The following is a 144179-nucleotide window of genomic DNA, read 5'->3' on the forward strand; positions in this document are numbered from 1 at the left end:
AAAACACCCCTCAACCATCACCCTCTGCTTCCTGCCACTCAGCCAATTCTGGATCCAATTTGCCAAATTGCCTTGGATCCCATGGGCTCTTACCTTCATTATCAGTCTCCCATGAGGGACCTTATCAAAAGCCTTGCTGAAGTCCAAGTAGACTACGTCAAATGCATTGCCCTCATCTATACACCTGGTCACCTCTTCGAAAAATTCAATCAAATTGGTCAGACATGACCTCTCCTTAACAAAACCATGCCGAATGTCCTTGATTAACCCCTGCCTCTCCAAGTGTAGATTAATTCTGTCTCTCAGAATTGCTTCCAATAGTTTCCCCAACACTGAGGTTTGACTGACTGGCCTGTAGTTCCCTGGTTTATCCCTTCCTCCCATCTTGAATAACGATACCACATTGGCTGTCCTCCAGTCCTCTGGCACCTCTCCTGTGACCAGAGAGCTATTGAAATTTATTGCCAGTGCCCCTGCTATCTCCTCCCTTGCCTCACTCAACAGCCTGGGATACATTTCATCCGGGCCTGGAGATTTATCTACTTTTAAGCCTGCCAGACCACTTAGAACCTCCTCCCTTTCTATGCTAATTTCTTTAATTATATCACAGTCCTTCTGCCTGATTTCCATACCCACATCGCCCCTCTCACTTGTGAACACCGACACAAAGTATTCATTTAGAACCCTACCTACGTCTTCCAGCTCCACACACAAATTACCACTATGGTCCTTAATGGGCCCTACTCTTTCCCTAGTTATCCTCTTACTCTTAATGTACTTGTAAAATAGCTTTGGATTTTCCATTATTTTACCTGCCAATATTTTTTCATGCCCCCTTTTTGCTCTCCTAATTTCCTTTTTAAGTTCCTCCCTCTATACTCCTCTAGGGCTTCTGCTGTTTTGAGCCCTCGGTATCTGCCATAAGCCTCCCTTTTTTTCTTTATCCAATCCTGTATATCCCTCGACATCCAGGGTTCCCTGGATTTGTTGATCCCACTCTTTATCTTTACTGGAATATGTTGGCCCTGTACTCTCCCTATTTCTTTCTTGAATGAGTCCCACTGCTCTGACGCAGATTTATCTAAAAGTAGATGCTCCCAGTCCACTCTGGCCAAATCATATCAGGGTCGCTGGAGCTATCTTGCTGCAGAGCACACAGTTCTGCTCCTGGCTGTTTAACACTTCAGACCTTGTGAAGATATTTCCTCGAAGACATTGTCAGGTTGCAAAGATGTATTAAGAGGCAAGCAAATTAGACTAATACATTTGAACCAAAGGAATAAGAATGCACAGTACATCCAGAATTAAACATTTTATGTGTTTGTGTTAGCTAAAGGATTTGAGGTATTTAATGCATAGAGATTGGACCATCATAGATTTTGTCACAACCCACTGCAGCTGTTCCTCCAGGAGAACGCATGATCACACATTTCCGTTCCACTTAATGAATTTACTTCAATAAGAGCACATGTCATTAGCCTGATAAATGCTATAGTTTTCAAAACAGACCACACTCGCATTTTCTAATATGTGCTTGTGTTGAGAGATATTGCCTGCAAATCTCTAATCATCACATTGCTGTTTCTGGGCCTTGCTGTGTGAAAATTAACTGTTGTGCTTCCTATGTTACAGAGTCAAACACAGGCTGACAGTAACTCAGTTACTCAGGTTCAAGTTAGTGTGTAGCAAAACCTCAGCAAAGTCCTAGTTAAAAACAATATTTTCTCATTGGCTTATAAACCAACATTGACAGCAGTGACTGATGTTGGGTATGTTCATGTGCACCTCCCAGGCTTCCGTTTGGCAGATCAGGGAGTGGAACAGTCATTAAGTGTAAATGTCCAAGGTACGGAAGTATTTTACTTCCAAAAGATTTCCCCTAAAGTCACCATCTTAGTTTATATTACTTTATTGACAAAGCATAAATGGCAATGACTGTGTTTCCAGTCACAGATACTAGAGCCCTTGGATGGAATGTGGCTTGGTCCAGGACAAGGGACATTTAAACATAGAAACACAGAAACTAGGAGCAGGAGTAGACGATTCAGCCCTTCAAGCCTGCTCTGCCATTCAATGTGATCATGACTGATGGAAAGTCAAATCAGTCTAGGTGGCCAATCTAATATAATATGTTACACCCCAGCCAAAGTTAAAAAGCTCTGGCCATTTTTGTCTCTACTGTTATCAACACTGGTGACCATTCACTCACTCTTCCTTAACTCTGATGAGTCCAGGCTCTCACTCAGTGGGGTATAGATAATGGATGTGATGAACTGATACACAGTGAGATACGAGTGTAAGGAAGTCAGAAAATGCAAGTGTGACATGTGGTAAAAATCCCACTCCAAAAACCTGAGCACAAAAACCAGGCTGACACTCCAGCACACTGCTGAGGAAATGCTGCACTGTCAGAGGTGCTGAGATGAGATTGGGATAATTGAGGCCCTTTCTGCCCTAACAGGGAGACTTAAAAGATCCATGGCAGTAGTCAAAGAAGAGAAGGGAAATTTTCTTGTGCCCCGGTCAATATTTATCCATTTAACCATTGGTCATTATCTCATTGCTGTTTGTGGCACCTTGCTGTGCTCAAGTTGTCTGCTGAATTTCCTACATAAGAACAGTATTTCGGTGTCCAGAAAGCACCTTGAGATGCTCTGAGGCCATGAAATGTGCTACAGAAACACAAGTTCTCTCTTTTTTCCGTTGATGGAGTTGAACAGAGGCATAAATCATGCCAACACCTGAATGTAGAGGACATGGATGATGATCTCAGGAATTCAAACATGAAGAGAACAATCTTTGCAAAGCAGAAAGATTTGTCCTTTCCCAAGATGTACAGCAGATGGTTAAAATAGTGATTGAGTGTACTGCCCTACTGTGCACCCCCATCCAAAAGTGTTTCAATTCATTGCAGGACAACCTGAAGAAAATGGCAACTTTAGGAGCATCTGGAAATGTCCCCCTTTCATGAATCAGAGAGCCCAATGTGGAGATATTGAAGTCTTGCAAGGCTGTGGAAGTCAGTGTCAACCTGATTGGAAGGTATGCAAGACAGCTTCCAAAAGATATTTGGTTGACATTTTCTCAGGGAAATAAGGATCTTCCTGAATCAATGAGGTCTGTGCTCTCACAGATCATTGGGAACCTGATCCTGTTCCCAGGACTGCTGAAAGTGTTGATAATTTGCCTCAGAGGCTGCCTCTCCTTATGGCAGCAGTAACGGAGGGGAGCACGTCAGCTCCCCTTGTAACAACCTTCATCTTTGTACAATCAGGCTGCCAAAGGGACATGTGATAAAGGGTCAGCCTGTTCTGGGTCCTTCCAGGACTTGAGGGCTCTGAGAAAAAGGTCACCTTCATCCTAATGGACCCAAAATGTTTCCTGGCACCATCTACATCTCAGACCTTGTGCCCTCATGTTATGATAGGACAGTAAAAAGCTTGTGTGGTGCGCGCGGTGACAGAACCAAATTGTGTTTTTGTAAAGAGTTGTAATAAGTAACTGGGACATTTAACATAAGGACTGTTTGGTGAGGTTTCTTTCTCTATCTGTGAGGAACAGGGTAATGCAGTGCTATTGAGTTTCAGGTTTAGGGCTTGATAGCTAGCTGTGAGATACAAGGTTCTTATCTAGAAATAGAGAAAATAAATGTTTCATGAGTTGAAACATCCAAATAGTTGCCTTCACCTGTTGCTGCTGCAGCTGCTTCCTGGTCTTTGGGGGCCAGGTTTGAGGTTAGCAGTACCATCAACAGGCTCTTCAGAGTCCTCCTAGGGGAGGGGGTGGCGTAGTGATATTGTCACTGGACTAGTAATCCAGAGACCCAGGGTAATGCTCTGTGGGACTAGGATTCGAATCCCACCATGGCAGATATTGAAATTTGAATCCAATAAAAATCTGGCATTAAAAGTCTGATGATGACCATGAAGCCATTGTTGATTGTCAGATGGGAAAAACCTGTTTTTCCAGTTCACTAATGTCCTTTGGGGAAGGAAATATGTTGTCCTTATCTGGTCTGGCCTACATGTGACTCCAGACCCACAGCTCTTTAAAAAAAAATGCCTTCTGAACAAGGCCAATTTGGGATGGGTAATAAATACTGGCCTAGCCAGTGCCGCCCACATCCCATGAATGAATATTAAATCTCCCAGAAGCCCTTTCCTGACTTTAAATTTATGACACACACACATCCTCATGGTAGAATAACGACTTGCATAGATATTAACACGACATCTTTCACTGGAGCAAAAATCAAACAAAAATTGAGAAGATAGCTAACCAAAGTCTTGGCCAAGGGTTAGAGTTTACAGAGTGTCTTAAAGTAGGAACAAGAGGTAAAGAGGGTTAGGAAGGGAGTTCCTGACCCTAGGGCCTACACAACTAAACACATGGAGCGATGTACATTGGGGATGTACAACAGGGCAGAATTGGAGAAATACAGAGCTCTCAAGGGCTGGGGCAGGTTACAGAGATAGGGGGAACAAGTGCCTGGAAGGATTTGAAACTGTCCAGACACCAAAACCTTTGTTTAAGTGTTTCAATGTTATGTTCAATTCCTGTTCTTGTCCATACTTGGGCTTCACTTCTCTCCTGCTCTGATGGCCCTACAAAGAAATGTTGTGACCACAAGGGTCGCAGGTATCTGTTGCCAGCCCTTGTCTGTTGAAATAGAGCAGAGACATTAGACCGACAGTGTATGAAAGCATCATGACAGCTTCTGACATGTTGTGAATCCATGTGCAAGAAACTTTGCCTAAACACCACAAACAAGCTGCATGTTTAGAGATTGGGGGCTTTTACAGTTCATATAAATGCACCCTATTACAGTTGGAGCAAGTGCAAGGTTACAACCTAGAACACAACAGCACAAGAAATCCTGATGGTCCTCTCAACTATTTGCATGGGAGCATTGTCAAATTATATCAGTTGTGCTGTCCTGGCAACGAAGGCACTGGTGCCTTGCATTATTGAGAAGCACATTTCACATTAGCTGATGTGGAAAAAGTTTTCATGTAATAAAAATGAAGAGCTGGGGTACAATCTTTGTCACCTGGAGAGTTGTGCAGACTATGAACCTTAGTTAGTCGTCTGTCTGTAGCAATGAACGGAGCTCTTCCAAAGCTTTCTGATTGACATTCAGCTTCCTGAGACAGCGCTTCAGGGAATGGTCTTGTAATCTACACCTTGATATATAAATCCTAGTTAAATAAATCCTCGACATATAAATCCTAGATAAATAAATCCTCGATATATAAATCCTCGATATATAAATCCTCGATATATAAATCCTCGATACATAAATCCTAGATTTATAAATCCTCGATATAAATCCTCGATATATAAATCCTCGATATATAAATCCTTCTGGGATGGTCAGCTCTACTCTGGTCCAGTTCATGTAGATTGCCTTAACTTCCTGTAATCTGGCCTTCTGTCCCTCTCACTCCATATGGATCATGTAATGTTGAGTCCTATTGGAAAGCAAATTGCGTCACCCTCAGATCCTAGCTGAGTAATTGCCTTGAGAATGCTTTCCAAGGGTCATCAGAATGTACAGCAAGGCTTCCTGAGTACAAAAATGGAAAATAATTGCACTACCTTCAGTAACTCCCATTAGCAAAAGTCTCTACATGTAGGGCCGAACTTTCCACCCCAGAGATGAAGTGCGATGGCAGATGTGAAAAGTGGTTTCCACGCCAAATTGTCCATTATATATGCAAGGACGAGAAGCACATCGTATCTCATGACCGGGTGGGCTAAGATTCAGCCACCCCACTATCACCTCATTGGGTCATCTTTCTGGTCGCCATATTTAAATGGCACCCACGCACATCATTCACTCTCTGCAGCCTGGGACTGGTCATGGAAAGTGATAACCCCGAAAGGTAAGGAGCCCACTACCCCCACGTTCAGCAACAATGTGCTGGGGGCACTTTTGGATGCTGTGGAGGCATGCTGGGACATCCTTTAAACCCGTGATGGCAAAAGGAGGTCCACCAAGCTCACCACGCCAGCTTGGGGGCTGATCACCAGGGTGGTTAGTGCCAATGCTCCTCAGAGGCGGACCGCCATCCAGTGCAGGAAGAGGATGAATGACCTGATCCGCTCTGCCAGGGTAAGTCAAACTTCTCCTCACTCTCAACCCACACTCTTCACAAGGCCATCAGGCATTTGCAGGATTATAGCCCACAGGGATTTCACACACTACCCGCACAAGGGGCATCACCGCTGACTCTCATCACACTTTGACATCTTCACCTCTTCTCACATCCTGTGCAGCTCATGTCCTCAGCCCTTTACACAGGCCCACTCAGCACATGCAAAAGTCAGGCATCCTTATCACCTGCCTTGCCATCCGTCCTGCTCACAGCCTGTCCATCTGTCTTTATGCAGGACAACATCATCCACAACAACAGGGAAAGATCCCAGACCGGAGGGGGAATGCCTGAGCTCTGGGCCCTGACCAGGTATGAAGAGCGGGTGGCAGCGAGGACCAGGGCCGTGCCTGTGCCAAGGGTGAGACCAGCGTCTCTCAAGCCAGTGAGGACCCATCAACAGTTCATTGTTCACCCGACAAGGCTGTGAGCGCTTCGTAATGTTAGTGACTATGCAGCAAATCACTCATTGGGCGGGATTTTCCGCATACGCCCGCTGCTGGGATCTTCCGGTCCCGCTGCAAGTCAATGGACTGGGGGACCACCCCGCCCTTGGTGGGTCCCGCTCGCGATGGGGCCAGAAAAGCTGGCTATGACCTCTTCTTTCTTTGACAGGCACCAGCAGGAAATGGAAGAGGCCCAGCGGCAGCCAGCTCATCAGCCCCAGCTCCCACACCACCTTGGGTGAGAATCCTGAGGACCCACTAGATGTAGAGCTGTCACTGTGTTCACCCGCACCCTCCCCCACACTCAGAGACACACACCTCACTGGGACCAAGTTCTAGGGCAGGTTTGGGACCACAATCTGAGGTGACCACAGCACAGCAGACGGAGGCGGGGACGTTGAAGGTCACTGGCGCTGGGAGGGCTGCTGGAGGCCAGGGTCCTGCAGAGTGAGAGTCAGATGCCGAGCCTCCGGACTTGGCCCTCACACGGATGTTGGAGCTGCAAAGACAAACATGGAAACGTCGGGCAGGGTTGTCAGATGCCATTCACCTGACTGAACAGACGATGGAAGAATCTGTCCGTGTTCAGTGTGATGTCAATTTGCCGACAGGCCAGTGCACCGAGGTCAACACTGGTAGGATGGCAACAGCCATGGAGACCTTTGTCCAGGACATTGCACCTGATTTTTGCCAGGACCTGCACTCCATCATAAAGTCATAGAGTCTTAGAGGTCTACAGCACAGAAAAAGGCCCTTCGGCCCATTGAGTCTGCGCTGGTCAAACAAGTACCTAACTATCCTAATCCCATTTTCCAGCACTAGGCCCATAGCCTTGTATGCCATGGCATTGCAAGTACACATCCAAATACTTCTGAACTGTTATGAGGGTTTCTGCCTCTACCACCCTTTCAGGCAGTGAGTTCCAGATTCCCACCACCCTCTGGGTGAAAAAATTCTTCCTCAGATCCCCTCTAAACCTCCTGCCCCTTACCTTAAATCTATGCCCCCTGGTTATTGATCCCTCCACCAAGGGGAAAAGTTCCTTTCTGTCTACCCTATCTATGCCCCTCATAATTTTATACACCTCAATCATGTCCCCCCTCAATCTCCGCTGCTCCAGGGAAAATAACCCCATTCTATCCAATCTCTCCTCATAACTAAAACTCTCCAGCCCAGGCAACATCCTGGTAAATCTCCTCTGCACTCTCTCTAGTGCAATCACATCCTTCCTATAATGCAGATTCCAGAACTGCACGCGATACTCTAGCTGTGGCCTAACCAGCGTTTTATACAGTTCCAGCATAACCTTCCTGCTCTTATATTCTATTCTTGGCTAATAAAGGCAAGTATCCCATATGCCTTCTTAACCACCTTATCTACCTGCTTTGCTACCTTAAGGGACCGATGGACATACACCCTCTGATCCTCAGTATTTCTCAGGGTCTGACCATTCATCGTGTATTCTCGTGCCTTGTTTGTCCTGCCCAAGTGCATCACCTCACACTTATCCGGATTAAATTCCATTTGCCACTGATCAGCCCATCTATATCCTCCTGTAATCTAAGGCTATCCTCCTCACTATTTACCACTCCACCAATTTTCATGTCATCCACGAAATTACTGATCAACCCTCCTACATTCAGGTCTAAATCGTTTATATATACGACAAACAGCGAGGGACCCAACACCGATCCCTGTGGAACCCCACTGGACACAGGCATCCAGTCACAAAAACACCCCTCGACCATCACCCTCTGCTTCCTGCCACTCAGCCAATTCTGGATCCAATTTGCCAAATTGCCTTGGATCCCATGGGCTCTTAACTTTGTTATCAGTCTCCCATGCGGGACCTTATCAAAAGCCTTGCTGAAGTCCAAGCAGACTACGTCAAATGCATTGCCCTCATCTACACACCTGGTCACCTCTTCGAAAAATTCAATCAAATTGGTCAGACATAGCCTCCCCTTAACAAAACCATGCTGACTGTCCTTGATTAATCCCTGCCTCTCCAAGTGTAGATTAATTCTGTCCCTCAGAATTACTTCCAATAGTTTCCCCAACATCGCTCTAGCCATAGGTGGGATCCAGCAGTGGTTAAGCAAGAGGCGGATTGGGCAACTCAATCTCATTCCAGGAGTCAGGCAGGGGCCCTTAGGCACCCACAGGGAGGTGGACCGTCAGCTGGACACCCCAGGGCCATCCACCCAGGTGACTTCAAAAGTGTCCAGCTGATCCCAATCCCTTCTGCCTGTGACCCCATCGCCTCCACTCCACAGGCTGAGGAGGATGCACCTGCCCCACAGCAGGAGACTCAAAGCAGGTCAGGGCCCTCCAGATCTTGGCCCAGCTGAGGACGCCCGCCAAGGTCATCACAGACAGCATGGCAGTCAGCAGGCTGCCTCCACCTCTGCTATGGATGTCGGGGAAGTATCCAGATATAGCTGTAGGGTTAGAAAAATTAAGAAATACTACGAAGTGTGAGGTTCATTTTGGCAGGAAAGCTATGGTGAGACAGTTTAAAATAAAGGGAGAGCCTCTAAAGGAGGTGCAGGAACAGAGGGACCTCAGTGTATACGTTCATAGGTCATTGAGGATGGCAGGGCACGTTGAGAGAGCAGTTCTTAAAGCATTTAGTATCTTAGGCTTTATTAATTGGGGCATTGAGTACAAGAACTTGTTGAACTTGTATAAGACACTAGTTAGGCCTCATCTGGTGTACTGCGGCCAGTTCTGGGCTCCATACTTGAGGAAGGACATGAAGGCATTGGAGAGAGTGTAGAGGAGATTCACAAGAATGATTCCCGGGATGAAGAACTGTGGCTATGAGGATAGATTGGAGAGGCTGGGACTGTTTTCCCTGGAGAAAAGAAGGCTGAGAGGAGACTTGATGGAGATATTCAAGATCCTGAGGGGTATGAACAGGGTAAATAGTGAGAAACTGTTCCCACTCAAGAGAACATCAAGAACTAGAGGTCACAGATTCAAAATAATTAGCAAAAGGAGAATATGTGATGTAAGGAAAAATTATTTCCCAGAGGGTGGTTGGAGTCTGGAACAAACTACCTGAGAGGGTGGTGGAGGCAGGTTCGATTGAGGTATTCAAAAGGGAATTGGATTGCTCCCTGAAAAAAGGGAATGTACAAGATTACGGGGATAAGGCAGAGGAGTGGGACTAGGTGGAATGTTCTTTCAGAGAGTCCGTGCAGACTCGATGGGCCGAATGGCCTCCTTCTGCACTGTAAAGACTGTGATACTGTAAAGACACAAAGGTAGCATGGGTGTCCACAATCTGTATGGAATATGCACAAATGTAAATAGATTCTGACTCATTCCGCTTCTCATGTTGCATATGCCTCTTCCATCTGATGACACACTCCGTGGTCAGTCAAGTGTCACAGATGCCCCCCTCCTCCAGATGATCCATCGTCTGCCTCAGCTCTCTGCTGTCTAGAAACATCTCATTACAGTATTACAGTGCCTGGCCATTCCCTGCACAGTATCGACATGAGTGAAGCGTCTGCCTCTCAGAAAGTTGTTGCTGGCCAAGACATCTCTGAGACCCGCTTCAGAGCTTCACATAATGTTGCCTGATGAGTTTAAAAGCTGGAATCTGCTTTAGTCTCTTGACGTTTCTGCATTGTAGAGTGCTCAATGTGGATCTCACAGGATTGAATGCTGACGCGCATGTGTCGGTGCATCTTTCATTGGCTTCCATGTACTTTCCATAAGCCTTGAGTCAGCTTCACATATGGATCCACACTCGGGGCTGTTATGTGCTCCTGGCTGTCTCCAGCCTTATCTCATTTCCGCATGTACACCTGAACATCACCCCAACATTAGCCCCCAGATCTTCCAACCTCCATGATTTGGAGCTGTGAACGTCGCCAGTACAAGTCCAGCCTTCCGATTCCTGCCAGATGGTTAAAACTGTGTGATTTAGGAGTTGTGTGCTGAGGCCCCGGACGCCTGACTTGGACACGGGAGGATGCAGCGCTGGGCCAGAAGGTCTGGCCAGCGTCTTGTCACATGAACACCCCTGCCAGCCCTGAGATGGTCCATTGACATGGCCAGGATATTCCGCTCGTCAGGCGGGCGTGGGCCTGACCCTAACGAGGGTAAAATGACGCGGTGATGTTTGGCCAGCGCCCTGATGGCATCGCACACTCGCGCAATATTTCAGTCACCGGGTATTCATGGTAGTTGGCAACGTGCCTGCCGACGATTAACAGGCCTATTAGGGCCATTAAAGTAATAACTAAGTTCAATTTTTCACCTTACACTTGGACGGGTGAAAAAGCCAAGCGGCCTTTGGATATTTTGCGAAACCTCATCCACGGGTGGGATGAGGTTTCAATCTGTCATTTAAAAAAAAAAATTTTCAAACTAACTTCTAACATATCCCTGCTCATGTGACAGAGTTAGATGAGGGGACATGGGTTTTTCAACATTTTAAAATTCTTTATTTTTAATTTTCAAAAATCTTCATCTCCCTGAGGCAGCTCTGTGCCTCAGGCAGCTTTTCCTATGCGCACCCACGAAGCTGTGACCACTCACCCACCTCCTTTCCCCGCCCCCACCACACATGTAGCACTGAGCGCTGCAGCATATGGCTCACCCAGGGTGGGCCTTCATTGGCCCGCCCAGCACGAATTCGCAGTCGCGGCCCAATCGCACGCGGCGTCCGGCTTCCTGCTCGTGCCCGCTCAGCCCGCCCCATGACGGTAAAATCCTGGCCGTGGTAACGTGCAACTGACCATCAAGCATGGGTGTGCCTGGGTTCCACACGCATTTGTCAGGCTGTTGAAATGAAAATCTGGAGGCCTCAAATGGGATCAGGGTGAGGCTCTGAGATATCGGATAGAGCCCTTAAGGCCCAGATGGAGTGTCAGCATCTTCTCTCAGGACCACAAGGGTGTCGACTAGGCAGCACAGGACACTGGGAGACTCCGAATGGAGGCATGGTCAGGATTGTTTGACAGATATCAGACTGCTCCTGAGGTTTCACGGTCCACTGAGAGGTGAGCTGAACTGAGCCTCGTATCCATCACTGAGAGTTACGGATGACTGCGTCCTGAAGATATATCTAATGCTGGGGACTCAGTATGATGATGAACACTTGTCTTGCCTGAACGATCGCTCGTGCAGACAAAACACAATGTGGATTCAGAATCTACCTCTCACGTGAAGGTGAGGACCACTGAGTGATGACTGTCCTCTTTGTGGTGCCTTCCCAGACTACAGGCATACTGCCAGGAGAGCACTGAGGATTGCACTGCTGCTCCTGCCTCTTGAAGGTTGCCGTAGGCAGTGGAATATTGGCGAGATGCTTGAAGGGGCTGCCCCATCTCAGCTCTGCTCACAAAACACCCTTGGATGAGGTTTCGCAAAATATCCAAAGGCCGCTTGGCTTTTTCGCCCGTCCAAGTGTAAGGTGAAAAATTGAACTTAGTTATTACTTTAATGGCCCTAATAGGCCTGTTAATTGTCGGCGGGCACGTTGCCAACTACCATGCATACCCGGTGACTGAAATATTGCGCGAGTGTGCATTGCCATCAGGGCGCTGGCCAGACGTCACCGCGTGACATTTTACCCTCGTTAGGGTCAGGCGCACGCCCGCCTGACGAGCAGAATATCCTGGCCACGTCAATTGACCATCTCAGGGCTGGCAGGGGGGTTCATGTGACAAGACGCTAGCCAGACCTTCTGGCCCAGCGCTGCATCCTCCCATGTCCAATTTCGTTCATCCCAGACACAGCATCCCCACTGAGTCCCTTGCACTGCTAGTACAGCCTTCTGGATCACCAGTAGGGGACCCAACCCTCCCCAGCCACACCCCACAACCCACATGCCCCCCAAACAACACAGGCATGACAGGGCTATGACACAGGGGGTTAGATGTGCCTGAGTTTTGCCAGGTGACAGAAGCCTGTCAGACTTGCAGTTATTATCCCATAACAGAGGCCACATACTCCTGAGGCTGCCGTACCTTCCAAGGATGAGGACATCGTGATGCAAGATTGTAACTCCTCATTCAGTGATGGATGTGCTGCATTGTGAGCTAGTCATCATCATCCTCCTGGAACCTGTTGGCTATAAACATGTCACGTGCATGCCTGCCTCATCTGGCACGTGCTATGGCCTCTTCCTCTGGAGCCTCAGCTTCCTCGCCCTCATCGAGCTCAGTCCTCCCAGAGTCCTCATCATCAGAGGAGATGAGCAGCCCCTCCATCTCTCGTTCTGGGAAGGCATCCCCATTTTGGAGTGCCAGGTTGTCTAGGGTACAGCAAGCCACAATGATGCATGAGACCCCCTTTCGTGGGTAGCCTTTTTCACAGAGTAGCCCAACCCTGGGTGTGCTGAGGACCCTTGGGGATCTGTGGAACCTCCGAGTGACTCAAAATGTATGAGTCATGGGAGTTTCCAGGTTATCTCGTACATACCTGCATTATCTGCTTCTGGTGTTTGCAGACCAGCTGCACATTGGGAGAGTTGATGAATTGTGGTGGCTGTTTCCAGGGAGCTCTTAAAGCCACATGAGTGCAGCCAATAGTACCCTGCACCTGTGGGAATCCAGAGATTGCTGCAAATCCCACTGCTCTGGCCGGGAGATTTGCCCCTAACAGTGCACCTTGCTAAATAGGGTGTCCTTAACATCTCAAATGCACTTGTGAGCAGATGCCTGTGAAATCCAGCAGAGGTTCTATCCTGGGTCTGCATCTGAAGCACTGTAACCTGCAAGGCTACGGACCAAGTGCTGGAAAGTCGGATTAAAAGTGACCAGGAAATTTCTTTTTTTGCTTTTTATGGCCGGCACAGACACAATGGGCCGAATGACCTCTTTCTTTGCCGTAACTTTTCTATGGCTCTACGGTTCTAGGTCCCCAGTGGATCCCTGGAACAAACCACATGCGAAGATGTTCAGAGCGGCAGTCACTTTTAGAGCTGCTGGTAATGGATACCCCCCCACTGTGACGTCAACTCCTCCCAGAGAATGTGGCAGATGTGAGCCACCACATCCCTAGACATGCAAAGGCATCAACTGCACTGTCCCTCTCTCATCTGGAGGTATGAGAGGCATCTTCTGTACACCCTTGGTCTTACCAGTTGCCTCCTCTCAATGGCTCTGTCAGCCTCATCCTCAGCCTCAGCCTCTGGGTGTTGTGGGGGCCCCGCTGGCCCTTGTTCATCAGGGTGAAGCTCTTCCCTTAGCCCAGCCAGGCAGCGACAGACCCTTCCCCTCCTCCACAGTTGCCTGATTGTTAGGATGAGGGCAAAGTTGCCTAATCCATCCATGAGGCACCCATGCTCCACGTCTGTGGAAATATTGAAGAGAAACATGAATGAACATAAACCTGCAATGGTCACCTTCCAGTCACTATCGAGGCAGTCAGTGTGGGGCCCATGGATCATTTTCAACCCAGACACAGCATCCCCACTGAGTCCGTTGCAGTGCTAGTACAGCCTTCTGTATCACCGGTAGGGGACCCAACCCCCCCTAGCCATACCCCCCAACCCACATGTCCCCCAAACAACACAGGCATGACAGGGCTATGACACAGGGGGTTAGATGTGCCTGAGTTTTGCCAGAATCCTGTCAGACTCTATCCTGTGGATTACACAGCAGCCCCAACGCCCTCATGTTAAGAGAGTTTTGTTGGGGAGGGTGACCTTCCAAATCTTAAACTGCCAGCAGCAAGGTTTAGAGGTCTTAGGGCCGTTAGGCATTTGCATTTTGGCCTGTGACCCCTTTTCAGTTGGTTCCTCCTGATACTCGGGATTTCCCTCGAGAGGGACAAAGGGTCTTACGAAGCCAATCCTAGAATGGCCCCAATTGGGTTAATCTCGCAAAAATGTGCAACATGAATTAAGGCGCCACATTCCCTAAGTTGACATTTGACTTCCTTTTTTTGAATTCATTCACGGGATGTGGGCTTCGCTGGCTGGCCAACATTTATTGCCCAACCCTAATTGCCATTGAGAAGATGATGGTGAGCTACCTTCTTGAACCACTGCAGTCCACTGCAGTGCATTGCATGTGGTGTAGGTACACCCACAGTGCTGTTAGAAAGGGAGTTCCAGGATTTTGACCCAGCGACAGTGAAGGAACGGCGATATATTTCCAAGTCAGGATGGCGAATGGCTTGGAGAGGAACTTCCAGATGGTGGTGTTCCCATCTATCTGCTGCCCTTGTCCTTCTAGGTGGTAGTGGTCGCGGGTTTGGAAGGTGCTGTATAAGGAGCCTTGGTGAATTCCTGCAGTGCATCTTGTAGATGGTACACACTGCTGTTACTGTGCTTTGGTGGTGGAGGGAGTGAATGTTTGTGGATGTGGTGCCAATCAAGTGGGCTGCTTTGTCCTGGACAGTGTCCAGCTTCTTCAGTGTTGTGGAAGCTGCACTCATCCAGGCAAGTGGGGAGTATTCCATCACACTCCTGACTTGTGCCTTGTAGATGGTGGACAGGCTTTGGGAAGTCAGGAAGTGAGTTACTCGTTACACGATTCCTAACCTCTGACCTTCCCTTATAGCCACAGTATTTATATGGCTTGACCAATTCAGTTTCTGGTCAATGGTAACACCCAGGATGTTGATAATGGGGGATTCAGTGATGGTAATGCCGTTGAACATCAAGGGGTGATGGTTGGACTCTCTCTTGCTGGAGATGATCATTGGCCGACACTTGTGTGGCATGAATGTTACTTACCACTCGTCAACTCAAGCTTGGATATTGTCCACATCTGGCTGCATTTGGACATAGACTGCTTCAGTATCTGTGGAGTCGTGAATGGTGCTGAACATTGTGCAATCATCAGTGAACATCCCCACTTCTGACCTTATGACGGAAGGAAGGTCATTGATGAAACAGCTGAAGATGGTTGGGCCGAGGACACTACCTTGAGGAACACCCACAATGATGTCCTGGAGCTGAGATGACTGACCTCCAACAACCACAAGCATCTTCCTTTGTGCTAGGTATGACTCCAACCAGGCGAGAGTTTTTCCCCTGATTTCCACTGACTTCAGTTTTGCTAGGGCTCCATGATGCCACACTCGGTCAAATGTGGCCTTGATGTCAAGGGCAGTCAGTCCCACCTCACCTTGGGAGTTCAGCTCTTTTGTTCATGTTTGAACCAAGGCTGTAATGAAGTCAGGAGCTGAGTGGCCCTGGTGGAACCAAACTGGGCATCATTGAGCAGGTTATTGCTAAGCAAGTGCTGCTTGATAGCACTGTTGATGACCCCTTCCATTACTTTACTAATGATCAAGAGTAGAGTGATGGGGCAGCAATTGGCCGGGTTGGATTTGTCCTGCTTTTTGTGTGCAGGACATACCTGGGCAATTTTCCACATAGCTGGTTAGATGCCTGTATTGTAGCTGTACTGGAACAGCTTGGCTAGGGGCGAGGCAAGTTCTGGAGCACAAGTCTTCAGTGCTATCGCTGGAATATTGTCGGGGTTCATATCCTTTGCAGTATCCAATGCCTTCAGCCGTTTCTTGATATCATGTGGAGTGAATTGAATTGGCTGAAGACTGGCATCTGTGATGCTGGGGACCTCTGGAGGAGGCCGAAATGGATCATCCACTCGACACTTCTGCCTGAAGATTGTTGCGAATGCTTCAGCCTTATCTTTTGCACTGATGTGCTGGGCTCCTCCATCATTGAGGATGGGGGTATATGTGATGCCTTCTCCTCCAGTGAGTTGTTTAATTGTCCACCACCATTCACGACTGGATGTGGCAGGACTGCAGAGCTTAGATCTGATCCGTTAGTTGTGGGATTGCTTAGCTCTGTCTATCACTCACTGCTTATGCAGTTTGGCACTCGAGTAGTCCTGTGTTATAGCTTCACCAGGTTGACACCTCATTTTTAGGTATGTCTGGTGCTGCTCCTGGCATGCCCTCCTGCACTCATCCTTGAACCAGGGTTGATCCCCTGGCTTGATGGTAATGGTAGAGTGGGGGATATGCCGGGCCATGAGGTTACAGATTATGTTCGAGTACAATTCTGCTGCTGCTGATGGCCCACAGCGCCTCATGGATACCCAATCTCGAGTTGCTAGATCTGTTCAAATTCTATCCCATTTAGCACGGTGGTAGTGCCACACAACACGATGGAGGGTATCCTCAATGTGAAGGTGGGACTTCGTCTCCACAATGACTGTGCGGTGGTCACTCCTACCGATACTGTCATGGACAGATACATCTGTGGCAGGCAAGTTGGTGAGGATGAAATCAAATATGTTTTTCCCCCTTGTTGCTTCCCTCACCACCTGCCGCAGACCCAGTCTAGCAGCTATGTCCTTTAGGACTCGGCCAGCTCGGTCATTGCTACCGAGCCACTCTTGATGATGGACATTGTAGTCCCCTACCCAGAGTACATTCTGCACCTTTGCCACCCTCAGTGCTTCCTCCAAGTGGTGTTCAACATGGAGGAAGCACTGATTCATCAGCTGAGGGAGGGCGGTACATGGTAATCAGCAGGAGGTTTCCTTGCCCATGTTTGACCTGATGCCATGAGACTTCATGGGGTCCAGAGTCGATGTTGAGTACTCCCAAGGCAACTCCCTCCCGATTGTACACCACTGTGCCGCTAACTCTGCTGGGTCTGTCCTGCCGGTGGGACAGGTCATACCCAGGGACGGTGATGGTGGTGTCTGGGACATTATCTGTAAGATATGATCCTGTGAGGGTGACTATGTCAGGCTGTTGCTTGACTAGTCTTGGAGACAGCTCTCCCAATTTTGGCACTAGCCCCCAGATGTTAGTAAGGAAGACTTTGCAGGGTTGACAGGGCTGAGATTGTCATTGTTGGTGCCTAGGTTGATGCCGGGTGGTCTGTCTGGTTTCATTCCTTTTTTGTGACTTTGTAGTGGTTTGATACAACTGAGTGGCTTGCTCGGTCATTTCAGAGGGCATTTAAGAGTCAACCACATTACTGTAGGTCTGGAGCCACATGTAGGCCAGGCCACGTAAGGATGGCAGATTTCCTTCCCTAAAGGACATTAGTGAACCAGGTGGGTTTTTACAACAATCAATAAGTGTTTCATGGTCATCATTAGACTTTTAATTCCAGATTTTTATTGAATTCAAATTCCACCATCTGCCGTGGTAGGATTTGAACCTGGGTCTCCAGAACATTACCCTGGGTCTCTGGACTACTAGTCCAGTGACCAATTAGGCAGCACAATACGTAGATCATGGAATTGTGACAGTTTTATTGCTTCTTGCCCTATCAATAAATTGAAACATGACAAAGGAGGAAGCTTTTTATTTTATGTTGACTACACAGAAATTCAGATCTTTACAAGTCATTTTAATAATTTACTATGAGCAACTTAATTTCTGCACAATACTACCTACAAGCTACATCTCATTGAGCAATTATTAATCATTGAATAAGCTGAAAGTAAAGTTATATAAAAATATTAAGTGTACAAATCCAATTCCTTTGTCTATCATAGAAAATAAATAACATTAACATTACAGTAATAAGATCCCACAAGTATCTGGTATACATATTCAGTTGTCACAGCTTTTATAACACTGCCTGCATCCATGGAAGTATTATTTTTAACTGCACTGACTAACAATATTTAGTATCTTTGAGATTCACTCCCTTCACCACCACCAGCCATGTATACATCAACAAGATGCACTGTAGCAACTTGCTAAGGTTCCTTTAATAGCACCTCCCAACCCCATGAACTCTATCATCTAGAAGGACAAGGGCAGCAGGTACACGTGAACACCACCACCTGCAAGTTCCCCTCTAAGTCACTCACCATCCTGACTTCGAACTATATCGCTATTCCTTCATCATCACCGAGGCCGGAATTTTCCAGCCCCTTGTGCCGGCAGGATATCCTGGTCCCGCCTATGTGGATGGACACGACACAGGGGAACATGCCATTGGCGGGGGAGTGGGGGGGCTAGAAAATTCTGGCCTGGGTCAGAAGGGAACTCCCTCCCTAACAGCATTGTAGGAATAGATTCACCACACAAACTGCAGCGGTTCAAAATGGTGACTCACCACCACCTTCTCAATCCCAACTAGGGATGGTCAATAAATGTTGACCTTGCTGTGAATGAAATAAAGAACCTCTGACATGGAGATATGCTAGGACATGTGCAGTCTATTTAGGTTGGAAGTTTAGTTCTTAGGTCATAAAAAAGAAATGAGTGTATCTGAAATTAATTTGCTGCTGAGGGAGATTTCCCTTTTTTTTGCTATGTTCACATTCTATTCAGGGCTGATAAGAACTTTTCACTGTGGAAAAATACTCCACAAAATCAAGCAACAAGGGATTGTGATTTCTCTGGAACATAAGGTTCTGCTCGAAATAGTTGGATTTCTTTTGGGCCTGTTGTTTCTAACGGCAATGCAATTATGTTGGGTCAAATGGAAGAGGGCCCAAAATCAGCTACAGTGAATAGTTTGTTCTTCCTTTGCTGTCTGACAAAGAGCCAAGTACGAAAGCCTTTTTCAATTTTGTTTGCCTACATTTCGTCACAATCGATTTTAATTGTGCTCCAGAAATAATGATAACCTCTCAAAATAATTGGTGTGTTTTGTGAGGGTCCTCTTTATCTGCAGAGTAAAATTATTATAAATGAATAAAACTGACTGATACAGAAAACAGCAGAAAATAGTCAACTGAACACTGCCTTTGCCAACGGCTCTCCATGTACCAAATGGCAGGGCATTTGTGCAGTGAAATGAAACACACAATGGAACAAGATTCCAGCTTTTCACTTCTACAAAACTGCCAATAATTAAATGGTCTACTTTTCCATTGAACACCATCAAGTTGAAAGCAACAAATTGTACATTAGAAAAGATGATTTTGAAAGCTCCAAGGGATGCTAAGCACACATATGTTTAACTATTGGTATTCGGCCACAGTCCTAATCTTTGTAAATTTATTTATTGGTGCCTCTTTGTCCTTGTTGGTTTCTGTTGGTTATGCTTTACAGTCACTTGCCAAAGACTGGAAACAAATATTACATACAGAAATTTCCTTTGTAATGATGTCACCAAATAATTCCTCAGTGATTTCATGAATGGGAGTGAAAGTTGTCATTCAGAACATTTTTCCATTTATATGTATCACTGGAAGGCAACAGATTGATATTTGTTTATATTGGAAACAAGCCAGTTCAGAAATATGTCTGGAAATGATTTGGCTGATGATTTATCATTGTATTCAGCCACACTATCAATATCTTCATATTTTATGATATTTAACAAAACCTTTTTGGGTATTTGATTATATATTTTGGGTATAATTTGGTGGTATAATTTGACACTTTTCAACATCTGGACAACATCAGCAACAGGCATTTTGGTTATTGTTAAATTTTAATGAGAACCACATAGCATCCCTTCCCAAAAAAATGTTTCAGCCCCTATTACAAAAGGTAGGTAGAAAAGTGAAACTGCCTCACTCTTGCACCTGAACTATTTTTTTTTTTCAAACTTTACTAGCATATCTGAAATATCATACAGATTTTATGACATCATAATGTCAGTGTGATACCACAATACAGGTTTCTGAATTGACATCAAGATGACCACAACAACAAAATGTTTAACGTGGTAAAATGGCCCAAGGTGCTTCATAGGAGCTATTTCCAACAACATTTGACACCGAGCCACGTAAAGAGATATTAGGGCAGATGAGGTAGATTTTAAGCTGCGCTTCAAAGCAGGAAAATGAGGTAGAGTCAGAGAAGCTCAGGGAAGGAATTCCAGAGCTTATAGTCATGGCAGCCCATGGTACAGCCACCAATTGCTGGGCCACCAATTGAAAACCGGGATGCTGAAGAAGCTGGAGTTGGGGGAAAGCACAGGAATCTCGGAGGGTTTTGGGGCTGGAAGAGATTACAAAGATAGGGAGGGGTAAGGTCATTGAGAGATTTGAAACCAATAAGGATGAGAATTTTAAAATCGAGGCACTGCTGAACTTAATGTAGGATAGTGAGCACAGGGTGATTGGTGGAAACCTGATTGGAGGAACTCAAACATGCTGTTGCTGGAAAGGTGGGCACAGATTTTGAGGCAACAGCACATTCAAGGACTTTGGAGAGGAAAGGGAGGCTAGAGATGGTGCGGTAGTTGGTCAGGTAGTTTTTGAGGAGAGGGGAGGTGGTAGCAGATTTGAAGGAGAGGGGGTAGTACCTGAGGAGATTTAACCATTAACAATAACGACTAACATGGGGGTGAGGAAGGGAAGTAGTCAGCAGTTCAGTGGGAATAGCAGGCAGGAGGTGGATCCCATGGACAAGCTGAGCTCGCAGACGGCTTGAGGGGAATCGGGAGAGAAACTTAGGGAAAGCTGTGAGTTTGGGTCTAGGGCAATGCGGAGCATTAGCAGAAATGTGGCTCAGTGGGCTGGTGGAAAAGTGGGAAATGGCAAAGATCATAAGATTGAAACTACAATTATATTGCAATTTGGAAAAAAAATTAACATTCCAGTAATTTGCTAAAATGTGATTAGCAATGTGAAGTTAAATGCGTATATTTCTGAACCCTTGTCAAATTTTAACAAATACATATTTTGGTGAGCTTATGACTAAATGATCTAACATAAGACAAATATACATGACAAACATCTAACTAATACATTCTTGGAAACTTGACCTATCAATCAAAAATCTGGACTATGTGTTTGGGCAGAAAGTTGATCTGAGAATATTAAAGGTTGGTGTTATGCTATACACAATGCAATCACACAACATAGCAAAAGGACTATGAGTAATTGAAGACTGCAGATAAAAAGGCCAGAACATAAACTAAACTCTGTTATTCAATACTGAGGAGTCAATATTGACATTATAATGATGTGGCGCTTTGATCAGAACTTCCAAAATAGGTTTTCCCAGTTGACTAGAATGCAGTGTCTGTGCTGCTAGATCCAGAGAAATGACCTTCAAAATGAATTTGAAAGAGCCCAAGGTGATTTTGGTGGTTAATTGTTCTCCAGGGAAGGAATTTTACAAACAAAAGGAAATTCACGGCTGCACCGATTGTCATTCCAGGATCTAAGAGCTGGGAATAGAAAAGGAGAAATGAAAGTTGAGCTTTTGATCTTAAATGGGTCAATTTTAAATGACAATGGGCTTTGATGTTTTAATTCAAGAAAAGCGGAGGGTTTTTGTACTCTTTCTTGGAATATGAACATCACTGGCAAAGCCAGCATTTGTTGCCCGTCATTAATTGCTCCCGAGAAGGTGCTCCCAATACTGGCCTTGGAGGAACCAACTTATAAACCTTTCTCCAGTCTTTTCTTTTCTCAGATACAGTTCCAAGTAAACGAACACAAAGAGGAAAGAAATTCAGCTGGGCCAATTTTTGAAATTGCCACCCCCCTCCCTCTCCCCCTGCCGAGCTCCACCAACGATATCCCTACCCTGACCTCCGATCTCTCTGGGCCTCCCCCATTGATGTACCCCCACCAGATCTCTGATCTCTCCAGGCCCCTGCATTATCAATGTCCCCCTGACCCACTCCCTCTCCCTTCCTCCAATGTCCATCTGTGGCCTGCTGTTGAAGGCCTGTCTATCTGACAGGCAGCCAGCGTCTCCACCAAGCCAACTACAGATGGAAAATGGAGAACAACGGTGGTAATCAGATTAAATTTGGCAAGAGCTTAGGGAAAAACGTTCTTTTGGCAGCTGCTAAACTGCCCAGCCCTCCACCCTCACTCCCTGCCATCCCCTAAATATTGGAGCAATTTTTTCAATGAATGTCCCATGAGAATTTTGAATGCTTCCACAAGATATTTTATCAACCTAATGAAAAGTGTCTCAGTTTTTCTAATCTTTTCTCCAAAGCAAGTCCACTCATCCCTGGTATCATCTTAGTGAATCCCCTCTCCATGACCTTCCTATCCTTCCCAAAGTAGGGCACCAAAATGGGAAACTGGGGGCAATTTTAACCTAGCCTGCCTGTCGACAAGCTGAGCTGGAATCATGCACATTGATTGACATTTTTCCCAATATGAGGTGAGGTGTAAAGCCAATGTTCCAGCCAATAACCTGAGTTTATTGTTCGGCGAGTAAGGTTAAATTACCCATTCTAACTGCAGCCTAACCAATGATTTGTATAAAAATGCAAAATACTGCAGATGTTGCAAATATGAAACAAAGGCAGAAAATGCTGTCGATATTCCACAGGTCAGGCACTATCTCTTCTGATGAAAGGTCAATGAAACATTAACTCGGTTTCTTACTTCACAGATTCTACCCATGCTGCTGGGTATTTCCAATGTTTGCGTATTGGGTTAGCATTACCTCAGGATGCTAACACCTCTCTTAGTCAATTCCAGTGATACACCAGGCTGGATTTTGTTTAGCTGAGTAAAGATGCATCTCTGTGAAGTAGCAGCCTTGGGGCTGGGTGAACTTAGCCGTTGATGAGGCAGGGTCAATAATACAACTTTGGGAACTCCCCCAGCCTCTGCTTGGCCACAGTGTTGCTGGTGACCTCTGAACTGTTAGTAAAACATAATGTTTTTTTTTAACATTCAAATTTACCAACCTGGCCTCACAATCAATTGGGCTCCAATCAATTGCTCAGGCTTTGAGATTTTCAAAATTCAAATGCTACCACGGCCATCAGTGTCGAGTGTTGGACATCAGATTTGACTGGTGTTGGTAACATAACGTAATGGAAAAAACATTGTATGGGATATTTCCATCTTCTGCACATCCTGTAGCAGCCATTTTGTCCATTGTCAGTCCCCGCTGTACACAAGGCAAGAGGGCATTCCCACCTGGAGAATTTCCAACAGGGATAGGAGCTCACCAAAATTAATGGAAGAATAATAAAAATAATGAGAAAATAATGGTACTAAAGTATGTGAAATCCCCCAGCACCAGATGGTTTCCATCCCAGGGTTTTGAAGGAAGTAGATGAGAACATTGCAGATGCCCTAGATATAACCATCCACAGTTCCCCTGATTTGGGAACTGTTCCTTTCGATTGCAAAAATTGCACATCACATCGCTATTTAAGAAAGATAACCAGGATATCCGAGGAATTATAGAGCGGTTAGCCTAGCATCCATTATTCAGAAATTACTAGAGTCTATCGTTAAGGATAGAACATCATGAAATGCTTCAGCTGATCAGAAAGAGCCAGCATGGATTTGGAAAGGGTAGGTCATTCCTGATGTATCTGCTTGAATTTTCTGAAGAGGTGATTAAAGTTGTGGACCGGGGAATGTTATTTATATGGATTTCCAGAAGGTATTTGATAAAGTCGCAATTGTTCGCAAAAGTTGAAGCTCATATAATGGAAGTGGAATTATTAATCTGGTAAGGACATTGGTCGAGCAGGGTCAGGATAATGGGTAGGTACCCTAATTGACAGGATGTGATTACTGGTGTCCAACAGGGACCTGTGTTAGGTCCTCAACTATCGACCGTATTTATTAAGTAGTAATTTCTAAATGATTAAAAACTAGAAACAATGAAGGTCCAGGAGACTTCAAGGTTGAAGTACATAGATCATTAGAATGCCATGAATGATTCCTGGACTTCAAGGGTTAAATCACAAGGAAAAATTGCACAAACTCAGGTTTTACTCCATGGGATTTAGGAAGTTAAAGGGTGATTTGATCAAAGTTTTCAAGATGTTAACAATATCACATAGGATAGATGGAGAGAAGCTGTTGGTGCTGGATGGAGAGGCTTGGATGAAGGGGCACAGTTTAAAAATTAGAGCCAAAATTTTCAGGAGTAAAATTGGAAAACACTCCTACAATAAATATTAATGACTTAGATGAGGGAAGTGAATGTACTATCGCCAAGTTTGTGGATGACACAAAAATAGGTGGGAAGGCAAGTGGTGAGGATGACACAAAGAGTCTACAGAGGGATATAGACAGGTTAACTGAGTGGGCAAAAACTTGGCAGATGGAATATGGTAGAAATTTGGAAATGGCAATTGATCCTGGGTCAATAATTAATTTTAAATCTGCAATTGTTCGCCAAAGGTATTAAGGGAAATGGAACAAAGTGAGAATATGGAGTTAGGTCACAGGTCAGCCATAATCTCACTGAATGGCAAGACATGTACAGGGGAGAAATGGTCTACTATAAGACCATAAGATCATAAGACGTAGGAGCAGAAGTAGGCCATTCGGCCCATCCAGTCTGCTCTGTCCCTCAATGAGATCATGGCTGATCTGATAATCCTCAACTCCACTTTCCTGCCTTTTCCCCATAACCCTTGATTCCCCTACTGATTAAAAATCTGTCTATCTCAGCCTTGAATATACTTAGCGACCCAGCCTCTACAGCCCTCTATGGTAAAGAATTCCACAGATTGACTACCCTCTGAGAGAAGAAATTCCTCCTAATCTCTGTTTTAAATGGGCGACCCCTTACTCTGAGATTATGCCCTCTGGTCCTAGACTCTGCCATAAGGGCAAAAAACCTCTCAGCATCTACCCTGTCAAACCACCTAAGAATCTTATATGTTTCAATAAGGTCGCCTCTCATTCTTCTAAACTGCAATGGGTACAGGCCCAACCTACTCAATCTCTCCACATAAGAAAATCCCTCCAACCCTGGGATCAACCTAACTGTTCATAGTATTCTAGGTGTGGTTTAACTAGTGCCTTGTGTAGTTTTAGCAAGACTTCCCTATTTTTATACTCCATCCCCTTTGAAATAAAGGCCAACATTCCATTTCCCTTCCCTATTACCTGCTGAACTTGTATGTTAACTTTTTGGGATTCATGCACAAGGACTCCCAAATCCCTCTGTGCTGCAGCCTTCTGCAGTCTTTCTCCATTTAAATAAAGTTCAGCTCCTCTATTCTTCCTGCCAAAGTGCATTACCTCACATTTTCCCACTTTATATTCCATCTGCCAAGTTTTTGCCCACTCAGTTAACCTGTCTATATCCCTCTGTAGACTCTTTGTGTCATCCTCACCACTTGCCTTCCCACCTATTTTTGTGTCATCCACAAACTTGGCGATAGTACATTCACTTCCCTCATCTAAGTCATTAATATTTATTGTAAATAATTGTGGCCCCAGCACTGTCCCTGTGGCGCTCCACTGGTTACAGGTTGCCATCCCGAAAATGCACCCCCCCCCCTTACCCCAACTCTCTGCCTTCTATTAGTTAGCCAATCCTCTATCCTTGCTAATATACTACCCCCAACACCATGGGCTCTTATTGGGCAGAGATCTTCACTCCGTGGGTGGGCACGGGCCCAACCTGCTCAAGCATAAAATGTGTGTTGACGTCGGCCGAATGCGCTGATGTCAAAGCTCAGACGTGCCATAGTTCGGTTGGCGGACGCGCGCCAGAGCCGGCAGTGTGCCTGCCGACAGTTAAAAGGCCTGTTAAGGCCATTAAGTTATCAATTAACGTAAAGTTTTTTGCTGTCCGTCCCAACTAACAGTTGGGGGGCGGACGAACAGGTCCTTGCATTTTCTTGGAAGCCTCATCCAGAGGTGGGATGAGGTTTCCAAAAGCAAGTAAAAATAAAATAATTTTAATTTTTCATTAATGACATGTTCCTGCTTATGTGACAGAGTCACATGAGGGGAGATGTTTTATTACATTTTTATTTTTTTAATTTTTTTTACTTACCTCTTCACCTCCCTGAGGCAGCTTCCCGACTACCCCAGCCCGCCCCCACCAAGCACCCCCACCACCAGCAAAATTCTGCCCATTAAGTAGCCTTATGTGTGGTACCTTATCAAATGCCTTTTGGAATTCCAAATATATTACATCTACTGCTTCCCCTTTATCTATCCTGCTTGTTACCTCCTCAAAGAATTCTAATAAATTTGTTAGGTATGATTTCCCCTTCATGAAGCCATGCTGACTCTGATTAGATTATGTATTTCTAAATACTCTGCTATTACATCCTTTATAATAGACTCCAACATTTTTCCAATGACGGATGTTAAGCTAACTGGCCTATAGTTTTTTGTCTTCCTTTTTGAATAAGGGTGTTACATTGGCCATTCCCCAATCTTCTGGGACTTTTCCAGAATCTAAGGATTCTTGAAAGATTACTCCCAGTGCATCCACTATCTATGTAGCTACTTCCTTTAATATCCTAGGATGCAACCCATCAGGTCCAGGGGGCTTATCGGCCTTTAGCCCCATTAGTTTCCCTAGTACTTTTTCTCTAGTGATAATTATTGTATTTATTTCCTCCCTCCCTTTTGCCCCTTGATTATTTAGTATTTTGGAATGCTATTAGTATCTTCTGCCATGAAAACTGAGGCAAAGTATCTATTCAACTCCTCTGCTATTTCCTGATTCCACATTAATATTTCCCCAGCCTCATTCTCTAAGGGGCCTATGTTCACTTTGGCCTCTCTCTTCCCTTTTATATATTTAAAGAAGCTCTTACTGTCCGTTTTTATATTACTTGCTTGTTTACCCTCAAAGTTTCTTTTCTCCCTTTTTATTTCTTTTGGTCGTCTTTTGTTGATTTTTAAAACTTTCTCAATCCCCTGGTTACCACTAATCTTTGCCACATTGTGTGCTTTCTCTTTCACTTTGATATTCTCCTTAAGTTCCTTAGTTAACCATGGTTGGTTTATCCCCTTCCGTGAATCCTTCTTTCTCACTGGGATGTATCTTTGTTGTGAGTCATGAACCATTTTCTTAAACGTCTGCCATTGTTCATCAACCGAATTTTCTGCTAAATTCCTTTCCCAGTCCACTCCAGCCAACCCTGCCCTCGTTCTCCTGTTCCCATGTTCCAATAACGCTTTTGGAATGTTTTTAAGCAGGGCGCTCCAGACTCTGCAGCATCTGGAGGTAGGTTAAATGAGAAAAGGTGTGTACAATATGCTGGATCTACATTACAAATAAAAACTCACATGTTTCAGTATTTCATCAGGGGAAGTGCCAGTCAGTGGCTGGGCTGCCATTTTCTCTTACTAAAAATATCATACCAGTCAGAGCAACAGGAAACAGCAGCTTACAGATGTTTCAGAACAGTTTAGCTCATTAATTCCAATTATAACAGCTCTATGGTGACACATCCCATGCCATAGAATGCATCAAAATCTGAATGCCATGTGATTCATGAGCTTTTAGAAAAATAAAAATGGCTGGGGTTTTCTGGTCCTGCGCGCAGCAGTGATCATCCCGGGCAGGACAGGAAATTTGACCAACCAGCCAAAGGTCTGTTGAATTTGGGCAGGAATTTTGCGGGACTGGGAAACCCCGGCCAATGTATTCAAACCACTAAACAAATACCATAGATCCGTGGGACCCAGCAAACATATTTACGGTTATCTAGACCTTTCCCTACATGTTCAATCCCTACCTCCTGTATCCATGGCTCCTCCAATGCCCTCCATCACTTTACCAACTTTAGATTCTCTGGTCATCACCATCTTTACGCCATGGTTTGCTAGTCTCTCTACTTCTCCCTACCGATGTTCTCTCTAAGCTGTGTGCCATGCAGCCACACAGTAACCTGAAAGCTCCTGCATAGGCCGCATACAAGTCATTCCCTTTAAGTTACAGGGTGTGCATGGTCAAGTAAGAAAATATAAATGGCCTGCATACTTAAACAAATCAACTGTGCGCTACAAGAAAAAAAGAGGTATTTTGCTCAACCTTGAAAAATTCCCTGATGGTCCAGGCTGCATTTCAGGCTCAGCCTCCTAGAAAGGCCGATGTCCACCATTGGACAGGGACATATACTTGGTCGCACTCTTTCACCAGGTCAGGCAGGGCGCCCTTGATCCCAGCTACACCTCTCCCTGCACCGCTGGGACAGGCAAATGCTCTGTTCTGTACTAGGACACAAGGAGTCTCCCAGGGGAAGGCTGGGACATGTGTGAGAGAGTGCCCCAGCCTAACCTGATGTTCTGCAGCCACACTCCTGCTAGAGTTATACCCACACTGTGCAAGATAGACCCTCTATTTATGACCCCAAGCTTTTGCATTTTTGTTTTTTTGGCACTGTGGCTGATCCCTGATGTATTTACCTTATTTAGTGCTCAGTTTTAACTAATAGGATTGCCGCTTCCTGCAGTAGTATTGAGTTTCACTCTACAGGTTCCTATTATCAGCAAGTATTGCGAAGAGATCGCAAAGGTCAAATGGACTTTGTATTAAACTGCGAGAAATGTTTCTGCCTTGAGTCACTTCAGCTCAGTCATTGCAATTCTTGCAATGTTTAATTTTTTTCTTTGTTTTAGTTGGAATGGAATCTCCCCATGTGTAAAAGGCTGAGAAGAAATGATGAAAGCAGCGAAAAGAAAACACTTGTCAAAGGCTTGTTAACAGCTTGGCAACGTGTGACATGTTGAAACCTGTTGAAGAGAAACAGTTGGAGATTTCCCGTGGACGAATTAATTTGAAATGGGGGAACAATGGGGGGTAACTGTGGCCGGGATCCTCCCGCCGCACTCTCCCCCCCTCCCCCACCCCACCTTGGTGGGACCTGTCACGAGGGATGCGATGGGCCAGCCAAAGGTCCATTGACTTTCGACGGGACTGGAAAATCCTGGTGGTGTGGGGGGGGGGGCTGGAAAATCCTGGCAGTGTGGGGGTGGGGTTGGAAAATCCTGGCCTTTGACTTTTTGGTGATTGGAAACCAGGTAATAGCCGAGTAACTGTCTGTTCTACAGTTATGGAACAGTTCCTACAGATTGGAGGGTAGCTAATGTAACCCCACTGTTTAAAAGAGGAGGTAGAGAGAAAACAGGGAATTATGGACCAGTCAGCCTGACGTCGGTAGTGGGGAAAATTCTGGAGTCCATCATAAAAGATTTAATAGCTGAGCACGTGGAAAACAGTGGCAGAATCGGACAGAGTCAGCATGGATTTATGAAAGGGAAATCATGCTTGACAAATATTCTGGAATTTTTCGAGGATGTAACTAGTAGAGTTGATGAGGGGGAGCCAGTGGATGTGGTTTATTTGGACTTTCAGAAGGCTTTCGACAAAGTCCCACATAAGAGATTAGTGTGTAAAATTAAAGCACATGGGATTGGGGATAGTGTATTGAGATGGATAGAAAACTGATTAGCAGACAGAAAACAAAGAGTAGGAATAAACGGGCCTTTTTCCGAATGGCAGGCAGTGACTAGTGGGGTACCACAGGGATCGGTGCTGGGACCCCAGTTATTCACAATATATATTAATGATTTAGATGAGGGAATTAAATGTAATATCTCCAAATTTGCAGATGACACAAAGCTGGGTGGGAGGGTGAGCTGTGAGGAGGATGCAGAGATACTTTAGTGTGATTTGGACAAGCTGAGTGAGTGGGCAAATGCATGGCAGATGCAGTATAATGTGGATAAATGTGAGGTTATCCATTCTGGTAGCAAAAACAGGAAGGCAGATTATTATCTGAATGGCTATAAATTGAGAGAGAGGAATGTGCAACGAGACCTGGGTGTCCTCGTGCTCCAGTCACTGAAGGTAAGCATGCAGGTGCAGCAGGTGGTAAAGAAGGCAAATGGTATGTTGGCCTTCATAGCCAGAGGATTCAAATACAGGAACAGGGATGTCTTGCTGCAATTGTACAGGACCTTGGTGAGACCACACCTGGAATATTGTGTGCAGTTTTGGTCTCCTTATCTGAGGAAGGATGTACTTGCTATAGAGGGAGTGCAGCGAAGGTTTACCAGACTGATTCCTGGGATGGCGGGACTGACGTATGAGGAGATATTGAGTCGATTAGGATTATATTCGCTGGAGTTCAGAAGAATGAGGGGGGATCTCATAGAAATCTATAAAATTCTAACAGGACTAGACAGGGTAGATGCAGGAAGGATGTTCCTGATGGTGGGGGAGTCCAGAACCAGGGGTCACAGTCTGAGGATACGGGGTAGACCGCGATGGGGAGAAATTTCTTCACCCAGAGAGTAGTGAGCCCGTGGAATTTGTTACCACAGAAAGTAGTTGAGACCAAAACATTGTATGTTTTCAAGAAGGAGTTAGATATAGCTCTTGGAGTGAAAAGGATCAAAGGGTATGGGGAGAAAGCGGGAACAGGCTATTGAGTTGGATGATCAGCCATGATCATAATGAATGGCGGAGCAGGCTCGAAGGGCCGAATGGCCTAATCCTGCTCCTAGTTTCTATGTTTCCTGGTTTTCCAATGAAGTCAATGGGAGGGATGTATAATGGATAGCTGTTCAGGTATCGTTAGTTTTACCTTAGCTCCAAAATTGAAAATCATCCCCAATCGCATCTATTCAGGGTTAAGTTTCAAACAGAAGCCAAAGCGTCTAAGCCTCAATTGCTCAAGCAGTTGGCTCTTTTGGCTCCAATCCCAGTTGTGGTAAAATGGAGTGCGATGTACCTTTAAGAGAATGTAGTTATTTGACCATGTGACCGTATTGACCAATCGCTACACAGCAGGGGCTTCTGGGTAACTGTAAGTCTAGAGCTGGAGGTGATTGAAGAAGCACACATGGTGTTCGTGCTCTGTTCTTAGTTCCAGGAAACCCCTACCAGTGTTTTATCCAGTTAATCGGTCTCTGCCTGTATTGTTTCAAGCACCAGCTAATGTGTTAATATCAAGGGCGCAGCTCACGTTCACCGGACACAGCGAACCTGATAACCAAAAACATAAAACCAGTGATCATTTCAGTGTTAGCCGGGATTTTCTGCTCCCATTTGCGTGTTTTCCGGCATGAGCAGAAAATATCGTGAGAAGGCCCTAGTCATGTTTCCTGGCGATGTAAATCCAGGATGCGATTGTCCCCTCCCCCTGTCAGTGGCGGGCTGCATTTCCTGCTGACCAAATGATGGGAACTTAATTTTAATGCATTTGCATCTCATTATTGTTTCCTCCCATCGGAATCATCCCCCACGTCAAATGTACCGGCCATGTTGGCGTGACTTCAGAACGGCATGCACCTGGTGACCTGAACTCCGAGGGGAACTCGGAGGTGAGTGCACACAACCTTGCAATAGGACGTCAAGGGGGCACAGGCAAGTTGCTTTTTCCTGGCTGGCTTTCAGTGCGTTACCAGGGCAAAGGCTGCAGTGTGGGAGATGCCGGGGGGGGCGCAAGGCAGCACAGACTGAAGGAAGTCCACAAGCACATGCTAGGGGGTTGGTGGTGGGCGGGGGGTTGAGGGAAGTGGCCACACACTTGGAAAAGTTTGTCAAAAGTGAGCATCCTTCCAGTGCTGAGACCGTTCAGCTGCAGCTCCATTGACTGGCTGGGATTCGAGCCTCTGAAGCTTTTCTGCCCATTCAAGCAACACAAAAACATGAAACTGCCACCAAATGCTCCAGAACTTTTCACCCCCTCGGGCACAGACTGCAAATTAATGTGAGTTTTAGGGGGCAGCAGAACAATTGACCGACTGGGCAAGTTGTACAATCCCCTTGTGAAAGGTGGTGATGGCGCAGTCACTGGTGGAGACGCTCACAGCTCCTTGTAATGTCTTTATTCAGGGTTGGACCAGTTTCCCTCATGGTTCAAGCTAACAGTGCAGCCTTGCAGTGTGGGTTAGGAGAATGCCTGTACCTGAGCTGAGAGCACAACGTGCAGTCCAGTGGGCAAAGCTGCCGCCAATCGGTCAAGTGGAGTGGGGCGGAGGTAGGCGGGGTTTCAGGCAGCCAATCAGTGCACCACACACTGGCCATCCAAGTGGTGGCCAGCATTCTCCTGCATGTGTGAAGTGGCCTTCAGACTTAACCAAGAGAGCATCTTAGTACACCCATGCTAACCCACATGTCTCTCTCCTTGATCCTGCAGGAGGAGAACATCAGGATCATGGAGCCTGGTGATTTAGCGGAATGCCTCATGGCTGACAGGGAGCAGAGAAGAAGAAGGAGAGAGCGGTGGAAGTGCCTGGCTCAGCAAAGGGTGGAGTATCTCCCTCAAGATGAAGGGGAGGCCAGGCCTGCTGTGCACACAGCTGAAGATCCACAGTGAGCCGTCGCTCATAGGTACATCGCTAGACCCAGGGTCTATAGACGCCGCCTGTCATTCCTGCAGGTGACTGAGAACCAGTGTCGCTGAAGACTGCGCATGTCTAGGGAACTGGTTGGTCACATCTGCAGGATTTGGCGCCACGGGGACACGGAGGGCATCCACTGCCAGTGGCCGTGACAGTGACTGCGGCGCTCAGTTTTTATGCCAGTGGCTCCTTCCAGGGCTCCACTTGTTACCTGTATGGGATTTCACAAGCCTCCAAGCACAAGTGTATCCAGGAGGTCACGGACACCATCTTCGCGAAGGCACAATGTATGCCAGGCACCCTGGTGAGAGAATGGAAATCTGTATCATGGTGCCATCGCCTTTCAATGATCAATGGGGATTCCAGTTTTGAGGCTCCCATCAATGAGGAGATTACACAAGAATGTTTGTACCATCTGAAACTCTCACCTCTGTGCACTGCACTTTTACCTTCGTCTGACACCCCAGCCTCTCCACGACCGGTTGACCGAGGTGCGTGGAGCCTCTCCAGCTCCAAGTCCTCCTGCTCGTAACTGGTTAGGTTTAGGAGGTTTGGTTTTTTGTCTGTCCGTGACCTCTCAATGATGTTATGGGCCGTCTTCTCCTGAAAGGACAGAGGAGCTTTGATTAGTTCACTCTCTACCTGCAGCGCCATTGCAGCCTGGCCAACCCCAGCTGAGGAACACCTCACAGGGCACATCCGAGTCGTGGCCCTCGAGCTGCAAGACACTCAGTCCAAGCAGCCAGGGCTCAGCCCCTTGGCCAGCTCCGGCATCATTGACAGTTGGCGCTCAGACTCTAACACCCCTGAGCTCCACGGGGGGACAGCCACACCTGAACACTTCACCACACTTCTCTGTGCCAACACAGTACTCACCTTCCCGGAGTGAAGCAGGTTATTAAACCTCTTGTGGCACTGGACCCAGGGGCGCCGCACAACATCATGGCTGCTGACCAGCACTACCACCTCCTCCCAAGCTCTTTTTGTAAGGTGCAGTGGCCTCTTCCTTCTATCCCTGGGGACAAGGGTTTCCCCCCCTGGCAGCCGCCTCCTCCAGGAGGACCACGAGGCCCTCATCAGAAAGCCGGGAGGAGCCAAATGCCCACCCGACCTGCCCTCCTGCCTGGTGTCTGCAGCCACATTGGAATCCATAATTTATAATCTCCTGTTGACGAATATCTTCGCCGCTGACAGCCTTCCAGGGTCTGACTGTGCCGGTTTTAAACTGACCACCGGGCCACCACTGGACCCGGCAGCCGACAGACCCCCTCCCCCACCCACCCCTTCCTGAGCATTGAGTAGATGCCATTCACGCTTGGCAAGCTTTAACTGGCCCACCAGCGTGAAATTGCGGTCGGGGGCCGAATGTGGGCAGCGGGTCACTCCCCACCCGCTCCCGGGCCTGCCGACTGTGCCGGACCACCGAGCTCAATATCCTGGCCCTCGGGATTTTGAAAACCTTGATCTGGATTCTCGAATCTGCACTCCCACTGAGTGAAACTTCATCCTGGGAGCGCAGTCTCTCAATTTCAGGATATGATTTTGATGCAGTGTCAGAAGCTGGTGTCCGCGATTCTTCTTGTGATTCAACAAGATATTCCTCTGGAGCTTCCACCAGTGTCAGGAACATCCAACAGCTTCACCCGCTGCAGTGCATCTGCTCCCAGAGCCGCCCCTACAAAACTCTCGCACCCTAATACGTCTCCTACTCAGGTGTTAATGGGCCTATGGACACATGTTAGTCCTGGGGGGGCATCGCCTCAGAATGGCCACTCATTGCTGGAGGCCAGAAGAAAATTCTTTTAGAAGGTTCCAAGGTCTCTCTGACAGACGCCTATGACCCTTCTTCAATCGACTCTTTGCTGTGAGTTATTCTGACAGGTGCCACTCTGTTGTAGAGTAGATAAGCATCCTTTCAAGTACAAAAGGCATGGAGTCAAGAGATCTCGCTATATGATTCATGTGTTTGTTAAGCTTTTTATGGAATGCAGAATGACTAAATATCCTGACACAGGAACTCTGATCAGGATCAACCAGAATGGAAGACCGCTTCACCTTGCACTTTCTGTCCCACTTCACTCCCCATTTCCCCTGCCCTTCTGACCATGGTGCTGCTCAGCACCTAAGGACCAAAGTGGGGAGGGTTAAAATCATCCCGTCCTGATTTGCTTCTGCTGCACACACACTGCAAATCCCAGAATGCTGTATCATGTTCTGGCTCTTAATGGAATGGTGAGAGATAACGATGTCGCTCTGGCTCCTGCACAATTATCTGTGAAATGGCAGAGAAACATTTATAAGTACACGAAAGCACTCCTTCAATTTACCCCAGCCTTTGAAAGTAATGAGCTATAGGGCTGTTGTATTCAGTCTGATGGAGCAGAGACTGCAGATCAGGAGTATAAATTTTATATATACCAACGGATCTGCACCTTCCTCCCGACGTCAAGCAGTGTTTTTTGCCATCTCTCTATTGATGAAAGCTAATCCCTTTATTCAAATGCATTGAGACCCCTTTATCCCAGTTGAAGCAATCGGGTTGAACATTACATTTTACTGGAAAGAAGTGTAAAGTAATATGAGTTAACATCAGAGGAAGGTGAATTCAGCAACACTCATGTAATTCTGCGTTCACTTTCAGATCCTGTCATTTTATACGCTATACAACCATGGTGAGAACCTTTTTTAAAAAAAATGTTGAACCTTCTTAGGGACATCTTAGCTCCATTAAGCCTGTGCAAGTACATCATTATTGGTTTACAATGTATAACTCTTGAACGCTTTAAGCTATTAGCAGAGTTTTTGACTTCTGCACTCATTGACTGGGGATTTTCCATTTATTCATTATTTTAATGGATGGAAAACTGTAGGTTAGAAGGTGAAGAAGTAGAAAATTTCAGCCATTTTCTTTTCAAATGGGTTCACAACCCCGAGAACACAAGATTACAAAATAATTTGAAATGCAAAAGCCTATTAACCCATTTGATATTAAGTGCCCAGGATGCCAAATCTGGGCCAGGATTTTACTTATGGCGGGCGGGCTGGGCGGGAGCAGGCGTGGAGCCAATCGCCGCCCGCGATCAGCTGCGCGCCGCCATTTTACGCGGGTGGGCCAATTAAGTCCCGCCCAGCGTGACACGCGGCCGGTAGCACTCAGCACTACCTGTGTGGGTGGGGGAAGGAGGGAGAGTCAGGGCCTGAGGCACAAAGCTGCCTGGGGGAGATTGAATAGACAATGAAACATTTCAATAAATGATATGAAAATTGATTTAAACATGTCCCCCCCCCCCAACCCCGTGTGACAGTGTCACATGAGTTGTGACATGTTTGTGAAGGTGGGAAAATTAATTTATTGATTTTTATAAAAGCTTCAGGAAACCTCATCCCGCCCGTGGATGAGGTTTCCTGAGAAACGAAATATCGAGATGATGCGCGATGAGGTCAGGACACACGCCCGATGTCATCGCGCATTATTTTACGCGTTGGTGTGTCGGGTCCGCCCACACACGCTGAGTGGAAGATTCAGCCCCTGATTTCTGCTTCCAGCCAGTTTTTAAAATGAACTTAACACCCTCAGTGCAACTCCTGACCCTGAAAAATCATTTACCAATTCAAAGAAATATTTAGTAAAATGTGTCCTAATTTCACTGCTCACAACCATAAAAGTACAAGTGCAGGAAGAGGCCATTCAGCCCCTCAATCCTGTTCCACCATTCAGTTACATCAGGGTTGATCTGCATGTTAACTCCATTGACCTGCTTTGGTACCTCAACCCTTAATAAACATGTTTTGTCTGGGTCCCCTGGTCTATCTGAAAGTGTAATTTTAGTTTTACTTCCTCCATCCCATTGTCTTTTCATCTCTGCAAAGTCATCTCTGAGATGTCTGTTTTTTGACACTGAAAAGATTCAACTTATTTACTTATTAATTACATTTCAACTAGCTAACACATTGCTTCCCTCTGAGAGCAGAATAGTCTCCTTATGTGGCAGCAGCCAGAACGGGAGGTAATACCCCTGGTGCAGCCTGACCAGTGACACAAGGTGATTTCTGGAGATTTGAAACCAGCTTATCCGAGCACAATGTTGATTTGTTTGGTGTCACCTCACGCTAGCTGAATATGCTGAGCAATAAGTCAACCACCCTCGTGGCAAGTTCTATTTCACTGATGAGAATGGGCCTCACACGGTTACCTTCAATATGTGATAGCTTGCATTTATCCAAATTAAACTGTATTAACCATTGATCACCCCAAGTGTAAAATCAGACAAGGTCCCTTTGTAAGATCTTAGTTGCATTCTCTGAGTTCCTAGTCCCCCTTAACTTCAAATTAAATGACCTCAAACTGGGACTACAAATCCCAGTAATTTATGTGTAATGGTAACCAGAGGGTAACCACAACCATCCTGGTCCAAAGTTCCCTCATTTCAGCCTAAATCTCTTCATGGTTAATTTCTTCTTTGTTCCTGGTTGCCAATTACTGCATCAGATTGACATCTTATAACTAAAACATAGAGTCATAGAGGTCTACAGCACAGAAAAAGGCCCTTCGGCCCATCGAGCCTACACCGGTCAAACAAGTACCTAACTATTCTAATCCCATTTTCCAGCCTTGTATGCCATGGCATCGCAAGTGCACTAACAAATACTTCTTAAATGTTATGAGGGTTTCTGCCTCTTCCACACTTTCAGGCAGTGAGTTTCAGATTCCCACCACCCTCTGGGTGAAAAAATTCTTCCTTACATCCCCTCAGCTTAAATCTATGCCCCCTGGTTATTGATCCCTCCACCAAAGGGAAAAGTTCCTTCCTGTCTACCCTATCTATGCCCCTCATAGTTTTATACACATCAATCATGTCCCCCCTCAATCTCCTCTGCTCCAGGGAAAATAACCCCAGTCTATTCAATCTCTCCTCATAACTAAAACACTCCAGCCCAGGCAACATCCTGGTAAATCTCCTCTGCACTCTCTCGAGTGCAATCACATTATTAAAACTAATTAAACTAATTAAAACCTACTGGCCTTGATTTACAGCATCTTATCAAAGACCTTGTATGAAACCAACTCGGGAAAACAAAGATGGGCCTACCTCCTTGATATGTAGATGCCACTTATGCCTCCCAATAGGTGAAATTTAATACTTGTATCTAAATTAGGAAATTACATCTCGTACTGTGTTGTCTCTGTGCCACACAGAGGATACAAAATGACTATCCAAGGTCTGCAGTTAATATTTTCATTAGTGAGACACAACATGCTGAGAATCCCCCATTGCCAGTTGTGGGGCCTTAGCTACAACAGCAACTTATTGGAAAATCATGGATACACTAACCAGGATTTTCTATCTATTGTGGAAAATATCTTAAAAATGGAATGGCATCCAAAAATTACATGTAGGAGCATTAATTTCAAAGATTTCTTATGGCAGGGATAAAGAACACTATAACATCTGGTATTATCTATAAACAGGGAAGGCAAGCAGGACCAAATTAACATTAAAGTTAAAATTAACGCAGTTAACAGAGTCCCTGGACAAAATTGTACGAAGGAAAAAGTTAATGTTCTGATAAAAGGTCACTGACCTGAAATGTTAACCCTGGTTTCTCTCCACAGATGCGGCTATTAAGCATGTCCAGCATTTTCAGATTTATTTCAGGTTTCCAGTATCTGCAGTATTTTGCTTTTAGATGTTAATATAACCTTATTTCCCTTCATTTATTATGATTTAAATTACTTTTCTTAAATTTGAAGAGCAGTGGAATTTAGCTGATATTGTCACTGTAGTTTTTCCACATTTTAAAGCACCTTCTAAATGAACCATAATTAATTTCCAAAGATATATTTTATTTGATATTATGTGACAGAAATGCATATCCAAGCCTTGATGCTTTATATATCTTAAAACCTCATACCACTGTTTTGCCGGAACCATATCTGCACACAGTCCTCCTCTTCCTGTGTTAACTGCGTTCCATCATCTGGCTGGTTGCGATCCCAATAGTTATAGTCATATGTTGTCCCATCAGTCCATTCAAAATCCCCTTCCTGCCAAGAATTTTGAAGACCATCATTCATTAACGTGTCAGCAGAATTAATTACTGTCAAAAAAAAACAGAGCAGAAAATCCAAGGCTCCTTAGACAGCACCTTCCAAACCCATGACCACTACCATCTAGAAGGACATGGGCAGCAGAGAGATGGGAACACCACCACCCGGAAGTTCCCCTCCAGGTCACTCACCATCCTGACTTGGAAATACATCGCTGTTCCTTCACTGTCGCTGGATCAAAATCCTGGAACTCCCTCCCTAACAGCACTGTGGGTGTACCTACACCACATGGACTGCAGCGGTTCAGGAAGGCAGCTCAGCACCATCTTGTCAAGGGCAATTTGGGATGGGCAATAAATGCTGGCCCAGCCAGCGGAGCCCACATCCCGTGAATGAAGAGAGAGAAAAAATCACTCCCAGGGAGCAGTTAAATTGAGTCCTTGTTTGACATTGTGGATCCTGTAGGATCTTCTAAGGTACAGGGTCTCCATGCGCACATTACAAGACTAACAATGTAGGATGTGATTGAGCCAGGAACCCACAACATTGGGGCTCTTGCATCTCGTGTCTCACAGGAAGCTGGGGTAACCCTGGCAGCCAGTATTGTCCAGCGAAAGCACGCGGAGTGGCCATTTTCCTGGTGTAAATAGGGCGAACCCAGCTTCAAGCCTGAGGCCCAAAGAAACATGTGGTAAACTGTATTTCTTATTAGCAATATTTTATATTAGCAGTATTTTATATTAGCAATATTTTATATTAGCAGTATTTTATATTAGCAATATTTTATATTAGCAGTATTTTATATTAGCAGTATTTTATATTAGCGGTATTTTATATTAGCAATATTTTATATTAGCAATATTTTATATTAGCAGTATTTTACATTAGCAGTATTTTATATTAGTAGTATTTTACACAAGGGCCCTGTACCAAGGGGACTGGGGGGTGGAGGGGGGGCAGAAAGTTACCCTTCTCAGGGGATTCAGCAGTCATGGAGGGAATTGCCCTAATCCCACAAACCTTGACCACATTCCAGTATTTACAGCGTGAGGGGCTTCCCCACCAACAGACCTTTGTTCCCAATTTCTTGGGTGACAACAATGCTCCGAAACCACATCATTGAGCGTCACATTCTCAGTACGTTCTCTATTTGGAAGAGAATTATCTTTAATTGTTTTATCAGCAATATGGCAAAGTAACAAATTGATGGTGAGCTAATCAACTGTTTTCCTCAGGAAACTAACATAAACCTGTCCAAATAACACAATAAAATTCTCACAATAAAAATTAAATAATGAATGGATCATCACAAATAGGAAATCAGTTTAACAACATAGGAACCTTTGGGCTAAAAATTCGATCATGCAAAGATTCGAGATGCACAATTACCCTGTGCCCGATCAAGATGAAGCAGACAACATGCACGAGTGCTGCATGATCATCTCAATGATTGTGCAACCCAACATGAGACACACTGCTGGCGGGCTGCACTCTCAGAAGGAAGCCTAGGCACATGCAGGACTAGCAAGACTTACAAATTGCCGGACCTTCTTAAAGGCAGCCTGCCCCTCTTAAAGGGGAGATGCATTCAGGCTGCAACAGCTTTTGGAAGAGTGCGTGAAAGGATTTTAGGGAAGGAATAATTCTATTAAGGGAGCAACAAGTAAGAAAAAGGGCTCCCAGGATCTCCCATGCAGTCCTGGGAGCCTTAGTACAGAAGGTTGAAGGAAGGAGAGAGGCCATGTTTCCACAGGGTGCCAGGGTGACCTCAAGGCACACCCTGTGAAGGGAATGGGAGCAGCTGGCCTTGGAAAACCTGGCTACGGTGCTGCAAAAAGTTCAATGACTGCACACAAGTGTTTAAGGTCAGCGAATGCATATTCACATGACATCTCCTAATCACTACCCCACCAGCCTCACACACTGCTCAGTGCAACACACCCCCATCACTCACCCATCCACAAAGATAGCAATCAGGGCTCGAGACTTTTTAAGATCCTCGTGGAGACCAACAAACTAAAAGAAACTAATTTACCGAATGACCCCAACGAAAAAGCCCGTGGACAGGATTTTACTTTTTATAACTTCTACTTTAACAATCAAACCAAAATCAACACAAATTAAGCTTGAACTCACAGGCAAATTGCAGTCAATATAAACTATAACTTACACTTGAAATAGCAGAAAAAACAAAGATGGATCTCTCAGATTTCTCAGATATCCATTCAGCAAACATGGCAATATCCTGAGCCACAAAGTCTTTCAAAACTCTGTCTTCCTCAGGTAGAGTTCTAGTTCCTTTACTTTGAGGCTTTAGCCACCAAGTTCCATTCAGCAGCAGTTTTACTCCACCCAAGTTCCAAGGGAAAAAATCCTACCAAAAGGCATTCTTTTGCAGATCCCTCTCATCTCCACTTATGGTTCCAGCTTTTTGGAACTTTTCCAACTGTCTTCTCCTCACAGCCAACCTGCACTAAACTCCACAGCTGAGATCATCCCATGGCTCTGTCTGTTGTCTGGTTTCAACCAGTTTCTACTTCCCTAGCAACCTGAAGTCACAGCCCATTCCCATGAACCCAAAGTCTTACTTTGAGATTGTTGGGCGTGCCCACTGCGCGCTCGGGAGCAGCTGGGAAATGGCCCGCCGTCCGTGATTGGCCTCCGACTACGATTTCACGCTGACTGGCCAATTAACAGCCAGCCAGCGCGAAACACACGGTGAAAGACTCAGTGCTGCCAGGGTAGGGGTGCGAGGAGAGCAAGCGGTGAAGTTTGCACAGGTGCAGGGGAGCATGCAATGAAAGCTCCCTGAAGGCAGAAAGCTTCCTCAGGGAGCTGAAGAATTTGAAACCCTTAAAAAAAGATTTTAAAATCTCAAAAAAAAATTTCCAGACATAAGAATCACTCACCTAAAGATATTGATGCTAAAAATTCTGCCCAAAAACACTTTTTAAAAATGATGACCGGAAACCTCATCCCGCCCTTGGATGAGGTTTCCTCAAAAACCCAAAGACCACCTGGCCGATTTGCCCGCCCGCCAACCGTAAGGTTGGATGGGCAGTGAAAAATAGCAGTTAATTAATGGTTAATAGCCTTAATAGGCCCCTTAATGATCAGTGGGCGCACTGCTGACTCTCGCGCGTGCCCAACAACCGAAATATCGTGTGTGTGCGATAACGTCAGGACGCTTGCCCGATGCCATCACGCGCTATTTTATGCCCGATCGGGTTGGGCGCCTGCCTGCCTGTGGGAAGTAAAATTCTGTCCTTAGCCTATCTTTCGGTCAGGGACTGTCTTGAAAAAACAAGCTTTAAGAGCAGAGTTAGTGCACACCCAACAAAACAATCGCTAGGCTATTAATGCAGACAACAGCTTCCCCACTGGGTCCTGCAAATCCAGTCCCGAGGGAGAATCATATTGGACTCAAAACGTTAACTCTGTTTCCCTCTCCACAGATGCTGTCAGACCTGCTGTGCTTTTCTAGCACTTTCTGTTTTTTATTTCCGCAGTATTTTGCTTTTAAATTAGGATTTAGGGTTCAACTTCCATGAACTCTTGGAGTTCCACATTTCCTGCAAATAAGAGTGTGTTTTCCTGTAGGTTAATTCACGTTCTTTCAATCTTATCAAAAGATGGCCCTTTGCATTTTGCGTGATCTTTACGGGTCTTTCCTGTTCTTTGAGATGTTGTTCTAAATGTACTGAAAACACTGACTTATTTCCTCCTGCTTTTTCCTGAGTTGCTGATCATCCTGTTGGAATTTCTGTACTTGTTGCCTTTCAGATTCTTTCAACACATCCTCGGACTTTTTCGGTTGGATATTATCATTTACAGTTGCACTTGTAACAATCTCCCTCCGTTCTCTCCTTCTCTGATGCATTGACCTCCATGGTCCAACATTCGGCATTGCCCCCACTCGCCCACTCTGTGGCTGCTTTCCAAAATCCACACAGGCTGGTGTGCAGTCTGGGCCCCAGGACACCATTCGTGAGGGGTCCAAAGCTCTTGGAATTTGTTTGGTCTGATTAATCCTGTCAAGGACAAGATGGCTGATTGGTCCATCTGGCTGCCATGATGAACTGGAAGGCATAATTCCTGGTCACGTCACTTCTTGTCCTCTGGATTCAGCAAATTCACTGCTTTTCTTTGAAGCCACACACCGGGGGAGGGGGGGATTTTTCTATGGCAGGCGGGAGCGGGCAGGGGTGGGTGCAGAGCCGATCGCCTCCTGCGGCCGGCTGCGCGCCACCATTTTATACAGGCGGGCCAGTTAAGGCCTGCCCAGCGTAATGTGCAGCACCACCTGTGCGGGCAGGGGAGGGGGGAGAGTTGGGGCCTGCGCGGCAAAAATCTCCCTGAGGCAGCTCCGTGCCTCAGGGAGATTAAATGGATTAGAAAACTTTTTAATAAATAAGGTAAAAATTTATTTAAATATGTCCCCTCGTGTGACCGTGTCACATGAGCTGGGGACATATTTGTGAAGTTAGTAAAATTTATTTATTTATTTCATAAAAGCTTCAGGATACCTCATCCTGCTCGTGGATGAGGTTTCCTGTAAAATGCGAAGGCTGCTTGGGCTCTTCGCCTGCCCCCCCAACCTTAAGGTTGGACGGGCAGCATTCTTAGCCAGTTTAATTACTTTTTTAATGGCCTTAATAGGCTGTTGATGACAGTTTGGTGGGTGAGCAGCCGCAGCGGGTGTGATCCCACCGAATGAAATATCGAAATGACGTCGGGACACACGCCCAACATCATCACGCATCGTTTTACACGTCAGCGTGTGAGGCCGGGCCCTGCACACCGACTGGAAGATTCAGGGGATCATTCAGATTCTGCACCTCATCCTCACACACTTCCCAATGCTGCAAGCCTCCCATTCACATTGACATCCCGCAGTTTCCACATCCTTTCAACAGTTTAACTATGACAGGAACATCACCCTACGCCCTCACTAACACTCTGCCTCCTCTCTTGCAGGACATAACTGAAAGGAGTGGCAGAGAACTGGGCAGGGGGACAGGTACACTTGTATTTCCTGACCCCTTCAGAGGAGATGCTGCTCCACATTATAGGGCCAGCAGTCACCGAGGCCACTGCATCTGACCTCATCAAGAACGTTCAGGATGACGGTTCATGCCTTATGCACCTTCTCAAATTCTACTTCTCCTTCATCCTGCTCTCTACCACAAAGTGCAAGTGACAGATAGTGTGATCAGGTACCTTTTGCTTTTCACCCCCATGCCCCTCAACCCAACCCCCCGCACCCCACCTTCTGTTTCCACTTCCAAATGTCCAAGACCTCCCACCTGGCCAACCAGAACAACTTCATCACAAAATGCACGAGCTAAGAGCAGATAACTGATGAAGAAGCAGCATCACGTGATCAGAAACTCACAACCAGCAGCTCAGATACTAACACTGTGCGTATGGAGGGTGGGGTGGAGGTGGGATCTGCATGTACTGAGTCAGTCAGTATAAATCACCCACAGCCAGGCCACGAGGGAAACCAGCACATCAGCAAACTCCCCGGGAGGTGAGGCTACAGACATGTTTTACTGCAGTGGACTGGGATGAGGATTTCGACATGGAGCACTTTACAGGAGAATGTTGATGGGAATATGCACAGAGGCACTTGGTGCACGGGCAGACTGTTCAGGTCCTCTTGTCAGGGTGAAGGAGCACGGAGGAGTGTGGCTCCAACTCAGCATTAAACTTCACACACCGGCTTGGAATCCTTCCTTCCTTTTAGAAGTGGTGGAGCAATAGGTTACAACATTAAGTATGTTAGTAGGTAACCTAATGAATGTACTGTCTACCCCTCTGTGCTAATAAAATCATCAGAACACTCTGATATTCAGTTCACCCATCAGATGAATATCATATCTCATGGATTCCATTATGATTAAAGCAATGTGGGGTGTAGTGACATTGCCGAAGATATGATAATGAGGAAACATTGAGTATTATTGGTTTTACCTACATCTTATAACAAGATATAGGTTGTTATAACTGGTGACAGTTCAGCCGCTGAAGACAGGTCAGTGCTGAAGGTGCTTTGAAACAGGAATTAATTACGTCCACCCTCTATTGAGGGCTGAAATGTTATATTTTTTATCAAACCCACATGTGATCATTTTCGGAAGTTTGTGGTTAAAGATTGGAGGTATCAATAGTTTTGTTTGGGCAATTCATTTTGTCTGATGGACTAAATTTCAAATTGAGTGTCAATTCTTCAAAGTTATTAACAACACATAAGGAAGAATGTTTTTCTGAGTTGGCAGTACAGCTATCTTGCTGTGGGAGTTTATCAGGATATATAAAATTTTAGAAGCCAATACTTACGTCATTCCTCCAAAGATTGTATTTTTTCTAACTAACAAGAGCCTATTCTTCTTCTATAAAGCATACCATTGGCAGGATTAACTGCAACAGCATCGTCAGGCTGGTTTATTTGGTTAACCCTTTGCCAATTGTCTCCAGTCCTCAAATATGATATTGTGCTGTCTAACGCCCCACCTTGCTCTGACAGAAAACTCTGTGAATAAATCTGATTAATAAGTCTCTTGTCCCAAGAGTCTTAATAAGATGTAAATTAATTGTCTTCCTAATTTGTGATGTTGTGAAATCCTATATACTGTTTTCTAACCAGTAGTACTTTTACTGTTAATCATACAGGCAGTCCTCGGACTTACGACATAATTGTTCCTAAAGCCATGTCTTAAATTGAAACATCATAACTCGGAACTGATTTTCCCATAAGAGCAATGTTAGAATGTTGGGGAATTGGTTCCTGAACAAAGACCCAATACCCCATTTTCACCAAAATAACCCAGAATTTTGTACTCAATCAGTTAAGAACGAGTAATATAGCAACACTAATGTTGTAAATAGCAATAATGTTGAGATTAAAAATCACGTAAGCTGAAAATACACGTTGAAATATAATAGTGCTGTACTGTACACTGTACATTACCCCTATTTACAAATGATCTAAAAAGCATAGACAAATTTTAAAGCCTTAATTATTTTTTACATACCATTATTATGGCAAAGGAACGCTAAATGTTAAGAAAAAGTTTGAAAGCACAGAGATTCACCAAGTAAAAAATGGCGTCGGAACAGCAACTGAACATCTTGAGTCAGGAAGATGGGCAGCACAACGTCAATGCGCACAAATGAACGTTTGAACTTGTTCACTGGCACGGTGTCGTGAAGTCAAAACCAACGTGGGAAAGTCAAAACAAGGTGTCAATTTATAAATGTCATAAGTGCCAGACGTAACTCGAACATCGTAAAGCCAAGGACTGCCTGTATTGCGAATGCTAAGGAATGCTCCTCCCAATCACCTATGCTCTCCAGTTGCAGCTTTTGGCCTACATGGAAAGTAGTTTATATGGAAAGTGTAATTTGCTGAAAACACAAATAATATGACTTGGGAGAGAGCCCAAATTGTATCTAAGCAACAAAACATTGATTCTGCAGTTTTTTTGAAGATTTGATTGCAGGAGCCATTTTAGTTGAGTAGTTTTGAACACCTTGGTAATTGGGCAGCCACTCAAAAAATGTTGGTTGTGTGTTGCATGATTTTCAGCGGTGGGCAGTTCACTGGAGCATAGGTGTTAGGCTTTGATAATGGGCATGTTTTGTCCAATGTACAGACAGCGTTCTACATATAAATCATACCGTACAGACATTCTCACCCTGATTAAATCCAATTCTCAATATAAAGGGTTCACAGCTTTTGGATTGCAATTTTACACATGAATCACTCTTCATCCTAACTGTTGAAAATGCTGCTAATGATTGGCAAAACATATTGGAAATAGCTCATTGACAGTTTTGTGTTATGAATCAATCTCTGGCGATAGGACAAGGTGATCAAGCAGCTAAATGATAGGGGTAAAGCAACCAAGATAAAATGAAGGGGGAAAATGGGGCATGAGGAAAGGAAGGGTTAAGATGGGAAGAATGAGGAAGAAGAGGGAAAGTGTGTCGAGAAGAGAAGAGAGCCAGGTGGGATAGATGATGGCAGAGCAGAGAAAGGATGGGAAGCAGAGAAGGGAAGGGTGCAGTTGATAGTGAGGAACAACCTCTGTTGGAGCATACAGTTGAAAAAATATATCAGTCGGAGGAGATTGGAAAAGTATTTCAGTGGGGATGGGGAAAATTATCTCAGCGGGGAGAAAATATTCCAATGAATGAGGTGGCCCAAATTTTTATAACATTGTAGTGATTCCATTATCTAAAAATTACAAAGTCCTAATTTTACAACTCTTAATAGGCCCTGACATTATTTTTCATATAATTAGATCCTAATTATTCAAACAATGGGCTGAATCATCCCCAGAACTAAATGCGGTAGCGGGCGGGAAAAAGGACGTTTTACCCTAGCCACAATGGTGGTTTTCACACCATATCATCCGTTTCCCACCTCTTTAATAATGCAGCCACAGGAAACACACTGTCTCGCTGGTGTGCAGCCTCTGAACCACCCGCCACGCCGTTTACCTCACTGTATCCTCATTCTGGGTGCCATATCTAAACTGCAGCCACCCACACAGTTCTCAATACTTGCAGCCCACGACTGCTCCAGTGAAGGCATGACCCTGAAAGCCAAGAAGAGATCAGTGACCCATCTGGGAATGTCTTTCGGAGGCCCCACCATGATCTCCTCTATCCCTGCTTTGGCCACAGCAACCTCATCACTCCGGTTTGGGAGGCGGTGGCAGTGGTGGTCAGTGCCAATGCTGCACAGGAGAGGTTGGCCACCCAATGCAGAAAGAGGATGAATAAGTTCATCCGTGCCACCAGGGTAAGGCAACCATCTCATCACTCTAAACTCACACACTCACAAGCCCATCACACATTCACTGGCATCTCACTCACTGCCAGCTCAAGGGACATCACCACTCTCTCTCTCACACACACCCACACATCTCCATCTGGCCTCATCTCCTCTGGAGGCTGCCTCCTCAGCCCTCACCATCTTAAGGCCACTCACATAGATCAACATGTGCCCCATACACATCCTGGGATACCCTCCTTCCCCAGTACAGCCCTCACCCTGCAGCCTCTCCCCTCACCTGAGGCCACTTCTCCCCCTTCCCCAAGCAAGCCCTAGCCCTGCAGCTGTTGAAAAGCCACCCCTGCCTTACAGCTGGTCTGGTAGGTAGAGACCTGCCCGTGAGCCCCCCCTAAAAGGGCTGGATTTTCAACTGGATGATCAGGCATAAAACTTATAGGCCCGAAATTTACTTTTGGTGGGTGTGCCCAATGGGTGAGCCCAGGAGCTGTCAGGAAAGGGCCCGGGAGCAGTCGGGAAAGGGCCCGGGAGCAGTCGGGAAAGGGACTGGGAGCAGTCGGGAAAGGGCCCGGGAGCAGTCGGGAAAGGGCCCATCGTCCGCGATCAGCTTCCGACCGCGGTTTCAGGCTGTCTGGCTGATTAACAGGCAGCCAGCATGAAACAGGCGCTGAAACGCTCAGCGCTGCCGGGGTGGGGTGGGGGCGGGAAGAGGACGAGCGATAACATGACCGTGGGTGTGGGCGAGCGCAGTGAGAGAGCGCCCTGAAGGCAGAGAGCTGCCTCAGGGAGCTGCAGACCCCAAAACCATCAAATAATGTTTTAAAAAGCTGCAAAAAAAATGTCCATACATCACAATCAGGTACCCGAAAATATGGCTGATAAAAATGTTGCCCATAGGCTTTTATTTTAATTTTTATTTTATAACGGAAATCCCATCCAGCCCTTGGATGAGGTTTGATGAAAAATGTAAAGGCCGCCTGGCCAATTCGCCCATCCGCCAACTGTAATGTTGGACGGGCCACGAAAAATTGGAGACAATTGCACCACTAACGGCCTTAATTACCCTCTTAATTATTGACAGAAATGCTTCAGACTTTTGCACGCGCCCACCAAGCGAAATATTGTGTGAGTGCGCGATGATATTGGGATGCTCGCCCGACATCTTCTCGCGCGATTTTACGGCCGATCACGTCAGGCGCACGCCTGTCCGTGGGACATAAAATTCAGCCCACAGAAACTGCTGGAATTTCACTTTCCTTTACCTCAGTGGGAAGGAAAATCCGGCTAATCCCTAATCCCAATTTTAAACACAGGCAGCAAGTTGAAAATCTACCTCAAAATGTTATAGAACAAGGCATGATGGTAATACTAACATTAGCAAAGCGAGGCGGAGGGGCATGTTAGTGGGGTGGTGAAAAAAGCATACGGGGCACTTGCCTTTATCAACCGAGGCATAGATTACAAAAGTAGGGAGGTCATGTTGGAGTTGTATAGAACCTTAGTGAGGCCACAGCTGGAGTACTGTGTGCAGTTCTGGTCACCACATTATAGGAAGGATGTGATTGCACTGGAGGGGGTGCAGAGGAGATTCACCAGGATGTTGCCTGGGATGAAACATTTAAATTATGAAGGGAGGTTGGATAGACTTGTGTCGTTTTCATTGGAGCAGACAAGACTGAGGGGCGACCTGATCGAGGTGTACAAGATTATGAGGGGCATTGACAGGGTGGATAGGGAGCAGCTGTTACCCTTATTTGAAGGGTCAGTCACAAGGGGGCATAAGTTCAAGGTGAGGGGCAGGAGGTTTTGGGGGGATGTGAGGAAAAACTTTTTTACCCAGAGGGTGGTGACGGTCTGGAATGCGCTGCCTGGGAGGGTGGTGGAGGCGGGTTAGTCTCACATCCTTTAAAAAGTACCTGGATGAGCACTTGGCACATCATAACATTCAAGGCTATGGGCCAAGTGCTGGTAAATGGGATTAGGTAGGTAGGTCAGGTGTTTCTCACGTGTCGGTGCAGACTCGATGGGCCGAAGGGCCTCTTCTGCACTGTGAGATTCAGTGATTCTGTGATTCATCATTGAAAACCCCTATCACAATGTCACCTACATGAATTTTCACAGGATTACCAAGAACTTTTGATAGATTTGGAATGGAACATTGCAACCCACCTACCGGCTTTAATGGAGATGATTTCATCGGGGTGAAATCGCAGGCTGTGAGGAAAGGTGGTCTACAGGTCATTGAGAACTCATGTCCCCTGCTGGTGGGTTTTTCAGGAGTGGGGAGGGAGGGTCTGTAAAATCCCCTGCCTGGCTTTCCCACAGGCTGCAGTCCCTCCCGACCTCTCCACATTTTACACTGGAATAGGTGAGCCTTAGGCCAGCCCACCTGCCCTTGCAACAATTGAATGGCCCATGAATGATCGCTTAATGACCGTCTCTCACCCAGCCTCAATTTTCAGGCTGGCAGGAGGAGTTCAGAGTCAGCCAGGAAGCCCAGAAAGTGACCCGGCTCGGGCCTCAGGTGGTGAGGCAGTGGGGCACCTCCAACAACGGCCTCCTTTCAACATCAGCCATCCCACCCCCCACACACAAGGTCTGGCCCCTGCGGATGCTCCCTCCCCACCCAGTTCTGCCCACCCCCTTGGGCCTCCCTTCCCCTCCCCTCCCCACCCTGAGACCACCCCCCCAACTTACCTGGTCCCGGACTCCTGGGACTTAGATTCTGGAGACTGCTTGCAGTTCCAGTCCTGTCCACTGCAGCTTCTGGCACTGTTGGGACTAGAGAGCTGCCAGCCAATCAGATTGACAGCCAGCTCGCTGAGGTGGGTCTTCCTCCCAAGTGAGGGGCAGAGAGGTCCCACTCCAGCAAATTAACCCTTGTTGAAACGTTAAATGGCTGCGAGGCCGCCTGAATTGGTGGCAAAGTGTTCGGCGTCAATTCTTCGGATGGCAGAAAGGGAAACCCCACCATCGTAAAAGTCCTGGCCAAGGAAATTAAGAAATAATAATTCAATAATGAATCAAAAATATTGAAACCTGTTTGATTTGGTTGAGTAACAATGGGAATTATATATCTTCGATGGCACTCATTTGTCTACAAGACTCTGTGTGAATCAATTAACAATACTTGTTGGAAGTTCAAATCCTGCTCCACTGCAATATGCATGGTCAGAGGTGCTAGCCTTTAAGGGAGATGGCAAACAGAAGCTGCTCTGTCCTTTCAGGTGAATGCTGAAGATCCTCTGGTTCTCTTTGGAGCCGATCTCAGCATCATTCCTTCCATCAGCCAAGCTGATCAACATGTCATCAAGCCAACTGTGGAATTTCACTGCACCGACTTTCGCTCCTGTGTCTGTCCACCTAACAACAGTATTCAATGTGCCCTGGGAGTTGTGGTAGTGTGCTATATAAATGTAAATCCTTTCACATGGCTTATCCTCAGTTCAGTAAAATAGAACACATGCTTATCATCGAACACAAGTAACAGCTTTAAATATTTTTTCTCAGTCCATTAAGTCGATTATTTAAAGAAGAATATCCAGCATTCCTTGAGTTTTGGTTTACATTCAGACTCTATTGGGTTCTGCTTCATCCCATCTTACACAACGTAAAACAAGGTAATAATTGAGCAGACTGGGAGAGCTATTAAAAATAACAGAGGGATACAAAGTGATAAGATGTCAAAAGGTAAGTTTTAAAATAACATCTTGAGAAAGAGAGTGGTAAGGAAAAATACAGGTCCATTAACGACAATAAGGTTGTACAATAATGGATAATGTGGAAGTGTTATGAAAGCATTTCACAGTAGAGGGTCAAATACAAGGAAACATTAAAATAAGTCAAGGGGAGGAATTTATTGGTTTTAATATAATTAATAAGAAAATGGTAATAAGGAAAATAATAGGATTTAAGACAGATAAGACTTAAGGCAATCCATGTCCAAATGCAGCAAGACCTGGACAATATCCAGGCTTGGGCTGACAAGTGGTAAGTAACATTTGCACCACACAAGTGTCAGGCAATGACCATCTCCAACATGACAGAATCTAACTATATCCCCTTGACATACAATGGCTTTACCATCGCTGATCCCCCACTATCAACATCCTGGGGGTTACCATTGACCAGAAACTGAACTGGACTAGCAATATAAATACTGTGGCTACCAGAGCAGGCCAGAGGCTAGGAATCCTGCAGCAAGTAACTCACCTCCTGACTCCCCAAAGTCTGCCCATCATGTACAAGGCACGAGTCAGAAGTGTGGTGGGATACTCCCCACTTGCCTGATGAGTGCAGCTCCCACAACACTCAAGAAGCTTGACACCACCAGGACAAAGCAGCCTGCTTGATTGGCACCACATCCACAAACATTTACTCCCTCCACCACCGACACACAGTAGCAGCAGTGTGTACCATCTAAATGATGTACTGAAGGAATTCACCAAGGCTCCATCAACAGCACCTTCCAAACCCACAACCATTACCATCTAGAAGGACAAAGGCAGCAGATAGATGGGAACACCACCACCTGGAAGTTCCCCTCCAAGCCACTCACCATCCTGACTTGGAAATATATCGCCGTTCCTTCACTGTCGCTGGGTCAAAATCCTGGAACTCCCTCCCTAACTGCACTGTGGGTGTACCTACACCACATGGACTGCAGCGGTTCAAGAAGGCAGCTCACCACCACCTTCTCAAGGGTAACTAGGCATGGGCAATAAATGCTATTGAAGCCCACATTCCGTAAATGAATAAAAGAAAAGACAAATCTTCAGGATTTGATGCTTTCACTTTGGATCCAAGAAAGACAAATCTGAATATTTTCTTAATGGTGCATACTGGGAACTGAGGATGTGCAAGTGATCAGGTCAATAAACTCTAAACAGAGGCACAGAGTCATTAAAAAGACAAATACAATGCTTGTCTTTAGCTCAAGGGAACTTGGAGAAGACCTAGTGCAAATTCACCAGAATTATATCAGGGCTAAAAGATTGAATCATGAAGACAAATTGCATCAACTTGGCTATTAGTCCCTTGAGTTTCAAAAGTTGCGGGGTGATAGATTTGTGGTGATTAAGGCAATAAAAGAATTTGATGTGGTGGGTCCAGAACAGTTCTTTACTCTGGTGGGTGGGTGGGGGGGGGGAATGTAGAACAAGCGGCAGAGGGTATGGGGGGTGGAGGGGTAGGGGCGTGGGGAGCAGGGAGTGGGGGTGCAGAATTTTAAAGCCAAGCCATTCAAGAATTAAATCAGTAATCGTTTTTCCACATAAAAGGCAGTGGTAACCGGGAAATCTTACCCCCAAATGGCTGTGGACACTGGGTCAACTGATACTCTCAAGATTGAGACTCACAGATTTTTATGAGGTTCCCTTTAGGGATGAAAGGTGGACAAGTTGAGCTGAAGAAAAGGGAAGCCACAGTCTAATTGTAGGTAGTACAGGCTCAAGGGGCCGAAGGGAGTGTCTATTCCTGTTCCTCCTTTATTGTTTTTCTCGGAATCCCCTGTTATTTTAAATAGGTCAGCAACCACGGTTTACTGATGGCGGGTTTTGTTCTCATTCTGGTCCCTTGTACCTTTTTCACACAAAGCATTCTTACTTACCTATATATTGCCTTGAAAAATATTTTATGGTTTCTTCCAAGTGGACAAAATAACTCAAATCAAACAGACAACAGGTGCCGCCAAAAGCAATTGGCCGATTGTGCAATGATTCCTAGCCAGGAAAATCCAATCCTGTAGAAAAACGGGCTGGAATTTCAAGCGGGGTCAGGAACCCGGCACGTGGATGAATTCTGGGTCCTGACCCCACCTCTCAAAAGTCTCGTGACACTAACTTTAAGTTCACTAATTGGCCAGGAGTCGGGATTGGTGCTCAACCAGTAATGCCAAGTCCCCCAGGAGGCAGGAGTTGTTTGTCTGGTGTCAGTGGCAAAGACAGGTGGCAGCCATGTTGAGAGTTGCCACTGTCTTGCCAAGGAGAGCAGGCAGCCATTCAGAGAGCTGGCACCATTGATAGAGTTGGAAGTGACCATGAGAACGTCCCACGCTCGGACCCGGCGCAAGTAGGTCCCAGAAAAACTTGTCAAAAGACAAAGAGAGAGAAGCTTTGAAATAAAACAAAAAATGCTGGAAATACTCAGCAGGTCTGGCAGCATCTGTGGAGCGAGAAACAGAGTTAACATTTCAGGTCTGTGACCAGTCACCAGAACTGGAAAAAGATTGAAATGTAATAGATTTTGAGCAAGGGGTGGGTGGGACAAGGACAAAAGGAAGGTCTGTGACAGGGTGAAAGTAAGGAGAGATTGACTGACAGGAGAGTTAGTCTTCCAGGGCCAAAGGGAATGGAGATGGGACAAGAAAAGGAACAAAAGATATGCCTAGAGCAGGTGTGCAGCTGACTGAAAGCAAAACTAAGAGAAAAAAGGAAACATTCAAAGAAAAGGAAAAAAGTGGGGCAGATATTATGGTCTTAAATTGTTGAGCTCAATGTTGAGTCCAGACACTGTAAAGACCCAAATCAAATGATGAGGAGTTGTTGCTGAAGTTTATGTTGAGCCTCACGGGAGCAGTGCAGCAGACCGAGAACAGAGATGTCAGTGTGACAGCAAGGTGCAGAATGAAAATGAGGAACCACTGGAAGCTTGGGGCCATGCTTGCAGACTGAATGGACGTGTTCTGTCCACAGATGTTACCTGACCTGCTGTAGATTTCCAGCACTTTCTGTTTTATTTCAGATTTCTGGCATCCACAGCTTTCTGCTTTTCAATTAGACAGGTGTGCACTAACATGCTGTTCGGGTTCACCGAAATAAAGTTTAAAAATTTAATTCTGCACTAGATAGGATCCTTAACAAGTTTCTTAAGGACATTTAGGGGCTGGTAATTGATGGCGAGTGGGTTTGAAACCCCCACCCTGCTTGCCTTTTCAAAATTGCCAAGTGTCCTGGATGTGTTGGGATTCAGAGATGATCTTCAGGACCGTGAATTTCAAATCCCACCCACAGTGGGTGCCAACCTTGCCATCCTTCGAAAATCCAGCCCCCTGACTTCATATCCATTGTTAGTTTTTGTCTAAGATGGTAACTGATCTGCAGCATTAAATGCATTGAAATGCAGCAGTACTTTACTAACTAATTACGACCAGATACTTATAAATTGGACTTACCACTCTTCTATCATGCAGACCTATCCAAATATCGGTAGGTATTCCAGAAACGCGACTGTTAACCAAGTCATAAACAAACACATTCTCTTCCCAGCTAATAAAGAATAAAACAGACAGGTTTAGTTATAAGTAAGGTCGGTATACAGCATAGAACCAGCATTCCTCCTTCAAAAGCATTTTAAAGATACCCTGGAAGTCAAAGTGTTCAGTCTGAAGTTCCAGTAATCGCTGGGTAGAAGAACATATTTAGGGTAGAGTTTCTACTTTGGTTCACAATGAGGAAAATATGCCCAAAGTGTGCTTGAAATTGCACTGGTTAGGTTAGGCTGGAGGAGGCCTCGTGGTGCACAGAATAGTGTCCCTTTCACAAAGAAACAAAAGGTGTGCAGCTGACTGAAAAGGAAAAAAAAATGGGCCAGATATTCTGGTGTGAAATTGTTGAACTGAATGACAGCGTCTCTGAGCCAGAAGCTCCAGGTCCAAGTCCTACTTCAGGAGTTGTTGGCCAAGGAAGGTGTGTTCATAATGCAGCCAAGAAAGGCTGAGTATCAACTTGTAAATCTTTCCAACACACCTCAATGACTGGCAGAAAGTGCAGTAGAGATTCCTGGTCAGCCTTTGATGGAAAGAACATTGTAGCCTCCACCATCATTATCCATAGTCCCAGACTACAACCTGCCTGTAAAAGTGTATGTTGTCATAGCATCTCAGGCTCCTTGCCGGTTGGCTCAGTTGGCTGGTGTGGATTAGATTGGTGTCAACAGCATGGGGTTCGATCCCCATTCTGGTTGGAGTGGGTTCAGGACCTGCCTCCTTACCCACCCCATGGTGGAGGCCGTGATGCTGTGGGTCGGACTGGCCTTTGGGCAGAGAACTCATGAAGGAAGGGAGGTTAGGCTTCAAGTTTATGTGAAAATTAATTTGCACAATAACAAACCTGAAATTTCCATTAAAGTATTCCTGGTGTGGTTTTATTAATAAAGCTGAAAACAGGTTTATCAGTAAAAATAAATAAAGGGACCCAGCCTGCCATCTGTGAGTAATTCGATTTAAAATCACAGAATCGCTTTATGTCCTTATACAACTATTCAGAACTATTCACTGGTCTACATCAGTCAGTTTCTTGATAAATTATTTTGTGAAATTAAAAAGCTTTTAAAACGTGCCTAAGAAAAAGAATACAATTTAAGGAGCCTCCCTGGGCTGTGTAGTTGTTGCAATCTTGCAATTTTGACCTGGGGTCATGGTCAGTTTTGTAGTTTGGGGCCTGATCCAGATGAATTGAATCTCAAACCAATGTAAAATATTACAGAAAACAACAACATAAGTAGATTTTAGTGTAACTTACATTAATAATTTCCTGGGGCAGAATTTTTAGGTCTGGCCAATTAACAGCCGGCGTGTAGTGCGTGATGAGCAGCTCAGCGCTGCTGGGGTGGGGGTGGGAAGAGGGTGGGCGCTAACATCAGCGCGGGTGTGGGCGAGCGCTGAGAGAAAACTCCCTGAAGGCAGAGAGCTGCCTCAGGGAGCTGAAGACCTGAAAAGCACTAATTAAAGTTTTTAAAATCAGGAAAAAAATGTGCAAGCATCAAAATCAGTCACCTGAACATATGCCTGATAAAAACGCTTTCCATAGATTTTTCTTTTTCTTTCATATAATAATGGAAACCTCATCCCGCCCTTGGATGAGGTTGCATGAAAAATGCAAAGTCTGCGAACCATAAGGTTGGATGGGGCCCTGCAAAATCGGAGACAATTGCACCTTTAACTACCTTAATTGGCCTCTTAATTGACGGATGGTGTGGACAAAAGTCGGAAGTATCGCCCGAACGGGTGATGGCGTTGGGACGCTCGCCCGATGTCATCTCGCGCAATTTTGTATCCGATCAGATCGGACACGCACCCACTCACTAAGCTAAAAATTCTGCCCCTGGTCTTTTGTGCTGGTTTGGTGAAGTCCACAGATATTATTAGGAGAAACCTGACCCTATGAAGTTACTTAATATGACTTTGAAAATATTGCTGAAAGGAGACTTTTTTTAAGCTTTTTGTCTTGCACTCATCAGGGCAATTTGCTAGAATACCAAATGTAAAGGAAACAACAATTTATACTGTGTGAGAAGAGAGTGCTGATTGGTTCACAAGTGGACTCTGATAGGGAGAGACATTACCATGGAGAATGCACCAGTTGGTGGTGACCGACAGTTAACTATCAAGCATTGTTGAAATTTAAACCAGGCAGCTTGACTCTGATTGGTAAAGGCATTGCCCTGAGGAATGAACTAATGAATGGTTGTCATTTATTTTGTTTAGCTGAAACAGGCACAACGTATGTACATGTTCTTTCTGTCTGCAAAGAACAGAACCCTGTCTATGTAGCTTCCAGAACACACAAATGCGCCACACTGCGAGGCCAGCTGTGTTTTAAGTTTTGTAAGCACAGGCTGGTTGGGTACTGTCTGTACTCTGCCCGTTGCTTATGGCAGAAGGGCACATGTTGTTTGATATGATCCACCAGCATCTAATGTTGGACACTGTGTTTTGAGTTTTGCAAGCAACAGACCTCATTGTCCCTCTAAGTGTAAAGGCCTACCATCATCCACCTACTCCACAATGAGATACAAGCCTTGATCCTCACCAATGGAATCACCATGGTCCCTATCTTAGTGAAAACTGAGGTCAAACTGAGGTCAAACAAGGCACCAACTCTCTTCTCCATTTTCCTTACTACAATATTCTACCTCACCTCCAAAAGATTACCCACAGACATGAAGATAATCTACAGATCAGACAGGAAACTGTTCAGCTTATGCCTTCAATCCAAAACCAAAACCAATCCAACCTCTGTCATAAAATTTCAGTATGCAGATGAGGCTCACTCAGAAACTGGGCTCCAGGTCATTGTCAACTCCTTCTCCGAAGCATTTGAGAAAATGGGCCTTTCACTAAACACCCAGCAAACTAAGGTCCTCTTCCAACCATCTCCCACAGTGCATCACCTCCCCACATTGCTTAAGATCAATGGCAAGATCCTGGAAAGTTTGGACCATTTTCCGGATCTTGGGAGCCTCCTCTTGACGAAGACAGACACAGATGACGAAAATCATCATCGCCTCCAAAGTGCCACCTCAGCCTTCGACCGACTGAGGAAAATAATGTTTGGGGACCAACAAACCTGAGACTAGTGTCATGGTTCACCGAGCAGCAGCCATCCCTGGGCTGCTATATGGTTTAGAACTTTTGGGAAGTACTTGAGAAGTACCCACCAGCAGCACCTTCGCAAGATCCTCCAAATCCAGTTGCAAGTAAGGCAGCCCAACAGCAGATTCCTCTCCCAAGCCAACACACCCAGCATCGAGGCGCTAATCACCCTAAAACCAGCTCTGCACGGAGGGACATGTAGTTTATATGTCTGACAGCAAACTCCTGAAGCAACTGCTTTACTCAGAACTCAGTCGTGGCAGGAGACTCCCAGGAGGACAGCGGGGATGCTTTAGGGATGTCCTCAAAGCATCAATCAAGAGGCCAAACATTTCCATCGACTCATGGGAGGCCCTGGCTTGTGACTGACCAAAATGGAGATAAGGCACCAAACACATTCGCAGAGGCAAAGCCGAAGTGTTGGAGAGAGTGCACAAATTTCCCGATAACCCACCTGCCTGATCCTCCAATCACCACCGAGCCTCCATGTGGCCGTGTCTGTCGATCGCACATCGGACTTATCAGCCATCTCAGAACCCATCAGACCGGAGTGGAAGTGAGTCACCATCAATCCCGAGACACTGCTGAAGAGGAGACGAGAGTAGGCTGCAGAATATAGTCCCAATCACCAATTAACTATGGGCGGAATTGTCCGGTCCCGTTGGTGGAAGGCATCACGGTGGGCGTGGGGGAGAATTCAGTGTGAGGGGCAGAGATCAGTTTCACGCTGGCATGAAATCACAGCGGGATCATCTGCTGGTGATGTGAATCTCGCTGGAGGCTGGCATCCTGCTAATGGGATGCAAAGTAAGGCCCAGCCAGAATCGTCCCTCCATGCCCGATTTACCGTTACCCCAGCGGGAAAACACGTGGCCCAGAACACGCCTGGACAGGTGTGTGTGATGTGCAGAAGTCGGGCCTTACTGTTAGGGACTTGCTCACATCGCAAACATCGAGGAGAAGATGCTGGAACCCGACAGCTCCTGGGCCCTGGAGGAACACGTGCATCGCCTGCTGGGTGGATCCTCATGGACATGGCTCCACAGTGAAGCAGCTCTCGGAAGGGGGGAGGTCTCCGTTGATGTCTGGGGTCTGCTTTGGAGCATCACGGTCTTGGCCAGGGGCTGCTACAGGTGTTCGGCATTGTAGGGGGAGAGGGTGGTCTAGGTGTGAGTGGGAGAGGAAGGTGTACCGGGGGGTGGGGGGGGTGGGTGAGGTTGGGGGTGGTGGGGAACAAAAGGTGTCCGGGGAAGTGAGGTTGGGCGGGCGGTTAAAGGTGTCGGGGGAGGAGGGAGTACGGGGGGAGGAGGGTACAATGGGGGAGAATGCTGTAAGTGGGGAGATGAGTGTAATGGGGGAGGAAGGTGTAAGGGTGGGAATTCGGAGAGGGGAAGGTGTCATGGCGAGGAGGGTATATGAATGGAGGGGGGAGTAAGGGTGGAGGGAGGGAGTAACGGAAGAGCGGGTGGGAAGTTGTCCAGGTGAACGTGCGCACAAAGGGGGGGTCTGTGGAATCAGTGACTGCCTCTGGGGAGTGACCTGAGGGTGGGTGTGTTAGGAGGGAACGGTCAGAGCGAGAAGGGGCAGAGAGAGCCGGTAGGGTGGGAGGCTGAGGATGCGTCAGCAACGGTAGAAGGGACACGGAGGCAGGAGGAGGTCAATGTGGATGGGGGTGGGATTGTCAGGAAGGAAGGGAATGTGCACATTCACCTGGACATCCTGGAAAGACGAGGGATCAGGCTGGTAGGTGACGGTGGGAGGTGGAAGGTGATGCTGGGGGGTCGACAGTGATGGGGGAAATGACACGGGTGCCTAGGGGAGGGGGAAGGGTGGGGGAGCTGATCCAAAACTTCACTACGGCCACAGCTGTCGAAATGGAAAGTGAGCGGAGTCTTGTGTTGGATGGACACAGGAGCTGCTGGGGGTGTGATCAGTGGGTGGGCGGAGAGGCAGGTCGGCTCAGACAGACAACTGAAGGAGAACCCAACAGGCAGCATTGAAAATACTCGGGACAGTGAGGCCAGTGTGATGGACGAAGGCTCCGCGTGGGTGGGAGAGGCTTGTATGAGGCTCCGAAAGGCCCTGCCACACACACACTTCTCCCTCCAGAATAACCTGTGGTCCAGCTACATGCAGCTGAGCTGCTAGTGGGTTGGTGGGTGAGGGCAGTGGGTGCAGTGGGAGGACTCGGGAAGTCTGTCAATGAAGCTGAAAGACAACATCACACATTATTCAGTGAAAGTGAATATATTTTCAGGTTGTAAAGTGACAAAATGTGTTCACCTGTGCAGCCACCTGTGATCAGAAATCCTTAGCTTTCCTAGGACTACCACTCCTTCTCGGTGCTGCCCTGACATCCTCAGCAGGGGTGGGGACAGCCTGTGCAATGGTTGGCCCTGTTCCCTCTGATGACTTTGGCCTGGGTCCTCTGGAGAGCCGAGGCCTTGAGGGCCCAGGCTTGCTTTGGCTGTCCTCCTGTGGGCCAGCTGCTCCCTCTAGGGTGACAGAGGATGAGGTTGAGGGGGTCATAGGCAAAGGGGACTCGGAGGGAGAGGACAGCTTCTGAGATTCCAGAGTGGATGACCCAGGGGTGTCCAGCTGCCGCTCCTCCTCCCTTCGGGTACCTGAGGGCCCCGGCCTGACTCCTTGAGGGAAATGAGCACTCGGAGGGACATCGAGCTGCCCCGTTTCCCTCTTGTGTTGTCACTGCAGGAACTCACCCATGGCTCCTGCGATGGGTGCAGGTCTGCGCACATCTCCATGTTCTGCTGGACCAGGGTCTCCATGGAGTCCGCCATCCTCCCCATGGAGACCTCCATACGCGCACATGTGGGCACCACTTCATCAGAGAGCAGGCGGGCACACTCCACTGACTCACGTGCCACTCTGTTGAGGGCTTATAACAGCTCTGTGTGATGTTCCCATATCTTCTGCTGTCTCTCCAGGATGAGTTGGAAGGCCAAATCCAGAGGTTCATCATTTGACTCGGACCTCACAGATGCCTTTTCCCCAGTAGCCCCCTGAGTGTTGGGGAGCTCGGCTGAACCTGCCTCCTCCTGCTATGGACACGTGTCCGTGCGGTGACCACCAGATTGTGAACCCGAGCCTGCTCTAGATCTAGGTCCCACCGAGGTGTGTGTCTCTGCGCTGGTGGAGGGTGTGGGTAAGCGCTGTGACGGGTCTTCAAGGCTGCTTATTTCCAGCTCTTCAATGGAGGAGGTGCCTCTTGGCTGGAGGTGAGGACCTGGATGGAGCTGAGGGACTGGCTGGCTGAGGGTGTCGGTCACTTGGCAGAGCTCCCTGTGAACCAAAGTAAAGATAATTAGTGCCTGGCAGCAAAGTCAAAAGCAGGAGAGAGAGCACTCATGATTGCGATGAAAGAGGGATGATGTGGTGCCGGGTCTTCATGTGGGTGTTCGCCACCAACCTCACCGTCACCGCAGGCACGGTCCACGTCCTCACCAGTCAGCGCGATGGCACACTCCTCAAAGTGAGTGAGGGGCCTAATATGGGCCACTCCACTCCCGATCTGGGACCTCTCCCTGCTGATGTGAGCAGGCTTCTCCTGCATGGAAACAGATGGAGAGAGTGTGAGCAGGACACATGGCGCTGAGTGGAATGTTTGTGTGGTGAGCGGAGCCATGGACAGGATGTGGACACGAGCTCGAGAGGGTATGAACCTGATGGAGATGTGAGGGTGTGTGTGAGAGTTAGTGGTGTTGTCCCTTGAGGTGTGGGATCCCTGTGGATGTTTGATGGGTTTGGGAGCGGCAGAATGTATGAGATCATTCACCCTTTTCCTGCACTGGATGGTGACCTCCTCTGTGCTCCAGTGGTGCTGACCGTCGCTGCCACAGCGTCCCAGGCTGGATTGGTGACTCTGGTGGACCTCGTGCGTCCAGAGCGGGGGTAGAGGACATCATCGCGACCTTACACTGCATCCAGCTGGCACCCAGAGAGACGTCACTAAATTTTGGGCTGTTGTCTTCCTGGCTTTTGGGGCCATCAGTTTCCTGGGGCAGTCCTGGTTTGTAGACATGAAGTCGGCTGCTCTCTGGTGCAGTTTAAATATGGCGTCCGGAGCGAGGGAGCGCTGAGGTCACAGTGTGTCAGGCCAATCCGAGCCTGCCCACCAGTGACCCAGTGTGTTTCCCGTGAGTGCATTAGTGATGAGGTGGGACATGATGGGAAGGGGATGATACAGTGTGAAAATCCACCATTGAGGCTGGCAGGTGAAATGTCTGTTTTCATGCCCGTTACCACACTGAGACGATGTCTTTGTGTTGTGGATGGTATGATGGTTTGGAACAGGTCACATAGCTCCCTGGGTACCTAGCGTTCACTGTGATTGTCATCATACACTGGCTGAAAATGAAAATGAAAGGCTTTTTGTTTTCTGTATTGAAGGGTTTTTTTTAATGGGGTTTTTTTTAATGGGGATTAGTAAATGCATTTTATAAATCGTTCCTTTCACCTGCGAGAATCCTGCTAGATTAAAGATGTGGTTAACTCTGTCTGTTGGTTGTTTCCATTGAAAAGAATATGTACTGCAAAGTCCTTGTGAATTACACACTTAGATTTTGATGAGGTGGTAAATATAGTCTAAAAGGTTAACAGGATGGATATGCTAATGTATGATGTAGATGATGATGTATCACTGACATCAGTCAATCATGTGTTAGACTCTTACAAGAGAGGCTAGAACACCACGCTCAGAAACAACTTGCCTACTCTCTAACCTCTAGATATATTATTAATAAACAAGTGTTAAGCAAGCACCAGAGTGTGACTACAGTCTGTCCAATAACCAAGAGCCATGCCAAGAGTCCACAGACCAGAGGGACCATCCAAAACATGGTGGCAGCAGTGGAGACATCAACGTAAAAAAATACATTGGTGCAATCGACAGAATCACAGGGTGAAGAAAAACCTGTTAGCAGCTGGTATTTACAACTCATTGGAAGGGGGCAGCAAACTGGAGAGAGGTAATGATGACTGTACCTGGTGAGCAGTCCCTGCTCCTACCCTGCCCATTTGACTGTCTCAAGGGCCCACAGGGAGGGCAGAAGTGGGAGTTATGGAAACGCCATTTCCTTCGATATCGAGCAGCTTCGAACCTTCACGCAAAGAAGCAAAAGCATCAAGTCAGTTCCTTTCTTTACGCTGTAGGTCCAGGAGCAGATGGCATTCTCCGGAGGCCGGGAGTGAAGGAGTTTATCACAGACCTTGAGACTGTTCTCAAGGCCTTTGACATCTATTTTAGCCTGAAGCAAAACAATAATAGAGCAAGCACGTTTCAACCAAAGGTTGCAATGACCTGGAAAACTGATTAAATTATTTCTCACTGACCTATATCGCCCAGCTAGTTCCTGTAGATACAGGGTGCTGAAGCAAAAGCTAATCCATGATTACATAGTCACGGGGGGCTGAGATGAAAAACTCTCCAATTTTCTGCAGACCAAAAATGACCTGACTTTAGATCAGGTGGCCTCAGTACACCAGGCAGACCAAGCTTAGAGAATTTAACGTGTCATAATTCGGCACAACTCCGAGGCTTCACATGACATCGTTGACTGAGTAGGCCAACGGGCAGTGGCCCATAAGAAAGCCTGCCAAACTGGGCGAAAGGGCGGGAAACCCGACAGCGGCAGCCATTTTGAAATGCTTACGTTGTGGCGCGAAGAGCCGGGACTGTTCCGGGACTGCCCAGCAGGGAGCGCAGAATACTTCCAGTGCAGGAAAACTGGACATTTCAAGAGTTTCTGCAAATCCAGCAATTTTAATCAAGGTAGAAGACAAGAAAATGTTTACGAAACACATTCCATCCAAGAAAGTGGAAATCAAGACAAAGACGAAATTAGAGTTTTGAGGGGAAGTAAATGGTCTTAATCATGACTACTGGTCAGTTACAGTGCAAGTTAAAGGCTTCAATACCACATTCAAAGTTGATACCGGGGCTGACGTTAACATACCAGCTGATGATCTAGTTTGGCTTCAGCCAATACCCCTTCATCCATCAGACATCAAACCTGAGGTCCAGGGGGCTCAAACCTTCCAATCAATGGCAAGACTATTGCTCCTCTTCATTACAAAGGGCGAGAGATCATTGACTTTCTCTACATTGTTCACAGTCAATGCACATCCTTATTAAGTGGAGATGTTGGTGTACTTCTAGTAATTCTGAAAAGACCAGATGATGACCAGCATTTTAACAACTCAATGTCATTCATGAAACAATCAACCTTTTATTTAGAACCATTAGATCTTCAGCCGACAGCAGCCAAGGAGGTTTATTCAATCAGCAGTGAGTTCCTTTCTATCACAGAGACACCACCCACTAGACCCTGGGCGGAGATTGAGGTTGTGAATCTCTCAGTTCTTCATGAAGTTAGGCCAGAGGCAGTGGATACAGAAGGCACTGTGGTACGCCGTGACCACATGAAGACCTGGCTCTCTCCTGAAGGAAGTGATGAGGAAGAAGCCATTGCAGCTCTGAGTGATCTGTTGGAGGATGAGGTCCTAGAGGTTAGTCTGACTTTCCAGTTGATAGACGTACCATATGAAGTCTCTGATGCCTTTTTTGAGGAGTCAGCTGTGTTTCTAGTGGCTGAGCAGCATTCAGGTCTTTATTCCACTAATACCTAGTCTATCACTGGCTGTCCAAGAAGAGTATTCCAGAGAGAAGGCCTTGCCTGATTCCATGTTAGAGTCCACAGAGGATCACACTGCCAAAGAGATGGTAGCACCTATTTGCAGGGATGAAATTCAATTGACATCCATACTCCGTTCCCGGCTGAAAACCTTCTTCCCTCTCGGGCACAGCACAGAAGCTGAGGCACCATCTTCAGCACGTTTAAAGCTTTGCAATCCTGCACAGCAAACTTTCTCAGACTTATTCCTCTACAGGAAATTTGTCTCCATTTTATCATTGAAATCTGTCCCGTTGCAGAAGATGAGGATGTTTTGTCTCCTTATCCTCAGCATTTCTCCCCATTGTCCATGGTGGAGCAGTTTCACACGGTGATGAGTCCGGTGGGCTGGCCTTGTAATGTTATGCAGATATGCAGATATATTACAATGAGGCTCCTGATATGCAGATATATTACAATGAGGCTCCTGATATGCAGATATATTACAATGAGGCTCCTGACGTCTGACGGCGAGAAACGTGGCCCCACCGTCGACTAAGCGGATGATCGTAAACAGGTTTCACAATGGGGTGAAACCGATTTTTGGTCTTCTCGCTCGCGCCACCAAACACACCCAATGCCAGCGGGCAGAGCAAATCCCAGCCATAGTTTCATATTGTTGTTAAAAAGTAGATAGCATACTTTGGGGGGTGCGGGGTAGGTGCACTATAAAGGGTTAACAGAATGGATATGCTAATGTATGACATCGATGATAATGTAGCACTGACATCAATCAGTCATGTATTAGACTCAAGAGAGACAGAGTGTGGAACACGCCTTGTTCAGGAATAATGTACACTCTGTAACCTGTTTAGATGTAGGACTAATAAACAAGTGTTAAACAAGTGCCAGAGTATGATTAATAGTCTGTCCAAGAACCAAGAACCATGCCAAGAGTCCACAGACCAGATAGACCAGTCAAAACAGTAAACAGCTCCTGTCGTAATTATAGTTCTGATTAACGTAGGACTGTAGCTTTAAGAATAATCCTATGTTTCAAGATCACATGATCTGTGAAAACCAATGGGTTAGCAGTGCGGGAACTTAACTTCACTCTGAACAAACTGAAGAACCAGTTGGCAGAGAAGATGCAGCAATGTTAAAGGTTCCAGGAGGAAGCCAACAGATACAAGAAGGAGACAGAAGAGCTGAAGTATCAGCTGAGTGAAGCTAAAGAGGCTTTGAAAGGAAAAGTCATAGAACTTTCCAAGATGTGAGTAGATAATGAAGTCATGGGTAGCTCAATTACCGAACTAAGACAAGTTGAGGTTTCACCTGAGAGAAGTCTGGATGACAATGAAGTTAAACAAAAGGCTGAGACTAAACTCTGCGGTAGAAAGAAGAAGACACAGAGGAAGAGGATGCAGAATTATTGATGAAGCGTCATCTTCGAACAAGACTAAGCCTGATACTTCCCGATTTGGAGGGGAAGGTGGAGAAAAGTCAAGGGAACCAAAAAGCGACTCATGATTTGCATAGTCATGAGCGACAATTTACTGTTGGAGAAGCAGTGTATGTAAGGAATTTCGGTGGGGAACTGAAGTAGTTACCTGGTAAAGTAAGCTCTGTGACTGGACCATTGTCGTTCCACGTGGAAGTGGAGGGCCGGATCACCCGTAAGCATGTGGATCATTTAAGCAAAAGGGAGATATCCCAACAAAACGATGTTCCACCTGTAACTATTGCTGAACCTGTGGTTACTGTTGAAGTTGCTCAACCAAGGACAGACATGCCTGATGTCTCTGTCAGAGTGGAAGACACTGAACTGCCTATGCCTAATGAAGTGCCTGATGTTAATGCGGCTCCAGAGAATGTGGTTCCTGCCAAAGAATCAGAAGTCATGGAGCTATGATGTTACACATGAATCAGGAAGTCACCTGAAAGACTGAACTTGTAAATTCATGACCTGTATAAACATTGTAATGTCATGAGATAAATATCCTTGTAAATACAAAATGTACAGAAAAGTTAAAGGGGGTGGAATGTAGTAATTATAGTTCTGATAAACGTTGGACTGTAGCTTTAAGAATAAGCCTGTGTTGTAAGATCTCATGATCCGTGTGAACCAATGGGTTAGCAGTGCGGGGTACATCCGGAGAGAGTTCTAGTTTAGTTATGGAGTTTGATGCACACATGTAGCTGCTGCTGCTGTCCTGTAAATTAAGTTCAATGTTTCCACCAAGAAAAGTTGCCTGGAAAATCAACTCTATTATAGCTCCCTAACTAATTTGGTTAATATTTTCAATCTGGCTCCCAAGGTTGCTTGATGCTACTTGTAAATGTTCAATGGCAAAATAAATCAAGATGGTGGGGAGCTGGACTGTCACTGACAAGGCTGTTCTTCTGGAAGTAGGTTCGCTGTAGGCCCACAGTCAACATATCCCCCAAAGCTCTCATAGCACGCCTTCTGTGATGCTTCACTCAATCAGCAAGCCTTTGGCAACGTATCACACAAGAGACCATTGGAGAAAATTAAATGGTAGGAAATTAGAGGGAGGTTAGCTAATTGGATTAAAATCTGGTTGACAGGGAGCACAGAGAGTAGGAACTAAGGGCAGTTTCTATTCTGGGACAGCTTCTGTTCAGTGTGTGTAATAATGCCAATTTTCCAAATAATCCTAAACCAGGAAGCATTGTAAATAATCCTGAGGGCAAAAGGAAACTGCAAATGGATGTTGATAAGATGATGGAATAGGCAAAAAAAGTAACAGATGGGGATGGTACATTTTGGTGAATAAAAGGAATGATTACACTTTGACCGAGGAAGCGAGCAGAGGGATTGTGGGGGAGGGGTTCAGAGTCATAAAATACTTTAAAAAGGACTTACATTTATATAATGCCTACACAACCTAAAGACATCCCAAAGCACTTTAGCCCTCAACAAACAGCTAAAACAGATGACCTCATCACTATCACAATGCAGTTTGTGTGAGTTTTGCTGTGCACACATTGGCTGACACATGTCCTACATCACAATAGCGGTGACATCTCAAAAGTGCATCAGTGGTTGTGAAATGCTCTTGGACATTCTAAAGTCGGACAAGGTTTGATATACGTCCTTATTTATTTTACTCCTCACTGTCATATTCCTCTGTGTGTTGCCTGTTGCCATGCTGGATATTCAGGAAAGGAGGGTTTAAACCAAGAATGGACAAGCAGACCCCATGAGATTAATGAGACGCTGAGTGGAAAGTTGTGGCTCTGTGGTGTTTAACAGAGAGAGAAGGTGCATTTGCTCAGTCAGTAACCAAACACCAGTAATATTCCACCGACTACATCACCTCCCGTGACAAGAGCTGAGCTCATCCCTTCAGGCTGCATGGGCTCTAGAGGGGGCAGTTAGATATTTAAGGGTGGGCACAGTTGGCACTTGATCATATTCCAACTCAATGTTAATTGAACAGAACCCCTTCCTACTTGTTAAAACCATAGCATTGATGGATGAGCCTCCAGGTGATTAGCGGTTTCATAACTAAAGCCTTGGAATCTCTGGAAGTGAAGCCAGGTTGAAAACATGAAATAAAAACAGAAAATGCTGGAAAAACTCAGCAGGTCTAACAGCATCTGCAGAGAGAGAGAAACAGATTTAACGTTTTGAGTCCTTATGCCTCGAAAACTCTTGGTTTTTTTTCTCTCCATCAGGTTGAAAATATTTTTGACTTGACAATAATTCTGGAAAACCAACAGCCAGAACTCAGGGTGATCAACCTTTGAACAGGTCACTGCACTAATCAGAACTGTCACATAAACTGACCACAGGAGTGAGTCTCAGCAATGAGAACACAGGATGTGTGTGTCCTGGATAAAAGTGTCAGAAAATCACCATGAAAAGTTCCAGATCTTCTCTCCCGCCCTCTCTTCAGTATCATCCTGGACGGTTTTAATTCCTGTTAAGGTCAAATTGTGAAACATGGAGCAGAAAAATGAGAGCTGCTGGCTATCCTGGGAGAAGTAATTAACCATTGCAGCAAACAAGACACCAGGGACCCAGTATCGGCAGCAGTGAGAGAGCTATTCTGATGATGTCGGCTGAAGCTGCCTGAAAGAAGCCAGTTGCACTGGACACTCCTTTTGCAGTGAATGAAGGTGAGTGTGGACTGGCTGCCAGTCAGTCAGACCTGGCGCCTCTGCACATTCCAGTAAAGCAGCTCCTCATCCCTGAGGGAAGGGGAGATTTACACAGGAATGCCCAAGTACCAGTTTCTATTGCTTCAACAGCAAGTTTAACTCCTCAGGGGGGAAATAAAAAAGAAAATTAACCAACAAATCGCTGAAAAAAAAAGCAATGCGTCAAACTGAACACAAATAAAATTCCAAATAGCCTCAAACTTACTCCGAAACAAGCCAAACGCCATGAATAAAGACATCATCAAACGCCAAAAGAATCAAAAATGCTATTGTAAGTGTGGGTTTTGGGAGTGCATTGCATTTCTGGAGTGAAGCAGACAAAATACGATGGGAAATAAATGCAGGTTCTGTTCTCTTTGGCCGGGATTTTACGGTCCCGCCGCGGCGTGTCCGCCGCCGAGGTGACGAACCATTTCAATCTCCATTCGGTTCGGCGGGACCTGGGGGAGGGGGGGTCTTAAAATCCTGTCCTCGGTTTTTGAAGGCTCCCATTGGCCTTAATCCTTTAATCGAACCGTGTGGACAGATGTTGCACTTACTGAGCTCATTCCGCTCGGTACAGGGGCGGGATTCTCGCACCGCTGACCCGTCTCATGATGGGATTTTGTGCGATCTCAGCTTTTATCACACAGCTTCGGCTAAATGTTTCTCACTCCAAAGTTTATTTTCTCAGCTTAATCTCATCACCACCTTCAGCATGAAGGGCATACGGCCAGCAAAACTGCACAATATGGTTTGTTAGCACGAAGCAATATTACTTGCAGACTCTTGGCCAGCAGCAGCTTATCTCATGCCAATGCACCCATCGCCAAGCTCTCCCTGAATGTGACAGGATCATTCATGCTTTGTTGGAGCCTCCAGTTCCCAACGCCACGATGCTAAGGGGACAGGTCGGTTGCTATTGAAACCACTCCAGCGGGAAACGCAGCGATGCCTCCTTAGGGGTGAACCCTGGATGAGTAGCAACAACTGGTTGAGCAGTTAGAAAAGCAACAAGAGGCTAGGGAGGTGACAAACCAATCGCTCAAACGGTTGAGCACCAGGTCAACCGTAATAACGCGTTCAGTTTGTGCACGGACATGACACATGAAGCAAATCCGCTGTGCAGGATGGAAAGAGGAAACTACTGATGAGGGAGAAGAGTTTATTCCAGGCATGAGGAAAGGGAAAGGGGAAGTCTGGAAGCAGCAGTGGGAAAGGGAACCATTCTGTTGAGTGAAGTGGGGGTGGGGTGGGGGAGGGGATGTTTTTGGGCAACTGGAGTCTCTGGCTCTGCCAGGTTCAAAAAATTATTCATCCACAGGATATGGGCAAACCAGCAAGGTCAGAATTAATGGCCCATCCCTAATTGCCCTTGGTGATGGTGAGCTGCCTTCTTGAAATGTTACAGCCTGTGTGGTGAAGGTTTCCCCACGGTGCTGTTAGATAGGAGGTTCCAGGATTTTGACAATACAGTTCCAAGTCAGGATGGTGTGTGGCTTGGAGGGGAACTTGAAGGTGGTGGTGATCCCAAGCATTTTCTGCCTAGTCCTTCTAGGCAGGTAGGGATTGCGGGTTTGGTATTGGTGCAGTGTTGGGTGATGGTAAGTTTGCTGCGTAAGAAACCTTAGTGAGTTGCTGCAGTACATCATGTAAATGGTACACACTGCTGCCATACCGTGCCAGTGGTGGAGGGACTGAATGTTGAAGGTAGTGGATGTGCTGCCAATCAAGCGGGCTGCTTTAACCTGGATGGTGTTGAGCTTCTTGAGTGTTGTTGGAGCTGCACTCATCCAGGTAACTGGAGAGTATTCCATCACACTCCTGACTTGTAGATGGTGGACAGGCTTTGGGGAGTCAGGAGGTGAGTTACTTGTTGAAAAATACCCAACCCCTGACCTGCTCTTGAAGCTACAGGATTTATATGGCTTGTGAACTTAAGTGATAGAGGGTAATTCAGCGATGATAATGCCATTGAAGGTAAAGCGGAGTTGGTTAGATTCTCTCTTGTTGGAGATGGTCATTGCTTGGCACTTGTGCAGTGCATATGTTACTTGCCACTGGTCAGCCCAAGCCTGGATATTGTCCAGGTCTTATTGCATTTGGACATGGGCTGCCTCAGTATCTGAGGAGTCGCGAATGGTGTTGAACATTGTGCAATCATCAGCGAACATCCCCATTTCTAACCATATAATGGAAGGAAGGTCATTGATAAAGCAGCTGAAGATGGTTGGGTCTAGGACACTACCCTGAGGAACTCCTGCAGTGATGTCCTGGAGCTGAGATGACTGACCTCCAACAACCACAGCCATCTTCCTTTGTGCTAGGTATGACTCCAACCATTGGAGAGTTCTCCCCTTGATTCCTATTGAATTCAGTTTTGCCTGGGCTCTTTGATGCCACAGTCAGTCAAATGCTGCCTTGATGTCAAGGGCAGTCACTCTCACCTCACATCTTGAGCTCAGCTCTTTAGTCCATGTTTGGGCCAAGGCTGTAATGAGGTCAAGAGCTGAGTGGTCCTGGTGGAACCCAAACTGAGTGTCAGTGAGTAGGTTGATGCTGTGTAAATGCCGCTTGTTAGCACTGCCGACAACCCCCCATCACTTTACTGATGATCGAGAGTAGACTGATGGGGTGGTAATTGGCAGGGTTGAATTTGTCCTGCTTTTTGTGGGCAGGACATACCTGGGCAATTATCCGTATTGTCAGGTAGATGCCAGTGTTGTAGCTGTACTGGAACAGCTTGGCTAGAGGGACAACCAGTTTTGGAATACAAGTCTATAGCGCTCTAGCCAGGATGCTGTCAGGTCCATAGTCTTTGCTGTATTCCATGCCTTCAGCTGTTTAAACCATTACATGGAACAAACTGAATTAGTGAAATCTGGCGTCTGTGATGGTGGAGGCTTCAGCTGAGATTGGCCATTCACTCGATACTTCTGCGTGATGGTGGTTGCAAAAGTTTCAGCCTTATTTTTTGCACTCATGTGCTGGGCTCTGAGGATGAGGATATTAATGGAGCTTCTTACTCTGTTTTTTGTTTAATTGTCCACTGCCATTCATGATTAGATGTGGTAGAACTGTCAAAGTTTGACCTGTTCTGTTGGTTGTGGGGTCGCTTAGCTCTGTCTATAGCATACTGCATACACACTGTCCTCAATTGTAGCTTCACCAGGCTGGCACCACATTTTCAAATACAACTGGTGCTGCTCCTGGCATGTTCCTCTTCACTTGTTATTAAACCAGTACTCATTGCCTGGCATGAAGGTAATGACAGAGTGAAAGATATACCAGGCCACAACATTACATAATTGATGGAACACAGTTCTGCTGCTGATGGTCCACAGCGTGTCGTGGGTGCCCAGTTTTGAGCTGCCAGATCTGTTCTGATTCTATTCCATTTAGCACAGTGGGAGTGTACAGAGTGTTACCATGGAGCCATGGCTGACACCTGTAGTGTCAGGAGCTGGGAGGGATGGTTGATGTAGGATTCAGCAGGTACACCTTATCATAAAGTATATCTTCTGACATTCTGCTCCATCCAGCAGTACAATAATCTCAGACTGAATATCTACAAAGGGGCACACAGCAGGAGTTGCCAGTCATTTGGGTGAAGGATGCCTACTTGGATTCCTAATAGCAGGTCCCCCATGGCACTCTACCTTCCTACCCCACCCCTCCCCTTCTCCCCCACCCCCAACCCCACCGCCACCCCCGACCCCCACTGCCCACAGAGGCCACAGATTGCAGTACCCTGTGGCAGGCAGTGAGGTGGCGTGCTGGGAGAGGGTGGCAGTGGTCCTATCCTACTGAGAAGCCACAAGAAGGAGAACCCCAGCCCCATTGTTAACTTGTTAACAGATGTTGTTTGAAACAGGATAGAGGCTTCTCCACCAACAAGGCTAAGCCAGAACTTCTGTGCGGGACTGGAACAACGCTATGAATGTGCTGGAAGGTTTGTTTATTTTTGGCCTCTTGTGTTCAGGACTGAAATCACTCTCGCACATTTGAGTTACAAATTACAAACAAATTACAAAGTGCAAAGCGCCTCAGCTGCAGGCCCTTTGGAAAGTACTGTTTATTTTCCTCTGTAGAAGATTTTAATTATGTCAAGCATTAAAGTCTCACAGTCAAAGACACACATGAACTCCAATGTATACAGTGACACTGATATTCACAGATTTGCCTGCTGTTCTTGGACAGGGCTGATGATGATGATGGAGTTTTCCAGTTCAGTTCCTGTAATTGATACATGTTGGAGGAAATCCTCTGTATAAAGTCCATGAATAACATTGGCTCAACAACACACTTTCCGTTTCAGTTTCAGATCCATAGTAATTTATTTTTCAGTCTCATGCTGCATATCTGACAAAGCACAAAGTGAACTAATAACTGTGATCTCTCCCATTATCTTTACTTAGAAACTTAGCCCCATTAAATCTTTCTCTATAGAGAACTGGATTTCCAATATGTGTAGGTGGCAACTTTATGAAAACTATTCAAATTAAATTAGAAAATGGCTAGTATCAAAATTTTGCAGTTTGAGTTCAGTACCTAGAATGGAAACATAGCAAACTGAAGCACCATGCTGGGTAACTCTTGAGTTAGACAAAATAAGTGACAACCATTCACTGGTTCATTCCTCAGGGCAATGCCTTGACCAGTCAGAGTCAAGCTGCCTAGTTTAAATTTCAAACAATGCTCAGCAGTTAACTGTCAGTCACCATCAACTGGTGCATTCTCCATGGCAACTCCTCCACCAATTAGAGTCCACTTGCCAACCAACCAGCATTCTCTTCTCACACAGTATAAATTGTTGTTCCCTTTACATCTGGTATTCTAGCGAATTGTCCTGATGAGTGCAAGACAAAAAACTTTGACAAAAATGTCTCCCTTTTCAGCAATACTCAAACTCTTGAGTTATTAGAATTTCTTAATTTTTCACAATTTGTCAAATCTTCTGCCACAAATAAACCAATGTGTTTACTTTCTGCCTGCCCATTCAATGCATTAAATTAAATTGCCCAACAACATGTAGTACATTAAAAAGGTGGGTGCAAATTGGTAGCTTATTGTAAGCACTATAATTGTATATTCAACTCCTAATTACAACATCTTTGTTAAACATTTGTCACTGTTTAAATATCTAAACACATTAAATGGATGGGTTCTTTTACCTATGAATAGAAGCTAATTTTGCCGATCTGAGTCCATTTGAAAATTCAGCGCAGTACAAGTCAGCTTCAGCCCATGCCTTGGTCTCAGGAAAGAAGCGGAAACAATATCCATTGAATTCGGTCCAGAAGAGGGGGCAGGAATAGGCAGGAATGGCTCCAGCCAGGCGAAGAGGCAGTTCTGTAATAGTATGAAAGATGAATGGAAGTCATAATCAACAAGTTAATGTACACAGAATAACATTATTTGTCCCCATTAGCACATCCTTTAGATAATATCACCACCGTCAACACCCCTTTGTCCTTTTGTCTATGACATCTTTGGCAGTCTCTTCTTGGCCTCCACCTATCACTGGCCCCCTATCGAGCTCTCCTGTCCCACCCCCTTCTACCAGCTTATATTTCATCTCATTTCTATATGTCTTAGTTCTGATGAAGGGTCATTCGGACTCGAAACGTCAACTGTATCCCTCTCCGCAGATGCTGTCAGACCTGCTGAGTTTTTCCAGGTATTTTTGTTTTTGTTCTAGATTTCCAGCATCCGCAGTATTTTGCTTTTAACATTATTTATGACCTCAGTGTCCTTTGCTTGACTAGACATTAGTTGCTCCTTTAAGAAGAATAACATCACAAAGTATTGGTCTGTAGAAAGTGATTGAACAGTGCCTATCATCATGATTCCATTAATTAATTACAATAAAAGGATAGGTTTTCTGTTTGGGATGGGAACAATATGCCATCCACCTAACTGCTTTTTCATGACCGTTCTAAGCAGAACTTCAAGGGCGAGTGCTCTTAAATTATTCCATATAAGCTCTGACTTAACAGTGGATAGTGCCTGGGAGTCAACAAAGCACTGTTTTTTAAGGTTTCCACTAATTACTTAGAAACAAAGTACAATGAAAGAAAACATTTGAAATTAAAATCAATGATTCATCTGTATTAACCTGCCAGGGACTTTACTAGGGATTCGATCCCTGAACTCAGGTAAGTGAGGATGGGATGGGAGTTACGGGGTGGGGGGGTGGCTATGGTTTGGGACAAGGAGGTCAAAGGCAAGGTCAGAGAAGTGGCTTTTAGTTCACCCCTCTTCCCAAGGCCAGGTCCCTCGGTCAGGCACAGAGGGCCTGACAACAAGGGACCCCTAGTAGGCTGCTGGCAAAGAGAAGGTTCACTAGGCTGATTCCTGGAACAAAGGGGTTGTCTTATGTGGAAAGGTTGAGCAGGTTGGGCCTATATTCATTGCAATTTAGAAGAATGAGAGATGATCTTATTGGAACAAATAAGATTCTGAGGGGGGGCTTTACAGAGTTGATGCTGAGAGGGTGTTTCCCCTCGTGGGGGAATCTAGAATTAGGGGGCACAGTTTCAAAATAGGGGCTTCCCAATTGAGATGGCGATGAGGAGGAAATTCTTCTCTCAGCGGGTCATTAGTGTTTGGAATTCACTTCCACAGAGAGCAGTGGAGGCTGGGCCATTGAATATATTCAAGGCTGAGTTAGACAGGTTTTTGATCGACAAGGGAGTCAAGGGTTATGGAGGGCAGGCAGGGATGTGGAGTTAAGGCCACAATCAGAACAGCCATGACTTTACTGAATGGCAGAAAAGGTTTGATGGGCTGAATGGCCAACTCCTGCTCTTATTTCCTATGCTCTTATGTTTGCAGGGCAGCCTTCAGGAGGCATGGGAAAGATGTTTACTTCACATTTAATCCCTGAACCTCTACCAAATCCTGGTGGTCTCAGGGATAACTAGTGTCAATTGAGCCTACTTGACATCCTGCTGCAAACGAGCCCCTTTCCCATCTCCCACTTAATTGTGGGAGGTTTGTCCGCTGCCTGGATACTCACACACAGCCTTTCCCATGATTAAGTGGCTCAGGTTGCCATGTTTCCCACCTGCAATAGATTAAATTCCACCCTAACACTGGCACCCATTGGCACAGTGGTAATCCTGGTTCCCTGTAAACACACCAGCATAATAGCAAATGTAGATGTATCAAGTGTAGCAGAGGACAGCTGCTCTTATCAACACTCAAGGGTGCCCTTCCTGGTGAAGAGTCACCGAAAGTGGCTATCAGGAATATGTGGCGAGAGATAGCTGGAGGATGAATGATTCCTGCAACTACCATTGCCCTTGGCTACAAATGTGGAAGAAGACAGCAACGGTAAACTGCCAAAATACTGTTAGTGTTAGACAAAATCTTCGTATAACTTTAGCCCATTCAATGCTTAGCATACATAGCCACACAGCAGCAAGACACACAGCAGCATTCCAGTTACTTTTGGAACTAGTGTTGCACTAAAATCTTAACAATGCTTCTATCTTAGTGGGGTGGGAGGGATTTAGACATGTTGATTTTCCAATATAACCCTGCCAATGATCATGGATATTCTGTAATGCTCTTTGTTGGTATAATGGGATTTGTAATTTGTTCTCTCTCTCTACCTCAGTTAGACTTGTAATCAGGTAAGTGACCTTCCATTCTCCACTCTCTCCACGTTATCAGCTCTGATGAGGTCACGACTGTGCCAGTGCTTCTGATATTTTTTTCTTTTTTCTGCAACTGAGGATTCCCATCCTCAGGGCCTTGACTGCACCTGTTCCATTTCCCGCACATTCTACCCTCTCCCCTCCATCTCCCTTCCAGAGCCAGGATTAAGGTTCCTTATCCTCACTCACCACTTCATCAGCCTCCAAATTCAACTGATCGTCTTCTGCTCCCATTTTCATAGGCTCCAACTTGATGCCACCACCAACACACCTTCCCTTCTCATCCCCTGTCAAAAATCCAAAGGGACTATTCTCTCCATGACACCTCGTTCCACTCCTCAATCACCCCAATACCCCCTCCACTTCCCACAGCACCTTCCTGTGCACCATGCTCTTTTATCTCTTACCTTCCCATCACCCAGGGCTTACACACTCCACCCAGTAACATCAGCAATTTACTTTTAAGTCTTTCCATTTAGTTTGCTGCAGTCACTGCTCACGATGTGGTCTCCTCTACACTGGGTAGACCGAATGCAGACTGGGTGACCAATTTTCAGAACACCTCCATTCTTTTCAGAACACCTCCAAGCATGGCCCCCAGCTTCTGTCACCTGTCATTTTAATTCTCTGCCCCGCTCCCACACCGACCTCTCTGTTCTTGGCCTTCCACATTGTTCCAATGAAAATCAGTGTAAACTGGAGGAACATAACTGGCTGTTGGTAAGGATTCTGCTTTTCCCACTTACATCTCCTCTAGACCCATTACCATTTAGTTCCCGTAACCATCCTCCCATTTGCCATTTAACCTCTCCTGTCTTGTATCCTAGAATCTATGAGCGCAGACCTTCCTTTTTCTTTTCCACATACCTTCCCCACCACCCTACCTGCTGCCTATCTATTCCCCTGCACTTGCTGAATATCTGTTACACCTCTAACTCTTCCCAGTTCTGATGAAAGGTCATCATTGAACATTAACTCTGTTTCTCTCTCCACAGATGCTGCCTGACCTGCTGAGTTTTTCCAGTATTTCCTGTTTTTTACTTCAGATTTCCAGCATCTGCAGTATTTTGCTCTTGTGAGTAAACAGAACCATCAAACTAAAGGGTGGATTTTATATAAAAATGATAATCCAAAATTTAAGAACATACTGAACTTCAACTTTTCTTCAAAAGAACACATTCAGGCAGAAAAATGTTAATAAAAGGCTAGGATGATAGATGGCTCAAGATGCTAATAAGCTGGCACTGAGGTTGTCTTGCAATGGATTACAAATGAAAAGCAAATGATTACACTATCTTGGCAATTGAAAAACACTTAACATCCATTGTATTAGAAATTCTTTGATCTTTTTGGGTGAATGGAGGAGGAAGAGAGAGAATATGACAGCTTATCAATTTATATCAAGCTTCGTCTAGCCAAGAGTTGGCTATATCCGATTTGGGAGACTGAAGAAATACAGACAAAAATATTGGTCACAAGGAAGTGTTATTGTTAAACCCCTGGCTTATGCTGTCATACAAGAAGATACATGGAGTCATGAGAACAGACTCCCAGTGGAACAAATTTCAGAGGCTGCTGACAGGAGTGAGAGATGGATCGAAACCTGACAGGGCATCTATAACAGACCTGAATTTGTAACTACGTGCATATGTGAAATGAGAGAACTTAAACGTTTAAATAGCTTTCATTAAAAATTCCCAGGGACTTCAAGTTGGCTGCCAGTAACCTGAAATCTGGCTAATGAGGGCACATTGCCTTTGTGACATAGGCTAATGAAAGAACGAGCTTGTGTTTCTGGTAAAATGGCATTACAAGTTAATTCCATGCAATGATAACATTTTTCCTTAGCGTAAAATTGTTCATATTTTTCAAAGGTTCCAGTTTTCCTTTCCAAAAACACTTTCTTTTCAACTGGCACATCATTCATTGTAGGATAAGCAGGAAAACTGCAGCTGGCTTCTGGAGACAAGCTTTCACACCAGCTCAAACTCGACAGCAGTTGTCAGGGTGTGATCTGCTGAGGGTGATTGTCCACAAATAGAGATTTATCTTTGATGGTGTTTACAGTCTTTACCATATTTGTTCATGTAATTAACCCTGGAATGTACAAACCATTCGCTTGTATTGATAAGGAGCTACCCATTGCCATTGTTGACATGTAACCTGTCTTTTCTCAGAAAGCAAAGTTTTTTGGGAAAAAGTGTAATTTACGGCGATGATTAAAACCTTGCAAGTGTATTTAAGAAGGCAGCTCACCACCACCACCATCTCAAGGGCAATTAGGGATGGGCAATAAATGCTGGCCCGGCCAGCGAAGCCCACATCCCATAACAATGAATTTAAAAGATTGTGATATATACAGAGGACAACTGAAGATGGACAATTTAATTGTGGCTGAGGTCAATGATTTATGGTTTGCAAGGAGAAATGGACAGAATCCCTGAAATTTAATCCCTCAAATATTAGGAAAAATCCTGAAACCCTGTGTAATAAAAACAAGACTTTGATTTAGTAAAAATGGGCAGAATTATGGCTTCCCCCAAAGAGTGATACAAATCCCAGAAACCTACATAATAAAACTGGAATTTAACATATAGCATTAGGTTGACTTTACAAGTTGGCAAAGTGGCTTGTGAGGCTGCATACTGGCAGCTTGGGCCCCCGTTCAGACATTATAAATCACATCAAGAAAGTCTTATGTAAATATGGTGCCTTTCACACCATAGTTGCCCATTATGATCACATTTATCCTCCCTAAAACTGACAGGTATTACAGATAAAAAGCACAAGAATGGTCATTTTTAAACAATATATGCTGTAATGGGAATATTGTAATAAGCGAAAAACAGACAATAGAAACTCACCTGGCTCCACTTCACCTGTTAGCAAACTGTTATTATGTCATCAATTCTAGTTATCTGCTAATGACAACAATCAATCTTTTCCACCATCCATGCAGGAGCCGTGTGCTCGTTTCATCATCGTGATCCTAAGGCTACATTCTGCAGCTGGGCAGTAATTTCTGGATAAAAGCAAAATACTGCAGTTGCTGGAAGAAGAGGGTCTGAAGAAGGGTCATACGGGACTCGAAACATTAACTCTGTTTCTCTCTCCACAGATGCTCTCAGACCTGTTGCGTTTTTCCAGCATTTTCTGTTTTTATTTTATTTATTGTAATAATTTCTGGATTTGGTTATAATCTACCACATTTAATACCCTAGAAAGTGGTATAGTTCTGTACTATTACAGTAAGATAAACCCAATGATCTCAAGTCTGATATAGTCTTCATAAGTGCACTATTATCTTAACTCAAATTACAGAACAATATAAATGTAAGTTTTTTTATATCTTAGAGTCTTGATATACATACTCCTGTTTAACCACATGCAATATTTCCTGTACCAATCTCTATAATTTGATATGTCCATGCAATTGTAAAACAAGGTGATGAGATATTTTTCCACAATACCTGACAAGACATTTTCATGGATCATTATATTATATGAATTTATGGTGAGCAGGGAAAACAGAGGCTTCAATTTTACTGTAGGGGTCAGGACTCTGCATTGGGGCAAAAAAGTGGGTCCTGAGCCCACATGTGCCAGCAGAGGGACCACCTCATCAACCTTACCACAGGTGGCCTCCTGTGGGCCTGACACCCAAGCAGAGGGCTGGCAGTGGGCTGGTGAGTGGTGCTGAGGCAGGCAGGAGCTCTTGGGGGCTGGGTCAGGTAAGCTTAAAAAAGTTAAAATTCATGTGGCCGAGTGTTGTAGAGCAAGCCCCTCCAGGGGGATTGTTGGTGCCTCGATGGCTGCCTTCCCAGCCCACGGTGCCATCTTTGGACCATCAAGCTTCTGGTTCTGATGCGCCCCATACTGCTAGAGGGCAGCCACCTCCATTTAGCTAACAAACCCCCACATAGGGTGGGTGGGTGGGTGGGTGGGTGAGTGTCGGAGGTGGGGGCACCTTACCTTCAGCAAAATGCCAGTGACCCAGGGATCAATGGCTCCTAATTGGGCCTTATATTATGCTAATTGGCTTCCCAACTCCTTGGAGTAGGCGGCAGTCGCGCATCCAGTCCCACCCCCGGTCAAACGTCCCGGCAGCGGGACCATGTCGGGAAGTTGCAGCTCCCCACAATTTTACCAGGACCCTCCGGCCTCCCAGCTCACTGCCCGGGGGTCAGTAAAATTCTGTCCAAAAGGTCTAAAGGTATCTGGTATCGTGGTGTGTTAATGTACTTCACCCTGTGGAGCATGAGTACCTGGATTTAGGCCCAATTCTCCACATACAGAGCTCCTGCCCTCCTGGATAGTGAATGGAGTTGGTTACCATCCCTCAGGAAGAAGAGAATACAAGAGTGCAGAGCAACCTACACCTATTCTGATGCACCACCTTGTCTTGGTTCTAATACAGCATAGGTTCCTCTATTGAGAGACAATACATAATGCAGGAGATGATAGAAAAATCTCTTACAGAAATACTCTACACTAACCAGAACTATTCCTTAAAGGCTACGGGCAGGATTTTCCCCTGGTCTTTGGTTGTCCTGAGTCAGGCCAGTATTGCAACCTTCCAAGAGGCAGCCTCCTAACTGGTTGCCTCTGAGCTCACTGGTCACATTAAGGATGGTGGGCAGACTCTCAATGCTGCCAGCTCAGTCAGAGGGCCAGGTCAGTCCCACTGGTCAAGGTTGGTGCCACTGATGCAGGTCAGCGGATGCAAGGATGCCTCAGGTGTTGTTGTCCTTGTTGGCCTGAACATCAATATTTAAAAAGCCAGGATATAGACCAGTAGGTGAGGAAATATCCCTAAACTGGATTGGTCTTGGCCACAGTCTATCGTTAATGCAGCCCCCGCTTTGCCTTGGTGCCCCCTCCCAGCCTGCCAGGGGGGCACTGAGCTGGCAGACTCCACATGCCACGGGGGGGGGGCTCCTCCAACGCTGGCAAACTTGTGGAGAGGCTGAAAAATCGCCCCTAATTGGGGCCTTAACTATACAAATTGGCTACCTGCCTCCATGGAGTGGCCAATCAACTTGTGTTCCACCCCACCCCGAGGAAAGATTCCTGTTGGCAGGAATTCCCCAGGGAGGCATCCCAACATGGCTCCCTACCACTGTTCCAGGCCCCCCCCACCACCACCTCCAGGCCTGGCAGTACAGAGTCAGGGAATGCAGCCCTATGTTTTTGAGTTATTTTGAGTTATTTTTCATTCATATAGCGCTTTTCCCAACCTAAGAACATGCCAAACACTTCACAGTCAATCATTTGCTTCAGAGTGCAGTCACTGGGGTAATGCAGGGACGTCTCCAGCCAACCTATTAACAGCAAACATCCCACAAACAGCATGTGGCGAATGTACAGATCATGCCTGTTTTTGTGATGTTGCGCGAGGACTAAATATTGGCCAGGCCACCAGGCGGACACTCTGCCCATCTTTAAATAATGTCAGGCCCAAATCTCCCATGGAGTGGGAATCACCATCTGATTGTCACTCTGCTCCTTTTTACTTACCCTAGTCTGGAGCTGCACATTCCTGGGCTGGACCTTCGACCTGGACCTGATGATAAACTTGGAGCAGAGCTGCTTCCAGAGTCCTTCAGCGTAGCATAGGATCATCGAGGGAAACGAAGTCACACCCACTTCGTACACCCCTTAGCTGCCGTAAAGCAGTAAGTTTAAAGGTGCCAGCCACTTTGACAGGAGGGAAGGTGTTTAATATATGTGGGTAGGACGGGTCAGGGGGTGAGCGGGAGGGAGTCAGGGTGTGGTGGCGGGTTGGGGTGGATGGTGGGTGGGGTAGTTGGAAGGACAGTCTGGTGGTCGGGGGGTAGTCAGGGGTGGGAAGGGTCAGGATAGTAGTTGGGTGGTCAGGGTTGGGGTTCGGGATGCTTGTTGGGGGGGTAGTCGAGTGGTCGGGGGTGTAGTCAGGGGTGTGGGGGTAGTCAGGGTGGTTGGAAGGGCAGTTGGGTAATGGGGTGTAGTTGGGTAGTCAGGGCATAGTCAGGGGGGTAGGGGTGGTCGTGGGGGTGAGGATAGTCAGGGAGTGGGGTGGCTAGGGTATCAGGAGGGTAGTCAGGTGGTCGGGCATGGGGGTGGTTAGGTGGAGTGTAGTTGGGGGTTCAGTGGGGTGGTTGGGAGATCAGTGGTATTGGTATCCAGGGGTTAGAAATAGTTTTATCCTCATAACTTTTCCTGGGTAACTATTCTGGTGAGAGAGTTGGAACCATCTGAAGAATTCAGCATTAAATCAGAGTTTTGGAGCGTTCCAGATGCAAGGGAATTGCCCAACAGGATATTCCCATGAAATTAGTGCGTGGGGACCTCCGAGGGGTTCCCCAGTGCACCTTCTGGGGTATCTCCAGCAAACGACCCTCTGGGGATGGAAGATCTGGGCTCCATACAGTTTTTTTTTGAGTCCATCTGAAGGGACTGAAAGAGCAACAGTGGATGACACTTCTGACAGAGTAGCATTCTCCCAGCACTGCACTGAAGTGTCAGTCTGGATTATATGTGCCCAAATCCTGAAGTGGGGATTAAGCTCATGACCATCTGACAGTAGTCAATTTGTGGAATTCTTTACCGCAGAGGGCTGTAGAGGCTGGGTCGTTAAGTATATTCAAGGCGGAGATAGACAGATTTTTAATCAGTAAAGGAATCAAAGGTTATGGGGAAAAGGTAGGAAAGTGGAGTTGAGGATTATCAGATCAACCACGATCTCATTGAATGGTGGAGTAGACTCGATGGGCTGAATGGCCTACTTCTGCTCCTATGGTCTTACAGTCTAGTGGTGAGAATGCTACTACTAAACCAAGAATCGGGAATGTTACAACTGAAACTGGGAAACAACTTGCTATTATTAAACTTAGTTTATTGCTGAATGTATAGATTTATAAATAAGTAATATATTCCTGTGAATTGTAAATGTACATTATGTACATTTGTTTTATGACCATACAAAAACAAGCTCATTATGTTATTTTCTATATAATTGTGGCAAAAGTTTCTTCCCACCTCTGGAAACATTTTAATTTTTAAATTTCTCCTGCTGCCGGGTGCCCATTAGAATTGGTATTTTTCCTCAGCATTTGTTCTATTTTTCGTTTTAACAAATTGCAAACTCTTAAAAAGTCTCTCTTTTTTTTGAAAAAAGTTTCTCTCCATAACTTATGTGAATTTTTTCCTGATGTCTCTGATCTCTGCTGCACTTCACAGACCCATCAGATAGACTCACAAAACGGACAGTCAATAACTAGAAGGGAAAAGAGGGATTTCTTTGAGTGTTTTTTTCCCATTTATTCTGCTTTGCTCACTGGTCTACAACAAAAGATGAAGGGACACTGACTGTCAACCTTGTTTGTTTGAGTAAAACTTATTCTGGCTTAGTTCACATGGATTATGTGCTCTTCCCATGTGTGATTGATTCATTTTTTGTTTACGTCATTGTGAAGTTCTTACTAAATAATTGTTCATGAATCCTGCGGCTGTATCATTCAGACTCAGGTAAACTTCCCCGCAGTGGCAATTAAGGAAGAAGTAAGAAATAAAAACTTGTATTCTTGAATAACGCTGTTCAGATCTCAGGATGTCCTACATGGTCATGCAATCAATTAAATTGATGTCTAGTCACTAATCCCACTGGATGAAGAAGACTAATTTATCCATATTTTGAGGAACCAATTCAGTGAAATGCTTTGTCTTAAAGAAGACTACAGACGTATTAGTTACGACTCAGACATTTTCTGTATTTTGACAATGAGGTGTAAGGTATGTATAAAGGCAAATTAAAGACAGGTCACCACTAAACTTCAGTGTAAATGTTAAGTTTGAAATAATGCCTTGTCCCTTGCTAGTCAATGCATAACAATCAATGTCAACAAACATCAAAGTATGGGTCATTTGCATATAACTTTGTCACGACTGAAGTGAACCCTGGGGTTACACAGGAGTCGGCAATTCAGCGGCCTTGTAACCTTATTCTGCTATGCAAGTAGGTCATGGATGATCTGTATCTCAACTCCATTTACCCTCCTATACTCCATATTCCTCAATATCCATATTTAACAAAACTGTATTCTTCATGACTTGAATATTTCAGTTGGCCCAACCTTCACAGCCTTTTCAGGAGGTAGTTTTAAATTGACTTTATTTGAAAAAGTGCTTTGTGATATCACTTTTATATGGCTAGGCTCTAACTTTAAACTTATGTGACCTGGTTCTGGATTTCCCTAACAAAGAAAATTGTTTCTCTGCATCTATTGGATTAAATTATTTTATGGTTTCAAACACAAAATTTGATCATCTCTCAAGTTACTAAATTCATGCAAACCTTTGTGGTATTTGTCGTCATAATTTAACCCTTTAAATCCTAGTGGTATTCTGATAAATCTGCACTGTAACCCTCTCCAATGGCAGTATGTCCATCTTAAGGTTTGGTGCCCAAAATTGAGCGCAGCTTGCCAGATGGACTCTGACTAAAGCCTTGTACAACTGAAACTTTACTTTCATATTGCAAATCCACTCAAGGTAAAGGCTGACATTCCAGTAACCTCTCTAATTATTTTCTGTATCTGTGCAGTAGCTATAGAGGATTTGTGTTCATGTACAAAAAATCTCTTTGCTTCTCCACAACTCCCAGTCTCTCACCATCTAGCAAAATATTCCATTTTGTATTTCTTGAATCCAAAGCTCTTACATTTTCCACACTGAATTCCAGCTGCCAAATTTGTTTTTCCCCTACACAATTAATCTGCCTATGTCCCTTTGTAATGTCTTTGTCCCATCTATAAAACTATTGTGCCTCTTAATTTAATGTTATCTGCAAATCTGGATATACAACTTTTTATTTCTTCATTCAAGTTATTTATGTATATGGTGAAAAGCAGAAGGCTCAGTGCTGATTCTCAGGAACACCAATTCTACCAATCAGAGAATCTTACATTAATTCTGATGCTCTAACTCCTACCGCTCAAATAATTAGTTAGTGACCCATGTCAAAAGGTTATCTTGAATTTTGTGCACTTTCAATTATGCTAATAATCTCTTGTACAGAACTTTATCAAATGCCTTCTGAAAGTGGTCAACATTCATGGACACTCCCCTGGTGACCTCTTCGAAACATTCAACGAGATTAGTCAGGCATGACCTGACTTTCACAAATCCATGTTAACTCTCTTTGATCAGATAATACTTAACAAGGTGCTCAGTCATTCTGTCGCTTATAATACATTCAAATAAATCCCCACAATTGATGTAAAACTGATGAGTCTATAGTTCTTTGTTTCTCTTTCCATCCCTTCTCAAATAACGCAGTGGCATATACAATTCTCCAATCCAAAATATACAATTCCTGAAAGTAGAACACTTTGCAAAATTTTAACTAACCTCTTTGTTTTAACACTCTGGGGTAGAAATCATCAGATCCCGGAGATGTGTGTCTCATAAATCCCATTACTTTCCCCATTCACATTTTCAAACATATTGAATCCACAAAATGTTTCTCCTTGACATATATTCACACCCTCTTACATCTTGTAAGGATATGTACTTGTTTTACATCATACCAAACGCTTCTGTTCATACTTCCCAGTGTTTTTCTGCATGTTCAGACCAGCTTTCTGAGCACAACTCATTCCCTGTCCCTTTGAAAGATTTTAACCTGTGCAAATGGTTTGTCTCTCACAGCAATTCCATATAAAATAATGGAAATTAAGCATAAATGTTAGATTATGTCTTGTTATATATGTTAATAAAGGGGGTTGATGATTTCCATAGCAGGCCAGTGGATCATAGTCTCGCGATAATATTGATTATGTTATCTTCAGACCAATTCAGAAGAGAGCTTTTAAACAGTTTAATTTTTGTTAAAGAAATCATGAAGATGATTCAGTTCCTGGTGATATCCTCCTGAACACAGACTCCGGCGTCTTCCCTGTGCAATAATCAGCAGGAAAGTATTGGACAGTCAAACTGACAACTGGAAGTTCGTGAAGTTTCCAATCAAACCTGAGATGTTGCTGAGGAAACGGTGCCAAATTCTAGACGGGATATTATATTGATATTTTTAGGGATAAACGATGAACGCTCTGAGAGATTTTCCAGGTTAAATCTTCATTCACTATTTTAATAAGATGGTAATTTTTTTTAAAAAAAGTTATCAATTGAACAAGCGAGGGTTATACCTAATCGATCCAACTTTGCTTCAAAATTAACAGCGAAACAAACATCGTTACAATCTTTATCCAAAACATGATAATAGAGTCGACTCCCAAAAATCTTATATTGTTATGTACTTAACGCATTTATTCAGCTGTTCTCTCTTTTTTTAACTTTATTTTAAGTATGGTTCCAGAAAGTTTTTGTTTACTTACCTTGGCTAATTTGAATTTGTGTCGGCGGTACAGCTGCCTCCAAAGTCAGCAGGAGAGACAGGGCTGCACACACACTGCAGCTGATCATTGTGCAAGCACTCAGACTCAGAGACCAAAGCCAGCGGGCTCCCCTCTACTCCATTCACCACAAATCGCTACACCCTGAGCTCTGATTCAGCTCTCCAACCTCGGCCTGTACCCTCCCCTTTTTGGAAATAAGACACTGTGCTCGGGAGGCTGGTTTTATATCCTAAAAAGGTCTGTTTAAGCCTCCAGAGAGAAAAAAAATAACGTTAAGGGTTTGGGTAAGGAAATGCAAGCTGTATTCTCTCCATGAAATAGAGGGAGGTTTGTAATGTTGGTTTCCCACCAGTAAACAAACATGTTCTCCCTTGAGAAGGCAGCTCAGCATCACCTTCTCAAGGGCAGTTAGGAATGGGCAATAAATGCTGGCCTGGCCAGCGACACCCAGACCCCATGAATAGATAAATGAGGGAAAGGTGACGATATTTTGGAGAGCACAGGGAAAGAATCCCGTGGAGAGTTCTTTCAGAGTGCTGGTCAAATGGCTTTCTGTGCTGTCTAATTCATGTAAATAGTCAGTTTCATATATGTATATATTATACAGACAATATAAAATATAGACATTAACGCATTGAGATTAAATGGGTTAGCACCTCCACTGAGACACCAAGGCAGAGCTTGGTTGCTGGTGACCAGCACCTTGACACACTGGCAGCTGTGTTGAGAAAAACACCATTGTGTTTCTCTGCAGACAAGGTCTGGAAAGAGACGCAGTGTTTTTGTTGAGGTTCATTCCGAGTAGTTCTGTGATGCAGGACTCTGTGCTCTACGGGCTGTTCCCAGGGACACACAGAGAGAGACAAATATCAACTGCAGCTGGAGGATCATCAACTCGGTGAAAGACTTGGTCTCCCAAAACTTGCTGGTCTTCCAGAGCAAAGAGTTGTTCACGCTCCAAGGTCCAGGACTATGTGCTGAGGGAAGTACAAAAGCTTGGGGCAACTGCTGCACAGGTTCAAAGGGGAAAGGCCACAGTCAAATACCCAAGAGAGGACACCAAGGGGCTGGAACCTATGAAAAACTCTCAGGCTGGATGCACCAGAGAATGTTTCAAATGCAATGTAAATGTAGATTGCCAATATGACTTGCATTTGTAAATGTAGTGAGCACCTCAGAGAGCCACATACTGCATTGAAAGCAATTAACCGCATTGCACTTTATGTAATAATATGTCTGAATTGTTGGGAGATTGTGGCTAGTGGTCATTTAATCCAGAGGCCCAGGCTAATGTTCTGGGGACACAGGTTCAGATCCCACCATGGCAGCTGGTGGAATTTGAATTGAAGTTATAATCTGAAATTGAAAAGCTAATCTCAGTAATGATGACCATGGAACCATTGCCAATTGTCGTAAAAACCCATCTGGTTCACTAACCTGGTTCACTAATGTCCTTTAGGGAAGGAAAGCTGCAGTCCTGGCCCTACACGTGACTCCAGACCCAGAGCAATGTGGTTGACTCTTAACTGCCTAATTTCCCTCTGCAACAGTGTGGCAAACCACTTAGTTCAAGGGCAATTAGGGATGGGCAATAAATGCTGGCCTTGCCAGGGATGCCCACATTCCATGAAAGAATTAAAAAAATTAACTTTACCAACTATATGAATAAAGTGTATTTTTTGAAAGACAAACCTTTGTTGAAGTATGTTGTTGATGTACATGGACTTTCAAGGGCAATTGATATAGTGTCGCACAACAGACTTGTGAGAAAAGTTATAGCTCATGGAATAAAAGGGACATAGCAATGTGGATACAAAATTGTATGAGTGACAGGAAACATCAAGTGGTGGTTAATGGGTGTTTTTGAGGCTGGAGGAAGGTTTGTAGTGGAGTTTCCCAGGGGTCAGTGTTGGGACCGTTGCTTTTCCTGATATATATTAATGTACATTAATGACCTAAACCTTGGTGTACAGGGCACAATTTCAAAATTTTTGGACAATACTAAATTTGGAAGTAATGTGAGGAGGATAATGTAGAACTTCAAAAGGACATAGACAGGTTGGTGGAGTGGATGAACAAGTGGCAGATGAAATTTAATGCAACGAAGTGTGAAATGATTCAATTTTGGTAGGAAGAACACAGGAAGATAATATAAAATAAATGGCACAATTCTAAAGTGGGCACAGGAGCAGAGGGACCTGGGTGTATATGTACAATATTTCATTGAAGTTAACAGGACAGCTCGAGAGAGTAATAAAATATACAGTATCCTGGGCTTTATAAATAGGGGCATAGAGTATAAGAGCAAGAAGGTTATGTTAAATCTGTATAAGACACTGATTCAGCCTCAACTGGAGTATTGTATCCAGTTCTGGGCGACACACTTTAGGAAGGATGTGAAGGCATTAGAGAGAGTGCAGAAAAGATTCACGAGAATGGTTCCAGGGATGAGGAACTCCAGTTATGTAGATAGATTGGAGAAGTTAGGACTGTTCTTGTTGGAGAAGAGAAGGTCGAGAGGAGGTTTGATAGAGGTGCTCAAAAGGGGACTGAACAGAGTAAATGGGGAGAACGTGCAGGCACGATGGGATGAACGGTTTCCTTTTGCGCTGTAACAATTCCATGATTCTGAGAAACTGTTCCCATTGGTAAAAGGATCAAAAGCCAGAGGGCACAATGTCCTGATGGTGGATCATAGCCCTAATTACTTATGGGCATATTGAAGTTTTTGAGGAAGATGTGTTTTTTTATAAAAGGGCATACAAGCAAAAGCTGGCTGAGACTGTAATGTAAACACTTTCTGGAAAATTCCAATGTGGATTATACTTGACCGACTAGTCCAGAGAGGCCCTGGAATGTCGCATCTAAAAGGTGTCAAGGCCTACTTCAGACAAAGACACTTGAGAGGGAGAGATGCAATATAAAAGACTGAACGTTAATCTCCTGTGGCTGCAGAGACAATGAAGACTGATTAGCACATCTCAGCAGAAACCCTCTCCTGTTGAGTTATGTCTCAGAATGTGAACATAATATGAGTTGAAAGAAAACTAGCTCTGGGCAAAAGACATGTTTGATTATTCCTTTCCAGGAATACACAAGAAAAAGAGTTAAAAAGCCAGCTAGAAATCTGATTGGTGTGTGCTGGTGTGTGCTGTGAAGGTCACAGCAGAACAGCAGCAACTAGGCATGCCTGCAGCTTGCAGGTAAAAGTCTTCTCTCTCTCTCTCTGGCTGGAGGCAAATCAGCAAAGCCTCAATCAAAAAGGAAACAGGACAGCTCCCTAAGCTAACCTGCGGAACCAAGTGCCTCCAAACCAACTGCTCAACTGCCAAGGTCAGCACTCAGGAATCACCCAACTTAACGGCCGCAGCATTTTGCCATCCATCCCTCACAGACAAGCCACAGACTGATTTGTATTTTTTTTAACTTTTATGTTTGGACTCAACTTCTCCTTTTGATCTCGGTGTATGTGGGTTGCATTTTTACTATTTTTTCTCGTGTTTTTAGTAACTAATAAACTTACTCTTTCTTGACTCAAGAAAGCCTGGTTAAATTGGTTCCTTCTAAAATATAAATACATTTGGACTGGGGAAAGGTCTCCACGAGGGAAGGGATCCTTTTTATTTCACCTTGTTGCCATTAACCGAGGGGGTTGAGAAAAGAAGGGCAGACAGCTGATTCCTCCACACCTGGGAGCAGAACAGAATTGGGGTCCCATTTGGGAAGTTAACGCATTGGGGAACCTCGCCGGGGGAACGGTCATAAACAACAGATTTAAGGTAATTGGCAAAAGAAGCAATGTTGATATGAGGAAAATCTTTTTCATGCAGTGAGTGGTTAGGATCTGGAATGCACTGCCTGACAGTGTGGTGGAGGCAGATTCAATTTCGGCATTTAAGGAGGAATTGGATTATTATCTGAAAAGGAAAAATGTGCAGGGCCAAGGGGTAAAGGCAAGGGAAGTGGCTCTAGTTGAAATGATCCTTCAGAGAGCCAGCACATACATGACAGGCTGAATGGCCTCCTCCTGTGCTCTAATCATTCTCTGATTCTCTGCTTTTTTAATGATCTTCTGAATAATTACTATTGTTGCATAAACGAGTTGGCCTGAAAAAATATTTGTGGAATGTTGTTAAATGTCCTCACTTTGATTAATTACTAATTTTTAAAAACCTTTTTTAAAGAAATACATTTTTAAAGATGTTTTGTCATAATATTTCGGATCGACCTTCATCCCATGTGTATGCCCTAATTTTAATTTTGCTCTGTACAAAGTTTTCAAAAGGTGATTTAATTTTAGTGCTCTTCATTTTCTGCCTGTCTGTGTGAATCCTTTAATGTGATTGGCTGCTTGGTCAGCTTAATGACATCACTACAGCTCCACACTGGGAATCCTTATTAAAGAATGCTACAATCAATTGCACAACAAGAGTAAAGTTCTCACCACAGAGATCGCTAGCTCTCAGCGCAACTTTCTTCAAGGTCAGCAGCAAACTCCCTTGCTTTGCCACTGATTCTAAAATCTAGGCCACTAATGTGACACAAATCAATTATGTGATTTTAGAGATTGTATAATTTTGGGTGTATGTTACTTGCATAGCTACAATATGCCCAAACCACCTCAATCTTTTACGCCCGTCTGCCAAGCCTTCCGTTGGAATGAATCTGCCCACAATGCTAACCATGCCTCCAATTCTCAAATCCCAGTACCCTCCATCTGCATTTGTTCGAGGAGCCTCAATGTTGTGGCCTGACTTTCAGGCACAGAGGAAAGAAAGGAACTTGTTTGCCGTTTCATTGCAATGTTTTGACCATTTAAAAATAAATCCTCACTGAGACGTGCTCTGTATTTTCCCCTTCTTTCAATTTTTTATGACATAAATATGAATGACATGAAAAATTAATACCTTTTACAATCACAGGTTCATAAACACGCTGTGTACGATGATGGTGCAATGAGTTGAAATGTAAATTTTCATACTGAAAGAAAAACAATCCTGATGTGGATCTGATGCTTTACTTGAGCCTTGATCATTTACATTTATTCATGCCTATTTTAAATTTGTGTGCACTCTGATGATACTGGGTGGATACTTGGGCGTAACCTGACATGGCAACATGGGCACAGGTTGAATTTCAGATTGAGCCCAAGGAGGTAACTTCAGACCTCTATGTTTATGCCAGATTTCCAGTGTGTACTTTTTTTAAAATTCTACTTATAAGGCACTAGTTCGGCCTCAGCTGGAGTATTGTGTCCGTTTCTGGGTGTTGCACTTTGGGAAGGATGTGAAGGCATTGGAGAGAGTGAAGAAAAGACTCACAAGAATGGTTCCAGGGATGAGGAACTTCAGTTACGAAGATAGATTGGAGAAGTTGGGATAGTTTTCCTTGGAGAAGAGGAGGCTGAGAGGAGATTGAATAGAGGTATTCAAGGTCATGAGGAGCCTGGACGAGTAGATAGGGAGAAACTGTTCCCATTGGTGGATGAATTGAGAATGAAGGTACAGAATTAAATTAATTGGCAAAAGAAGCAAAAGTAACACGAGGAAAATCTTTTTCACGCAGCGAGTTGTTGGGGTCTGGAATGTTCTGCCTGTGTGTGGTGGAGACAGGTTCAATCAAGGCATTCAGTATGAAATTAGACTGTTATCTGAAAGGAAAGAATGTGCGGGTTACGGGGAGAAGGCAGGAGAATGGAACTAGGTGAATTTCTCATTCAGAGAGCTGGTACAGACACAATGGGCCAAATGGCCTCCTTCTGCGCTGTAACAACTCTGTGATTCTGTTAAGAGTGAATTAATTGCGGAGGTACGTGAATATACAGCATCAAACAACACAAAAAACGGAGACAATTTTATTTTTAATGTTTAATTTGGCATGTGATTGGCTACATGCCAAAGGAAAGCTGGTTTAAAGTAATTTGCTGAGCATGAAATAAGCCATACAGACAGCACTGGTGTCTTGAAGCCTCCTGGTGAGCTGCACACTGTGACATCACCAACTTTCATCAGAGAGACAAAACAAAACTTCATTATAATGATTGACTTTCCAGCTTATCTACGATCATTAAACTGAAAATTGAGAGGTTTATTTTGATTGCAGTGAAGCACTTCTGCTTTCCTTTATGTGCAGATGTTTAGCTTTCCAATCTCCTAGGTAACTGCATCAAAAAGCCAACGTGAAACATTTTGAAGGTCAATCATTCAATGATTTTTAAAAAAAAGAAATCACCAATGTTCGACATACACAGTAGTTTTCTGTGCCTAAGCTCACCTGCTGCATATAATGGAAAATTGAGGGCTTAGCTAAAACTGACATTTGCAATCATATTGGCCAACCTTCCTTCAGGAGGTCCCGATCTCCCTTTATTCTATGCTTCTTGCACAAAGGGTTTTGTTTGAGACTGGGTCTGATCAGAATGCCAACGTTCAATGGTATTAATTGAAATGGGTGAACATGTTTAGTGTTTCGCCGCAATCAGTTGCAAAAATGCAGGATCATCAAAATAATTAACGGAAGTGGTCTACAAGGAGGAAGGGGTGTTGGGTTTTGCAATGTTAACTTTAAGGTTGTATCAATGCTTGTTTTTAAAAATTGCTTTTACATTTTTTTTGCTAACTCTGTAACTTCGGTGAAGGACAGGAAAAGAATTAAACAGAAACAAGGAGCAACTGCAAACATTGTAAATTTGCAATAAAATAGAAAATGCTTGAAGTCTGCAACAGTCAGTTGGTATCTGTAAAGAAAAAAAGAGAGAAGTCCTAGCCTACCCTCTCTTCTTACAGGTGCTGCCTGACTGCTAAACATTTCCTGTCTGTATTTTTGGGCACCAGAGGTCAATTCCACCAAGAATCCATTAGTGGACAATGATTAACAAATACGAACATAAGTGCAGTCACATTCAAATACACAAAAGGAACATGGAACATACAACAATGTTTCTAAACCAAAGAATTACATTATCCAAAAGAAAATCTCCATATATAGGACAAAGCATGCATGAAGTCACATTAAAAGAACATAAGCAAAGTAGTACGTGGAAAACAGAAGCAGGAAAAGTTATTAGAGTAAGGGACCATTTAAAGGAATTTCATCATCACAAAAAGTTAATAAGAAACTCTGCCATCCTCTTATTTGACAACGGGTATATATGCTTCATTAGCAAGTAACAGGCGATGGATTCCAATACACTCTACATCATTGCATTATCTGTTTGAAATGAGAAAAGACGATGTACAACATTTTCTCATAAAAATAACATCCAGTCATTCAAATAACAATAAATAGATCTACTGTGCCACATGCGCTGACAGCCAAAATAAGCACAATTGGCCTCATCTCACATACACATAAATACACGCACACACTCAATCTCACTCACAAATATATTTGCACGTACATTTATATTCTGTTTTGCACTCACATGCATTCATTTGCATCCACACTCAGTCTGCCTCTTCCACACACACCAACTTTCTGCCTATCTCACATACATGCACACTGACAGTCTATCACACAATCAGTTTCTCTCACACATGAACAAAGGCATCTACAGATAGAATCACACAACCTATTTCTCTCACAAACAAGGAAATTCCCACATTCTGTCCTTCACACGCTCTCTTACTCATTGACACCTTAATTTATAAACTATCTCACACATACACTCAATGATTCTCTCTCATAGTAATGTTAATGAATTACCCAGGGACTTCAATAATTAACAATCTGTTCCAAAATTCAACACTTCAACAACCTAACAGAGGATGCTGAACGAGCAACACAAATTATGCTTTGTCAGAATTTGCATTCCATCAAATGTACCCATTCTAATAATTCAGCTCCATATTCACTAAACTCACAACCCACTGTCGGCACACTGTGACTTGCAAATGTGATCTACAGGACATACTGCAGCAACTCACTGAGGTTATGCATACAAACATACAAGCAGTACCATACAGAGAAAGACCTGCTGCTCATAGTCATAGAGTCATAGAGATCTACAGCAGAGAAAAAGGCCCTTCGGTCCATCAAGTCTGTGCTGGTCAGACTATTCTAATCCCATTTTCCTGCACTGGACCCATAGCCTTGTATGCTATGGCATCGCAAGTGCACATCCAAATACTTCTTAAATGTTATGAGGGTTTCTGCCTCTACCACCCTTTCAGGCAGTGAGCTCCAGATTCCCACCACCCTCTGGGTGAAAACATTCTTCTTCACATCCCCTCTAAACCTCCTACCCCTTACCTTAAATCTATGCCCCCTGGTTATTGATCCCTCCATCAAGGGGAACAGTTCCTTCCTATCTACCTTATCTATGCCCCTCATAATTTTATACACCTCAATCATGTCCCCCTTCAATCTCCTCTGCTCAAGGGAAAATAACCCCAGTCTATCCAATCCCTCCTCTTAACTAAAACTCTCCAGCCCAGGCAACATCCTGGTAAATCTCCTCTGCACTCTCTCTAGTGCAATCACATCCTTCCTATAATGTGGATTCCAGAACTGCACGCGATACTCTAGCTGTGGCCTAACCAGCATTTTATACAGTTCCAGCATGATGTCCCTGCTCTTATATTCTATGCCTTGGCTAATAAAAGCAAGTATCCCATATGCCTTCTTAACCACCTTATCTACCTGTCCTGCTGCCTTAAGGGACCGGTGGACATGCACACCAAGGTCCCTCTGATCCTCAGTACTTCCCAGGGTCCTACCATTCATCGTGTATTCCTGTGCCTTGTTTGACTTGCCCAAGTGCATCACCTCACACTTATCCAGATTAAATTCCATTTGCCACTAATCAGCCCATCTGACTAGCCCGTTTATATCCTCCTGTGATCTAAGGCTATCTTCCTCACTATTTACCACCCCACCAATTTTCATGTCATCCGTGAACTTACTGATCAACCCTCCTACATTCAAGTCTAAATCATTTATATATACCACAAACAGCAAGAGACCCAACACCAATCCCTGTGGAACCCTACTGGACACAGGCATCCAGTCACAAAAACACCCCTCGACCATCACCCTCTGCTTCCTGCCACTCAGCCAATTCTGGATCCAATTTGCCAAATTGCCTTGGACCCCATGGGTTCTTACCTTCATTATTAATCTCCCATGTGGGACCTTATCAAAAGCCTTGCTGAAGTCCAAGCTGACTACGTCAAATGCATTGCCCTCATCTACACACCTGGTCACCTCTTCAAAAAATTCAATCGAATTGGTCAGACATGACTTCCCCTTAACAAAACCATGCTGAATGTCCTTGATTAATCCCTACCTCTCCAAGTGTAGATTAATTCTGTCCCTCAGAATTTCTTCCAATAGTTCCCCAACTTTGAGGTTAGACTGACTGGCCTGTAGTTCCCTAGTTTATCCCTTCCTCCCATCTTGAATAACGGTACCACATTGTCTGTCCTCCAGTCCTCTGGCACCTCTCCTGTGGCCAGGGAGGAATTTAAAATTATTGCCAGCGCCCCTGCTATCTGCTCCTTTGCCTCAATCAACAGCTTGGGATAAATTTCATCCTGGCCTGGAGATTTATCTACCTTTAAACCTGCCAGACCACTTAGAACTTCTGCCCTTTCTATGCTAATTTATTTAATTATATCACAGTCCTTCTGTCTGATTTCCATACCCACGTCATCCCTCTCACTTGTGAACACCGACACAAAGTATTCATTTAGAACCCTACCTACGTCTTCCAGCTCCACACACAAATTACCACTATGGTCCTTAATGGGCCCTACTCTTTCCCTAGTTATCCTCTTACTTTTAATGTACTTGTAAAATAACTTTGGATTTTCCTTTATTTTACCTGCCAATGTTATCTTTTGCCCCCTTTTTGCTCTCCTAATTTCCTTTTTAAGTTCTCCCCTACACATTCTATACTCCTCTAGGGCTTCTGCTGTTTTGAGCCCTCGGTATCTGCCATAAGCCTCCCTTTTTCTCTTTATCCAATCCTGTATATCCCTCGACATCCAGGGTTCCCTGGATTTGTTGATCCCACTCTTTATCTTTACTGGAATATGTTGGCCCTGTACCCTTCCTATTTCCTTCTTGAATGAGTCCCGCTGCTCTGACGCAGATTTACCTAAAAGTAGCTACTCCCAGTCCACTCTGGCCAAATCATATCTGATCTTATTAAAATCGGCCTTCCCCCAATTTAGAACTCTGATTTCTGGCCCATCCTTGTCCTTTTCCATAACAACCTTGAATCTAACGAAGCTATGACCACTATCTGCAAAATGCTCCCCAACTGATACGTCTACCACTTGCCCGGCTACATTCCCTAAAATTAAGTCCAGGACCTCCCCCTCTCTTGTAGGACCTTCTACGTATTGGCTTAAAAAGCTCTCCTGGATGCATTTTAAGAATTCCACTCCCTCTAAACCTATCACACTATGACTAAACCAGTTAATGTTGGGGAAGTTGAAATCCCCCATGATTACTACCCTATTATTTTTATACTTCTCTGAAATTTGCCCACATATCTGCTCTTCTATTTTTCTCTGACTGTTTGGGGGCCTATAGTACACTCCCAGAAATGTGATTGCTCCTTTTTTTTTAAGTTCTACCCATATGGCTTCATTTGAGGAGCCTTCTAAGATGTCATCTCTCCTTACTGCTGTAATTGATTCCTTGATCAATATACGATACCCCCTCCTCTTTTCTCTACTTCCCTATCTCGCCTGAAGACCCTATATCCTGGAATATTGAGCTGCCAATCCTGCCCCTCTCTCAACCATGTCTCTGTGATAGCAATGACATCATACTTCCATGTGTTAATTTGTGCCCTCAACTTATCTGCCTTATTCATCAGACACCTTGCATTAAAATAAATACCATCCATCCATGTCAATCTCCCTTGTGGCTTAACTGGTCTATTATTTCTATGCCTTCCAGACTCACTTGCTCTCTCTTCTAATTTTGGCTGTGCATCTCCCCCTGCTGAACCTCCCCAACAGCACTAGCAAACCTCCCCACAAGGATGTTGGTCCCATTCCGGTTCAGGTACAACCCGTCTGCCTTGTACAGGTCCCATCACCCCCAGAAATGGTCCCAATGTCCCAGAAATCTAAAGCCCTCCCTCCTGCACCATCTCTCCAGCCACGCATTCATTGGGACTAACCTCCTATTTCTATACTCGCTAGTGCGTGGCACCAGAAGTAATCCAGAGATTACTACCTTTGAGGTCCTGTTTTTTAATATGTCTCCTAGCTCCCTAAATCTTGCTTGCAAGACCTCATCCCTCTTTCTACCTATGTTGTTGGTACCAATAAGTACCACGATCTCTGTCTGTTTGCCCTCCCCCTTTACAATGCCCTACAGCCAGTCAGTGACATCCTTGACCCTGGCACCAGAGAGGCAACATACTATCCTGGAGTCACATCTATGGCCGCAGAAATGCCTGTCTGTTCCCCTTACTATCGAATCTCCTACCACTATTGCTCTTCCCCTCTTCTTCCTCCCACCATGTGCAGCTGAGCCACTCACAGTGCCATGAGCGTGGCTGCACTCCCCAGAGGAACCGTCACTCTCACCGTTTTACAACACAGAAAAACGGTTCTCGAGCGAGATGCACCCTGGGGATTTCCTGACTACCTGCCTGACACCTTTCTTTTGACTGATGGTCACCCATTCCCTCTCTGTTTGCACTTCCATAAGCTGTGGGGTGACCAGGTCTAAAAACGTGCTATCCACGAAACTCTCAGCCTCGCGGATGTGCTTCAGTGTCTCCAGCTGCTGTTCAAGCTCCAAAACCCGGAGCTCAAGTAGCTGCAGCTGGTGGCACTTCCTGCACACGTGGTCGGTCAGAGCGCAAGGAGCATCTAGGACTTCCCACATGTTGCAGGCGGTACGTAACATGGGACTGAGCTGCCCTGCCATGCCTCTAGTTGAAAAAAAACCCTTTTTTTAAGTTAAATATAGTAAAAAAACATTAAATTATTTATGTACTTTAAATAAAAACTAGAACACTTACCTTTCCTTAACTAAATCTATTTTAAACTGGAGAAAAACTGGAGAAATAAACTGGAGAAAAACATTGACCCACTACTCACCAATCAGCTCTCGCTTTTGTACTGACGTCACTTTTTGAAGCTTCCCCGCATTCGCACTGGGTCTGATCTCTCCGCCGCTCTCTCGCGCTGTCTTGTGATGTCACTCTTGTTACTTTTAACAAGACTGACTGTAGGACACACTTCCCAGGCTGCTTCACCGCGATGCTGACTGCAGGACACTCTTCCCAGGCTGCTTCACCACGATGCTGACTGCGGACACTCTTACCAGCCTGTTGCTCCCTCACAAATGTGTTACCTTAAAATCTTGGAAATTCCTTTCTGACCCTTTACATGATCAAAACTAATCCAGAAACGTTGGCATTGATAATTCTATGCAGCAGTTACCTTTGGTTCATGGCAATCGCTGCCCTCGCTCAATGCAGGTCCAGCTCTTGTTTGAAAGGATTGCGTGAAACAGAATCCATTGCACAAGCCAGCAGCCTATATTCTCTGTGAAATTATATCCTGGATTTGGTCTTTTACAATTTAAAACTACGACATCCGATCCTCCCAAACCTATTGAATTGGAACAAACTGTCAACTCAAACACAATTTATTTCCTTTATCATTTTATGAGAAAACATTTCCTTTGCCCACGACCTCTACCTCCAAGATAAGGACAAGAAGTCGCAATGTTATGTGAATAAAATCTCCTTGAATTTCCCACCTGCAGTAGCACAGCATCCCAGTTTGGATGAATATTGCCTTTCCTTCATCGCAGCTGGGTAAATGTCCTGGAATTGCTTACCTAATACCAGACTGAGAGCTGTATGGCTTGAAGGTCCACGATCCTTCCTGGGACAAGTAGGAATAGGCAATAAATGTGGCCATGGCAGCATCACTCACACCCTGAGAACAAGTATAAAAATGAAATATACTTGTTATTTAAAGAACGAATGCACCTTTTATCAATAGGTTTACTTGAATAGAATGCTTTTTATTGAGGTGACTATTTTGCCCCTCATCTCCTTTCACTTATTTTCGGTAAACATGCAGTTCTTGGGCGGGAGAGATGGGTACAGAATGATGTGCATGGGCAGCCATCGTTGTTGCTCAATATTCTAACGAATGGGAGGCAGATTTCTATCATGAGATACAGGCTCCAGGAAGCTTACCCATGGATGAGAACTCCAGCTAAATTATTAAATCAACACTGGGTTTTTAATCTGACTCTTTCATATTCTCCCACAATGCCAGCAGATTGCAATATTCAGCTTAGTTTTTTTTTGTCTTGCTTTTGCAGTTATTCTGAAAATTAAACTTAGCGTCACAGTTTTAATTAATCCACTAAAACTTCTAGCTGTGTCTCACTGTATCACCATCAGAAATGTGTTTGTAGAGACGGCTGTACACCAGTGATACAAGGTTGTGGAGTGGGAAGAATCAAATGTTGAGATGAGCGAGCCATTATTGGGGATGACCTTTCAACACTTGGCAACAGAGGCAGTGCAGATGGTCAAAGACAAATATTTCATCTTCTCAGGAGCCTGACTTTTGGTATAATTCAGACCATTTGAATTGCATCTGATGCTGAAACAGTGCTTTAGATAATCACCCCTAATCATTTCTTTTGCAATTATGTTTCTGTAGTTTCAAAGTAACATTGTCATAAAGGCACCATAAGATGCACAAACCCTTTCCAGTCTGTAGTCACTGCCAGATTTGAGGAAACTCAACTGTTCATCACCATCCCACCAAAGCAATTGTTCTTTGATTTGAATCCATTTTCTTGTGCTTATGAAAATGAGTGATGTTAATGATGGAGAAATGAGTTCTTCCTATTCTGACACTCAGCAATGAACTTTCATCTTGACCATCTCTTGCTAACCTGACAGAACAGATAGTCTGCTGCTTGTAGAACTCGCCTGCTTTTCATCCAATTCCCCAGTGTTGTTATTGAGACCTCCAGGGCAGGTATAGCACAGCCTGGATATAGAGTGAAGCTCCTCTCATTTGCCCCAATAATATACCTCAACCATAGCCTCAGATAGCAGCCCTGATGGCACTAATGTGACATTTTCCCAATTCCCACCACAGGCATCCTATGGAATTTCTGAGCAAGACTACCAATTAAGGCCAAATGAGGGACAGTTTTTGTTCCTGTAGGCCTAGCCCACTGGAAACTGGATTGAGACAATACAGTTCACTTGGAACCCCCAGCCAACAGGTAGAAATCTTTAGCCCACCCCAGCTGGGTATGAACGCTCATGTCAAAGGTGGAAGGTCAGTGTCTAATCCACTAAATCACTGAGTTCCCTTTGCTGGCTCTTTCTGAATAATATTGTTCTATTCAATTTTTAAAAAACCTATTCTTACTGGGAATATTTCAGGTCAACTGTGCTCCCACTCTCTGGTACGGACAATGGTTCAAACAAAACTTACCAGAATGGGAAATGCATCAGCAGGAAGTGGAAGCAAGGAAGGGATTTTGAGGCCATTCAGCCAGCAGAAATGGAGTGGGGTAGCACCCCAAAAATAGTTGGGAAGACTCATCATCTTGTTCCCACCGATGTGTAGTTGACTTCATGTTCCCCAGGATCTATGAGTGTTTGCCCCAGTCAGGTGTCTTTTAATATGCAAATCAGGTTCCCATGGTGTACATATCACTCTGGTTGCCATTGTAGAAGTTAACTATAGGAATGTGCACCCTGTACACTCTCCACTGACTGTCCAGTCAGAGGTACCCAGAAGATAACTGTTAATTGAATTTTATGAGGCTGAGAGGAGCAGGAATGCTTCAGAATGGAGTAAGAAGCTAGGAACAGGGTTTGGATTGGGGACCAAAGACAATGGGTGGAATTTTATGCAAAGGCATTGGCTAGTCAGGGGGTGAGTCAGCCTCCTCATGGCCAGGAGGCTCTGAGCCAATTTTAAAGCCTTCGGGCCATTAATTTGCTCAAGACAACACCGCCCCATCCGGGAGCAAGTCCCGCCTCTGAGCCGCCAGCCAATCAGATGGCTGTCAGCTCTCCAGTCCCAACAGTGCTACTGGGATTGATGACCACAGCTGGAACTGCAACCAATCCCAAAAGACGATTGTTGCTGGAACCCAGTTAGAAGGTGAATGGCCAGCAGGTGGGGGCTGGGGGTGTTCACTGGGGCCAATCTAGCAGACCTGGTGAGGGAGTGGGAACTGGGATTTGGAGGGTGGGAGATAGAGAGGAGCAATTAGTACCATTGGACACAGGGTGCTCAAACATGAGGGCACTCCACCAGCCCCCAACTAGGCCGCCAAGGGGTATCCCAAGGTGCAGGAGGAGGCCCATTAGTGGCCAGTAATTGGTCACTTAAGGGCTTTAATTGACCCAAGGGGAGATGGGCTGCCCACTGCCGGTAAAATCCCAGACAAGGTGGGAAGGTGACAGGGACAACACCTCCCCCCACTCACTCACTCACCCACCTCCCCCCCGATTTTACACCACACCCACCTGCCAGCCTGTTCCTGGGTGGGGAGGGGCATAAAATTCTACCCAATGGCTTCGGTCTTCCCAAGATTTAATTGGAGAAAATTTCTGCCTAGCCAGTACTATATACTGGTCACAACAACATACGGACTCGAAACGTTAACTGTGTTCCTCTCCGCAGATGCTGTCAGACCTGCTGAGTTTTTCCAGCTATTTTTGTTTTTGTTTCAGATTTCCAGCATCCGCAGTATTTTGCTTTATCTATATATTGGTCAAGTAGCCTGACCATTTAGAGACAAGGGAAGAATTTGAGAGAGGTGGTAGTGAGGTAGAGTGGAGTGCCATTAGTGTACATTTGAAAACTGATGCTTTGTTTTTGGATGATGTTGTTGGGGGGAAGCATGCAGATGAGAAATCGGAGTGGATCAAAGATAGATCCTTGGGGGACATCAGAGGAAACAGTGTGGGAGTGGTTACAATTAAATAGATAGTTAAATAGATACTAGATGGCCGGTATCAGGAATTCGCTGCTTAAATCAGTGGTTGAGGCAGAAACCCTCAACTCATTTAAAAGGTACCTGGATCTGTACCTGAAGTGCTGTAACCTGCAAAGCTATGGGCTGGGTGCTGGAAAGTGCGATTAAAATGAGTGGATAGTTTCTTCTTCTGGCCAGCACAGACATGATGGGCTGAATGGCTGAATAACTTTTCTATGGTTCTGTGGTTCTATGAATGGAACCAGGTGAGGCCAGTGCCACCCAGCTGGACGACAGTGGAGAGGTGTTGGAGGGAGATGATGTGGGCGACCGTGTCAAAGGCTGCAGACAGGTGGAGAAGGACGAGGGGGAAAGTTTACCTTTGTCACAGTCTCACATGGCGTCATTTGTGACTTTGAAAAAAGGCATTTCAGTAACCATGGCAAGGACAGAAACCTGATTGGAGGGATTCAAACATGGAGTTCTGGGAAAGATGGGCATGGATTTGGGTTCAAGGGATTTGGCGAGGATAGGGAGGTTGGAGGTGAGATGGTAGTTTGCAAGGAAGAAGGGGTGATGATGACAGATAAAACATGACTGTCCACCCAGTTTTGCTGAAGACAGTCCTTCAGAACATTGTTTGGGTATTGCCACTACTAGGCTCAGTGGGATAGATTTGACTCTGTGCAATGGTATAAAATGGGCGCTGTGAATCAGCAAGCCTCTCCTCTCTGATTCATATTTCCATAGAGGTCAATAGAAATAAATACCAGAAAAGATGTAAAATGGTTTGCCAATTTTAATCACTAATAATCACCTCAAATTTGCTGACCAGCTTGCCACCCTTCCAGGATGGAAGTTGTATAAATTTACACTGCCTGGAATCTCTCTGCCAAGAGCACACACCAAGGGATTAGATGCCAGACTATCCCAGCAATCAATGGGAGTGAAGCATAATAATGTCAGCGGAGGCCTAAGATTTCCTCGACCCCACAAAGAATTTGTTTTTTAAGACTATCTTATATTTTGTGTCATCATCTCTGGCCACAATCTGTGGTGGGAAACTCAATGTCACTTCCTGCTCAGGCTCATTGGTCAAACTTGCAGTCAGGTCCAGGTGACATCATATGCCAAGGAAGGATCCTGCCAGCTTTGGCTGGCTGTGCTTACCGGAAGGTCAATTCCCAACAACTCTGTGGGGAATTTTTACTGCTCGTCTGTCCAATCTCAGCCAGGTTAAAATCACCTTGTGCCCTGTTTGAAATTGTCCAGCCTGCGAAGCCAATCATACCAAAGCCTTGCTAACCTCACCTGAAGTCTATTCTAACACTTCAATGTTTTCTCATTCTGAAATAAGTGTTTTGTCAATTATAAATTCAATTTCTTTCTCTATTCATTTAGTACAGGATCGGATTTAATTTATAATTGATGGAATATTACAGCTGTTTTGTTAAACACATATGCATTTATAAATATGCACACTTTTAAATAAGGGCCACAATATTACATTCCAGAATGTAATCACTAAAGATGATCACATTTGGATCTGTATATTTTAAAATTATTCTCTACTGTTACACTTTAAATTAAAACCTTATTTATCTGATTAGTTAATCATTTAGTCTTTATATTAATAGATATGTGTTAAAGTACTTCTTCACTAATTTCAAAAGAATATATTGGCAATGTAAAGTTTACTTCTAATTAATACTCATTCACAGCCCATCATATGCAAGTACATTATAACTTACACTGACCATGTATATTACAGCTGGGATACCCATATAGAAAAGAACTTTGTCATTCCTGAACACTATACATGTATCTGTGACGTTCCCATCAGTGTATTATTTCCATTTGGCTCATAATGGACACAAGTAATTTCTTAACCAACAGCAATGCATTGACAAAATAAATGCATGGCACCTCTACATTTGCTTTATTTGAATATATACTCTGAACCAAAACAATATGCTCTAAAATTGTGAATAAGCATCTATTAAAACACAGATGGCAATAGCTTGTTACTGGTAACTTTCCGACTGAGTAACTAGAATTACGGCCATACATCATTCTAGCTAAGGACTCAAATACTGTATACCAATCACACGAGACTATCTGTATAATATGTCGCATCAATATATCATTCTACCAAAATATCCTGACACTAGGGATACAAATGTTCACAGCTGCTCTACACAATTTATGGGACAGTTTTATGGATCTCAGATCATCATTACAGCAATACTGTGCTCAAATACCTATCTAATGTATCGATAATCTATCGATTGCAGAATTTGATTATTGATAAGCATGGTGGAATGACATACAGCACTACAGATAATAGTCATATCCATATAATAACAGTAATCCTTCGAATATTGATGGCTTCCACAAACACGAACCCCATCAATAAAATTCAAATTTAAGCTATTTCACCACTTACACCAAGGAAGCTCACACTGATCTTTTTAAGTGTATGATAGGGACAGCCAAATTCACCTTCAATCAGTTATTTCTTCTCTTAGTGACATGTGACAACGCGTTAACAATATGCTTCTGAATGAATCATTTTGTTGGTGCTCCAAAATTAATTTACTAATATATTTGTTTAATGCCGCAGAGTTTTGTTTTTAACATCACAAGTCAGAGACAAAGTCAAGGAAGTGTTTTTCTTTGTCGAGATAAACGAGCATTTGCTGCATTTTCTTCATCCAGTTGGTGACAACACAGACAAGATTCAGCTTGGTGGCAGTAGGTGAAGGGACTCCATCACGTCACTTCCAGTGATGCCGAGGAGACACGGTCACACTCAGCACGCGAGCGGAGGCTATGCCACTGCTCCGATGAGGTCCGGTGCACGTTCAACAGGCGGCGCCAGTGACTGGACTCTGGGGCACCTGTGGAGTACTGACCAATGACAATCCGGCCAACAAAATCATTGCTGCTTTTCATGTTGTGACCATAGACTAGAAAAGGAAACGGACAATTAGTAGAGTAGATCTCAACACACAAAGCTGCAGGTACAGACCAATACAATCAATAGCCTACAAAAGCAGACAAACTCCAAAGTGAGTTCCTTTCAATACAGCCACAGAAGGGCCAGTGGAGGAATAAGTGTGCTGTTCTCGCTTGTTCAAGTATTATTTACAACTGTCAATATTGATCGTAGAATTTGCCACTGTTCTTAAATTAGGTCAATTTATCTTGTAATAATACAATTATCTTGTCAATTTAAAGTCATTGGCAAAGATTTTCCAAGAAATTATATTGATCCTGGATTTCTGCCACATAACGGTTTTACCCATAAATCAGACAGGCATCCTGGGCTGAAACTTCATTTCCAACTAAAGGAATCGCCAAATATGTTAACTATTTACTCTCTTAAAGAGATTGCAAACCACAACAAGCTTTAGCTGCACTTTACATACCTTATGGAGAGTGCAAAATCCACTGCCTAGAAAATAGAATCTTTCTAGATTTACATTTTGTAAGGATTATGATCCAATATACTTAAACCTACAAAACACTTAAAAACATTACTCAAGTGATTTTTCAGCAAACCAGTGATATTTAGAACATATAATATTAAACAGGACTGAATATTGGTAAATGGGTTTGTACTCAGGATTCCCTCACATCAAGTCTACTCCATGATAATCTCACAGACTTCCCCAATAACAGGCCACAGGCAACATGGCAGGGATCTTGGACCAAGTTGCTTGTCGACATTTTAGGCAAGGAAACATTTTGTTCGGGCGTGGAGAATTTAATGATTTAAAATAAACACTAAAAAGTAGGTACTAAAAGTAAAAGGGGAGTTATTTTTGAAAAATCTGTCATTATCCTGTAGCTTGATGTTTCCTGGTATGTTTTAACCCCAACTGTGTCAAAACTGTATATTATGCATGATGTTGGATTGAATCCCAAATGGAAATTAATTAGTCAGTTCTAACCTAATGAAAGCTTTAAATGGGGTGTTCAATAAATGTCTTAAAGGAAAAGGTTTAAAGGCTCCAGTTATAGACAAATGAAATAAAAACCACCAGCATTAAAACCTCTGCTGCCCTCAACAGGTTTTATTTTGAAATACAGCCTTTAGAAGCTTTCTGACAAGAAGCTTTCCAGTGCTTCACATTTCAGATACGAACATGCATCTGAAACGAAAACAAGGATCAAAAATTCAACCTCAAGTATAAGAAGTGGGGAATAAAGCCAGCATTGGAAATGTCATTACCATTACTCAGTTCAAAATATCCAGTCAAAGTCCCTGGAAGAACCAATGAACAATAAGCTTAAAATAAAACATAAAGCGCTCCAAAACAAATCATGTAGCAGAGCCAGGGACAGCCTGCTCAGTGCTGTAGCTTGTGAGAAAGTTGTTCTTTTGCATTTATATTTGTTGCCTATGTATTCAATTTGATCCAAAGTTCTTCACAGCCAATGAGTTTCTTCCTGAATTGTTATCCCCCTCCTGTTATGTGGGAAAATGCAGCAGCCTATTAATGCACAAAGAGCAATGGGATAAATATTCTGGTTTTGGTGGCTGGTTGAAGACCAGGACACTGAAGGGACTTCCCTGCTCTTCTTTGAATAGTGTTGCACGATTGTTTCATGCACATCTGAATTTAGAGTGTGCGCTTTAGTTCAACATTTCATCTGCAAATCCCCCAGTCAGCGCTCCCTCAATACCGCACTAAAACTCATGTCCAGTAGTGGGGCTTCAATCCACAACATTCTGATGTAGACCATCCTGTAACTGAGAGTCTGGGTAGATGATCTGTCAATCAGGGTTATGTTGTTTCACTTCTAGATAGATAGGAAACATCCCCATGCCTATAAAATCAAATCTTTCTAGATTTGCATTTTGTAAGGATTATGATCCAATTTACTTAAACCTAGAATACACTTAAAAACATTGCTCAAATGATTTTTCAGCAAAGCAGTGATATTTAGAACATATAATATTAAACAGGACTGAATATTGGTAAAAGGGTCTCGGATTTTCCATCTCTCCATATACATTCACTACTCCACTGTTAATCTCTGTCTATATCATAAAATATACACGAGACCATAAACTGCCATGAGAGATATTAATACAGTCTTTGTGAATTTCAAACAATATTTTGATTTGTATTTCAGATTGTCAGCACAGCTTATTTAAAGTCTAAGGAAGGTGGTTTCACAGTTCAGTACTTAACAATCAATTTGAAAAAGAACTTTTATTCTTTCTTTCAGCACATTCGCAACGAGGAGCAAAAAGACTGGCAACATTTTGTATCAATTTGGGTGCCATGTACTTTGAACAACTGTTACTGTACATGCTGGTCACACACTCCATACTGGGCCTTTAAAATAATGGCACAGAAGCACTGTCAAAATAATATCAGTGAGTGTAAATCATCCAGCAATCTGTAGTAAGGAGGCTGATGGCCTGAGTTGTGAAATGGCACAAATTGCTGGATGATTTCGCTTTGTGAAAACTGTAGTTTGCCATCAGCCTCCTGGGAGTTTCAAGAGGTTACTACATTTGCACTTTAATTACCAATTAAACTCATGCAGAAAGTTAAGGCTGGTACTCAAAAGCCTATGGACCCCTTTACCAACAAGATCTATTTTCTTGCAATCTCTCTAGTTTCAGTGTCAGCCCATGGACCAGTGTCCAAAAAAGGAACTGAAACCATTTTTGTGTCTGTTTTTTTCTCTCTTCTGACAATATTTTTTCCCTCTATCTTTCTCTCTCCGTTCCTAGTTTGAGTCTAATTCACACTATTTCCTTCACCATTGCTTCATTGTTTCTTTCTCAATCTCATTGGTTAAGATGATCAATTGTTGGTTATTTAATTCACTGAAATCCCAAATAGCCCTTGCCAGGATCAGCTCATGTTTCCAACAGTTTGTAGTGCAAAACATTTTTGATCTGAAGCGCAAAGGAAAAGCTGTAACTACCAGGCGGCACTGGGAGATTCCCCACTTTAGCAGATTATGGACCACTGTGTTATAATCCAGAAAGCAAGTTGGTAAAGGTTGACACTGAACTCTTCACTCAGTATTACATTTATTTGCAGAGTGAAACATGACAAGCATTTACCTCCTAACTCAACCATACCACAGTTTTAGTAAGTGTCTCTTTATATATGCTAAAGTAAAACCCCAATTAATACCGTACACCTGCATTTAATTCAACACAACTGATATACAATAAACACATTTTGAGCCACTTTGATAGTGTCCAATAATGACAGTGCACTAGACTTGTGCACCAGAAGACAGAGAACCGCAATGGAATAAATCCTGCAAGCTGCTGGAGCCCTGCCACAGTTCACCAGCTCAAACCCTTCGAACCTCACCTAATTTAGATGTCAAGATGGACTATATGTATGTCTAGTGACTGGAAGTCACTTGGTTCATACTAGAGTGACTAATGTTTTTTTCATGATTAGCTGGACCACAGAGGTTGAAACTGGTCAACGCCAGTAGTGCGAAGTAGGCTGATAGTGAATTGAAAGCCTGTTTCATACCATCCGTGATTTTCTTTTCCATCTCATTGTGGATTTCTTCAAGCTTTATTATGAAGTAATGTCCCACCTGTTTTAAGTGACGGATATTATTTGGCTTATCTAATAATTGATGAAGTCTATCGTCAATCAGCTACATCAACCTCCTCAGCTGTGCCCGAAGATTGATGACAATGATGGGAGAAATTAATCTAGTGCCAATTCATCACTAACTAGGTCAAAACTAATGAGGGAATAATGGGAACAGCTTAAAGTTTAAACTGATTGTCATTCATACTAATCTATTTGTTCACCAAATCTCATTTTTGGGTGAGGTTTTATCAACTGTATATTTAATATTACAAACAAATGGGAAATCAGCTTTAAAAAAAACAGAAAAACATTGAATTACATTATTACAAAAAATGGTTATTTTACCATTTTAATCTGAAACTAACTTTGCTATTTTGTCTCAAGAAATACGATTCCTCTCAATTTCAGGTCACTTTCAATCGATAAGCTCCAGGTAACTGAGTTAATTTGAGTTTGTCTGATAAGATTAATAAAGGTTTAAAATATGAACTGGCAATCTGATGATAATGGTCTTTGATTTAGCAATGACCTTAAAGGCAGGACCTGGGTTCTCATCAGCAATTTTGCATATCATGTGGGGAAAAACTCTCTCCCCATCAGGGAGGGGGGGTGGAAGAGAAGTGCGGGAGCAGGCATGCTGCCATTTTACGTGGGCGGGCCAATGAAGGCCTGGCCAGCGTGATGTCCGCTCGGAAGCGCTATGTGCTCCCTGTGCGGGCGGGGGGGATTCCCTCAACTGGGAGTGCGATCGTTCACATATGCGCACAAAAGAGCGCACTGATCTCCCTGAGGCTAAGTGCTGCCTCAGGGAGATTAGCTCGGAATTAAAATTAAAACAAATGTTAAAAAAATGTCCCTGACATGTCCCCTCATGTGCACTGTCAGATGAGTTGGGACATGTCCATAACTTTTATTGAAAGATTAGATAAAAATTTAAACACCCTCATGAAGCCTCATCCCGCCCGTGGATGAGGTTTCCTGCTTTTTCAGAATCCCGCCAGGGCTCCTGGCCTGTCCGACAACCTTAAGGTTGGACGGGCAGGTCCACTAATGACCTTAATTAGTTTCTCAATGGTCTCAATAGGCCGTTGACAGGTCGGTGGGCGCACAGCTGACCTGAAAATGGAAATGACGTGGGGTGAGGTCGGGAGTTCCACCCAACGTCATCCCGCATCATTTTACATGTCGGCGAGCAGGCCCCGCCCCCGCTCGCTGATTGGAAGATCCTGCCCATGAGTTCCACACGCTCCTGTCAACATGAGGACCTGGTGAAATCAAGCTGTCTCCAAACAGAGTAGAAAGGTACATTGGAGGCCGGGTGACCTGAGGTATGGAGTGTAGATAAAGATTATTGGCAGTAATCTTGAGGGGAAGCACTGCTTACATAGGGAAAATTTTAAAATTGAATTGTGGGCACTATTTTACAAGAGTCATTTATTTAAAAAGATGATGCCTTTAATGCAGGTCAATGGCAGCTATCGAGAAAATAAATATATTGAGTTCCAAAAGGTAGAATTTCTTCTTTTTGTGAGAGGAATTGTTCACAAACTATTGAACTGTCCTGTGAAATGTTCCTCTTGCTGTGGACTGACTGCAGATTGTTTACATTCATCAGTTCATCAGCATTTTTAAAAAATGTCCAATTTGGGAAATTATAATTCTGCTAAATTGGACATGGGGCTTCTCTGATTCCTTTCAATTAAAGGGGTGCACAACCCTCCCTTAAAACACATCCTTTCATTAAGAATTATCTGAAATTCTAAAAAATATAGAAAGATTTGGTAAACTGTATTATAGTATTGTGACATTTCATTGGATATTTGATCGCACCTTGATTTTATTTTTAAAATTCTAAATGTTTTACTGCTCAACTCATCCAGATCAAACATCTAACACAAGTACTTAGCCAGGACAGGGACACAAAACAGATCCATATCTGGAAAACTGACCTGGCTCCACAAGAAAAATGTTTTGTCCAATTGCGGTGCGTTGTTTACCGATAAACCAAATGCTAAATCAACATTGGCCATCAAATTAAGCTGCTGAAGTTTCTCATTAGAGTAGATTACTCATCGAAATCGCATTTGAAATACAATCCAGAGGGTATTTTTTACAATTTGAGATTCTGAGATGCTGGTAATATTTGCTTATGCTCTGTATTTCTGTCAGTCCCAAAGGCAGGAGTTGTCAGTGAAGAGTAGAGCAGAGCTCAGTTCAGAACCAACAGATCAGGATGGCAAACTATGCTGTAACAGTTTGAAAGATTGGCTGAATGTTACAAATATAATTTTTCAATTGCTCTCATAAGTCAAGGGTGACATTTCCAAGAAGCAAATGTGTTCCTCTGGGGTGCATCACATCTTTACCTATGACTATAAGTCTCCAAAATACACAAAAATATGAATATATTAGCAGAAAGCATAACATATATGAATATACAACCAGAAATACACTACAGGGGAAATGGGGAATTGCCTCGCCAGTTTTGCACACCTTAGAGATGGAGTAAGGAATGTATTGAGCCAGGAACATTGCGTGACAGTAATTCCTGAGCACTGTGCACCTTAAGCGCTGGCAGCAACTTTCCCTATATACCCTCGAGCTTTCCTGAGGTTTGCCTGCCAAATCCCCACTGACTTCATTTGTTTACACCAGGGGCCGTGAGAAGGAGCCACATATCCTGGGTTTGCAGGATAATTGCGCTCTGGGTGGGGGAGCAGCTGCCAGATCTTCTGAGTGAAGTGGAAGCGAAGAGTTGAGAGCTCGAAGAGTTCACACATTGATTTCTGGAGCTTGGAAATGTTTCATGAACCTTATTTTTACATTTATTTCAACAAATGCTTGCACTTGCTTCCGACACAGGGTTATCCCACCAAAAGATCTGTGTACTCAGCCCTGGCCACTCTGACCAGCAGTCATGGTAACTCAGGAGCAGGTATGGCTTCTCTCCCGGGTAAACTACTAAATACCAGCATCAAGGAGGAGCAGCACAGGCTGGAACAAAGGGCAGTTTAGGTACCATTGAAGAAGATATGATCCCAAAGGGATTATCACACTACAGAACATACAAACAACAAAGGTCATATTACAGCCTCTCTGAAGAGCTCTCCATGAAGCAATGCACATCACCAAACAGGCACTAAGGCTTCTCGGTGAGCTGCACCATGCCCCCACTGGTTATCCAGGTGACCACTAGCATCAACTTCTATGACACAGGGTTACTTCAGGTCGTTACTGGGATCCCCAACATCAGCTACAGAGTAAAACGGACATGATTTCATCAAGCTAGTTGCATGAGAGAAATCCAATCATAGCCTCTGGAATTACAGCAAGGCAGCGCAGAGATAGGGCCAGGTGTTTGTATGGAATTGTTCATCTCCCCGAACTTCAGAGCACAATGAAGAGCACCCAAATTGCACTTAGGGCGCCCACAAAGCACCCACTCAGTTACATGGATCAGAAATGTCTGCACTCCCTCCTTATCCAGATATTGTGTTACAGCAATTAGAGGATCCTTCATATCAACAGCCTATATGGAGGCAGTCGCCATGATGCCTTTGTCAATCAAATCAATCAATGAAGTCCTTTGCCTGAAAAATAGGTAGCAGAGAGTAATGGATATTTTTCGGGCTGGAGGAAGGTTTGTAATGGAGTTCCCCAGGGGTCGGTATTGGGACCCTTGCTTTTCCTGATATATATTGAGGATACCCTCCATGTGTTGTGTGGCACTACCACCGTGCTAAATGGGATAGATTTTGAACAGGTCTAGCAACTCAAGACTGGACATCCATGAGGTGCTGTGGGCCATCAGCAGCAGCAGAATTATACTCGAGCACAATCTGTAACCTCATGGCCCAGCAGATCCCTCACTCTAGCATTACCATCAAGCCAGGGGATCAACCCTGGTTCAAAGACGAGTGCAGGAGGGCATACCAGGAGCAGCACCAGGCATACCTAAAAATGAGGTGTCAACCTGGTGAAGCTATAACACAGGGCTACTTGCATGGCAAACAGCATAAGCAGCAAGTGATAGACAGAGCTAAGCGATCTCACAACCAACGGATCAAATCTAAGCTCTGCAGTCTTGCCACATCCGGTCGTGAATGGTGGTGGACATTTAAACAACCCATTGGAGGAGGAGCCCAGCACATCAGTGCAAAAGGTAAGGCTGAAGCAGTTGCTACAATCTTCAGCCAGAAGTGCCGAGTGAATGATCCACCTCGGCCTCCTCCAGAGGTCCCCAGCATCACAGATGCCAGTCTTTAGCCAATTCGATTCACTCCGTGTGATATCAAGAAACAGCTGAAGGCACTGGATACTGCAAAGGCTATGGGCCCTGACAACATTCCGGCAATAGTACTGAAGACTTGTTCTCCAGAACTTGCCGCGCCCCTAGCCAAGCTGTTCCAGTAGAGTTACAACACTGGCATCTACCCGGCTATGTGGAAAATTGCCCAGGTATGTTCTGTACGCAAAAAGCAGGACAAATCCAACCCGGCCAATTACCACCCCATCAGTCTACTCCCGATCATTAGTAAAGTAATGGAAGGGGGTCATCAACAGTGCTCTCAAGCGGCACTTGCTTAGCAATAACCTGTTCACTGATGTCCAGTTTGGGTTCTGCCAGGGCCACTCAGCTCCTGACCTCATTGCAGCCTTGGTTTAAACATGGACAAAAGAGCTGAACTCCCGAGGTGAGGTGAGAGTGACTACCCTTGGCATCATGGAACCCTGGTAAAACTGGAGTCAATGGAAATCAGGGGGAAATCTATCCACTGGTTGGAGTCATACCTAGCACAAAGGAAGATGGTTGTGGTTGTTGGAGGTCAATCATCTCAGCTCCAGGATATCACTGCAGGAGTTCCTCAGGGTCGTGTCCTCGGCCCAACCATCTTCAGCTGCTTCATCAATGACCTTCCTTTCATCATAAGGTCAGAAGTGGGGATGTTTGTTGATGATTGTGACTCCTCAGATACTGAAGCAGTCCATGTCCAAATGCATCAAGACCTGAACAATATCCAAGCTTGGGCTGACAAGTGGCAAGTAACATTCACGCCACACAAGTGCCAGGTAATGACCATCTCCAACAAGAGAGAATCCAAACATCGCCCCTTGACGTTCAATGGCATTAGAATCACTGAATTCCCCACTATCAACATCCAGAAACTGAACAGGTCTAGCCATGCAAATTCAATGGCTACAAGAGCAGGTCAGGGGCTAGGAATCCTGCGATGAGTAACTCACCTCCTGACTCCCCAAAGCCTGTCCACCATCTACAAGGCATAAGCAGGAATGTGATGGAATACTCCCTACTTGCCTGGACGAGTGCAGCTCTAACAACACTGAAGAAGCTTGACACCGTCCAGTACAAAGCAGCCCGCTTGATTGACACCACATCCACAAACATTCACACCCTCCACCACCGATGTACAGTAGCGGCAGTGTGTACCATCTACAAGATGCAGGAACTCACCAAGGTTCCTTCGACAGCACCTTCCAAACCCACTACCATCTAGAAGGGCAAGGACAGTTTGGGAAGGGATTGGGGCATGCTCCAGGTTAGGTGTCCAGCATAATGATAGTCTGCTTTGCCACTCACAATGTTGTCATTCAGAAAGAGTTACACTTCAACAGGGCCAATGAGGGAGCCCTGACTTCAGAGAATCCTGAACTATATACAGCGATCTACCAGGATGACTTGCACTCTGAGGAATCCTTTCTGTCCACGACAAGGGGCATCCGAGGACAGATCATCTCAAGAAGCATTCTTCTGTGTAACTTACACATCACAACATCAAACCTTTCTCTTAATTCGCAAACAAATAAGCCTTTCTTTAATCTGCTAGCCATCCAACCACAAGACAACACATCATCCCTCTTTAAAAAAGAAAAGAAAAACTTACATTTATATAGCACTTTTCATAAATACGTATGATCTGATAGCCATTACAGAGATATGGCTGCAAAATGGAAAAGTCTGGGACCTGAATATTCAAGGGTGCTTGACATTTCAGAAGAACAAGAAGCTAGGAAAAGGTGGAGGGGTAGCTCTGTTAATTAAGAATGACATTAGTACAATAGTGAGATGATCTTAGTTTAAAAGATCAAGATGTAGAATCAGTTTTGGTAGAGATGAGAAATAATAAAGGTAGGAAGTCACTTGTGGCAGTGGTTTATAGACCCCCTAACAGTAACCGCACCGTAGGACGGAGTATACAGGAAGAAATAATGTGGGCTTGTGAAAAGGTAAGGTGATAATCATGGGTGATTTTAATCTACATATAGATTGGGTGAATCAGATTGGCAAAGGTAGCCTGGAAGATGAGTTCATAGTGTTTTCAGGTCAATTTCTTAGAGCAGCACATGTGTAGGCTATACTAGATCTGGTAATGTGCAACGAAACAAGTAAAGGTGCTCCTAGGTAGCAGTGATCAGAACATTACTGAATTCTGCATTCAGTTCGAGGGAGAGAAGGTTAGGTCTAAGACTATTGTTTTGAACTTAAACAAGGTCAGTTATGAGGGTATGAAGATAGAGCTGGCTACAGTGAACTGGGAAATTAGGTTAAAGGATAAGTCAGTAGAGATGCAGTGGTAGACATTTAAGGAGATATTTTGTAACACTCAGCAAAGACACATCTCAATGAGAAAGAAAGACTCCAAGGAAAGGATGCACCAGCCGTGACAATCTAAGGAAGTTAAAGCTAGTATCAAATTGTAAGAAAAGGTGTACAATTCCGCAAAGTTGAGTGACAGATTAGAAGATTGGACAGAATATAAAAGAAAGCAAAGAGCGGCTACAAAAAATGCAGGGAGAAATTAGAGTGCGAGAGAAAGCTAGCTAGGAATATAAAAATAGACGGTCAGATCCTACAGGTAATTATAAAGGAAAAGAGTAAGGTGAGCATCGGTCCTATAGAGAGTGAGAATGGGGAATTTATAATGGAAAATAAAGAAATGGCAGATGAACTGAACAGATATTTTGTATCTGTCTTCACTGTAGAGGATACAAATAACATCCCAGAAATAATTGTGAATCAGGTGGTGAAAGGGAGGGAGAAACTTAAAACAATTACAATCCTTGGGGAAAGTGAGCTGAGAAAATTATTAGAACTAAAAGCTGACAAGTCCCCAGGTCCTGGTGGACTTCATCCTAGGGTCTTAAAACAAATAGCTGTTGAGATAGTAGATGCATTGGTTTTAATTTTCCAAAATTCCCTATATTCTGGAAAGGTCCCATCAGATTGGAAAATAGCTAATATAACTCTTCTAAGCAAAATAGGAGGGAGACAGAAAGCAAGAAACTACAGGCCAATTAGCTTAATATGTTATAGGGAAAATGCTGGAATCTATTATTACGGAGGTTATAGTGGGGCACTTAGAAAATTTCAATTTAATCAGGCAGAGTCAACATGGTTTTGTGAAAGGGAAATCATGTTTGACTAATTTATTGGAGTTCTTTGGGGAAGTAACAAGCAATGTGGATAGAGGGGAACCCGTGGATGTGCTGTACTTAGATTTTCAAAAGGATTTGAAAAGGTGCCATGTCAAAGGTTAAGAGTTCAGGGTATAGGGGGTAATGTATTAGCATGGATAGAGGATTGGTTAGCTAACAGGAAGCAGGGAGTTAGCATAAATTCATATTTTTGAACTGGCAAGCTGTAATGAATGGAGCACAACAGGGATCAGTGCTGGGGCCTCAATTATTTACAATCTATATCAATGACTTGGATGATGGGATCAAAAGTATGGATGCTAAATTTCCTGATGACACAAAGGTGGGTAGGAAAGTAAGTTGTGAAGAGGACATAAGGAGCCTGCAAAGGGACATGGACAGGTTAAGTGAGTGGGCAAAAATTTGGCAGATGCGGTAAAATGTGATTAAATGTGAACTTGTCCATTTTAGCAGGACGAGTAAAAAACAGCATATTATTTAAATGGAGTGGGATAGCAGAGCTCTGAGTTTTTATAATGTAACCACTGGACATCTCAAAACATTTTACAACGGGTGAAGCACTTTTAAAGTGTAGTCAATGTTGTAATTTGGAAGCTTTTGTCCCTAAATGTCTGCCAGCAATCAGCTCAATGAATAAATCATCACTAAAATGTGAGCCCTGAAGAAGAGTCATCTTGGACTCAAAACGTTAACTCTGTTTCTCTCTCCACAGATGCTGCCGGACCTGCTGAGTTTTTCCAGCATTTTCTGTGTTTATCTCTTTTGAAAGCCTCGACTGACATCTCCATCACACTCTCAGGCAGTGATTCCAGATCCTAGCCTCTCGCTGCATGAAAACATTTTTCCTCATTGCTTCTTTTGCCAATTACCTTAAATCTGTGCCTTCTCATTCTCAATATTTCCACCAATGGGAATAGCTTCTCCGTATATACTCTGTCCTGACCCCTCATGATTCTGAATACCTCTATCAAATCTCCTCTCAACCTTCTCTTCTCCCAGGAGAACAGTCCCAGCTTCTCCAATTTATCCACGGAACTGAAGTTCCTCATCCCTGGAACCATTCTCATGAATCTTTTCCACACTCTAATGCCTTCATATCCTTCCTAAAGTGCAGTGCCCAGAACTGGATGCAATACTCCAGTTGAGGATGAACAAGTGTCTTGTACAAGTTTAACATAACTTTGATAAAAGCAAAATACTGCGGATGCTGGAAATCTGAAACATAAACAGAAAATGCTGGAATAACTCAGCAGGTCTGACAGCATCTGTGGAGAGAAAAAAAAGTTAACGTTTCGAGTCTGAATGACTCTTCAGAGATTTGAAAAGATTTGAAAGAAAATGGGTAACTAAGGAAAGGCACCCTGAAACTCAGCAATTGTCACGTTGACTGCAAATGGAGGGAACTGAGATTCCACAGCTAGGAACAACCAAATCAAAGGGAAAAGGAAAATAGGAAAAGATGTTAACTGTATATTCTACATCTCTGAAAGATGGCCCAGTTATCCTGGGGCTGAGCAGTTGTGAAGAGCAGCAGCTGATCAGTAAACCATGAGATGAAGGTGGCTGTATTGAGGGTTGAAGATAGCACAGCCATTGAAAAGCACCCTCCGATCCGATCAGAAGCAAGGATGATCTGGTTTAATTATACCCGGAGTTTGGAGGAGGTGGTTTGAAGACTGAGCATCACCTCACTGTTGACCAATTTCCTGGAAAATTCTACTTGCGTTCCTGAAAGGGCCTCCTGCTCCACTGTAAATCGTGAGCGGAGAAAATATTATCGTGTTTCAGACTCGTCTTCAGAGCCATACAGACTCGAAACGTTAACTCTGTCTTTCTCTCCTTAGATGCTGTTAGACCTGCTGAGCTTTTCCAGCATTTTCTGTTCTTGTTTAACATAACTTCCTTGCTTTATTAACCACGCTCTCAACCTGTCCTGCCTCCTTCAATGATTTGTACAAATATACTCGCAAGTTCCTCTGCTCCTACACTCCCTTTAGAATTGTACCCCTTATTTTATATTGTCTCTCTGTGTTCCTCCTACCAAAATGAATCACTTCTCTCTTCTCTGTATCGGGCAGAATTTTGCCCTCGATGGGCGTGTGGGCCCCACCGGCTCGGCGGCGGACAGACAGCTGACCCCCGCCACTGAAACAGGGCCCGCCCCCATTTTAAGTGCGCGGGCCAATTAAGGTCCACCCAGCGGCCTGCCCGACAGGAAACGCTATGCGCTTCCTGGTCCCGGAGGGGAGGGATTCCCCATCTGTGAAAGAGCGTTGTTTCGCGCATGCGCGTGAAAGAGTGCACTGCCCCCTGAGGCAAAGTCCGGTCTCAGGGAGAATACTGACAGTGGGAAAAACTTTAAAAATAGAGAGAACAAAAAATTATTAACATGTCCCCCTCATGTGACAATGTCACACGAGATGGGACATGTTAATAAAGCACACACAAACTTTATTAATGTTTTAGAAACTAGTCATCCCGCCAGTGGATGAAGTTTCATGAATAATCCGGAGCCCGCTGGGGCTCCTGGCCTGCCTGCCAGCCTTAAGCTTGATCGGGCAGGGACCGGGATGATGTCGGGGATTCCTCCCGATGTCATCCCGCGTCATTTTCCCCTCGGCAACCGGGCCCCGCCCCCAAATCACCGAGGGGGAAAATCCTGGCCATTAAATTTAATTTGCCACTTGTCTGCTCGTTCCACCAACCTGTCTATGGCCTTTTGAAGTTCTACACTATCCTCCTCATGGTTCACAATACTTCCAAGTCTCGTATCATCTGTAAATTTTGAAATTGTGCCATGTACACCAAGGCCTGGGTCATTAATCTGTATCAGGATGAGCAAGGGTCCTCACACCAATCTCACCGCTGATCTCATAGACGCTATCAAACTCTAAAATCCCTCAGACACAGCAAACTCAATGAGCTAGAAGCTGTCATCCATGTCACAGTCCATTCACTCCCCAAATGCATCTGAATCTGCAGCCTGTGTTTCTGTGGCATCGACTGGTCCCTGGCTGCTTCCAGGCTGGAGGCCTTTAGATTCCAACAGGGCAACCATTCATTCCATAAGTGTCTGAAATGAACACAAAACTTTGGTAATTTTGACTTGAGAGTTTCTTTCATTCATTCACGGGCTGTGGATGTCACTGGCTAGGTCAGCGTTTATTGCCCGCTCTTAATTGCCCTTGAGAAGGTGGCGGTGAGCTGCCTTCTTGAACCGCTGCAGTCCCTGTGGTGTATGTACACCCAAAGTGCTGTTAGTGAGGGAGTTCCAGGATTTTGACCCAGCGACAGTGAAGGAACGGTGATATATTTCCAAGTCAGGATGGTGAGTGACTTGGAGGGGAACTTCCAGGTGGTGGTGTTCCCATGTGTCTGCTGCCTTTGGCCTTCTAGATGGTAGAGGTCAAGGGTTTGGAAGGTGCTGTCTAAGAAGCCTTGGTGAATTGCTGTCGTGCATCTCATAGATGGTTTACACTGTCAATGCCCGCAACCTTGGTGACTGGCTGTAAAGTCATGTAGGTATAATACTCCTCACACATCTTTCTTTGCAGCTGAACACCCATACGAGCTGTGAGTCGCTCAACTCCAAAAGCCTAGAAAGTATTCTCCTCAGCCTCTACAGGAAAGGTGGGACATCTTCATCCAATACCCACTCCCCCAGTCCCCTCATGTTCTGTGAATCATCTGGTGCTACTTCCTTCCTCAATACCCACTATCTAAATCCTGTCTGGGAAAAAAATCCACGTTGTGCCTGTTATCAAAGAAGCAAATATTGCAGTTAACAAGTTGGACGGTGTTAAGACAGAGGAGGACAGGGCGACATTAAGCAACTGCACGAAGATGGTGCTTGTAATCATTATCATCAAAAGGGACAAAAGAGAAATATCTCTCCAGCTCCTCCTCCTTATTCTCACCATCATCCTCCTCAATCTGAGCCTCCCTCTGTTGATGTGGTGGATCTGCAGGAAAGGAAGGGAGAAACTAAGAATGGATAAGAATTAGCCCCTTGGCATTAAGAAGCCAGAGAAAGGAATGAAGGTTTGTCTGACGTTTTACAGGGATGCCAAATCAACTGGACAGTTGCTCAGTCACTAAGCTCTTACCCTTCCTACCTAAGATGCCAATGACCAGTCAACTCTGATGACACTAGCTCCACGTCCTTGTTTTCAAAGGCAACGAGAGGTTTAAAGTCGGGGTTGTTCTCTCTAGAGACTGGAATCATATTCCAATTTGTTCTTCAAGAAGGTTAATTAAACAAGGATAAAGCTATTTCCAGTGGCATGGGAGAGGTGAAGTCTCTTTGGATGTTAGAGTGGAGGAAGGAGTTTTAAGATTGTGAATACCAGTCACTGGTGTCAGGGAAGCTGTGTGGCTGTAGCAGAGGGTAGAAATTAGGAGTCACCCAGTGGGTAGGATGAGTGTTGATTTAAAAAGGTGAAGTGTGTGAAGATTGTGTTGGTGCTTAGGGTGTGCAAGGAGGAGAAAGAGTGCCCAGAATTACCCTCCAATCCCTAGTGAGCTGCTGTACATTTTGTGGCACTGGGGGTGAGGGCACAAGTTAGATCTCTGGGAGGTTTGTTAGTACCCAGGCCCAGGGGCCTGTCCTTCCTGCCTTCAATCTCTTGTGGACAGCTTGGGGGTCCACAAAAGGAATGTTTTGTGTTCTTCTCCTGGATGAGACCCCATCCTGCTGCCCTCTGGGAATAGATGGTACGCAGCTACATTATTTGACCGTGAGCAACACTACAGGTATAAAAGAAAATTTTGCATTTAACATGCCACACTCCAGAGTCACACACTAGAAAATGAATATTGCAGTCTGTGTGGTGTACGAGAATGGGTCCTTGCATGTGCATGGATGTACCAGGTACACAGGCTGTATATCCCAGCGATTGGCTGATCAAATCAAACAGCATGTTGCTTTGCCTGTTTGTAATAGGAAAAGTACAGACTGGACTCAACCAGCCTGCACTTACAAAACCCAAAACAAAACCTTTACTGTTAGATGTGATTCCGTGATCAGGCAGCACTTGCTGAACAATCCTGAGTGCGCTAATAGCTACACTAATAGCCAATTTAAGGTAATCAATCAAACTTGTAATGTGGCTCATTTTCTTTGCTACAAGTGACAGACATTCATTTACAGGGTGTTCTCTGCAAACAAAAGAAAAATGTTCAAGCCTTGTACCTTTTTTGAATTATCTGAGAGTTTGGAGAGCCCATGGTTCCCCCATTGCTTTTTCCATGGCAACGCCTTGGCAAATCGGAGTTGACTTGCCAACCAATCAGCAGCCTTTTCTCCTATAGTATAAATTGCTGTGATCGTTTTGAAATTTGGCATTCTTGTGTTTGTCCTGATGAGTGCAAGATGACAAACATCGGCAATATTGCTTTGCAGCAATATTCAAGTTCTGTATTACCGAGCAACAATTTTGCCACTGTTCACTCTAGTAATCCGGTGAGCATTCAGATGCACAAGTCCAGTTAATCAGTTTTTACTGGCTGCTTTGCAAAACTGACTAGATCTGGAAGAACTGTATTGCATCAAATGATTTGAGGGCATGTTGGCCCAGAAATTGGTTCAGGCCAGTTTTCGTGTACAGAACACTTAGCACACACAGAGCATGTGCAAGAAGCTGGCGTCTGTAAATTCATTCAAAACTGGGTGTCTGGACTTCAATTTTAAAATTGTGTTGAGCTACCAGCACCGACATCCCTCCAGAGTGATCACATTGCCTTGTTTCTCTGCAATTTGGGCAATGGAATCAGGAGGAGAGCTCCGGCTCAATGCTCTAATCAGTGCTGCCCAATATCCAGAAAGTGTTCCTTAAACTGGCACTCGGCCCCTCATTAAATTGGACAGGGGTTCCAACAACCATTTTAGGCGATCAGGGAAAACGCATTTCGCAGTTTGGCAGGTACCTGCAACACAGGGTGCAGATCGTGAGCGATATGTTGTGCTCTGAAATTAGTCCTTTATTGCTCACTTTTTCCACCTGTAAACTTACCATTTTTAAAGGTGTAGATCTGGTAATCCTGGCCATAGCAAACCTAACAGCAGCTGCATTCAGCGTACAGAAAAAAATTGCAGCTCGTGTCTTAAGACATGCATAAGGCCACTTACTAACCCAATTATCTCCAGCCTGTTATAGGCAGCTGCTAGGAATGCCTCTACAATACCCGAACCAATATGACATTAGTTAGAACTTGGGCATGGAAGGTTGGTCTTCTATATTGGACCTCTTTCCAACTGTTTCCCACATGGAAAACAGGCACAGCATGATTCAATTTAATGGCCAGTGTCATTTGTAGCTGAATTGAAACCACAATTACACAAACAGGAAAAATACTGTTGATATTTATGTCATCTATCCTTGTACAACAGGCATTTTAAAAACAAATGGGAGATTTTTAAAACCATTTATGAAACTAGCTGTGATAGAAATAAACAAGGCACAAAATATCAGTTTCTGTATCATTTCTGCTCAGGCTAATTCCATTTCAATAATGCAGTTTGCTCTCGGAAGCCACAGTCATAATTTCATTTAGCATCTCAAAAAGAAAAAATAATCAATCACAGATTGTTGCCAAGCCAATTCCTCCATTTGCTCCGAGGTTTGGAAGATGTAAATTGTCAAATATAATTAAATAAATGTGTTTGCCACTTAGCTAACACAGCAGATGAAATTTAAAATCCTGCTCATTGTAAACATTAATAACTCCAAACTGAAATAGGAGTGGCATTAACCATCCCTTACCCAAGCACTGAATGAGTTTGGCCTGTTCAGCTCAGTTCCAATGTATAACATAAAAAGATAACATTGCATGACAGAGTTGCATATGGAGAACATACCATTAATTATTTACTGTCAATTGGTGAATAGCCTAAAAAAACTGCAGCACCTTCTGAACAAATGATTTCTGATCCCAAATTCTTATCACAAGAAAGACTCTTTCAAACTTTTTCACATTGCACTGTCAAATATGGTTATCAAATAACTTTCACATTTAGTTCTGGAGTTTGTTAGCTCGGTTGTCTAGATGGCTAGAGTGCGGTGTAGAATGACACCAACAGTGTGGTTTGAGGCCCCATGCTGGCTGTGGTAGTTCATAGAGGACTACCTCCAGTCCCCTGCTTGATAATGGAGCGGTGATCCTCAAGCAATATAACCACTTGTCTCTCTCTAACAGAGAGAGGTGCCTATGGTTCCTCACAGACCATGGCTAATTACCTATCTCATTTAGTTATGCTGCTGTTTATGTTCAGTTCCAACAGCATGAGCAGATAATGTACAATATTGAGAAAAGCAAAATACTAATTGTTTTGTTATTAAAACCAGGCAAGGCTGAGTGGGGTTAAATGATCTCAACCATGGCAACAGTTGGAGAACTACGATTAGACTTGGTGCTTCTGAGTTGGAAGTTGAAAATGAGCTCATGTTTTTATTGTAGATTGTGATCCAGTGACTCCTGCTACAAAGCATGTCGACATGATACAGAATGTAAACAAACACAGCTGCAAAAATTGAGTAGGGGGGAAATGACTATGCCACCCCATCCCAAATTAGACAAATGTCAAATTTCTTAATACAGTACAGGGCCCCAGTTTGCTCTCAAAGTAACAGTAAGGCACTTAGATGTATATGCTAAAGCAATTTCAAGCACAGAGCAGATGTGCAGTTAAATGTGACCACCCAAATGCTGCAGTTAGAGTTGCGCCACTCCATCATTAGCTTTGTGAAAACAGTAAATCATTCTCTTCCTCACCATTGAATGTTATGATGTTTCAGTATTTGTATGATAGATACAAACTGAACCTATCTTAATACAAAAGCAAACCCATCTCAGTTAACTTGGTCAAGTAATTAAAAACTTAAATACCCTTTTAATGATGTGATTGTTGTTAATTACTGCCAAGCAACCTCCCTGGCCCAGAAAGAGGGCAATTAAAATTGCGAAAGCTTAATCCTTCAGGTTTTAATTGTTGGAGATTTTAAAATGTCAAATTTTAATTTAATAGTTTTTTTTTACATTTCCTATCTGCATCTTTTTTCTTTCCCTCTTAATCCAATTGTTCTCTCCCTTTCTTTATCGTTCTTGGTATACTTGATTTGACATTGAATCCACCCACTCTAATTTACACTTCTTTCTCAGTCCTTGCACTACTAATTTCACAATTCTTCAATCTGATTGGTTAAGTGGGGGTACATAGTTCACTCAAGTCCCAGAAGCCCTGTTTCCTTTGCTAAGGCATCATCAGCTCGCACTTCCAGCAATTTGCAATGCAAAAAATTAAAACATCCAAACAAGTACCAACATGCCCAACTAACAGGAGATGCTGTTAGATGCCCTGAACAAAACCTGGGCCACTTTTAATAGGATTTGTCATGTGGTTTATTTCATTATCTGTTCTGATTGTTCATAATAAATTGATATACTGACTTTTAGAAGACATTCTTGAAGATGTCAAATAAAAGAATGAAATGCTAATTCTAATTAAAAGCTAAAAGGATTAGTCATTTTTAATATTTTCCATTTACACATAATATAATTTCAACAAGTGTCTGCATGAAGTCTTAATGTGTAATTCTGAAATTGCTTTCAGTAAGACAACTTGGGACCTTTACTAACAACATTAGTTTACAGAGATTGGTTATATTAAGTAAGCCTAATTTTTAAGAGTCATTAGTATGCTTACTCCATTGTACCAACCACTGCAAATAATGATATTCAATGAAAGAGTTCCATGTAAAGTATTTCTTTTAATAATATAATGTCCATAGCTTTCAGAAAAATACCATTTGGCTGGCAGCACAGGAATCTTTAACAGATGCTGGGCCTAAAAGCTTTGCCTTTCACAGAATCTTAATGGGCCTCATTTAATAACTGCCTCAATTCTTTTGACATACTGTAATAAATAGAATTGTAGCGCCATATTTTTCTCTGATTGCACCCATTGAGGTTACCTTCAAAGGATGGGAAATCAAGAAAAAAATGCCTGTTCAATTTTAATGCTATTCTCATTTTGCACTCGGCACTAACATGTAGCATTAGTTTAGTTGCCATTGCTAATTAATACCAATTAACACCTTTATGTTAAAGTAGATTGAGATTGCAATTGGGGCACCAACTAATGATTCCAATCAATTTGTATACAATCAGTAGCTTCCAGGCACAACATGGTCCATACTCCAGGCACCACTGCATTGCTGTCTGGACATACAAACCAATCCCTAAGGAAGAATGGCCTCCACTAGCTGGTGGGGCTTCCTTGTTGTTTAGGGTTGATCGATTATTCAGCACCATTCAGTGCTTGGCAGCATGGACTAGCTGAGCCAATAGCACTGCTCCTGTACTGCTCCTGTAAATTCTATGAATGCCATCTTTCTGGGCCAGGGAGGTTGCTTGGCAGTAATTAACAATAATCACATCATTAAAAGGGCATTTAAGTTTTTAATTACTAGCCCAAGTTATCTGAGATGGGTTTGCTTTTGTATTAAGATAGGTTCAGTTTGTATCTATCATACAAATGTTGAAACATCATAACATTCAATGATGAGGAAGAGAATGAATGACTGTTTTCACAAAGCTAATGATGGAGTGTCGCAACTCTAACTGCAACATTTGGGTGGTCACATTTAACTGCACATCTGCTCTGTGCTTGAAATTGCTTTAGCATATACATGTAAGTGCCTTACTGTTACTTAGAGAACAAACTGGGGCCCATTGTGTTAAGAAATGTGGCATTTGTCTAATTTGGGATTGCAGTCCCTTAATTTGCACGATGCTATGTGACCACAAATTTCAGAGGTCAATCTCCCCAAAAGTGTCCATGATGCCCACATTCTCTGCCAATTCAAGATTACTCAGTTCTAAGGAAACTATACAAGGCACTAGTTAGACCACACCTAGAACACTGTGAACAGTTTTGTCCCCCGTATCTAAGGAAAGATATATTGGCATTAGAGGCAGTCCAGAGAAGGTTCACTAGGTTGATTCCGGGAATGGAGGGATTTTCTTATAAAGGAGAGGTTGGGCCTGTACTCATTGGAATTTAGAAGGAGAGGCAATCTTATTGAAACATATAAGATTCTTAGGAGGCTTGACAGGGTAGATACTGAGAGGTTGTTTCCCCTTGGGGCAGAGTTTAGGGCCAGAGGGCATAATCTCAGCGTAAGAGGTTGCCCATTTAAAACAGAGATGAGGAGGAATTTCTTCTCTCAAAGGGTAGTGAATCTGTGGAATTCTTTACCACAAAGGCTGGGTCGTTAAGTATATTCAAGACTGAGATAAACAGATTTTTAATCAGTATGGGAATCAAGGGTTATTGGAAAAAGGCAGGAAAGTGGAGTTGAGGATTCACAGATCAGCCATGGTTTCATTGAATGGCAGAGCGGACTCGATGGGCTGAATGGCCTACTTCTGCTCCTAGGTCTCATGGGAAAGAGACTAGTTGGTTGGCTGCAGCTTGATGTAGGTTAAATATTGATAACTAGACATGTCTCTTCACAAGGCGTGCAGCTGAGCAGAGGTCCCAGTGTAATGAGGCCCACATCTGCATCAAACTCGCTGATCAAACAGGTCTTTAGAAGACGAATGATTGGACAATGCTGACAGCTTATCAAAAAGGTGGCACTTCTGTATGAATTTATAGCACAAGTTTATTTTCATATGTGCCAACATGCAAATGAGCAGCATGAATTTACTGTATCTGTGTTTGTTGCAATGCTCTTGTGTTCCGAGTGCTCTTTTTGAACCTGTTATGTCTCCTAATGTATCCTAAAGTGCACTGATCCTTGGGGCTGGTGACAATCCAATTGCCCCATCATCTTTTGAGAATGAAGAAAGCCTTTCGCGTTTAGCCATGAGCTGTGTTACTTTAAGAAAATCATTCTCAGGATATAAGCTTGGTAGCAAGGTTGGCATTTATTGCATATCGTTAGTTGCCCTTGAAAGGTAAATGGTGGGGTTGCTGCAGTCCATAAGTTGGTAGCAGTCCTGCAATGTTGTTAGGACATTGACCCAGCAACAATGAAGGAATAACAATGTAAGTCCAGTTCAGAATGGAATTTAGCTTGGAGGTGGTGGTCTTCTCATGTACCTGAACAGATCCTTCTCGGAGGTGGTGGGTTTGAGACCATCACTTTCAGAAGCTCCCATTCAAAATGTTTTGGATGTATCCTCCTAGGACTGGTGCTAGCTTTGGTGGTTATCCTGGTTAATTGTCAACAGAGGCAGAAAATCTGACATGCCATCATGCGACCATAAAGCATGTAATTAAGGAATGCTGGACCACAGAACAATGCACTTAACTGGTTCCTGCAATCAGTGTTTCGGAGTTCTAATGAGTGAAGACCGGCCCCTCCACAACTTCCTACATTTTGTATCCTAACTGCACTACAGCTGCTGGGTGATTATCATATGCATCTTAAACGCTATGGTTTCACTTAGTAAAGCTGATACCTTATTTACCAGAACATCCACATGATGTACATCAGACCTGAAGCTGTTGATACCTCTTGAATCACTATGTTGTTGCTTGGGAACTGGGCAATAGACTCATTTCCAGTTCTTAGGTCTTCCCTCATGATGCTCTCTCTAAAGCCATATGGTGAACACACCAAGCACGTTATTCAGCAACCTTTGTTCAAAGAGCCCTGCACAGGCTCTTAATTCTTCAGCCATGGAAGAACTTCTTGTTTCCTTGTTGAGCACCTTTGGGCCTCTCTGAAGACTCACCTGCTCTTATCCCCTGACCATTATCTTCATGCTCTGTATCGCTAACTTGAGAAGTGGGCAGTGTGTGCTCTGTGGTTTCTGTGCTTGGAGTGTAAGAGGGAGGCTCCTGCTGCTATTCCTCCTGTGAAGTGCCAATAGCTGCAATTGCTGAGCTGTGAAGAAATTTATATGTACAGTATGAGTATTGGCCAGCACAAGTAATGGAAGAACATTATTATCGTACAGTAATGGCAGCTCTTACTGTGAAGCTGTGACGTTTGCCACAGAAGTATTATACTCAGCCCATTGCACAATTGTAGGCCTGTGTGTGGGTCCAATCCCATCCATCTTAGTGACCATCTCATCCAGAAAGGACTTGCAGGCAGTCAGTTCACAGTGAACAGGACTCTCTGGACAGCATGATGCTCTCTCTGCAACCTCCATCTCTGCTGTGATGTTGAACGCCACTTTGATCTGGAAGAAGCAACAAGTGGAATTCTAAACATGGAGCTGATAAACAAAATTAATGCCCTTATTTGCCTATGTGGGTGAGTCAGGCATAGTACTTCAGGTGGACAGGACATGTTTCATTCATAGCTGCCGTGTCAAATCACAGAGGCATAGCCATTCACTCACATAATTACAACACAGGTCATAACTAACAGAATATGCTCACTTATCTTAACCACTATAAGCTTCATCTCCAATTTGTGAATTACAACTGCCTTTATTACAGTATGTTTTACTACAAAATGTCTATAAAATCACAGTTGATTTTCTCCCACTATGGGAAGAATTCCCGTCCGGGGGGGGGGGAGGAGTGCAGGAGCGGGCGTGGGCAGGCGCGCGCCGCCATTTTACGTGGGATGGTCAATTAAGGCCCGCCCAGCGTGACGTCCACCAGGAAGCGCTATGCACTCCCTGTGCAGGCAGGTGGGGATTCCCTCAGCCGAGAGTGCGCTCTTTTGGGCATGCGCACGAAAGTGCCCGCTCATCTCCCTGAGGCTAAGTGCAGCCTCAGGGAGATCGGTGCCAAATGTAAAAATGGTAAAGGTACAAAAACAAAATTTCCCTGACATGTCCCCCCATGTGACACTGTCACATGAGTTGGGACATGTCCATCATTTCAAATCAAACATTTATTAAATTTTTAAAAGCCCTCATGAAACCTCATCCCGCCCATGGATGAGGTTTCATTCTTTTTCTGAAGCCCGCCAGGGTTCCCGGCCTGCCCACCAACCTTTGGACGGGCAGGTCCATTGATGAGATTAATGATTTTGTCAATAGCCTCAATAGGCCGTTGACAGGTCGGTGGGCGCACAGCTGGTTTGGCTGCACCCCTGTTGACCTGAAAATTTAAATGGGGCGCGGTGAGGTTGGGAGTTCCGCCTGATGTCATCCCGCGTCCTTTTACATGTCGGCAAGCGGGCACCGCCCCCTGCTCGCCAACCTAAAGATCCTGCTCTATGTGTAGAGGACATATTCATTTAAACTACAATGCTATATTTGGTTCATGCTAAATTAGCAAGAGTTTACAAAAAGTTTGCAACAGTTGCTATAAAGAATGTCTGAACTTTTACTCTTTCTTTAGTTACTGTTGTCTTACCTTAATAGCTTTCCAAAGCTTGATAAAATTCTTGGATTCCTCATGTGTGTCCTGAGGATTAGGGACAGGGTGGTGACTGGATAATGCCAGACACGCTAGTGATGTCACCCAGACCCAAAAGGATTTTTCTGCCCAATGTTGCATCAACCAATTCAGACAAAGTTTTATCAGCAAATTAATATTTTTGTTTCCACTATTGTGTCCTCCTTGAATTGTGATCTCCACAATAGAATTGATACCCGTCATCAATATTATCCTCATCAAGTGACAGGTGGTTGTTTGCTTTTCATCTGTTTTGACTTCTATTCTCAAAATACTGGACTCTACCTGCTTGCTCTGCTGACTCTGACATACCAAACATTTCAATGTGCTGCAGTTGAGTTGAACAACTTTGCATGAAAATAATTTTGTCACAATAAATACGATGCCTTTATAATTTGTGGATTGATGGTTACACTGGCTCATCGTCACAACTGAGTAGACAACAATGAATCTGAGTTCTCAGTCACCTAACACCCACATGAACAATCATCAGTACCAACATCATTTCCACAAGCATTGTCATTCTGCTAAACACAAATATGCCTCCTAAATGCTCGTGTTCTTGCGCCTCAATAAATATTGTTTTGGTGCTTTTAAATAAATGCTACTTACTAGATTTATTTAATGTACTGGCACTAGTAGGAAAGTGTTCACTTTAATCTGATGTGACACTCATGCATCATCTCAAACTGTTTCCCTCCATTCGTGGCAAACCTGTAATCACTGGTATCCGATGTCAATTGCCAAATGCTGTCTCTAGATACGACATAAGGAAGGATCACACTTGTACAGCTGGTGTTTTTCACACCATGGGAAAAAGTACAAAAAACTCACATCAGTGTTTACTGAAATTCCCACTAGGGCACAATTCTTGATGTTCAGATTGTCAAGCATGGACTCCTACTGACTATTTCAACCAGTTTCAACAGATAAAGGTTAACACTCATTTTCCAGAATGATGCGGTTGAGAAACTGTTATAAAACTGTAACATTGACAAGACTTAACAAGTAACAAATAACATTAACAATTAACATAATTTTAATAACCAGCACAGGGGAGACAGTGGTGTAGTGGCAATGTCACCAGACTAGTGACCCAGAGATCTCAGCTAATGCTTCAAATCCCACTACAGCAACTGGTGGAATTTAAATTGAATTAATAAATCTGGAATTTTTTTTTTTTAAAAAGCTGGTCTTGGTAATAGGGACCATGAAACCATTGTCAGTTATCGCAAACACTCATTTAGTTCATGAATGACCTTTAGGGAAGGAAATCTGCGGTCCTTATTTGGGTCTGGCCCACATGCGACTCTGAAATGGACTTGCAAGCAAACTGCTACAAAGCCTACAAAAAGGAATGAAACCAGACAAATCATCTGGTATCGACATTGGCAATTTCAGCCCTGTGCACCCTGCAAAGTCATCCTTACTAACACCTGGGAGAGCTGTCTCTCAGAATGGTCAAGCAACAGCCTGACATAGTCATCCTCACGGAACCGTATCTTACAGATAATGCCCCAGACATCACCATCGCCATCCCTGGCTATGTTCCATCATACCAACAGGACAGATCCCTGTGTTATTCTGCCTAAAGTCCTGTCTTCACATTGAGGATACCCTTCATCAGGTTAAGTGGAACTACCACCCTGCTAAATGTTACTTTCAAACAGATCTCAAAACTGAGCAGCCATGAGGCACTGTGGGCCAACAGCAGCAGCAGAATTGCACTTGAACACAACCTGTAACCTCATGGCCCGGCATCTTGCCCACTCTACCATTACCGAATTGGCAGATTAACCCTGGTTTAGTGAAGAGTGCAGGAGGGCATGCTGGGAGCAGCACCAGACATGCCTAAAAATGAGGTGTCAACTTGGTGAAGCTACAACACAGGACTACTTGTGTATCAAAGAGCAGAAGCAGCATGCGATAGACAAAGCTAAGCGATCTCACAACCAACGGATCAGTTCTAAGCTCTGAAGCCCTGTCACATGCAGTTGTGAATGGTGGTGGACACTTAAACAACTCACTGGAGGAGGAGGCTCTACAAATATCCCCATCCTCAATGATGGAGGAGCCCAGCATATCAGTGCAAAAGATAAGGCAAAAGTCAGAAGTGCCGAGTGGATGATCCACCTCGGCCTCCTCCGGAGGTTCTCAGTATCACAGATGCCAGTCTTCAGCCAATTCGATTCACTCCACGTGATATCAAGAAACGGCTGAAGGCACTGGATACTGCAAAGGCCATGGGCTCTGATAATATACCGGCAATAGTACTAAAGACTTCTGCTCCAGAAGTAGCTGTTCCCCTAGCCAAGCTGTTCCAGTACAGGTACAACACTGGCATCTACCCGGCTATGTGGAAAATTGCCCAGATATGTCCTGTATAAAAAGCAGGCCAAATCCAACATGGCTAAATACTGCCCCAACAGTCTACTCTCGATCATCAGCAAAATGATGAAAGGGGTCATCAACAGTGCTATCAAGCGGCACTTATTCAGCAAAACCTGCTCACTGACGCTCAGTTTGGTTCCGCCAGGGCCACTGACCTCATTACAGCCTGGGTTCAAATGTGGACAAAAGAGCTGAACTCCCCCGAGGTGAGGTGAGAGTGACTGCCCTTGACATCAAGGCTGCATTTGACCGAGTGTGGTATCAAGGAGCCCTAGCAAAACTGGAGTCAATGGGAATCAGAGGGAAAATTCTCCACTGGTTGGATCATACCTAGCACAAAGGAAGATGGTTGTGGTTATTGGAGGTTAATCGTCTCAGTCCCAGGGCATCACTACAGGAGTTCCTCAGGGTCGTGTCCTCGGCCCAACCATCTTCAGCTGCTTCATCAATGACCTTCCTTCCATCATAAGGTCAGAAGTGGGACTGTTCACTGATGATTGCACAATGTTCAGCACCATTCACAACTCCTCAGACACTGAAGCAGTCCATGTCCAAATGCAGCAAGACCTGGACAATATCCAGGTTTTGGGCTGATAAGTGGCAAGTAACATTCGCGCCACACAAGTGCCAGGCAATGACCATCTTCAACAAGAGAGAATCCAACCATCGCCCCTTGATGTTCAATGGCATTAACATCACTAAATCCCCCATTATCAACATCCTGGGGGTTACCATTGACCAGAAACTGAACTGGACTAGCCATATAAATACTGTGGCTATAAGAACAGGTCAGAGGCTAGGAATCCTGCAGTGAGTAACTCACCTCCTGACTCCCCAGATCCTGTCCACCATCTACAAGGCACAAGTCAGGAGTGTGATGGAATACTCCCCACTTGCCTGGATGAGTGTAGCTCCCACAACACTCAGGAAGCTCAACACCATCCAGGACAAAGCAGCCCCGCTTGATTGGCACCCCATCCACAAACATTCACTCCCTCCACCACCGACGCAATGTAACAGTAGTGTGTACCATCTACAAGATGTACTGCAGGAACTCACCAAGGCTCCTTAGACAGCACCTTCCAAACCCATAGCCTCTACCATCCAGAAGGACAAGGGCAGCAGATAAATGGGAACACCTCCATCTGGAAGTTCCCCTCCAAGTCACTCACCATCCTGACTTGGAAATATATCGCTGTTCCTTCACTGTCGCTGGGTCAAAATCCTGGAACTCCCTCCCTAACAGCACTGTGGGTGTACCTACACCACATGGACTGCAGCGGTTCAAGAAGGCAGCTCACCACCACCTTCTCAAGGGCAATTAGAGATGGGCCTAGCCAGCGAAGCCCACATCCCGGGAATGAATAAAAAAAAATTCAATAACATATTTTTAAAAATCACAGAGCAGAAATTTTGCGATGAATTTTCAGGACCTGACTGAGCAGAAAGCGAAGTGGGCGGCTGGGGCATTGTACATCTGGATATTCCACCTCTTTTCCTGGTGTGAGAAAGTTTCTCGAGGGCAGGGGGAACACGGGCCTGTGAACTCACCTGCTGTCCGGTTCAGGCCAATTCCAATAGTTAAGGACGTGTTAAAAACCTGTGAGCCTAAACATTTTGGATTTTCCTAGGAGTGGCTGGCGTTTAGCAGCTGTCTGCCTCAGGCCTGCTGAAGGCAGGTGAGGGGCATGTTGGGGGCAGTCATGGAGGCCAGAAAAGTCTCTAATGGTAACTATAATAGCTGATAGGTGCAAGAACTTACCCCTTTGAAGTAAGAGTTACAGCAGTCCATCACAGGACAAGGGTACAGTCGGCAATAAAAACTTTGCCAATTCAGGGTCATCACCATCCTGGCATCTTGTGGGCATCAGAGCCGTGGGCAAGGCTGCTCAGACACCACCTGAGCAACAGGAAGGGTGTGCCTGGAAAGGGGTGCTGCACCCTCGGAGATAGAGGCCTTTGGGGATGAAGGACAGCAGCATACACAGGAAGGGCAGAGTGGCAGGCATCCGGGGCTACAGGAGAGGGAGACACCAAACAGAAGATCCACGGACCGAGGTAAAGAGACCTGGAAAAGACTGAAACCAGTGCTGAAGGAGGCTGCGACTCTCTGGGCCGACAGCCACTGGTATCTGTCCCCTGGTCAGTGCAGACCTCTGTGGCATCTCACTGGCAGCTGCACATTGGTGCATCACCCAGGCGATACATGCCCTCTTCACCAAAACTGGACAACACATCAGATTCAAAACTGATGGGGCATTGCAGAGTCAGAGGGCAGTAGGTCAGTGCCTGGACTGACTGGGTGGTGCCTGTCCATACCCTCCTGCACTGGTCTTGGTCATGTTGGTGGTTTGCTCCGCTTTCCATAACATCAGCCTCCAGGGGAGGTGTGGACCATGAGGATGGTGAGTTCCTGGAGGGGGACAGTTCATCAGGGAAGGAGCAGAGGCAAGAGAGGAGGAGGAATTGGAGACGGAGAGAGGTGATGCTGAACAGAGAGGTGCCCCTGCAACATGATGAGGTGTCCTCCTCCTCCCACCCTCAGGGAAGAGGTTTTCCCTCCTCTCCTACCAGACCTCGGGCTTCCTCGTGGTGCAGTGGTAATCTCTGGCACAACTCTCTCCCTTAGGACAAGCAGCAGCCTTCGTGATGGCTGTTGTTAGTGTCTGAATGAGCCCCCATCTCCATTCCTGTCCCTTCTGGCTTGAATTGGATCGGAAACCTGTCTCTATATCAATTACAGGCTCACCCCCCATGAAAATCTGAACTTCAGTCAGTTTCCCAGTGAAGGCTGCTTTCTGGCACAGAAACAGTCAGGGCTTGTGGTGAAAACCCAACCCTTCCTCTTGTACAAACTCCATGCCATTAACATCAGATGCATGAACATGGAGCTATTGGGGCAGGTTCTGGTTAACTCCCCATCTGATTGGCAAGTACTAACCAAAACACTGCAGGAAGATATGGACAGAATTAAGCACTAACTAGGTAGATGATATTTCTTCAGTGATAAGGCGGCAAAAGTTAACAACGGTTGAGATGTTTCCCACTCACCTCAATATTCAGTGGAAGTTTAGTAACTCAGTTGCCCTTCAAATTAGACTGGGATGAATAATAAGAAAGCTGACTGGAAGGGTTGGTAGAACACAGGATCCTATATTACATGGTATAAAAATGCTGCCCTCAAAAACTCTAAGAGCCTGGAGATGCAAAGCCATCACTTTCTGAATGATTAGGTACGGCCACTCTGCAAGTGGGAAGGTTGGTCATTAACTGAGTATATGAGATTGGAATTTGGGGTGGAGCTTAGTTATGCCAAGGCTCTACCCATTTTACTGCCAGCCCACATTTCCAGTCAATTCTGCAGGAGACATAGAATATCTCTGTTAACATACAGGCAGCCAAAGTTGGGCTGCACTTTTACATCCCTGGTGCTCAGATTTACTAAGGACTTGAATCAATTTAACAGTTAAAAAGTCAGCTTCAGCAATGCAGTTGATTAATGTGTCACTCAATCTGGCATAATGAAGTGGCAGAATTTAATAAAAATGTTTTCACCGTGTCCCTTCAACATGGACCCCCACTCATGCTGTAACCAGCACCATAGTTGCCACTAGGACCCACTAAAAATATTGAAATGCCCATCTCCCTACGAGACCAGAGGTGAAGCCTTGGGCAGGCAGTAGCTTCGCTCAATTATATGTCCTCCCAAAAGAACCTCCTCACCCTCCAAAATGTCTGCCTTCCATGTCCGTCTGGTAGTGTCATGAGGAGGACCAGTTGTAACATTAGAGTGAAAGGAGAAATTGTTGTGCAGAGCAATGGACTGGGTGAGTGGAGGTCATCTCAAAGTGCATCCTGTATGATGCTAAATAGACGAGTCTTTGCTATTAGCTCTTTACAAGATTGTTAACCAAGAAGCATGTAGCAGGCTCTGGGCCTTCATCTGCAATTTCAACTGTGAATATCCCCAACACCAAACATACTAGTCCTGAGGAAAGGTCTCCACCTGAAACGTTAACACGGTTTCTCTCTCCACAGATGTTGCATAACCTGCTGAGTATTCCAACAGTTTCTGTTTTTATACCAAACACCGGTCATTCTTACAGTTGCCAGCAAATACATTCAGAGGAGAAGATAAGGCTAAGAAAGTTCAATATATTCTGACTGGATAAAACCTGAAGGGTTGTGTGGGTGGGGGAAGGGTGCAGGTTACAGCACTGGGTTGGGGGGGTTGTGTGGGTGGGGGAAGGGTGCAGGTTACAGCACTGGTGGGTGGGGGGGGTTGTGTGGGTGGGGGAAGGGTGCAGGTTACAGCACTGGGTGGGGGGGGGTTGTGTGGGTGGGGGAAGGGTGCAGGTTACAGCACTGGGGGTGGGGGTTGTGTGGGTGGGGGAAGGGTGCAGGTTACAGCACTTGGGGGGGCGGCGGTTATGTGGGTGGGGGAAGGGTACAGGCGGAATATTCATTCAGGTTTTAAAATGAAGATGAAGGGTCTGGGTGTGGAGGCAGTGAGAAAGCAGGTGGAGGGAAGCAGTGGACACAATTGTACTCGAAGGGAACAGCAATCGAATTCAACTGAAAGGGTATAGAAAATATGGGAGGAGGAATTTCTGTTCAAAGTGCTCCTCTTTATTGGAGACAATTAAAATCTTAATAGATATTTTTCATTTTTCTTCAGTAACCATTGATTTCACAGCTGAATGGAGATCCCACCGAAGAGGAGCTTTGACATCCTCAAAGCCTTGCTGCGGTTTTGGAGATTCGGGTTTGCAGCCCATCAATGTGACAGGATTCCGTGGCTCCGAAGCTAATCTCTAATAATAGTCTCTGCCCTTTGCAATGGAACCACTTTGTGGTTTGCAGAACCAGTCACCCATTGAATAAACTTACTGGACTGAAAAGCGACTTCATGCTTAGTAAATTTTTTGAAGTGTAGCCTTTTCTCACATTCATGCTGGTTTTATAAAACCTTCATGGAGCGATCATACTGCTCAATAACTTCTTTATTCCATTTAGGGAATTATGACCAGCTTATTTTCTCTACTCGAAGTACTAACTTACAATGCTTTTTCTATTCACCATACTTTTGACCATTATTTGCAATTAACTCATTTCAAAATCTTTTGACTTGCCTTCATGAATAAATTTTTTAAATATTTAATCTAAACAAAGATGTTATCATCAAGTATTTCCCATGGCAAGTATAGGATTACAGCCAATGCAAAAATAAAATTCAGTGATCAGCAAAAAAGTCATGTCTTGAGCGTGCCAACGTAGTAAGTTCCTACTTGATGCCATAAAAGAATCAAAGACTTTAGCCCCGGATCCATGATAAGATTACGTGCCTGGGTTTTGTATTTATCTCCTACAAGGTTTAACGTTTCATAGATATTAAAATGGATTGCTGTTACAAATGGAAAGATCTGCAGTGATAATAAGGTAAAAATATGCATTTTTAAAATATAAGGTATTAGTGCTCTGCATCTCAGATATTTAAGTCCTTGTCGCTACTAAGAAATTGGCAACTTTCCCTAGATTTGGGTAAGATTCCATTAGATTGGAAAAATAGCAAAAATAACTCCTTTATTCAAAAAGGGAGGGAGACAGAAAGCAGGAAACTACAGGTCAGTTAGCCTAACGTCTGTCATAGAGAAAAATGTTAGAAGCTAATATTAAAGATGTTATAACAGGGCATTTAGAAAAAATTCAAGGTTATCAGGCAGGGTCAACATGGTTTTTGTAAAAGGGAAATCATGTTAAACCAATTTATTGGAGTTCTTTGAAGGAGTCACATGTGCTGTGCATAAAGGGGAACCGGTGGATGTACTGTACTTAGATTTCCAGAAGGCATTTGATAAAGTGCCACATCAAAGGTTATCGCAGGAAATAAAAGCTCATGGTATAGGGGGTAACATGTTGGCATGGATAGAAGATTGGCTAGCTAACAGGAAGCAGAGAGTTGGCATAAATGGGTCTTCTTGCAGATTGTAGAGCTCTGAGATTCAGAGGGATCTGGGTGTCCTAGTGCATGAATCACAAAAGGTTAGTATGCAGGTACAGCAGTAATTAGGAAAGCTAGGAAATGTTATTATTTATTGTGAGGGGAATTGATTACAAAAGTAGGGAGGCTATGCTTTAGTTGTACAGGGCACTGGAGAGACCACATCTGGAGTACTGTGTACAGTACTGGTCTCATTTAAAGAAAAGTAGAGTCATAGAATTATTCAACACAGAAACAGGCCCTTCGGCCCATCGTGTCCGTGCCAGCCATCAAGCATCTATCTATTCTAATCCCATATTCCAACACTTGGCCCATAGCCCTGTGTGCTATGGTGTTTCAAATGCTCATTTAAATACTTCTCGTAAATGCATTAGAAGCAATTCAGAGAAGGTTTACTAGACTAATATCAGGAACCGGGGTTTGTATAATGAGGAAAGGTTGGACAGGTTAGGTTTGTATCCACTGGAATTTAGAAGAGCAAGAGGTGACTTAATTGAAACCTTTAAGATCCTGAGGGATCTTGACAGGGTGGATGTGGAGAGGATGTTTCCTCTTGTGGGAGAATCTAGAACTAGGGGTCACTGTTTAAAAATCAGGGGTCACCCATTTAAGACAGAGGTGTGGCAAAATGTTTCCTCTCAGAGGGTTGAGTGCCTTTGGAACTCTCTTCGTCAAAATGCAGTGGAAGCAGAGTCTTTGAATATTTTTAAGGCCGGACTAGATAGATTCTTGATTAGCAAGGGGGTGAAAGGTTATCGGGGTTGGCAGGCATGTGGAGTTGAGGTTACTCTCAGATCTGCCATGATATTATTGAATGGCGGAGCAGGTTCGAGGGGCTGAGTGGCCTCCTTCTGTTCCTAATTCATATGTTCATATGTTAGCACCAGCAATTAACAATACACATATTTAAAAAGCCAGTATTGATAAGGTTGTAAAATAAATTGGTTTTCAGAAGTTACTAAAGTCCAATGTCAAGAGGGAGCTGATTTAACATCAGTAGATACAATCATTAATGCTTAACAATCTTAGCCTGGTAATTATGCAATGTGATTTTATAATAGCAACACTCAGTGTAATCACATTCACTCCTTTGTCTACTATTTGCAAAGGTACCAATCTGTTTAAGACACAGCTACATCAGAGAATTTTTGAAACAATGCTCCTAAGTTGCATAGTACTCGAATCAGTGACAATTCCCAAAGACTTGTCCAAGATGGTGTATAATTTGGATGATTCACTGGTTCTCCTATGGGCTCTCGTTGAAGATGAGCCTACTGACTTTCATATCTCTGCTTAAGTCATGCATCTGGGATATCTATGAGTGTGCAGTGATTTAGCTAATGCACCCTAACAATTGGCGGTTTAATATCCACCATGTTTAGTGATTGCTCAGACGCTGGTTGTGCAATAAATTATGGTGGTGGAGGTATCTCTGTATCTGCACAGAAGCTTGGTCTAGTTGTGTTGGATATATGTATAGCTCCTGGTGGAGTGTGTGGAGTAGTAATGCTTTCCCATCCTTCTGTAAAACGACAAAAAGGATAGATATAAGTAAGGCTTCATTTGAGTTGATGAATCACAGTCAGAAGTACTTCAAATGTGTAGGTAATGAAAACAGAAAATGCTGCAAATGCTCAGTACATCAGGCAGCATCTATGGAGAGAGAAACAGTTAAAGTTTCAAGTTGATGACCTTTTGTCAGAACTGGAAAATCTAGAGGAGTAATTTTAACCGCCAACTTTTTCCAGTTCTGATGAAAAGTCAATAACCTGGAACATTAACTCTGTTTCTCCCTCCACAGATGCTACTTTACTTGATCAGTATTTCCAGCATCTTTGTTTTTAATTATCCACATAATTTTGTTTTTGAGGGGCAATTAATGTTGCGTTTAAAGCAAGCGCTATCATATATACGTTTTTCAAATACTTTTTATAGATCGGTGTTACTACCTATTAGGTTGTGGTAGACATCATCACATGGAGGGGGAGGGGAATATACTTATTGGTGGATAAGTCCCACTTTGCTTCATTCATCCCCCCTCCCCCAGGTCTCTAAGTTCTAGTAAAATTAATAGACCTTGTAGCCCATCAACCGGCCAAACATCATCCTGGGCAGGCAGGGAAAGGATGGCGATTATTTTGTGGTCTGTGCGACACCTAGGAACATGTTCACTCCTTTCTCCTGCAGAGATGACAATCCCCCTGTGGTGATCTTGTCCCGGCCTGGACTGTGAGTTGGGGTTTGTGTACCAGGGCTGACAGCAGCCACCTTGCTGACCAATGCTTCCTGTACAATGATGTAGTGAGCTCTAATTCTGAAACTTCCAATCGACACACTGAGATTACCAATAGTTTATTTCCCTATAAAAGAATCAACAAGATAATTTCCTATTTACCAAAGTGCTAGATTGTGATTATCACAGCTCAGCTCTGATTAAACTCCAGAATGGCAGCTACTGGGCAATTCCTGTATTCCTCGGTGTTGATAGATTGAGCAGTTTGTGCACATGATTCCTCTGTTAAAGGCACTTGACAGTTAACACTGGCTGTTCATTCCCAACATTGGTCATGTTGTAACATCAGTGAGTTAGTTAACCGGCTAAAATGCTGCTAATCACTGTGGTACATTGACACAGACAGGAAAAGTTGGAGCAGATGTGAAACATAATTTAGTTACTGTTGTTTAGGCAAGGAAATAATAAGGTCTGATTTACGAATGCTTTTGTCGGTAAACTTGTGCCAGGAAGTAAATTTGTAAACATTAGCTGGGATCTGTTTTACCATTTTTGTTTGTATTTCTCATAAAAAATTTTAATTAGACAATATTTGTTGATTGATGGGATATTCAATCCATCTCAGCTACAAAATCATGCTTGCTTTGATTTATTTTAAAACAAAAACACCAAATTAGAATAAGATACAGTAAATATAATTCATCTTCATGAGAAGCAACATGGTATTGAACAATAATATACAATACATGTTGCTTTCCAGATTTTCACCTTTAATGCTTTAGATGTTTCAATAGATAAAATGACATTCCTTTAAAAATGTTAATATGCATGCTGTATCAGGTAAAGGCATTACCCAATGGAGCACAATCTGTATTGGCCAGAAGTTCCATTGCTGCTCCTTACCTGTGTTGGCTGACATCAGCGAGGGCAGCAATGGGCTCTAAGCTTGACAGCAATGCCTCAGAGTTAGAAAGGCGAAAATAAAGTATAATTTGTGCACCTGTTTATTATCCAGTCATACTCTTACTGAAAGCATGCATGTATGGGCGCCCCTATGAGCAGGCTCAAGTGTGATGACCTTCATGGTGGAATAACCTGCCAACGCTCTATGTCAAGGCTTATTAAAGAAGCACTGCCACTTGGGCCAAAGCGCCCAAAGTATATTGGTACCTGCGCAAGTGTATTTAATCAAAAATCAATCTTAAAGAATGAGAGAACATTGAAATATATAAATACAGTATATATTTCAAAAATACATATGTACAACAGAATAGTTTCCTTGAGTAAAGAAATTGATGCTTTAGGCAAAACCAAAGGGGTTGCTATTTGTAACCAATTGTTAATTCACACTGAATATTAATTAACTGAGAATAAAAGAATACTGTATTGGTCTTACCTGTAAAAACTAAGCTGATATCTTCCAATTCTTCTGAGGGAACTTTAAAACTAAAGGATTCATTGTAGAACGGATCTATGGTGCCCTTCATGCAAGATGTTTTTTTTGTTTTTACCAGTTTTAATCCGTGCACCAGTTGAACTTTAACAAATGGATCTATCAAAGTTTAAATGCAGAACAAGGTTAACATAGTTATAACCCATAATGTGTATGATCTGCCTTACAACAGATTTAAATGTGAAATCCTTACCAGTTTATTGTACAACAGTCACCACTAAGTATTAATAAAACTCATCTTTACCTGATCCTTGGCTCATGTCTGTCTGAAGGAGTTGTTTTGCCCTAATAATATCCACATTAAGTCTTCCTGCACTTGGCAAATAATTAAGAGAGATCAATAGTTCTCCTAGTTCGACTTCATTCTATGAGAAAAGAGTGTTGAATTAGAATACCAAACATTTGAACCAACGAATGTAATAATAAATCACATTTGGGAACAGCTTGCTTTCATATTTAGGATATGAAACATACGCATGAACAGATTTTTTTAAAATCATAGCCACATATTCACTCTCTTGCATTTTCATATATGACAACTAAGATGTTCCTGCTGGAACCTGTCACTTTTACGCTTTCCCATTTAACATTCTGGACACAAAATTTGATTGTGCAGTACCCATATTTTCAACTCTACAGATGCCGTTTTGCATCCAAAATGGAGTGTGTTCAGGCTTCTGGAGCCGGCTGTGCCGGACACTGTTTTAGTGGAGCGTAGTCCAGGAACAGGGATGAGTACCGGAGCTATGCGGATTAAGCAGATCATGACATCATCAGCTTGGAACGCTGAATCTGGCTCAGTGGTGCCATTTTTTACCTGAATACAAAAAGTAACAGCCTCTTTCACCATTGCAAAACATTGAATTCAGCAACGAGAATTGGAACCCCACCAGCATTATTTACAGGGTTGGAAAGCGATTTTCAGTTTAGTTGCTGATTGATTTCTACTGCCTGTTGTTGAGCTGGTGGAGGTGTTTGGTGGTTTGTCCAGCTACTTAAAGTGGCTAAAATCTGCAGAAAATGGTGTAGCACATGCTGAAGGTCTTGATCCTGACTTCAAGAGTTCTGTTCAGATCACTTCCTCTGAGACAGGGGTGCAGTAGCTTGCTTCCTTTGACCTACAGCACAGCAGGAGAATGAGCAGAGGCAACACAGAAGACAACAAATTGCTGGAAGAGGGAGGAGGGGGGAGAGGGGCTCTCAGCCACCCAGGATCTCCAGGGAACAATTCTCCTACCTCTATCTCAGTGAGGAACAGTGCTTCAGATGTTTTTGCTTCATCAAGGGAGGTGTTCACTGAAATCTGTCACTATTGCAACCTGAACTGCAGCCTCAGAGCAGGATGAGGATGGCATTGCCAGTGGCTGTGAAGATGGCCATGAAGTCTTATACCTCAAGCACCTTCCAGGCTGGAGGTGGTGATATCTCCATTGCCTCCTACTGTCAAATAAGGAAAGTCCCTGAGGCTCTGTGTGCACAGGAGGTTGAATACATTTCATTCTCTCTTGCCAGCGAGAAGCAGACAGAGAGAGCACTTGGCATCTTGAGGATTGCAAACTTTCCCATGATGCAGGTGCCACTCACTGTACACATGCCACTTTGTGGGTGGCATATTCTCCTGCAACTGTAAGGGATCCATTCCATCAATGTCCAAACTGGTGTGCGAACGTACAAAGAAAATCATCAAGGTCAACGCTTGGCATCCTGAAGTAAGCCACGATGTCTTAATTCTATGGCAGCCCATTATGCCATCTGCATTTGCCTCTCCATGACAAACCAGACTAACAAGGGCTCTCGGCTGACCAGCCGGCTTATGACTCCAGTGTACAAACCATGCACAGGTGGGCGGCACACATTTAACAAAAGCCAGGCTGTCGCACTAAATGTACTTGAGCAGAATGTTAGGGGATTTTAACAAAGTTAACACTGGCTGGGCCACTCTGGAAGCACCAGAACACAAACCCAGGTTCTTGATGATCTGCTGCATACTGCACAACCCCACCACCAGAAAGGCACAATCCTTACCACCTAGTCAGCAATGGAGGAAGAGGAGGAAGGAGAGTAGGAAGAAGGGAGGAGGCAACCTCCGGGCTAGGCCCTGTGATCGACTCACATCTGACAGTGATGCC

At 44.3% G+C, this 144179-nt stretch overlaps 2 protein-coding genes across 5 annotated transcripts in view; both read right to left on the minus strand.

Annotated features, from left to right (window-relative positions):
* Positions 1-20374: 20374 nt before the first annotated feature.
* On the minus strand, positions 20375-86777 carry clec19a (C-type lectin domain containing 19A). Of its 2 annotated transcripts, XM_078559315.1 has the most exons (5): positions 86587-86764; positions 73724-73901; positions 54553-54646; positions 38443-38575; positions 20375-21650 (listed from the first exon to the last, which is right to left on the minus strand). In XM_078559315.1, the coding sequence occupies exons 1-5, from the start codon at positions 86672-86674 to the stop codon at positions 21571-21573; spliced, it is 573 nt and encodes a 190-aa protein (XP_078415441.1). In that variant the 5' UTR covers positions 86675-86764; the 3' UTR covers positions 20375-21570. The 2 variants fall into 2 exon arrangements, with proteins under 2 accessions (XP_078415441.1, XP_078415442.1); XM_078559316.1 differs by lacking the exons at positions 20375-21650; positions 38443-38575 and adding an exon at positions 45438-46244 and having other exon boundaries at positions 86587-86777.
* A 17191-nt stretch (positions 86778-103968) lies between these two features.
* Positions 103969-144179, minus strand: part of syt17 (synaptotagmin XVII) — an 80293-nt gene continuing 40082 nt past the window's right edge. For 2 of the 3 annotated variants that reach the window (XM_078559162.1, XM_078559161.1), the window contains exons 6-8: positions 142295-142415; positions 141994-142149; positions 103969-105524 (exon numbers count right to left, since the gene is read on the minus strand). In XM_078559162.1, coding sequence (XP_078415288.1) covers positions 105328-105524; positions 141994-142149; positions 142295-142415 — 474 coding nt within the window. In that variant the 3' untranslated portion in view covers positions 103969-105327. Of the gene's footprint in view, positions 105525-127576; positions 128498-128586; positions 128799-141993; positions 142150-142294; positions 142416-144179 lie in introns of those variants that run through there. The other variant, XR_013579038.1, reaches the window with a different exon arrangement.

This window comes from Cetorhinus maximus, chromosome 15 (genome assembly GCF_964194155.1).
Source record: "Cetorhinus maximus chromosome 15, sCetMax3.hap1.1, whole genome shotgun sequence".
Classification (NCBI taxonomy): Eukaryota; Metazoa; Chordata; class Chondrichthyes; order Lamniformes; family Cetorhinidae; genus Cetorhinus; species Cetorhinus maximus.

What these genes read in the sequence shown, in the direction of transcription:
- clec19a (XM_078559315.1), bottom strand. Translation starts at nt 86,674, where the DNA reads ATGATCAGCTGCAGTGTGTGTGCAGCCCTGTCTCTCCTGCTGACTTTG. An exon ending in AAATTAGCTTCTATTCATAG is followed by an intron (nt 54,647 to 73,723) that starts GTAAAAGAACCC and finishes ATTCTTTATTAG; the next exon opens with CTGGGAAGAGAATGTGTTTG. An exon ending in ATGGTTCCGGCAAAACAGTG is followed by an intron (nt 21,651 to 38,442) that starts GTATGAGGTTTT and finishes TTCTATTCCCAG; the next exon opens with CTCTTAGATCCTGGAATGAC.